At 47.1% G+C, this 141,955-nt stretch overlaps 5 protein-coding genes across 8 annotated transcripts in view; 1 reads left to right on the top strand and 4 right to left on the bottom strand.

The window, feature by feature from the left end:
- The window catches only part of acsbg2 (acyl-CoA synthetase bubblegum family member 2), a 36,023-nt gene extending 12,781 nt beyond the window's left edge, over nucleotides 1-23,242 (bottom strand). Inside the window, exons 1-9 of one of the 3 annotated variants that reach the window (XM_064330049.1) lie at nucleotides 22,891-23,242; nucleotides 10,601-10,739; nucleotides 8,574-8,710; nucleotides 5,065-5,336; nucleotides 3,440-3,528; nucleotides 2,304-2,424; nucleotides 1,483-1,563; nucleotides 798-947; nucleotides 209-385 (exon numbers count right to left, since the gene is read on the bottom strand). In XM_064330049.1, the coding sequence (XP_064186119.1) occupies nucleotides 209-385; nucleotides 798-947; nucleotides 1,483-1,563; nucleotides 2,304-2,424; nucleotides 3,440-3,528; nucleotides 5,065-5,336; nucleotides 8,574-8,710; nucleotides 10,601-10,716 (1,143 nt within the window). In that variant the 5' untranslated portion in view covers nucleotides 10,717-10,739; nucleotides 22,891-23,242. Of the gene's footprint in view, nucleotides 1-208; nucleotides 386-797; nucleotides 948-1,482; nucleotides 1,564-2,303; nucleotides 2,425-3,439; nucleotides 3,529-5,064; nucleotides 5,337-8,573; nucleotides 8,711-10,600; nucleotides 10,740-17,663; nucleotides 18,001-22,890 lie in introns of those variants that run through there. The other 2 variants (XM_064330048.1, XM_064330046.1) reach the window with 2 other exon arrangements.
- Nucleotides 23,243-32,254: 9,012 nt separating this feature from the next.
- atp13a3 (ATPase 13A3) lies at nucleotides 32,255-79,523 on the bottom strand. Of its 2 annotated transcripts, XM_064330072.1 has the most exons (33): nucleotides 79,297-79,523; nucleotides 60,348-60,439; nucleotides 59,582-59,755; nucleotides 58,649-58,858; nucleotides 58,246-58,316; nucleotides 57,919-58,002; nucleotides 56,636-56,705; nucleotides 55,991-56,125; nucleotides 54,895-54,967; nucleotides 54,004-54,135; nucleotides 53,558-53,740; nucleotides 51,733-51,890; nucleotides 51,425-51,613; nucleotides 50,147-50,208; nucleotides 49,815-49,965; nucleotides 49,352-49,468; nucleotides 48,753-48,770; nucleotides 48,484-48,637; nucleotides 47,872-47,992; nucleotides 47,284-47,408; nucleotides 45,903-46,075; nucleotides 45,547-45,675; nucleotides 44,386-44,465; nucleotides 44,183-44,225; nucleotides 43,677-43,786; nucleotides 42,984-43,080; nucleotides 42,506-42,578; nucleotides 41,381-41,558; nucleotides 40,089-40,270; nucleotides 39,175-39,263; nucleotides 38,183-38,263; nucleotides 35,612-35,704; nucleotides 32,255-34,133 (listed from the first exon to the last, which is right to left on the bottom strand). In XM_064330072.1, the coding sequence occupies exons 2-33, from the start codon at nucleotides 60,396-60,398 to the stop codon at nucleotides 33,933-33,935; spliced, it is 3,807 nt and encodes a 1,268-aa protein (XP_064186142.1). In that variant the 5' UTR covers nucleotides 60,399-60,439; nucleotides 79,297-79,523; the 3' UTR covers nucleotides 32,255-33,932. The 2 variants fall into 2 exon arrangements, with proteins under 2 accessions (XP_064186142.1, XP_064186143.1); XM_064330073.1 differs by lacking the exon at nucleotides 35,612-35,704.
- A 2,792-nt stretch (nucleotides 79,524-82,315) lies between these two features.
- tmem44 (transmembrane protein 44) lies at nucleotides 82,316-90,670 on the bottom strand. The gene is made up of 10 exons (XM_064330044.1): nucleotides 90,492-90,670; nucleotides 90,205-90,334; nucleotides 89,925-90,003; nucleotides 89,208-89,368; nucleotides 88,888-88,974; nucleotides 88,255-88,425; nucleotides 87,548-87,658; nucleotides 86,824-86,937; nucleotides 85,809-85,952; nucleotides 82,316-82,852 (listed from the first exon to the last, which is right to left on the bottom strand). The coding sequence occupies exons 1-10, from the start codon at nucleotides 90,668-90,670 to the stop codon at nucleotides 82,586-82,588; spliced, it is 1,443 nt and encodes a 480-aa protein (XP_064186114.1). The 3' UTR covers nucleotides 82,316-82,585.
- A 791-nt stretch (nucleotides 90,671-91,461) lies between these two features.
- Nucleotides 91,462-100,465, bottom strand: lsg1 (large 60S subunit nuclear export GTPase 1). Its single transcript, XM_064330043.1, has 14 exons — nucleotides 100,215-100,465; nucleotides 99,893-100,019; nucleotides 99,482-99,602; nucleotides 99,250-99,336; nucleotides 98,902-98,988; nucleotides 98,146-98,206; nucleotides 97,504-97,680; nucleotides 96,479-96,814; nucleotides 96,250-96,351; nucleotides 95,514-95,657; nucleotides 94,902-95,025; nucleotides 94,296-94,375; nucleotides 93,802-93,978; nucleotides 91,462-92,857 (listed from the first exon to the last, which is right to left on the bottom strand). The coding sequence occupies exons 1-14, from the start codon at nucleotides 100,314-100,316 to the stop codon at nucleotides 92,678-92,680; spliced, it is 1,905 nt and encodes a 634-aa protein (XP_064186113.1). The 5' UTR covers nucleotides 100,317-100,465; the 3' UTR covers nucleotides 91,462-92,677.
- A 1,005-nt stretch (nucleotides 100,466-101,470) lies between these two features.
- Nucleotides 101,471-103,439, top strand: fam43a (family with sequence similarity 43 member A). The gene has a single exon (XM_064330045.1). It carries the CDS (start codon nucleotides 101,654-101,656, stop codon nucleotides 102,770-102,772), a length of 1,119 nt encoding a protein of 372 aa, XP_064186115.1. The 5' UTR covers nucleotides 101,471-101,653; the 3' UTR covers nucleotides 102,773-103,439.
- Nucleotides 103,440-141,955: the final 38,516 nt, after the last annotated feature.

Raw genomic sequence — 141,955 nt, 5'->3', positions numbered from 1 at the left:
CCTCGGCTCGGCTGCCCAGATCTTGGTCACGTGCAGCGATGCGTTTTTTCCCCCCGAATTTCAGTCTCTGTGGGGCGGCTGGTATTCAGCCTTACTGCGAAACAGTCTCTCCATCCGCCATCAGCCTTCGTAGAGCAAAAATCCAGGAAATCCAGAGGAAACTGCGCCAACGGAATCATGGGAAATGGAGTTCCCCCCTTCCCCTCACCTTCAGCGCGTCCGGCTGTGCGAAGTAGGACACGCCCCCGACCTTCATGATGAGCCAGATGTCGATCATCTGCGCGGCGATGTGGCTGAGCGGCAGGTAGCTCACCACCACCTCCTGCAACACGCTGGCCTCCGTCAGGCGCACGTGGCGTCCGGCTCCGAAGGCCGTCCAGGTCAACTGCCAGGAGAGACATGGGGCTGTAACTGCACCGCAGGTACAGCGACACACACGTGTGCGTGGACAGAGGGACAGACGCTACGCCGAAAAGCTACTGCCACTCAAACAGGACCGTGATCTGCTCGTAAAAAAAATTCAGGCCGTCCCAGAAAACCACACTGACCCAAATTTCTTAACCTACTTTCGTTCTCACAGACCACTCATCTTGAAAATTTGTTTCCATTCCTGACCTTTAAAAGGACAGAACTGAACACGATTCTTCTTCTTTTTTTTTTTTTTTTAAAGAACCAGAATTTTCTAATTCCAAATAAGTCTAAACGAAGGCTTAAATGGTCCCCGCCAATCACACGCTCTTATCCCAGGTCTGACGTGGGGGTTTCCTAAATCCGATTGGCCGACATGCTGCACTCACGTTGTCATGGCTGAGCATCACGCCCTTGGGTTGGCCGGTGGTGCCGGAGGTGTAGATCAGGGTGCAGCACTGGTTGGGCTTTTGGCTGGAGATGATGTCATCCAGCTGGGAATCAGAAACCTCCTGACCCAGCTCCATAAACTCCGCCCACTAGTGGCAAACAGTAGATTAGCCATGGCAGGCAAGAACACTTAATTCAATTAAATTCAATAAACTTTATTTATCTCCGAGGGGCAATTATAATTGCTGGGCATATATTATCAATCAACATCGAAACCAGACGGGACATAGTACACACAACAACCTGACATCACCTACAACAGAAAACCAAACGAACAAGCAGAAAAGAAAACACAGTAAAAAAAGGAAGTGGTTCTGTAGTCTATAAATATACACACACACACACACACACACACGCACACACGCGTGCACGCGCACCCCTCAAAGCCCAGAATTATGTATGAGGAGACAGCAGAGTGAGCAGCTGTTGCTTGGTTTGAGGAAATTCTATTAAACACCTTGAGTCAAATAATCTGACAGAGAGCACCCTTAAATGCCATGAGACATCATCTGTGTTACTATGCAACGAGAAAAAAACCATTTTGTTAAAAACTGAATTGGAAGATTTTAAAAAAAGCGTTTGTCATAACAGCACATTTTGTACACATTTCGACTCCACACCCACCGTGAACAGGTTCGGTCTCTTTTCTTTCAGTTCATCTTTGTACTGGATTATGGCTTTCAAGTGAGGCAGCTTGTCTTGGACCTGGAAAATACACACACACACACACACACACACACACACACAGAGGATATTATCAGCCACATTAGGATTTCCAATGAAACCATTGAAGCAAACTCTGACTCGAATCTCAGTCCGCACTTACACACAAAGGATGGCCCATTTGCCTGGACTTCCCCTTTCAAACTATTGTCATACAAATGCTATAATAACAGGAGTGCGTTTGCGTTTTCATGTACTCAGACAAAAACAGGAGCATAAGACCTCAATATGAATTGAAAACAAATTCAGTCTGACCTGGATAAAAAAGATCAAATAACCTTGATCTTAAGCCACTGGCAGCGATGCATGCTTTGTGTACAGACAAACAGACTGGAGCTCACAGACGGAGGCGATTTAAAAGCCAGTTTCTGCACTGATATTAGGCAGGAAGCAGATATTTACGTTACACAGGAAACTGTCAACGTGTGGCCTGGCGTGTGAGGTCATGGAGTACAGACAGACAGCCCGTGGGCTGCTCCAGTCCAGGCCAGACGCAGTGCTGGATGCTCTCAATACTGCAGAGTCCTGGAGGGCCGCAGTGTCCGCAGCTATTTCTATCCTTTCAATCAGCAGCCAATCACACCCTTGAAAACAAACCGTGTGGACTGTCTAGCCAATCAATGACTTAAATTGACCACTTGGGCTGAGACACACCGACAGCCAGCAGACACTGCAATCCCCTCCCCTTCCTCCTCCATCCTCCTCCCCCTCCTCCTCCTCACCTGTAGGATCTTCTGCAGCTGCTTGTGGTTCTCCACCACCAGGATGTTGGCCTGGCAGTTTTCCGCCACGTACTGGCAGGCCTCCGCGGAGTTGGTGGTGTAGATGCCCACCGCGAACCCGCTGGGGAATGGGCAAGGGGGGGGGGAAGGAAGAGGGGTGAGCGTGCGCGCGGTTACCACGGTTACGCGTCTCTCCTCCCACACCAGCCCATTTTTTTTGCTGTTTTTATCGCTAGGGCCAGCCCGGCTACCTGCCAGCACAGTTCATTGTGTCAACAGCGGCCCGAACGCCCCCCCACATAAGGGCTCACCGCGTAGGGTTGCCATATCTGGGTCAAATCCATCCTCAGAGGGGCTTGTTCCATGCTGGTGAAATTCTAAAATGTTCCTTTGAGAGTCTGGATGATTTTTAGTGGAACATTACCAACCAGGCAGACTGTTCTGGACACTGATAGTTCAGCACAGTGTCTCGCCGAGTGTTTAATGAAATACATTTGTTGCCAAGTGAGACTCCACTTAAATGTGACGGTTTTTCTCTTACGTGTGCAGAAGCCTTTTTTTAATATCACCTGAATACTGATGAAAATGCATTTGGTTTGCATAAAGGCTTGAAGGCAGGGCTGCCCATAGCCTGTTTCTGGAGATCCACCGTCCTGTAGGTTTTCACTCCAACCCCAACAAAGCCCACACCTCATTCAACAGCTAGAGATCTGGTTGAGCTGCTAATTAGTAGAAAACCTACAGGACCACAGATGGTAAATGGACTGCATTTATATAGCGCTTTTATCCAAAGCGCTTTACAGTTGATGCCTCTCATTCGCCAGAGCAGTTAGGGGTTAGGGGTTAGGTGTCTTGCTCAAGGACACTTCGACATGCCCAGGGCGGGGTTTGAACCGGCAACCCTCCGACTGCCAGACAATCGGTCTTACCTCCTGAGCTATGTCGCCCCTTACAGATCTCCAGGAGCAGGGCATGGGCAGCCCTGGGTTAACGTGTCTGACTCAGGTGCGCTGTGCGTCGCAGGTACGACACAGATCTCCAGGAGCAGGGCATGGGCAGCCCTGGGTTAACGTGTTTGCCTCAGGTGCGCTGTGCGTCGCAGGTACGAGGGCCCAGGGCAGCTCGGGCACACTCACCCAGCCAGGATGGCGGCGATGTCGGCGATGAACCACTCGGCGGAGTTGAAGCCCAGGATTCCCACGCCGTGATACCGCTCCAGACCCAGCTGCGGAAACAGGGCCGAGGGTCAGGACGCTAACGCTAACGGGAGAGTACAGAAACACTACCATCACGAGCGCTACTGGAAACAGGGCCGAGGTCAGGACGCTAATGCTAACAGCAGTGCACAGAAACACTCCATCACTAGCGCTACTGGAAACAGGGCCGAGGTCAGGACGCTAACTCTAATGCTAACGGGAGAGTACAGAAACACTACCATCACGAGCGCTACTGGAAACAGGGCCGAGGTCAGGACGCTAAGGCTAACGGGAGTGTACCGAATCACTACCATCACGAGCGCTACTGGAAACAGGGCCGAGGTCAGGACGCTAACGCTAACGGGAGAGTACAGAAACACTACCATCACGAGCGCTACCGGAAACAGGGCCGAGGTCAGGACGCTAACTCTAACGCTAACGGGAGTGTACCGAATCACTACCATCACAGGCGCTACTGGAAACAGGGCCGAGGTCAGGACGCTAACGCTAACAACAGTGCACAGAAACACTCCATCACTAGCGCTACTGGAAACAGCGCTGACGTCAGGATGCTAACAGCAGTGTACGGTCATGTCACTGTTGCTGTTGTGCAGCACACAGAACAGGCGTGACCTCAACAGGCCTCAGTAGCCAATGGCGGGCCCTGCACACAGCCGCTGATACGCCACGTCTGTAACACTGAGCCCAGCTTTGTCTGGAGAGAGTCACAGGGCTGCCCCGGGCCCCAGGCCCACACTTTCATACCGACACACGCACAAGGCCCCCCCCCCCACCCCCCCGGGTCAGAACCCCACTCCCCCGCGCAGTTTGGCTTCACAATAAACAGCCCTGTCCCCCCCCCCCGCCCCCTCCAGCACCCCGTCACACAGTAAACAAGCCTGCGCCCCCCACCTCCCCCCCGACCCCCACCCCCGGAGGCCCCGTGGAGACGGCGGTCTGGAACAGAGCCACGCCCGTCTGCCGTCTGCCCCCACGCCCCCCCCGGCGTTCCCTTCTCCTGCTGAGGGAGGGCGATCTGGGCCACGAGGGTTAAGCACACGAGGAAGTCAGGTCAGAGCGCGAGGGCGGGACCAAAAGAAGAAGAAGAAAAAAATGGGGAAGTCGGAGAGCGAGAAAGAGAGAGAGAGAGAGAGAGAGAGAGAGAGAGAGAGAAAATACTCTTTTTCAGTCTCAGAGGGGAAATGCTCTGTCCAGGAAGGGAAGCAGTGCAGCTTTAAAAAAAATATTTTGCCATTGTCTAAAAGCGGAATCGCCACTTAGCCATGGCAACGGATGTTTGGCGCTTGTGTCACGGCAACAGCAGGAAGGGCAATGTTAACAGTCACATGTCTGCAAAAAATAACATTAGCTCATGAACACAGCCCGAATCCTGCCTTCAACCCCATCACTAACCATGTGGCTAACCCATACCCTAATCCCAGCTGTACTTACATACAAGACTACGAGACTTATCTCCAAAAAAAAGGTTTTGTTCATTATAAAACTAAAACTAAAACAAGCTGGTGTGTTCTAGCGTGTGGGGGCTGCAGTATGTGGGGGCTCACCTTGAGGAAGCCCTTGGCAGCTGTCCTGCACTGCTGGTAGTAGTCCTTGTAGTTGAGCGTCTTCCACTGGTCCCCCTCCTTCCAGCCCAGCGCGGGGTACGCCCCGTACCGCTCCACCGTGGAGGTGAACATCTGGTGCACGGTGATGGGGGGCTCGGAGGCAGGGCCCGATTCGGACACCCGTAGCTTCACCTCCCCGTCGCGCCTGGAGGTCCACAGCTTGAGCTCGTCTGAGGAGGCCAGGGACAGGGAGGCCGGCCGGGGAACAGTGCCTGTGCGAGAGAGGGGCGGAGCCAGGGCAACGTCAGCGCTGTGACATCACAATCGCACACTTTCCCCCACATTCATGTGCTTAACCCTTTTAAGGAGTAAGAGCACAAACGTGTGATTGGAACCGAACATTCTAATGCTGATGTCACAATCACTGCTGGTAGTTGAAAGCAGTGGAGTTCTAGAACAACGATTTTGAAAAGACATTCCAAAAAACCGGCTCTCAAAAGGGTTTCAGCTGGTAACAGCAGGTTTCTGGTGCCGTATTACAGCACTGAACATCAGCTGCCACGGTTCACCACATATGAATATTCATAAGGTGCCACACCCTCATCATGAATATTCATAAAACACAATTGGGACGTTTGTGTCTCACGGCTACAGAGACAGAACTTGGACAATGTTAAGAATGCGGAGTTGAGTATCTGGTGCGTGTGAATAATCTGTAGCCTCACCTCAGCTCAGTGGAGTCTGTGCTGACAGGGCAGTGGCACGGTGACCAGGCGACCACACCACGCCGGGCACAAGCACTGACAGTACAGCAGCGGGGCCAGAAGGGGGCGCCACCAGCTGCTTTCTGCGGGGCCCCAGAACCGAGCCCAAGCAGCACTAAGCCACAGCCTCAGCCCAACGGACACGCCGACTCCCTCACACATCACATCAAGCAGATTTTACTGTGTTCAGCGCTTTTCACACAGAACGGTCACAAAGACGCTTTCACAGAGAAACAGGAGGAGAACGGGGTAAAAAAAAAACTGAAACTATGGCGAGAAAAAACTCCCCAATGGGAAGAAAAACACTGAAAATGGTGGCGAGAAAAACAGTCAAAAGATCTCGGGAGCGTTTTTTTAAACTCACAATAAGCAGAACAGCAAGACGAGCTGCAGCAAGTAGCTTACCGCCAACCACAAAACTTGCTTTTACCGTCAAAACTGCTCTGCAGCCAAAACGGATTCATTTTACACTCAGGCCTTTGAGCAGACGCTCTTATCCAGGGCGACTGACACAGCTCCCGGGCTTCACACACAGTCCGTTTATACAGCTGGGTGTTTACTCAAGCAGCGCAGGTTAAGTGCCCTAGCTCGAGCACACACCAGGGAACTGAACCAATAACCCTGGAGTTATGAGCCCAGCTCCCTAAACGTTACGCCAAACCCAGAGTTCAAAAGCACAGTGGTCTTAAAGGGCGTATGTAGAAACATCCTTCAGAACCACGTTAAAAACCTGCATTATGGACCTTTCGACTGAGCAGTTCAGCTTTTTCAGTCTTACCCAGAATGGCTTTAGAACTGAGGCAGTATGGTTGTGCTGTAGTACCAGCGCCGGACTGAATCGCATGTTTGCTCACAGGGCCTATAAACACATATAAATACGATGCACTGACGCGCGAGGATCCGTGAGGTCACTCTGTCCACGGGGGCAAAGGCGGAGCAGGGCGGCGGAGGCGCTGTCACGGAGCCACAGCTGACATCTGCTTTCCGCCGGCCGTCAAAGATCAGGTGACGGCCCGGCCCGGCGCGGCGCTGCAGCTCACAGTGAAGCGGGGCAGAGTTCAGCCACGGGGGCGGGACGGAACGTTCCAGAAGCGCTGCCCGCGGGCGCGTGTGTGTGTGCCCCTGACCCGCGGCCAAGTAACGGTCACCGCGTTCCGCAATACTGGTGTGGGCTGAGTGCGCTACACGCGTGGGGGGGGGAGACGGAGCTTGTAACCAAAAGGTTGCAGGTTCGATTCCCGGGTAAGGACACTGCCGTTGTACCCTTGAGCAAGGTACTTAACCTGCATTGCTTCAGTATATATCCAGCTGTATAAATGGATGCAGTGTAAATGCTGTGTAAAAAGTTGTGTAAGTCGCTCTAGATAAGAGCGTCTGCTAAATGCCTGTGATGTAATGGGGGGGGCGGCGGAGTCAGAGATCCAGCGAGCGTTTCGCTCGTCCCCCGAGGTCTCGCTGACCTTCCGTGAGCGCACACACACACACACGCACACGCACGCACACACACAGACGGACGGAAGGTCAAGATCACCCGGGGCGTGCGTATCGACTGGCACACGGGCACAGCAAACAAAGATCAGGGCAACAGAGACGTTCTGATAAGAACGAGATACACCGCTTGTCTCTCCCCTCCACACTCTCACCCCCCCCCCCCACACATACCCCCCCACCCCCGGCTCGGCCAAAGTTCCATGTCGCTGCCAGAGCGTGGATTAGCATCGGCTACGAACAGGAAGCGGCCGCTCTCAAAATGAACTTTCTCAAAGAAAAGAAGAACAGAGAGTTTTTGGAGTTCCCCTATTCCAGTAGAGAGCGGTGGTTTTGTGGCAAAAGTAAAAGTCACACATCTATTCTCGAGTCTTTAGAAGTGAAATCTGGGAAAAAAAAAAAAAAAAACATCGCGGACCGCAGGGCATTTTAAACATGCTTAACTGGCCAAAAATGCGCAACTAAATTAAATGGTATCTAAGGGGTTAAAGTGGGAATCGAAATTAGCGGGGGTGCCGTTGGGGAGGCGGTCCCATATGAGCGGCCGTGGGGAGCCCCTGAGTGCCCGGGCGGGCAGTGGCTTCGGCCTAATTAATGAAAAACACTGTTTAATTAATGTTTTGAAGTAACACTCTGTACTAGCTGCAGACACAAAAAACAAATATCTATTTTCATATTCGAGCTGACGTTGAAATGTATCGTATCGCTTTTCATTAGCGATGCTCTCGCCGTGACCTTCTGTTTCTCTTTCTCGCCTCGCACCCGCATGCAAGACCGGCAATCTCCCCCACCCCCCCCCCCCCCCCCCCCCCCATCCCCCGCCACGGAAATACAGCGGTGCGAGCGCGCAATCAGACGGAGATAAAGAAGCTCCACGGTTTCTCAGCTCACAGCACCAATCAATGTGATAACTGACTGCGCACATTAAAATGTGACAACTGACTGCGCACATTAAAATGTGATAACTGACTGCGCACATTAAAATGTGACAACTGACTGCGCACATTAAAATGTGATAACTGACTGCGCACATTAAGAACAAAAAAAAGCTGACGATTTACGTGACTGACAACCAAAAAATGCAATTAGTCATTTAATGATCACCTAGTGTGATGCACCTGGTGAGATTGCAAAATGGGGTTTGAATAGCGGGTTGAATCCTGCCCGCTAAAACTCTCCCGTCCCTGAACGGAGCGCTCGTTCTGCACACGTGCTACGCTCACGTGCACAGCGCTGCACGCTCACGTGCACGCTCACCTGGCTGCGTCCGCGTGTCTCCTGCGCTGGCGGGGGTCTCGCTGGCGATGGGGGCGGGGCTCGCGCTGGTGATGGGGGCGGGGTCAGCGGGAATGGCCCTCACTTCCTCCTCCCGCTCCTCTTCTGACGACTCACTACTGAAATTACACAAGCCAGACAAACCCTCTGATTAGGCTACTGAAATCACACTAACGCCCTGAATATACACTACTGAAATCACACTAACGCTCTGAATATACACTACTGAAATCACACTAACGCTCTGAATATACACTACTGAAATTACACTAACGCCCTGAATATACACTACTGAAATCACACTAATGCCCTGAATATACACTACTGAAATTACACTAACGCCCTGAATATACACTACTGAAATCACACTAACGCCCTGAATATACACTACTGAAATTACACTAACGCCCTGAATATACACTACTGAAATCACACTAACGCCCTGAATATACACTACTGAAATCACACTAACGCCCTGAATATACACTACTGAAATCACACTAACGCCCTGAATATACACTACTGAAATCACACTAACGCCCTGAATATACACTACTGAAATCACACTAACGCCCTGAATATACACTACTGAAATCACACAATAGCTCTGAATATACACTACTGAAATCACACTAACGCCCTGAATATACACTACTGAAATTACACTAACGCCCTGAATATACACTACTGAAATCACACAAACGCTCTGAATATACACTACTGAAATCACACTAACGCCCTGAATATACACTACTGAAATCACACTAACGCCCTGAATATACACTACTGAAATCACACTAACGCTCCGATTACGCTTACTGAAATAATACAAACCGTCTGATTAAATGGTAAATGGACTGCATTTATATGGCGCTTTTATCCAAAGCGCTTTACAGCGCCTCCCATTCACCAGAGCAGTTAGGGGTTAGGTGTCTTGCTCGGGGACACTTTGACGCGCCCAGGGCGGGGATCAAACCGGCAACCCTCCGACTGCCAGACAACCGCTCTTATGTCCTGAGCTACGTCGTCCAGACTACTGAATTCACACTAACGCTCTGAATATACACTACTGAATTCACACAAGTCACACAAAACCTCTAACGGCTCTCTGCTGAAATGACAAATCAGACAAACCCTCTGACTCACTACTGAAGCCACACAACCCAGCCCCTCCCCCCTACCCGCCTGCTGAAAATGCCTGTGGGCGGGAAACTCAAAGCCCAGTCAGATCTGGGATCACCCAGGCCTCACGGCTGAGGGGCGTGAGAAGCACTGGGGCCTGCTGGGATGCTGAGGGCGATGAACTACTGTGCAATACGAGACACTGTTTACCCATCTCTGTTACACAAGCTACACCAGCCTGCCCCCCCACAGACGGGCCCTTTCTCAACCCGAGTGTGGAAACCACAGGGAAAACCCCCAGCACATGACCCCAGGCACCTCTGACATCACCAGCACAGGCTGCACGTGGGCCGCAGTATTTCAACAGCAGACCTGTGCAGGCAATCTGGACTTCCTGTATGATACAGGAAGTAGGTGTACAGGAAGAACCTGTAGGTGATTCACTGCAGTCAGGACACCCCCCTCCCACACATACCTGATCTCTGTCTCTCTCTCTGTAGAGATTCCCATAAACTCAGCTGGCTGGGGTGAGGGGTGTGTGAGAGAGAGATACAGAGACAGAGTTTGTGTTTGTGTGTGAGTGAAAGAGACACAGAAAAAGTGTGAGAGAGAGAACGTGTGTGTTTGGGAGAAGAAGTGAAACTGGGCTGTGTGTGAGTGGTGGTGGTGTGTGTGGAGTTGCGTGTCGTGTGTGTGCTGTGTGGTGGTGCGTGTGTGTGAGTGTGTGTGTGGTGTGTGTGATGTGTGTGTGGTGTGTGTGTGCGTGTGTGTGTGAGTGTGCGTGAGCGTGCTGTGTGTGTGTGTGTGTGTGTGTGTGTGGTGGTGAGTTGTGTGTGTGTTGTGTGTGGTGGGTGTGTGTGTGTGTGTGTGTGTGTGTGTACACATACTTGGCGGCGGACTCTGAGGCGGTGATGTCCTCCAGGGAGGCGGAGCGGTCCTCGGTGCCGTAGGACTGGAGGAGCCCGACTCCGGCGGGGGGGTCCATGACGACGGCGGCAGACATGGCAGTGGGTTCACACAAGGTCACTGCAGGGGGGGGGGGGGGGGAGGGGGGGGGGGAAGGAGAAACGGTGAGACTCAGAGACGCTCCACCAGGGCCGTCTCGCGTGTTCACCAAGGCGAACGTTAGCCAGCGTTAGCCAACGTTCACAAACACATCACAGCCCCTCTCTGTTTGCCCAGGACGTTAGCGACAGTTGGGCCAACGGCCCGAAGCGGTCACGCACAGCAAACAGATAAGCATCCTGCAGAGGGGGACTTTCCGAGAGGACGAGGAAATAATCGGTCATCTGGACGCTACAAATTCATTTCAGCGAGCGCAACGCGTACTGTTTCCTGAAAAAGTACCGGCGGATTCATCCACGGTGAAAATCCCTCTCCATCGCTCTGTTTTTCAACTGTTTCATCCCTCTCAAGTATTAATTAATCAACGGAACCGGAGAACCAAAGAAAAAATCCAATCCGTCTGCTTCTGTATTGCGTTTGTACTTTTTTTTGGTTGGTGGCATATTTCTTTGACAAGATCTGGAGTGCTTTTCATCAGATGTGACATCAGATTAAGTGTTATGAATTCCACAACCTGATCTGGTACCAACTCCACTCAGGGGGAAAGGATTAATGAACAAATATGCTGCTCATCACGGCCAACCTGAAAGTCTGCATTTTAACACCAGGCGTTTGTATTCATGCGATCAGCCTTGCCAAACACAACGACATCCTGAAGACGCATCTCAACGACGATCACCGAGTTGTCAAACCAAACAGCTCATTTAGAGGTCAGGTGGCTACAAACAACCACCAACATCCCAGGAGTCTGGGCCCAGTTCGAGCGAAACAGCGCAGTGGTTAGCACTGTCGACCTCTCCAGGAACGGAGGTTCCGGGTTCGAATCCTGGCCGGCCCGGTCCTCTCTGTGCGGAGTACGCGTGTTTTTTGCGTGGGCTTCCTCCCAACAGTCCCAAGACAAGCAGGCTCCAGGGCTCATGTGCAGAAGAGACGCCCCTCAATGTGACTACCCAGGTGAAATAAAGGTGACGGGACTTTTTTAAAAATTGTTCACCGCAATGAGTAACTGTAATTGTGTAATAATAAAAAACACCTTTCGGTGGCACTAAGCTGTGCCCCCCTCCAAAATTAAGGGCTCAAGGAGCCAATCACACGCAGAGTTCATGTCATTCGCTTATTCCGTCGTTTGTGTGGTTATGAAAGGGTGCGGGAGGCGGGAAGCCCTGACCTTGCTGACCAATCCGATTTGAGAAGAAGAAACAAGGTCAGAGGAAGAGCTTCCTGCAGAGTCGAGGTTCCCAGAACAGGAAAGGCATCGGCGCACATCCTGGCGAAGGGTCACCACCCCCCCTCCCCCACCCCCCAGGACGGACACCAGCACTGTCCCCGTTCAACCCAGCCCACATCAAACAATAAGCACAGCTGATCTTCCAATCACCACTCACAACACCGCCACCAATCCATCCAAACCAGTCCCGCGGTGAAACCCACCAATCACCACTCACAACACCGCCACCAATCCATCCAAACCAGTCGCGCGGTGAAACCCACCAATCACCACTCACAACACCGCCACCAATCCATCCAGACCAGTCCCGCGGTGAAACCCACCAATCGCCACTCACAACACCGCCACCAATCCATCCAGACCAGTCGTACGCGTGAAACACCACCAATCGCCACCCACAACACGCCACCAATCCATCCAAACCAGTCCCGCGGTGAAACCCACCAATCGCCACTCACAACACCGCCACCTTGGCTAGCCACCGCGAAGACAATCACGGCGGTGCACACTTCTCCCCTCTGTGTAACGACACAAACAATCCCAGCGAACACACGGCTATACAAACTGCTGCAGTGCTGACCCGGCAACCGCAGACACGTCCTGGCGTCCTCCGAGGGAAGCAGGAAGTGCGCACAGCACCGGGCGAAGGCGTGGAGCTTCGCTAACGCAACCGCGCCTAACAGGACAAACATGAAATACAGCTGAAGAAATGGAACGCGTCCGTCTGCTCCGGTGTTGGCTCACCTGGCCGTTTGCCAGTGCTCCTCGCCCGGCAGAACCGCAGCCTCAGGGGCGACATGGCTCAGGAGGTGAGAGCGCTTGTCTGGCAGTCGGAGGGTTGCCGGTTCAAACCCCGGCCTGGGCGTGTCGAAGTGTCCTTGAGCAAGACACCGAACCCCTAACTGCTCTGGCCGAATGAGAGGCATCAATTGTAAAGCGCTTTGGATAGAAGCGCTATATAAATGCAGTCCATTTACCATTTACCATTTCCATTTGCCTCAGACCCAGCCTGACGCCATCTTGGAGGGGGGGGCGGGCACAGCGGCATAGTGGTTAGCCTCACAGCAAGAAGGTTCGCCTCACAGCAAGAAGGTCCAGGGTTCAAATCTCGGCTTGGGGGTCGTGGGTTTGAATCTCGGCTTGGGGCCTTTCTGTGCGTAGTTTTCGTGTTCTCCCCGTGTTCGCGTGGGTTTACTCCGGGTACCCCGGTTTCCTCTCACACTCAAAGACATGCATGTTAGGTGCGCTCCTGCAGGTGCCCTTGACCAAGGCCTTGGCCTCAGAACTGGAGTTGGCCCCCAGGCGCTGCACTGTGACTGCCCACTGCCAAGTAACTAGGATGGGTCAAATGCAGAGGACAAACTACCCCACGGGGTCCAATAAAGTAAATAAAGTACATCTGAAATAGCATTGGCGGCAGTGGGCTCAAAAACACCAGTGGCATGTTTCATAACCTTTGGAGCCAACATGATCTTTCTGAGTGTCCAATGACGCTCAACGTGATATCAACGTGAATATCAGATGGGTGTCAATTTAAAGTCGATTTGCATGCCACGTGATTCTCCGCGAACTCGTCAATCAACTCTCTATTGAGACTCAACGCACATGTCGAGATACACAAGTGAGCAGACACCAAGCGAGCTTCAAATATTCAGCTGAACGTCAGCTTACCATTTACTGCACGCAACGGCCTGTCTGACGACATTCCCAGTACTACTAAGCGAACAACAACAACGATCGATTAAGTACGACACGACTGTCAACACACTGTCATTTTCACACACATTTCATCCTCACGTCACATCGTTAAAATGTCTGCAGACGAAGCCAAGAGCCGTCTATCGATCGTCAAGGAGACGTGCTGTACGCTGACCATCAACACGAGTCGCTACTTTAAATTGACACCGAACCGATATCCGGTACATATCGACACGGGACGCTCAAGATAAAGTCTAGCGGTTTGGGTGAGCTGGGTTCCCACTGAAGTGAAGGCAGCTTGCACAGTGGGGTGAGGACGCTAACGAGGTTAGCTAGCGGTTTGGGTGAGCCGGATTCCCGCTGAAGTGAAGGCAGCTTGCACAGTGGGGTGAGGACGCTAACGAGGTTAGCTAGCGGTTTGGGTGAGCTGGACTCCCACTGAAGTGAAGGCAGCTTGCACAGTGGGGTGAGGACGCTAACGAGGTTAGCTTTGGCCCCCGGTGCCAAAAGGCTCACAGGGGTGCTGCTGAATTCCAGCGTTTGGAAGTCTCCGGGTTTTTCTGGCGTCGGTGTGAAGCGGTGCGACGACCTTTGACCCTGCTACGGGCCGCGATGTCACACTTCACACTTCGCCGCACTCCGACAAACGAGCTGAAACCGAACAAAAAAGCAAGGGGGGGGGGGGGGACCCACCTTAGCAACCGCCCGTCGACCCACCTTAGCAACCGCCCCCGTCACGCTCGCTATCTGAATGGCCTCGGAAAAGACGCGGTAAAACAGCCCCCCCCCCACCTTCACACACAGGCCGTGTGCGTGCAGAAGGCCTTCCCCCCCACTCTGAAATGGCTGCCATTCCCCCCACCTGCCCAACCCTGTTTCTGGAGATCAACAGTCCTGTAGGCTTTCACCCCAACCCTAACAAAGCACACAGTATTCAACAGTTAGAGATCTGCCATCCTGTAGGCTTTCACCCCAACCCTAACATGGCACACCTTACTCTACTAATTGGCAGCTCGAGGAGTGGGTGGCAGTGTAGTGTAATGGGTAAGGAGCTGGTCTTGTAACCTTATTTGACAGAGACGGTCACAGGTTCGATTCCCAGGTGGGACACTGGCGTTGTACCCTTGAGCAAGGTACTTAACCTGCATTGCTTCAGTATATATCCAGCTGTATGAATGGATACAATGTAAAATGCTACGTAAAAGTTGCGTAAGTCGCTCTGGACAAGGGCGTCGGCTAAATGCCTGTAATGTCATGTAATGGAATGAGGAGATCTCTCGCTGTTGAGGGAGGTGTGCTCTGGTAAGTGTTGGAGTGAAAACCTACAGGATGGTAGATCTGCGGGAACAGGGCTGGGCAGCCCCGCCCCGCCCTGCCCTGCCCCGCCCAGACACTGCCGCAGCTACACGCCTGGAGCACTAGCGCGGTTCGTTGTGTAAACAGCAGCACACACACACCACCGCCGGCTCATTTACACACACCACCGCCGCACACACACACATCACGGCCGGCTCATTCACACCGCAGTAGAGTAACTCTCACAGTCCACTGGCCGCAGCCAACACCTTCACACAAAATAAATAAATAAATGAATGAATAAATAAAGAACAGGGCGGTGTGCGGCGGCGCAGCGGAGGCTAGCCCCGTTGCCTCGCGGGGGATTTCGCCTACGCACCCCGAGTCCTCGCGGGCGTCCCCCCCCCCACCGCCGAAAACACGCAGCCCAGGGACCACAGCTGAGAACCAGCCGTCCTGGCACGCAACTCCGGCACATTTACGGGGATGATCTTAACGCGCACCGTCTCTGTCAAATAAACTAATAATAATAATAATAATAATATTAATAATAAAATACCCTTGATGGATGTTCAGGAGGCACAGTAAATCACAGAGCACAGGTTGGGCTGAAGTAACTGACGGGCCCTCGCTGTGTGCCCCTGTCCTAAATCCTGGTGCCCCGGGGCACATTTTTTGGCCTTTGCCTTCACACCGTTACCACGGCGCCAGTCAAACGTGGGCGGGGCCAGCCCGTCTGTGGCTTTCATTCCCAATCGGACGGAATTCCGTGGCATGGGCGGGACAGGGGTGGGGGTGGGGGGCAGGCAAGGCAGGGCAGGGGGCGATAGAATTTGGGCATGCTGGGGCTGGGGCGCTTCCCCCCTCCCCATCCTGTGTTTGTGCAGAGCCAGAGAGCTGGGCAGGAACTACAGGGATTACCGCTGCAGCTGTCTCATGGCAACAGAGAGGGACACGCCTAACAAACCCTGGGCCAAAATATCCCCGAGGGCGGGGGGGGGGGTGTTTTGGAAAGGTCTCTCCAGACCTTTCCAAAACACCTCAGCTCCAGCCTCCCCCCCCCCCATTGTCCACCCCACCCTCCCCCCTTGCTGTTATTCCGAGTGCCGTATTGCCTGATTGTTTCTTCATTTTTTTTTGGGGGGGGGGGGGGGGTTCAGTACAGTGTTCATACTACTAATGAATCCCGGATTATTTGCACAGTAGTTACTGGGAAGCTCTTAATATTTGAGAAACCTTCAACCTTCATTTAACACTCTCGTCAGTTACAATCTCAGTTACAGTCCTCTCCCACCACAGCTTCACTGGCCCTGGTTCCCTATTTAACCCCCTCCCCACCTCCCCTGTTTCTGAGCATAAATGGTATCACCCTCAGCGGAACTCATCCAATGTGGACCAGTCCATTATGTGGAGGGATATCATTTCGGGGGTGGGGGCTTCCAGGGACATTCCCGACCGGACGCAGGACGCACTCAGCCCCAGGAAGTTTACCAGTCCACCCCAGCGGCATCGCCACGGGCAACCGGGAGGTGTCTCACTCGCGATCCCCAAGATCACATCGCAGACACAAGCTCAGCGGCTCACTCACGACTCCCAGGATTACATCACGGGCATCAGCTCAGCGTCTGACACACGAGGCTGCTGCGTGTCAGTCAGGAGGCTCATCCTGTACCCAGCAGCGGCTGCATCAGACGCTGCTCCCCCGCATGCGTCAGCGGACTGAGCCAGCACTTCAGCAGCCATCTAAAACCTGGAGGGCTGAATGAGCAACAACTGCTTCCCCCCCCTCCCCCCCCAACTCTGAGCCACACCCCAATACTCTCCCTCTCTCTGTCTCTCTCTCTCTCTCACACACACACAAACACACACACTCCCTCACCCAACCACACACACACAAACACATGCGCAAAAACACACACACACACATACACTCACCCACACACACACACACACACGCTCTCTCAAAACACACACACCCTACACTACCTCATTGCTCATCAGCTAGGACGTACCACGCTCTTTCTCTAACCGAGATGCCACCTCACCCTTGTCATGTGACGTCCCCCCTCCCACCAGAGCCAAATTGCTTTATTTTTTAAAAGCCACTGATTCCACCAGCTGGCCAAAGCTAACGGGCCAGTCACTCATAATGACAGCCTGGCAAGGGACACGGTAATGCAGTTAGCCCTGTGCCTTCCCTCTTCCTCCTCTTCCTCATCCTCCTCTCCCTTCCTCCGACTGCCCAGCCGGACAGGCGCGGCTACCCGACGCGCGTCTGTAAACAAGCAGCTCGCCAAAAAATCACCAGACATCGCCCCCACCACCACCCCCCTCCCCCCTCCGCCACCAGGGTGAAGCGTTAGCCCCGATGCTAGCCACGGCACCAGCCTGAGAGGCTGAAGCAGAGGATGCTGGGAGCCGGCTCCCCGTGGCAGGCAGCGCCGCACCTCTCAGCGCTAACGGTACGCCGCGTCCCCCAGACGCCGGCCTCCGCCGCGTCGTTCGCACACGAAAAGCGCGTGTCCCGAGCGAGCCCGTCCAGCAGATTCACAGCCTCCCCCCGTTTCCCCTGATTAAAGCACAAACCAACAGCAACGTGAGGAGGGCAGCAACGCCCCCCCCCCCCCGGTCATATACTAAGACGAGTGAACGCACAGACTTACACTGCATCTTTGAAGCAGGGCTTTACTGGGGTCTCCTGAATTCTCTCTCTCTCTCTCGTTCCTCTTGCTTGTGTAGCGGTTCACTCGTTCTCTCTCTCCTTCCTCTTGCTTGTGTAGCTGTTCACTCGTTCTCTCTCTCTCTCTCTCGTTCCTCTTGTTGGTGTAGTGGTTCACTCGTTCTCTCTCTCTCTCTCTCTCTCCGTTCCTCTTGTTGGTGTAGCTGTTCACTCGTTCTCAAACCCCTGGCTTTGGTCAGTGTGCGCTGCTTTCTGACGCTGGTCTGTCCGGCTTCACTTCTCTCCACGATTGTGTATGCAGCATCATTCATTTTCAAAGCCCAGACTCTCCCCGCCCCCCCCCCCTCCTCCTCTGTAGCCCAGCCTCCCCTCCCCCTCCCCCCCATCTTTCCCATTCCTTTAACACTTCCCCCCTTCAGGATTCCAATGATGTAGCCTGCCCAGGGGCCGCCCTCATTGGTCGACACTCCTCACACCACAGAGCTCTACCCCCCGTATATGGTGATGCCCCTGAGCCAATTGGAAAGGAGCAGAGGGGCGGGATCTCCACTGGATGGAATAGCTCTTTTCTCCGTCCCCCAAGAGGATGCTCAAGCATTTGCTTAATCGCGCGCACACACACACACGCGCGCGAGCGCGCCCACGTCAGCACAACAGCCGATGCGGAGATCCAGGGGTTACTACAGGACAAAGCCAGGCTGCTGTTCTCCACATCAGGCCGGCGATCGGCACAAACAGCAGATCCATTCGCTGGCTTTACGACCATCTCAGAACGCAAGGCAAGGCTGGGCAAAGGGACAAATTACAGGTCCAGTTCCTGCTGACCCGTGCGTACAAAGGTTCTCTTCACTGAACATTTTAGGCATGTCTTTTTTTTTCTTTTTTTAAAAAATATGGTGCATCATTACTTCTTAGCCTGTTATTAATAGTATATGAAGAACAGTCCCCAAGCTCAAGGTGCTGTACAGCACAAGACTAAAATGTCTTCCAAATGTAGGTCAACAGAATGATAAAACAATGGAATGTTTAAGGAATGTTCATCTACAGGTCCATTTGCAGATATTCAGTCATTCAGGTTCAGACTGATGCCAAGCAGGAGGCTTCAGAATTGGAACAGTTTACAATTACCATCGCACATTCCATACTGGGGAGGGAAGACTAATTGGAATTTTTTTAAAAGACGGCTGCACCCAACCCCGGTGTTCTGTTGGGTAAACAACTTTACCTTTAAAAGCTTTCTGTTTGCACAGTTCAAATGTTTGAGTCGTTTGTGGACGGTACAGTTCCTTCACGCTTATGACAGAAATATTTTTTGTTCCTCAATCATGACTATTCTTCGGTCGCCTGACCCACGGATGACTCGCTTGCACAAGGAGGACAGTATTTTCATTTTTGCGGGTGTCTTAACGGTAATGTAGTATTAAATGGAGTCTAGAAATTCGGACGTTCGGAAAGACAAGGCACGGTTTCAAAAAGATCACGAGCTGGACGATAAGAAAGGAAGCGACGTCTCATTTCATTAGGCTACACAGTCGTTAGAAAACAGCTAAAATACTCTGACGGAGCAGTCCGTTCACTTTAGCCATTTAAATCACGAATAATATATGTGACAAATTACAACCGCACCTGCACTACAAACAGGAAACTATAAATCAGGGGACACCCTCCTCCCCCCGCCCTCGAGCCTATACAAATCTGTCTTACAACTGTCGGAAAGTCTGACGAAAACCCCGACAAACAGCACCCGGAAATTCCCATAATTTCCTCTCAAATTACCCAGCTGAGCTGGACAGTAAAAAAAAAACTGGGCTCCAATTACAGGAAGGTAACGTGAGGTGTTGTATGGAAACTAGCACGCATTTTTTTTAAATAAGCAAAGTCAATACCCAGGGCAATTACCAAAGGTAATTCTTGTAACACATAAAAACATGGACGCCCTCCTATATCTCGGTATCTGCCAGCAAACATAAGCCAGGCCGCTGCAAACCATCGTTGCATGCCGTTTATTAGACGACCCGGTGGAATTACAGAAGCAATTGCCTTGTAACACACTTTCAACCGCACCACCACATTGTACAACAGATAAGGCAAATGGCAGTCCGTTTCACAATCATTTTTGACGATTTACTTTTCCCAAAGGGGCATCCGACAGAGACCATCTGAAGCCTTTGGATTAATTTCGTCAGTTGTCATATAAATAGGGCTTCTCTACTTTAAAATCGTTGGGGGAAAAAAGAAAACAAAACCGATTATCAACGTTTGGTTTTCCGTTGTTGATTTGAGTTGAGAATTATGTGTAAAACGTGTATATCTAAAGGAGGTTATTTCGTATACGGCCGCTGTTTTGTATGGAATTACGTTGCTCGCCATGCATGATTATGGAAGTCAGGCTATTTATGACATTCTATAACTTAAGTATTATGGGCTACATGAATGCGGGTGTATGTAATCTTATAAATGAGACAATTGACATTCACACCTTTGTATGTACTATTTATTTGGACAATATCGTATTCCATACATTTCTACTGGATGACACCTAAACCAAAATTGGTTAAGTTACAAGGACAAGGTATAGGCTACCAAAGCGTTGATTGTCTTCGGCATCCTCGTGAAACTACTTTCTGTTGAGAACCCACAGAGCAGCTGACAATGCGTTTTCAGGAGGCAATTGTTTAATGCGATGTGTGGTTTTGGTGTAATACAGCAAGCCACTCCGCATGCTCAAGCTATTTCTGAGCGCGGATGGATAGAGGAGGAGGACTGAGGTTCCTACATCAGGTATAGGTTTTGCAGGTATCCGTTTATGGTACCTTTTGCACGACGCACAGAAATGCACAGCACGTCATGCGCGTGAAAGTCATGCCCGAAAAAGACGCACTTGACCTACGATTTTAACCCTTAACCATGCTGTTGAACGATGTGATGAAACGAGACGCAAAACCGCAAGACTCGCATAAATACGACAGTATCTAGAGGCGACACTCGACGTGTTCCCCAAAGCGAGATCACCATAGCAAGATCTCTTCATCAGCCAATTGCCCCACGAAACGCAAAAACGACGTCGACCGTCCCATCGCCTGACCGCTATGCCCATCTCCTCATCGCGATCGATGCGCGGCTGGCGTGACTCCACCGCTGCCCCGGGTTATTGGCGGTCACTGACACGTGCCACAATTCCTGTGTCTCCTCTCAAATAGCTTCGTAGAGAAAACAAATGTGCATTATTATGATTCACATCGGTCCATTTAGACACAACGCCTACATCTGAAACATGAACGCGTAAAGCCACCTTCATCGTTCAAATGATCCAGAATTATTTTCTGACGTTAGTTACCGTCATAAATTAATCACTCGATGTTGAAATTTCAAACGTAGAAAGGCTGACTTAAATAGGTTGCTTAGCCCTATATGAAGCAAAAAGCAGTTAAATGAAAACAGCTACGGCTAAATGTCGATTCTAATGTCCAAATTCTGAAAGGCATAGAATATTATTCAATATGAAAAGGCTTTTTATTTTGTAGTTATTGTGAGTCTTTAAAAGCAGCTGACATATGCTACTCTTTCAAAGCAATTGCTACAGTGTTGCCGCGGACTTCTGTATAGCCTAACCACTGGAAGATAAATTATAAGCAATTAGACATTCTGGCGAGGTTCTTCCTCTAAGATCCACCTTTTAATTCCCAGGGGCCCACACATCACATTACATTAATTTACCACACGCTCTTATGCGGAGCGATTTGCACTGAGAGACCATAGGCTTAAGAGCATCCATTTGAGATATGTGAACACCAATGCCATATACCAGCGAACGTATGTGCAACATCATTAAAGCCTAAATACACCATGACATTTCCGTGTGTGTCTGCATGATTTACACGTGTACACGGAAATAATCCTTCTACAATAGCCTACATGCACATAATAGGCTACCAGGTATGGCTATTCCTGGGTAGGCTACTCGGTCAATGCATGGTCATTAAAGTTTTAAATGTTTTAAATGTGTCAAGTAGCCTAGCTACAAATGAAAACCTTTTCTGGTCTTTTGTTTCATAAGAGAAATTTTAGAAATGAATTTGGCCGATTAAAACGCACGCAGCCAATAGCACAGTGATTCATAAATGTGTTAATCCAGCTAGCTAGGAGATTTCATGTCACACTACCAGTGTCGATGACACCTCTCACACAGAATTACACATTCTGGATGGCGTTCAGGTTTCAGGTCAACAGCACTGCATGTGGTCTAAAGTTACTGCGTAGCTCACGGCAACTGAGCAACATCAAAATACCCATGCAATTAACCAAAATAGGTTAGCTGGCAACAGAAACATACAGGAGTTTAGACATTTCTCGCTTGACTGATTCTTTTTCCGCTTTTAATCTGAAGTCCGATGGGTGTTTCATTAAAAGGACCCGCCGCGCAAAATAAAAAAAAAGGCGGGAATCCGGAAACCCGTTAATTTAGCTATATATACCAAAATCAGTTAACAAAGCAAGGGTCATAATGCTACACAAATTAGCTGACTATACTGAATAACTGACTGGTGGTTTATTTTACAATGCTTCAACTAGGAAAAAACAATAACAGATAACGTTACGTTACTTAAGTAATACAATTCTATTAATCTGAAAAGGAAGTTCCTTCGAGACTGGACATAAATATACTTTTTGTAACTAAGGTTACTTTTTGTAATTTTCCAATTACCTAGCAGCTGACTAATAATGCTATCTGGTCATGTACCTGACGTTTGGCTCAACATGTGCCTTAAGTTATCAAGACTGCGTCATTTATTTGCTTCTGAAAATGTAATAATTTGACAGTCGCTAGCTATTTTAACCATTTTATTTTGCCAGTTTGCCGACTTTAAGATGTTAGCCAACCATCATCACTCAAGAGTCATACATAGCCACTTGTTGAAATGATACGTATTTGTCTGTTTCGTTTACTGTGACACGGAAATTGTAACTTAACATTAAGCGAGCACAGGGCACATCCATCTCAATAAAAACTATTGAATGAATCTAGTAGTAGAAACCTGCTGCCAAGATTAGCTGCAACCAACGTTAGCCATCGTTCAAACATGCAGAAACTGAGTTTACATTGTGTCAGCTTGCAATTTAGTAATATTACTAGCTAGCTAACCATCTAGCAAATCACTCAATACAATATAGCTAATATTTGAAATAATAAAAGCATACATTGGCCTTACCTGATATTTGGAAGGAACTGTCTGTAAAAATACAGTCAGCTAGCTAGCTAGTGGTATTTTCGTGGTGATGGTGATCACAGGTCAGTCTTGTTTGTTGTCTAGCTGACTTTAATGAGCTGTCTTTCCACCTTTTTCTGTGACCTAGTGTGAAGCTAACTTAGCTTAGCTAGCGACTGTTGAGGGCAAAGAGTTCTGAAGTTCACGTGTGGGTCGTTGGTTGTGTGTAAACGTTTCCTGCGCCGTGTGGTGAGCTTTGGCGTTGACGAGTACACGCCCGAGGGGAGTGATCTAAAAATACAGGTGGCGAGTGACAGTTCAGAAAGTCAACATACTCATTTTAATACCGCTGAGTGAAAGGTGAATACATGTATACACACTACGTGATGTACTACCGCGACTACAGCCAATGAACGAGCCCTTTACGAACATCCCATTCAGTGAAGGGCGGTCTCAAAAGGCACAGATATTCTCCGGTCATTGACCCCACATAGTGGACTGCGTATCGTAGATGCATTATAGTCATTGAGTTCATACCAGGAGGCAGCGTACGTATAGAATGTATTACTCTGCATTTTCAGCCAAAAGCGCATTTTGAAAGCACCTTGAAGTCAACGTTTGCTGAACGTTGTGTGGTTGGTCTCTTAAATATGGTCAAATATGGAAAAAAAAAAAAAAACACTAAATTCTCCTTTTGGGTCCATTTTAAAAAAAGCACACACTGTGCAGCTGCTAGTTTGAAAAAAAATACCAAAAGCTGGAAACCTGGACAAGTAATGGATTTCCCACGTAGCCATCTTCTATAGTTTTCAACAAACATAGGAGCATTTGCGGAACTTCACGCGGTTTGTCAGGTATACATATCAGAATGCACATGTCCGTGCAAACATTATCATTACAGTGGAAGACATAGACACGCATTGACAAATCGTATATGCACGTTACTAGTATGCGGTCTGAATATAATAGCTAAGGCTTGTACCCAAGAGTCATTGCTCTGCAGAGAACGGAGAACAACTACTGCTACTACATTATTATTATTATTACTACTACTACTACTAGTACTACTACTACTACTGCTGCTATTATTATTATTATTATTATTATTATAGTGAATATGAAATGTGGAAGATTTAATTCCATGCTTGTATACTTCCTATATGTGTATGTTCATGTAGATTGGTGTAACGAATGAGTAAATTTACCAACTGAATTTGAATTACAACAGAACAGAAAAGTGGCTTCGTTGTATCACGGAGATGTACTGCCATCTATTGGTGAGGATTTTTATTTGACAGCTTCAGGGTTGGACGGGTAGATCATATTCCGCCCCAACAAACTCCCCGGTTCTTCTCCTCCCTCGTCCCCGATAGTGGAGCGAGCATCCCAAATTAGTCCGGGAGGCAGATTAACTGACTTTTGGCCGCAAACGTCTGGAATGTCATCTTCTCATACTACACGTCAACGAATGTTTCTATTTTCAAATAAAAACGAGGGGGGGACTTTCTCTCCTTGTATTGTGCAAATGTCGAAGCGCGCAAACTAGCCTATCACTTTGGCAAAAAGCATCTGCCCAATGTCTGAAATGTGAAACTGTATGTTGTAGCAGTTATAGCAATAAAACGTCGATTAAATATTTTCTGGATTGAAATCATTATTGTGTCATCTTTGATTTCAAAATGCTCCAAATTTTTGGAAACAGGTCTGTTCAGGCACTCTTTTTTAACTCACTGCAGCATGCATTCAGTGAGTAGTGTTAACTTGGTATGACTGAGCAGGGGGTGGTAAATGCTGAAAGTTAACCTTAAAATCAGCGTAAAGAAGCAGATTGCGCACTACAGGCTATCAGCAACATAATGACCAACCGACATGTATTGGCACTAGAAGGCCCTCTTGTATAGCCGCTTAAAATGTATATATCATATATATGATATATTTAGGGTGGCAAGGTGGTGCAGTGGAGTTTGCATGTTCTCCCCGTGTCCGCGTGGGTTTCCTCTGGGTACTCCAGTTTTCTCCCAGAGTCCAAACACATGCAGGTAGGCTAACTGGAGACTCTAAATTGCCCATAGGTACTAGTGTGTGCATGAATGGTGTGTGTGCCCTGAAATAGATTGGCGGCCTGTCCAGGGTGCATTCCTGCCTATCGCCCAATGCATGCTGGGATAGCCTCCAGCATCCCCCCCCATGACCCTGCTCAGGATAAGCGGGTATAGATAATGGATGGATGGATGGATGTTATATATATGGAATGTGTCAAAATGTCAAAGGTAAATTAGATAAACAAATACATGGTGGAAATTAAAATGATTGTTAGAAAGCATGTGTAGGCCAGGTACTTGGAGCAGAATCCAATTAGCGTGGAAAGTAGATGGAAACGCAATTGCAAAAACAGTGACATAGCTCAGGAGGTAAGACCGACTGTCTGGCAGTCGGAGGGTTGCCGGTTAAAACCCCGCCCTGGGCATGTCGAAGTGTCCTTGAGCAAGACACCTAACCCCTACACCCTAACTGCTCTGGCGAATGAGAGGCATCAATTGTAAAGCGCTTTGGATAAAAGCGCTATATAAATGCAGTCCATTTACCAAAAAAACAATTTCAGGCCTAGAAAACAAGACAAAGATGACAAGGCGAACTGTGGGACAGAGGTTTTATTTAGTTATTGGCCTGCATGCAAGCTGCGGAGTATGAAGATTTTGGGATAACTGCCTTTGAGAATGTTCCAGTGGAACAGCACGTTACTACACGTTGTGCTGATAAGCAGACAGATAAACCTCCTTGCCATTTACCAGACATCCACAAAAACAAAAGCCTGCAAAAAACAAATAAATAAATCACAAATCGAAACAAAAATGTTCAAAAGAATTCAATTCATACCCATTTTTAATCCATGATGCTAATTTAAATAAATCCAAAAGCATGTTTTTTTTTCTTTCTTAAATAACATTTATTCAAAATAAGGGGGGGGGGGGAAATCAAGCGCAATTAGAAATACAAGTTCTCAGAAAAGAAATACAAATAAAATAAATAAAAAATAAATTACAAGTAGAAAAATCTGCAAGTTACATACATTCTTCTGCGAAAGTGATCACGTTCCAAAAGCTCGGGTGAAAAAAAAAAGAAAAAAGCAAATTTAGTCAATTTAGCATTTTAGCGCATCAATCTTTACAACAATCCACTCACAGAAAAAAAAAATGTTTACCAAAAGAAATGACACTCGTTTTTTTAAAGTTTGTTTTTACTTTATTCTATTTCATTTTATTTAATTTTTTGCAGATACAAACATTTCCCTGAGGAAATAAAGACCAGTGGAAGTCAGAGACCCATCGCCGGGCTGTTTTACAGCAGCCTCCGTACTTCGGTTTCGTTAAATGCTCCTAAATCAACAAACCGATACGAGACGGAGAGACGTCTTGAGGGATACGAAACAGTTTCGTGCGCTGTACCTTTCAGTAAACACTGGGTTAATAATCTGGAGGGGATGTATTCGTCTGCACCAAAAACACCTCAAAGGGGAAAAGGGAATTATTAGCATAGCCTTAGCGTTAGCTATCTAACTCATTTCTTGGACTTCCGCGGGCCAGGGTTCTCTCGGTTAAAACAGAGGAAGGTGCGGCATGCGCCCAGTCGTCCTCTCTCAGTAAGTGATCCCGTAAAGCAGGGGTCCTCAATCTTATCCAAAAAGGGCCGGTGTGGGTGCAGGCTTTCATTCCAACCAGGCAATAACACACCTCGCTCTAACAATCAACCACTAGAGTCTTTTGCTAAGGACCTTGATTAGTAGAATCAGGTGTGTTGTAGAATCATCACTGCTTGGTTGGAACAAAAAGCCTGCACCCGCAGCGGCCCTTCCTGGATGGGATTGAGGACCCCTGGCTTAAAGGGTAAAACAGTGAACACGTACTTCGTCCCAGCATTACATCACTTTGGCAAAAAGCATCTGCCCAATGTCTGAATTGTGAAACTGTATGTTGTAGCAGTTATAGCAATAAAACGTCGATTAAATATTTTCTGGATTGAAATCATTGTCATCTTTGATTTCAAAATGCTCCAAATTCAGCAATATAATGACCAACCGACATGTATTGGCACTAGAAGGCCCTCTTGTATAGCCGCTTAAAATGTATATATCATATATATGATATATTTAGGGTGGCAAGGTGGTGCAGTGGGTAGCACTGTCGTCTCGAAACAAGAAGGTGTGGAGTTTGCATGTTCTCCCCGTGTCCGCGTGGGTTTCCTCTGGGTACTCCAGTTTTCTCCCAGAGTCCAAATACATGCAGGTAGGCTAATGGGAGACTCTAAATTGCCCATAGGTATTAGTGTGTGCATGAATGGTTTGTGTGCCCTGAAATAGATTGGCGGCCTGTCCAGAGTGCATTCCTGCCTATCGCCCAATGCATGCTGGGATAGGCTCCAGCACCCCCCCATGACCCTGCTCAGGATAAGCGGGTATAGATAATGGATGGATGGATGGATGTTATATATATGGAATGTGTCAAAATGTCAAAGGTAAATTAGATAAACGAATACATGGTGGAAATTAAAATGATTGTTAAAAAGCATTTGTAAGCTTAGGTGATGCTAAAACGAAAAATACAAGGACTGTTCGTGGGTTGTGACTAGCGAAATAGCCTTCTGCGGCAGCAGGGCGTCTTGTAACCCCTCCCACCCGCCCAAAGGGATCACAGAGCTTCTCCACCCTAGCTCCCCAGTGGTGGAACGAACTCCCCGTCCCTCTCCGAACCTCCCCCTCACTATCCATCTTCCGCCGTGGCCTGAAGACTCATCTCTTCAGACTATACCTAAACTAACCACCACCACGCTGTATAAATATTAAAAAAAAAAATTTTTTTTTTAAATACCCTTTTTTCCTGTCACTTGTTACATGTTGCCCCATCCCTGCACTTCTTGGTAAATTGTATTTGTCCTAATACTGTAGCTTATTCTTCTGCCTAGTTGGCTTTGCAGATGTTAGACCAGGATAGTGTTCATTGTTCTCGGCTAGAAATAGCTGTACAAAATAAGTAATTGTACCTTACTGAACCCGTGTTCAGCAGTTGTCTACGATCATGAAAATGCACGTTTGTACGTCGCTTTGGATAAAAGCGTCTGCCAAATGAATGTAATGTAGCAGTTAGCCAGGTACTTGGAGCAGAATCCAATTAGCATGGAAAGAAGATGGAAATGCAATTGCAAAAAAACAATTTCAGGCCTAGAAAACAAGACAAAGATGACGAGGCTGACTGTGGGACAGAGGTTTTATTTAGTTATTGGCCTGCATGCAGGCTGTGGAGTATGAAGATTTTGGGATAACTGCCTTTGAGAATGTTCCAGTGGAACAGCACGTTATTACACGTTGTGCTGATAAGCAGACAGAGAAACCTCCTTGCCATTTACCATAAACATCCACAAAAACAAAAGCCTGCAAAAAAACAAATAAATAAATCAAAATCGAAACAAAAATGTTCAAAAGAATTCAATTCATACCCATTTGTAATCCATGATGCTAATTTAAATAAATCCAAAAGCATGTTTTTTTTTTCTTAAATAACATTTATTCAAAAGAAGGGGGGAAAAAATCAAGCGCAATTAGAAATACAAGTTCTCAGAAAAGAAATACAAATAAAATAAATAAAAAATAAATTACAAGTAGAAAAATCTGCAAGTTACATACATTCTTCTGCGAAAGTGATCACGTTCCAAAAGCTCGGGTGAAAGAGAAAAAAAAGCAAATTTAGTAAATTTAGCATTTTAGCGAATCAATCTTTACAACAATCCACTCACAGAAAAAAAAAATGTTTACCAAAAGAAATGACACTCGTTTTTTTAAAGTTTGTTTTTACTTTATTCTATTTCATTTTATTTTATTTTTTTGCAGATACAAACATTTCCCTGAGGAAATAAAGACCAGTGGAAGTCAGAGACCCATCGCCGGGCTGTTTTACAGCAGCCTCCGTACTTCGGTTTCGTTAAATGCTCCTAAATCAACAAACCGATACGAGACGGAGAGACGTCTTGAGGGATACGAAACAGTTTCGTGCGCTGTACCTTTCAGTAAACACTGGGTTAATAATCTGGAGGGGATGTATTCGTCTGCACCAAAAACACCTCAAAGGGGAAAAGGGAATTATTATCATAGCCTTAGCGTTAGCTATCTAACTCATTTCTTGGACTTCCGCGGGCCAGGGTTCTCTCGGTTAAAACAGAGGAAGGTGCGGCATGCGCCCAGTCGTCCTCTCTCAGTAAGTGATCCCGTAAAGCAGGGGTCCTCAATCTTATCCAAAAAGGGCCGGTGTGGGTGCAAGCTTTCATTCCAACCAGGCAATAACACACCTCGCTCTAACAATCAACCACCAGAGTCTTTTGCTAAGGACCTTGATTAGTAGAATCAGGTGTGTTGTAGAACCATCACTGCTTGGTTGGAACAAAAAGCCTGCAGCGGCCCTTCCTGGATGGGATTGAGGACCCCTGGCTTAAAGGGTAAAACAGTGAACACGTACTTCGTCCCAGCATTACATGGCCCGCAATAAATCCCAGTGTGAAATCTCAGAACATGATTAAAATGAACAAACACACACACACAAAAAAAAACCGCCGCAGACTACCCCCCCCCCCCCCAAACCCGGAAGCATCCTTTCCTTGTTTTCAGTTGTGCAAAAGCCGTTGCAGAAGAGCATGCGATTTCATATTCTATTCCATAGTCAGTCATGTCTACATTTGGGAGTTTCTAAGCATAAGTTGTGAGGCGTTTGTATTGAACAATCTATCCCTTCCATCATTCATCAACATCCCCCTGATGGTGTTACACAAAAAATGATGACACAAGGACAACAGCTACCCAATCACAGGCCACGGATGAGAGAAAAAAAAATCCAGTCTCAGCTCATTAGTCACAAGGGAAAGTAGGATTCCCAGAAATAGGGAAAAGCAGCAACTAATTACAACCAATATTCCCAGAACTAGGAGAAGTAGTGGCACCAACATTCCCAAAACTAGGAAAAGTAGGTGCTTCAACATTCCTAGAACTAGTAAAATGGCGGCTAATTACAACATTCCCAGAACTATTAAACAGCCATCAATTTGTTCAATCGCGTGGTTAAGCCCGGAAACACTATCGTCACTCTGGGTAGCGTGGCCCTGAATTACATACTGAAAACAGCAACGTATGTTTCAGAATATCTTCAGTGTCAATTCAACTCTGAACAGAGTTTATACGAGTCCAGTTAGGACCCCGTGCACTCCATTAGAGTATATTTACAAATAGAGTATATTTACAAATACTCTATTACAGTTGATTTAATCCTGAATATGTCACGCTGTAGCAATGCATTAAATACAGGCCAACAAAGATTTAGTAATCAGCACAGCAGTGTCCTGATTGGAAGAGTTTCAGTGACTGTTTCACCCTTAGCCTTCTTCTGCAGAAATGACCCTAAATGCCCCACAACACCTTTTATAAAAAAATAAATCAGGATACAGACAAACATATATCCCTCTACCCTTGTGCTGCATAACGTTTGAAGAAATAACACACTGATTTGAACGATAAAATTACAAACATGAACAGATGTTCGATCGTGATAACATCCTACAACCAAAGAGTACCAAAAGAAAACCTACTGCCCTAACCAAAACATAAGAAAAACAAATGGCAATATCACACGCATTTATTTAACAATGCAATGTTCGTATTTTTAAAGCTAACACATGGCTAGAACACACATCTCAAACATAAAGAGCGGAACCCAAATTCAAATACAATTGGCATTATAATACCAAAATATTCTGTCATGACATGGAAGTGCAAGGTTTATTAAAAGATACTGGGCTGATGGGAAATAATTATTTTTGGAAATATTTTTTTTTTATTCAATCAAATTCTCAATTTCTCCTCCAACTGTTAGAGGGGAAAAAAGCCCACACTAGTTTTCCGAGCTACATTTGAAAAAGGTCCATAACTATGAAATTTATGAAGTATCTTTACAAATATCCTATGCAGTGTTTTTCCAAGGGGGAGGATGAAACCAGGGGATCAAAAAAAAGATTAAAGCGCTGGTTTATGAAGACGATTACTGTACATTTTCATTCGACAAATAACAGAACGGGCCACTGTGCTGTGGTGCAGATCGCAGCTCATTTCTTTAGGAGGAAATGCACACTGAGTGCCCTCGGTCGTTCGAAAAGGTTTCAGCCGTACGGGTCATTTCAAACGCGTCTCGGCAAGGCACCGCAGGACTTTGACAGAGCGACTGGGTGTACACAAACGCGCACACACAAGGTTAGCCCAAACACAGCAGGGTTTGGGGGTCACGCCAGTGTTCAAAAATCAGCAGACAAGTTTAATACAGACAGACAACGTGAGGGTACATCGATTTTTTTTCCGTAAAAATACCTTCCACTGTCTCAGTATTGCTCGGTAACGGAAGATTGTTTTGTGAACGATGTCTGCCATTTGCTGTCCTTTTGTAAAGCTTTACTGCCGTATCGTCTTGTGAAATTACTATCGAAGACTTCAGAAATGCTCTCTTAGTGAAATCTCTGAACAAACGGAGCACATGACCCACAGAGCTGAGGTTTGGACTTTTGTTTTTTATAAACGTTTGATTATTAGGATGTTATAACGATTGCACTGAATTCAAGTTTTAACAGTAGATTTCTGCTCCAGTGCACTTGGATAACTTGTACATAACTATATACTGAGAAAATGAAATGGTTGACATGTTTCAGCAAATCACAGTTTGTGAAAAGCTACCCAGAATTGTAGCAGTAGGCATATTTTTTTCCAAGAAAGTCAATGTTTGCTTTCTGTGTTCTGGCAATACCTCACACACACACAATGGAGACACAAATGTATCATGAAAGTCCATTAAGAACTGAAAGAAACGTCTGTCACCGTATGATGTGAAAATCAAACTACACTTTTAAGAATTTTAATCCAGTGTTTGGAATCATGCACTGACAACAGCCTACTTTACTTATTTTAAAATAATAGGCCACTCTCAATTTGTGGCTATATTCCTTAGTTGAAATGAATCGCTTTACAGGAATTGCATGAGAACACCAACCTCCCCTCTACCATAACCCGCCCCCCCCCACCCCCCCACCTCCCGAGCTGACTGTCACATCAAACCCACACAGTGATATAGCGACAGTACACACACTAGTCGCTTTGTCTCATTATTCAATATAAATTTTAGCTGCTTTTTTGTACAACGCTCATATTCTTCATCAGATTGCAACTGTGGTTCGAATCTCAGAGGTTCAACTGAATGAATCTATGCATGTATACATACACATGATGCACACACGCACACAAATTGAATTACTGAATTATGAATTACAGAGTTTAAATCTGAATCTATAGAACATACAATTGATAAATACATTTCATAGCACAGTATGACGAGCATTTGATCGACACAAAGCAAGGTCACATGATATGTAGGAATGGACTCGTGTCACTGTCCAGTTGAGGGTCGGAGGGAGGGAGGGAGGGCAGCGGGTGTCCAGTGAAGGGAAGGTAGGAGGGAGGGAGGCGGCTGTCCATTTGAGGGAGGGAGGGATGGAGGGAGGGAGGCAGGGTTTTCCAGCAAAGGGAAAGTAGGAGGGAGGGAGGCGGCTGTCCAGTTGAGGGAGGGAGGGGGGCAGGGTTTTCCAGTGAAGGGAAAGTAGGAGGGAGGGAGGCGGCTGTCCATTTGAGGGAGGGAGGGATGGAGAGAGGCGGGGTTTTCCAGTGCTGTACGCCACAGAGGGGACAGCCGTTTGGAGCGCCCCGCGTTGCGCTTCAGTGCGCGACGGCGAAGGAGATCCAGCTCCGCGCGCGAGAGACGCGCGTGCTGCTCACCGGTCGGCGCGGGGTCCACGGTGTGTTTAGCCCTTCAGACCGCAGAGCGACCGCTCCTCATCGCCCTGCGGTCACACGGTCCCACGCCCGACGACTTCCTGCGGCGACTCCGCCTCAGCTGTCCGTCAGCGCCTGGCCCCGCCCCTAGAAGCAGCGGCTGGCTGTCTGTTCGAACCGTGAAACCCCGCCACCCCCCCCCCGCCCCCCTCCCCCCACTGGGAAGCGCTGCCACGCCGGGCCTTTCTGTACGATTGCTATACCTCAGGTGTTCTTCCACGGGAAGAAAAGAAAGAAAGAAAAAGAAAAAAGAAAGAGAGAAATTTTACATGTATATGTATAAAAACCAGCTGCGAAGGTCACGTGACCCCTGAGCCTGCGTGACATCATGTACGCTGGTCGGAGGTTCAGGACAAAGATGGCCACCGGCAACTCAGAGGCCCGGGGCAAACAAGGCGCAGGCGCTCGCTAGCCCAGTTCGAGTGCCGTTCTCAGACAGCGCTCCTGCGTCGCCACGGGAACGCAGCGGTTGCCGTGACGCTCCGTGGCGCTGCGGGCCGTTGCCGGGCAGGCTCTCCGCACGGCAACGGCTTCCCGCCTCAGTTTTCCCGTTCTAAAGCTTTTCCGAGCCGCCTCCCGAAAGGTGGCGTGCGCGTGTCAGGAGGTACTGGTCATGTGACCCTCGGAGTCAGCGCCACGTGAATTACAGAATCATCTCCGTTAAAATCGACACAGCCTTTAACTTTTTTTTTTGTTTTTTTTTGTCCGACATTAAAAATTTTCAGTTGCATTTCAGCAATCGGATGCGTAACAAACGGGCCGGCTGACCTTCGAGGGAGGGGTCCAACAGCCCCCCCCCCCCCGAGGGCCCAGCACCCTCGCGGCTAAACAGTGAGAGGATTAACAGCAGCAACGAAAAGGTTGACTTGAGCAGCCAAGACGTGGGACGTCCCGTCAGTGGAACCACCACGCTAACGTTTTTCCGACGTTAGCAAATACGGCACTTTCCTGTTGTCGACAATACAACCTTTTTCTTTTGTTTTGATCTTTTTGTTCGTTTACTGTGGCGTGATCTTCCAGTCCAAAGCCTCTCTGCCGAAGTAATCGTTTCATCCTTTTTTTTTTCCTTGGTCATCTCAGTCCAAACTGCAGGAGAGGAGGGAGAGAAGGGGTTTTGGGGGAGGGGGGGGGCGGGGGGGTGCTAGGAGGTGGCCGTGATTGGGTAGGCTCCGTTTTCGGGGCGGGGCGGGGCCTTGGCCTCGGTGGTGGTTTTGGGTTTTGGGGGCCAGTCGGGGTCGACCCGCAGCTCCTGGGCCAGGTGCATGTAGCGCGCTTTGGGGACCCGGGACCTCCGGCAGCACCACTGGGACGGCGAGCCGGCAGCACAGCGGTCCGCCCCGGCCTGCGGGACAAAGCAACCGCCAAAACGACACAAACAACACAAACACACACACCAAAACCACACAAACAACACGACACAAACAGGACACAAACAACACGACACAAACACCAAAACGACACAAACAACACGACACAACACAAACACCAAAACCACACAAACAACACGACACAAACACCAAAACCACACAAACAACACAAAACACAAACACCAAAACGACACAAACAACACGACGCAAACACCAAAACCACACAAACAACACGACACAAACACCAAAACGACACAAACAACACAACACAAAACACAAACACCAAAACGACACAAACAACACGACGCAAACAGGACACAAACAAAACGACACAAACACAACACAAACACCAACACGACAAAACACGACACAAACACAACATAACACGACGCAACCGCCAAAACAACACATACAACACAAACACAACAAAACAAACACAACCACAACACGACAGAAACAAAAACACAAACAACACAAACAGAACAGAAGCAACACAGACACAACACAAACAGGACACAAACGAGAGCTTTCGTTAGCTTCTCCCACACTCCCCCTCCATCTCTTAATTCCTCCGACCGCTCACACATTATTCCATATCACATTTTTATTTCATTTGATCAAGGCTGCCAAAATCACAGAAAGGTCTGTACTGAGACATGCATGACATAAATATCAGTTTTATTTTCAGGGTTGTGCTGCGTTGCTAAGGCGGGTTACTTGCTAAGCCATAATTAACGACACAAGTATTCAACATAATAATGACTTCAGTTGCCATGAAACGAGCTGTATTTCTCATGCCAAGCAAGAAGCACACTGCTATATTCTGAGGTTAGATGCTTTCACTATAAGCAATCTTTAAACTATACACTACTGAAAGTTTATATATATATGTTTTTAAAAAACACCCAAAACAAGTGAAATATGCAGTTAGTGGCAACAATATCCTTCACAAGGGTTTAAGAAAAAAAACAATCCATTTTATGTTTAGTTAAAGCACTTATGACAGATGGTGCAGACCTAAATTTGACCTCTGACCCTGATGTAAAACACGCCCCCTGTAGGGGAGGAGCTTAACAACGCTAAGCATACATACCTGAGCCAGGCCACTCCCCCACCTACATGCGCACAGGTAAAGGGGAGGAGCCTGAGGCGCATGCAGCAGCGACCGCAGGTGAGCTATCACGTACCACAGGCATTACAGGTATCAAGGTGCGGCGGGGGGGGGAGGGGGTGAGGGGGGGTGGGGGGGCGGTGAGGGTTGGCCGCATGCCCCACAGGGAGGGGAGCGGATAGAGGAGATCACAGCCAATCACGGTTGCGCATGCAAGGTCAGAGGTTAGAGGCGGGGAGGGAGGTGAGGTGAGGTGAGGCGAGGAGGAGGAGGGAGGAGGAGGAGGAGGAGGAGGCGCAGGGAGGTGCAGCGCGTGAGCGCGTGTACTGGCAGATTTCGAACCTGAGGCGTCTGCTGGGCGGAAGAGACCCCGAATGCCCCCTGCTTGTCACGGCTGAACACAAGACTCCATAAGACGATGTCAAGGATGAAGGTCTACGGAATATTGCAGTGAGCAGGAAAGAATTAACGGAGATAGCGCTCGCACACGCTTTGATTCATTTACTTTTTTGTTTGTTTTATTTTTCCTCTTAGGTTCAACACTTATTCAAACCAAAAAAAGTCTATTTTTTATTTATTTTTTTAAAAAAAATCCATCTTTTTTGTTTTTTTGGTGAGGGTTAGTGATGAACAAGAGTACTTGGGGTAGGGGGGGGGAAGTGGGGTTATGGGAACAAACAAAAAGAAGAACAAAGGTGATCATTATTGGTTATTGGCTCATTCAGAATAGACAGAATATAGACGTGTGTGCGCTGTTAACACCCATCATTGCAGCAGATTTCCGTGGATGCACGATCAGATCAGGAGCAGGTGGCAGGTGACACTGCTGACTCAGCACTACTCAGCGCAGCCGGAGCAGGGGACGCTCAAAGCAGACGCACTGCTTTGGCTGCTTTGGCTGCGTTCTCCTAGCAGATCCGCCCTACAGGCTCTACAAGGAGGGGAGGAGCACGGCATGTCCGCTACTGATGATTGACACCTGTCAATCACTCACAAACAGCGCTCGAGCTAAGGAACTCCCAAACTCAGGCCTGGGGACCCACCCCTCTGCTACGTGTGTGTGTATGCTGATTTCAGTTCCAACGATCACAAAAAAAAGAAAATTTCATGTTCTGACACCTGGTCAGCTGACAGCAAATTCATTTTTGGAAAATGAAGAGTTCAGAGACCAAATAAACGGCAACGCTCCAAACCAGCGCTGCGTTAAAAAGTCTGCTTAAGCGCAAAAATTGTGGAATAATTTCGGTGAGCGTTCTTTTCCCCCCAAGATTGACTGGAACATAAACCGACCGACAGAGTCTAGCCCCCCCCGGCTCGAGGTTCGAGGAGTCGCTGCTCTCGATCCCTAGAGTCACCTTTCACATTGCTCATTTTGCCACACCATTCGCATACAGGGCAACTTAAAGGAGTAACATGGTGGTTGAACGTGACACTTCCCAGATGTCTTTAGGCAACAACAAAACAAATGTGCATAACTTTTTCATTATTAAGTTATTTCAATGTACTTTAAAACGTATTTTTCTAAGCCTAAATTTCCCACTATGGGCGTGGTAATGAGAACTGTCAGTTAGCTATGATTGACAGACCGTGCCCGTTACCATAGCTACCCTCATGATAAGCGCTCTTTTTGGGAGACTTTTCACAAGCTAGCTAGCTTAGTTGTATATCAAGTATCGATAGATAGCTAAGGTAAGGACGTTGACTTATATCCAATTAGAATTTTTGCTATCTAGCTAGCCAAGTTAAGATAAAAGCACAACTATAACGTCCTCATAAAAGCAAACTAGCTAGCTAACGTTATGCAGTAACATGCCTAGAAAGCAAATACCAGCTAGATAACATTAGCCTAGCAGCTAGCTAGATGATATAACGGAATGAATCTATAGTCCTTAAAAGGCACTCTAATTTAAGTGAACCTAAGCTGTCAAATATTTGCATGTCTTCCATGGGCTAACTAGGGTCTGGAGTTACCAGGGTTCGGGGAAGGGGGTGGTTACTGTGTTCGTGACGCATCAAGTTGACAACTTTCTCAACCGGTTGAAAATAGGACGATAAATTTAAAACGCATATTTCTCCAAAAATACAGAACGGACATATTTAATACTTCACTTATTGTGTTTCTTCAATGCCTCGTGTGCAAATAGCACATAAAACCGAGAAAGTGCGAAAATCACCATGGTACTCCTTTAAGACTTTACTTCCGTGATGAGGACCCTAGGCGTTGTCAGACAGCTAGAGGGGCTGAGGGCGAAACAGAGCCGATCACAGGGAGAAGCTCGGCGAGAGCTTGCCGGAATCTCTGCGTTCCCGAGCTCCGCGGCGGCGGCACTCACCAGAAATCAATCGCCGGCGAGTGACCGTCGCGCCAGAGAAAGCCAAATTTTATTTGCATGATTGACAAATCACCAAGGCAACGAGTAATCGCTTCAGCAAGATTTGCGCATTTTACAATCCGTACATAAAATGGTTTGGTACGGCTTGCAAAATTCCTAAATTGCCCGCAGGAGGAAGTGTTCCATCCCCGGAACTTTTGGTCCCGTGAGCTGAACGGCATTCCATCAGGGAGCTGATAAGGAAGGCACAGCGTCTGGACGCCGAGCAGGAGCAGGAGCAGGGGCAGGCTCGCAGAAGGGGCGGTCTCAACCTCTGGTCCTGGAGGGCCGCAGTGCCTGCTCACTGCTCACAAGTTTCCGAAAGTTCTCCAACAACGGTGTCCCTACCGACCGCCTCGAGCACCAAAATAAACACGCTGCTGTCACTATGACAACACACAACTTCAAAAGCACCTGCACACGAAAAAACCCCTGAGGAACAGTCGTCTTTGAGCTGAGGCAGAGGGTAATGGGTAATGTAGGCATGTCGCCTTAGGGGAAACACTGTGGGAACGCGCGGATATGGGTGGGAGTGGCTTACCTCCACGAGGACAGAAACCACTGCGTTACCTACGACGACCAGCAGCATTCTGAGGCGCCATTCCATAGGAACGCACACAATCTGGGGGGGAAAAAAACCATCACAGTGCACGATTAGGATCGAAGGTTGCAGGTTCGATTCCCAGGTGGGGGGCAGTGCAATCGCACCTGACCTGAAATGTTTCCGTAAATATCCAGCAAAATAAATGGACTGCGTGTAAAATACTGTAAACAGTGTAAGTGAGCCAGACACTCCCAAATACACACACCTCTATGTGCACTACATTGTGGGGAAAAAAATTGAAATAAAAAAACTCCCATGCCCATTTTTTGTCATCTACACACACACTAGGAGTTCTCAGCCAGCTCTCACTGTCTTAAAACCTCAATTCTTCAAACCAATTTAATTATTTTTATTAAAAATCACATGGCTTAAGCCTAACACTGCGTTATCGAGCAGTAAAAAGGAAAATTCCAGGAAAATTATTTTTATTTGAAGACATTTCTGAGACACAGAAATAAGAAGGGTCCACATTTTTGTAAAATATGTAACTTTTACTCAACTCCCCTGAACACAAATGCATCTTTTTCACAGTCAACCACAAAAAAATAAACTTATCAACAGTCATTTCATATCCCTCCAATCAAACTCCCTGTACTGGCCTCAGAGAGAATATAACCCTATGGATGCCATTAAGGTATACAACTGATGTACCAGTACATTTAAATGAGTAGCTTTGGTAACTTCAAGTTATCACTGCAGTTATATATAATATAAAATTTGCAGGAATTTCACATGAACACAAGTGCATGTTTTACATTCCATTTACAAAGCAAGATGCTGAAAAACAACCAACTGCCATTTCCTTACATACCTAGCTGGTACACCTTAATAGTTCACGTATGACGGGTTAAGAGAATTATGAAAAATATTCACCAGAAACACGGAGCTTCTTTAATTTCTTTTTTTTCTTGTGATGGCTGCGGACTCACCTCCAGGAAGTTATCGATGCCAGCGACGGGGTTAAACAGGATGACGAGGAGGAAGACGTAGAGAGCGAGCGTCGACAGGACGAACGGCCCTGCAGAGACGAACGCAAACACTGCGGTCACACACTCTCATGTGCAACAACGGCTGTCACGCAGAGCAGGCTAGTGTGGTGTAATGGTTAAGGAACTGGTCTAGTAACCTAAAGGTCACAGGTTCGATTCCAGGGTAGGACACTGCCGTTGTACCCTTGAGCAAGGTACTTAACCTGCATTGCTCCAGTATATATCCAGCTGTATAAATGGATGCCATGTAAACGCCATGTAAAAAGTTGTGTAAGACTGCTAAATGCCAGTGATGTGATGTAATGGGCTAGTGTGACACTTGAGTGGAGGTGGTGTGTCGTTGGCAGAATGAGACCGTCTGTTGTAGTTTCAATACAGCAACTTGTCAGCAACTCGCTTTTTCAAAGCACATAACAGCATCAAAATTCATTAGAATTAGAACAAGAAACTCTCTTAGTCTAATGTTGAGTACAGCCCTTGTTTTCTGCATAAACTAAAAAGCCTACGGGGATAAAAAAGCACTGGAAATCTACCGAGGGGAACCCATGGCTCAAAAATGCAAACTAGCTTCTGGTTTTTTAGAACTACAAACTGTAACACTCTACGCAAGCTGGGTCAGCAACCACTCGACAGCGCTACTCAACTCCTGGTCCTGAGCTTACCTTCCTGAAGCAAGGAGGTAAAACAATTAGTGAAATCTGGTGGTGTAGCGCACGGTCAGAGCAAATACCTGCAGATACTAAGCCCCCCAGGACCTGGAGTTCAGTAGCGCTGAGCTAGATCGCGACCCAAAAGGCCCAGTCCCACCCCACATCCCATAACCGCCCCGTGCAGACAGCCTGGCCACCTCTTACAGTTCTTGTAGCTGGGCTGTCGGAAGGGCTTTCCCTTGGAGAAGACGACGGCGACGATCAGGTACTGGAAAGAGGAGACGTAGAACAGGGTGGTGTTCTCGTAGTTTTGGATGTTGTGCTCGTCCGGTTCGGTTTCGTTGTGGACGGCGGCGGAGCTGTCGTTCGGGGGAGCGTTACAGGCACTGCGGCACCGAGGAGAAAGATAAAAAATCCAGAGAACAAACAAACAAAAAAAAAAAGATCATTAGACATTTCCAGAAACTAATATTTTGTCTTTGAACACAGACAGACAGATGGACAGATCGCAAAAAGACTCTCGCTTAAATCTGCATTCACACCAGTGAATATCCCACTCCACACCACGATGGCAAAATTAACCCGGGTGCCACAATTATCTATGACCCGACGACGGCAGATTATCCAACCCCTGTGGCAAAGTCGCTGCCATACTGCAACGGTAGGCTGCCCTTGCCCAAGTTGAAAAAAACATCCTGAACTTTTTACTGTGGCTAGTGAGTGTCAAAATGGGCTGAATGAGCAGACCCTTAAAGAGTAAGCAGATTCAAGACAGGAGCAACTGTTGCTAGCTGAGCTGGTTTTAATTTGCCAACTAGCAGCTAGCGGCACGAGCAATGCAAGGCTAGCCGGCGGCAGTGCTCAGAGTCACAGATTCACAGCTAGCAGCTAGCTACACAAGCAGCGCACACTAGCAGCGCACGCTAGCAGCACACGCTAGCTGGCGGCAGTACTCAGAGTCACAGATTCACAACTAGCTACACAAGCAGCGCACACTAGCTGCACACGCCAGCAGCACACACTAGCTGGCGGCAGTACTCAGAGTCACAGATTCACAGCTAGCAGCTAGCTAACCAAGCAGCGCATGCTAGCAGCGCACGCTAGCAGTGCACGCTAGCTGGCAGCAGTACTCAATCACAGATTCACAGATAGCAGCTAGCTACACAAGCAGCGCACACAAGCAGCGCACACTAGCAGCGCACGCTAGCAGCACACGCTAGCTGGCGGCAGTACTCAGAGTCACAGATTCACAACTAGCTACACAAGCAGCGCACACTAGCTGCACACGCCAGCAGCACACACTAGCTGGCGGCAGTACTGAGAGTCACAGATTCACAGCTAGCAGCTAGCTACACAAGCAGCGCACGCTAGCAGCGCACACTAGCTGGCGGCAGTACTCAGAGTCACAGATTCACAGCTAGCAGCTAGCTAACCAAGCAGCGCACACTAGCAGCTAGCTACGCTAGCAGCGCACGCTACCAGGCGGCAGTACTCACTCGGAGGCAGGAGTCCACACCTCGTACCAGCTCTGCTGGCGGACCCAGAGGAAGGCCAGGGTCTGGAAGCCCAGGCAGATGAGGATCTGGGAGAGAACGGAGAAGAGCAGGGGCCCGGAGATCAGCCCCGAGGGCGGCCGCCGCGACACCAGCTCCTTCCAGGCCGGGTTCAGACTCACTGCACACACAGAGATGCATTTATAAATACACACACAAACACAGAGACACGTTTACACACACACAGCATAGAGAATACACTTATAAATACATAAATACACATACAAACACAGAGACACATTTACACATGTGGGGCGACATAGCTCAGGAGGTAAGACCGATTGTCTGGCAGTCGGAGGGTTGCCGGTTCAAACCCCGCCCTGGGCATGTCGAAGTGTCCTTGAGCAAGACACCTAACCCCTAACTGCTCTGGCGAATGAGAGGCATCAATTGTAAAGCGCTTTGGATAAAAGCGCTATATAAATGCAGTCCATTTACCATTTACACACACACAGCATAGAGAATACACTTACAAATACATAAATATATATACAAACACAGAGACGCATTTATAAATACACATACAAACACAGAGACACGTTTACACACACACAGCATAGAGAATACACTTACAAATACATAAATATATATACAAACACAGAGACACATTTATAAATGCACATACAAACACAGAGACGCATTTATAAATACACATAGTACAGTGAAATACACAGATTACATATACACACAGAAACGTGTATACATTCTCACTCACTCACTCACTCACTCACTCACTCACTCACTCACTCACTCACTCACTCACTCACTCACTCACTCACTCACTCACTCACTCACTCACTCACTCACTCACTCACTCACTCACTCACTCACTCACTCACTGGCGTGCATGAAGACAGCCCCCTCAAAAAGCAAGTGAAACATTCAAACAGTAGAGAAAAGGATGACGTGCGTTGTGGGAACTATGGCTGCACCTTAGTGCATTGTGGGAAATCGGACTATGTCGCAGTGCATTATGGGAGCTCTGGCTATACCTCAGTGCATTGTGGGAACTCTGGCTACACCTTCGTGCATTGTGGAAACTCTAGCTGCCTCAGACTTCATACTCACTGGTGAAGACAATGAGCAGGATGATGGCGATATCAATGAACAAGAACTGGAAGTCTCCAAGGTTACTGAGCACCTGAAACACAAGCACAGGTGAAACCCGTGTGGGTGAGCCCCAGCAGAGAGGAGAGGTTCAGCACAAGTAAGATTCTATGCAGGTGAGATTGTGTTGAGGTTAGGATGAGCACAGGTAAGATGCTGTGCAGGTGAGATTGTGTTGAGGTTAGGATGAGCACAGGTAAGATTCTGTGCAGGTGAGATTGTGTTGAGGTTAGGATGAGCACAGGTAAGATTCTATGCAGGTGAGATTGTGTTGAGCTTAGGATGAGCACAGGTAAGATTCTGTGCAGGTGAGATGGTGTTGAGGTTAGGATGAGCACAGGTAAGATTCTGCGCAGGTGAGATGGTGCTCAGGTCAGGATGAGCACAGGTGAGACCAAGCTGCACAGCAGGCTCAGGCTGGTGTAACTCAGGTACTCACTGAATACAGCAGAGTCACGCTGATGTACTGGATAATGCTGTACAGCGCCATGAACTTGAACACACAGAAGGAGGTGATGAGAGCTGCCCGCCCCTCCCTGTGGAGAAACCACAAAATACAACAGTGTCATCCACCAACACCACATACTGACCAATCACAGCACGCAACACCACATACTGACCAATCACAGCCTCCACCAACACCACACACTATCCAATCACAGCATCCACCGACACCACATACTAACCAATCACAGCATGCAATGCCACATACTGACCAATCACAGCCTCCACCAACACCATGCACTGACCAATCACAGCACGCAACAACACATACTGACCAATCACAGCATCCACCAACCCCATGCAGCCAAGTAGAAAACATACAACAATGTTTCCTGTTACAAGATACAAACTACCTTATAAATGAACGTTTCTACAAACTGCAATTAAAATGGAGTAGCACTTCAGCCTGAGTGACAGCTGTGAGCTAATGACACATCCAGGAAACCGAGGGAGGAATCATTTAACCCAGAACGGGAAACAGGAGCGCCGTCTGTAAACAGCGTGTGGGGGTGACGGGTCTGGAGTGGAATGTGTGGGACTCCAGACGTGTTCCTGATGGTTGCCGGGAGACGGGAGACAGGAGGGGGCCCGAGGGCATGTGGCTGGCGGTTGCCGGGAGACGGGGTACCTGATGAGGTTGGGCACGCAGGAGATGTTGGGAGTGCGGGAGGTGAACGGGGAGGCGACGGACGCCTCCAGCTCTGAGAGGGAGATCCCGCTGTGCGCTCGCTTCAGGGCCTGAGGGAGGGAGGAGTTACCCAGCGCTCGGCATCATGGGAAACCCCGCCCACCACCACACACTCATCACCATGTGACAGAGGAGTTATCCAGCGCTCGGCATCATGGGAAACCTCCCCCCCACCACACACTCATCACCATGTGACAGAGAAGTTATCCAGCGCTCGGCATCATGGGAAACCTCAACCACCCACCACAAACTCATCACCATGAGAGAAAGGAGTTACCCTGCGCTCGAGATTGAGGGAAACCCCTCTCATCACAACACACTCATCAAGAAGAGTACAGACACAATGAGCATTCCCTGTTGTGTCTGTTGCCCTGGCTGCCAGGTCAGAACCAAACAGGCAGGGTTCTGTGACCGCTCATTTTTAAAAGCGTTATAGTGATGCTCACCCCACAGTCATTGGCTCCATCTCCACACATGCCCACAAAGTAACTGAAAAAAGAAACGAAAGGAGAAGCAACTGTTTTTACTGATTAGCGACCAGTGCTGTGTGTGTGTGTGTGTTTGAGTGTGTGGGGCGTGTGCACATGCGTGCGTGCGTGCGTGTATGCGTGTGTGCATGTGCACACATATGTGTGTATACAATACTCACTCTACACTTTGCAGCGCCTCCACCAGCTGAGTCTTCTGATCTGGGGCCATCCGGGCGAAGACCGTGCCATGAAGAACCAGCTTTACAGGAGAGAACAACATCTCCACTTTACCAGAGAGAGCAACATCTCACTGTCAGCATCTCTGCTTTACCAGAGAGAACAACATCTCTACTTTACCAGAAAGAGCAACATCTCCACTTTACCAGAGAGAACAACATCTCCATTTTACCAGAAAGAACAACATCTCCATTTTACCAGAGAGAGCAACATCTCCACTTTACCAGAGAGAAAAACATCTCCATTTTACCAGAGAGAGCAACATCTCACTGTCAGCATCTCTGCTTTACCAGAGAGAACAACATCTCACTGTCAACATCTCCATTTTACCAGCGAGAGCAACATCTCACTGTCAGCATCTGTGCTTTACCAGAGAGAACAACATCTCACTGTCAGCATCTCTACTTTACCAGAGAGAGCAACATCTCACTGTCAGCATCTCTGCTTTACCAGAGAACAACATCTCACTGTCAACATCTCCATTTTACCAGAGAGCAACATCTCCATTTTACCAGAGAGAACAACATCTCACTGTCAACATCTCCATTTTACCAGAGAGAGCAACATCTCCATTTTACCAGACAGAACAACATCTCACTGTCAACATCTCCATTTTACCAGAGAGAGCAACATCTCACTGTCAACATCTCCATTTTACCAGAGAGACCAACATCTCTGCTTTACCAGAGAGACCAACATCACAGTCAGCATCTCCATTTTACCAGAGAGACCAACATCACAGTCAACATCTCCACCTTACCAGAAGAGCAGGATTTATAATGATCCCAAACTGACTGTTGGGGTTTCAAAATGGGGAAGACATGCGACTGCGTGTCATCATATTTTACGAAGCAAAGAAGATGACTCATAGCGGTTGTTTGCCGGCATGTTTTGTCCACCTTCAGTTATGCTTTTGTACAACTGAAGGTGGACAAAAATTTCTTTACATTTGATTCATCAACACAGTAAGCAAAGCCAGACTTTTCCACAGGGACTTTTCCACAGGGATTTTTCTAGAGGGACTTCTCCACAGGGATTTTTCTACGGGGTGGTTAGCACTGGGATTTTTCTAGAAGGATTTTTGTGCGCTAGTCGCTCCAGACCTTCTGGGCCAGGTCCTGGAAGTGCTCCATGATGACGCTGAAGGACTTGCCGCTCATGGCGAAGTGGTAGTGCTCCTTCGGCCTGGGGTTGTCCCTGGGGTCCACTTCCTCCATGTTGAGCGCCACTTCCTGCACAGGTCAGGGGGGTCAGGGGGGTCAGGGGTCAGCGGGCATGACAGGAACAGAAGAATAATTGTGCAAAAAGAAGCCTTCTATAGCACGGTTTCTGTGTCCCTCATAGATATTGCACATTGCCTTTGTATTAAATGTGAAAAGCCTGAAATTACCGGCTCATATTCATATTCTGTCCTGTTCCTGCATTTGTGGGGCAAACGGCTGCAGTACCGCCCTCTGACCTGCAGTGCGGCGCCCTTGTCCTCCTGTTTGATGGGGTTGTCCGCGTAGCGCCAGTTGATCCTCGCGGCCTGGCCGTCTTTGGGGGGCAGAGCGTCCGCGATGATGACCCTGTCCTGCGGGGGGACCATCCCGCAGTCTCGAGCCACCGAAATGGCTGTCAGCATGTTGTCACCTGCGGGGCGGAGACAGGAAGTGACCTCATCAGGAGACCGAAGGACGACAGGTTTCCTACTGAGGGCTTTTTTCAGACTCATCCATCCCTGTGCCCACCCCCACTAACCATGACATGTGACAGCTTCAGCCCAGACCTGAACCAGACCTGGGCCAAACCTGGGCCGGACACGGGTCAGATATATTACTTATGGGATGTGCTTTTTTTGCATGATGAAAAACTGGGTATGACATGTGCAGGTTGCATTCAGAGCAGAACACAAAAACGTTTTTTGCAAACGTGAACTACATTCCCAGAAACTAAATTCTCCCTGCACTCTGGGGGGTTTTTTAATAAGCTGTGAGCACAGAAGGCGTTTATTAGTTTGGGTTATAAAACCCCGAACTGAGCCGGATTAATCCCATAAAGCACATTTCAGCATTCCGTACAGCCCCGGAGCTCGGAGCACAGCGTCGAATAAAACCCGCGTTCGGCTACGCAGCGGGCATTCAGCTTAGCTCAGTTTAATGAGCTATTAAAATATTAATATTTACACATAAAAAGTCCCTGCTGGACTACACTGCAACTCCCAAACATTTAAACATTTGCTGAAACAAATATTAGTTCTTGAGTACATACTAAATTAAAGAGAGGAGTTTGCCCAAAAAGGTCCCAAATGCATTTTTTTAACAACCTGCAGATGGTAACACAAACAGCCAGCACACGACACCCGAATACCTGCTTACCAAGAAAGCTGCTCGCGTAGTTATGACAAATCACACAGGTTAAAGTCTGCAAGAAGAACCCTGCATCCCTACTAAAACAGGGAAGTCAAACTCCAGCCCTGTATTTATAGTTCTCTGTAAATAAGCAGCCAATTAAGGCCTGTACTGTGCAACTTGTCATAAATATACATGATGTTAATATGAGCAACACCACAGGGACTGAACTGGGTGCGCTAACGGACTCAGCACGCTAACAAACTCGACGCGCTAACGGACTCGGAGCGCTACCGGATTCTGAGCGCTAACGGACTCAGCGCGGTAATAAACTCAACGCGCTAACAAACTCAGCACGGTAACCGACTCAGCGCACTAACAAACTTGACGCGCTAACGGAATAGACGTGCTAACGGACTCTGTGAGCTAACGGAATAGACGTGCTAACGGAATAGACGCGCTAACGGACTCGGCGCGCTAACGGAGATGAAACGCGAGCGTCCCACTCACCGGTAACCATGACGGTGCGAATGTTGGCCCGCCTCAGGTCCTCCAGGACACCAGGGGTCTCCGCCTTCAGCTTGTTCTGCATGATGATCAGCCCCAGGAACTCCATGTTGGCCTCAATGAGGTCCCTACGGGTCACAGAGCAGAGGCTTTAAAATGGAAAAATTTGAACTGTATTTAAAGGATATATTTGAATGCATTTCATGTGTATTACGGGTATTGCATCGGTGCCGCATGCAATGCAACCTACGTGACCGTTCTGATTGTAGGTTATAGATACATTTATTTGGGAGATATATTGCAATATATCATATATTCAGTGCATCTCTGCCTATCGCTGTCTGAGGACTGAGACCAGACACAATGAAATACCACCAGAAAATTATTTTAGCCATAAAGGGACAACCTCTAATCCCACACAGACTCACAGACACAGTCCAGAGTGGTATTCTCATTATACTGCACTAAAACACTGTACGCACAGTCATTGTTAGACAGACACAGTGTTCACAGGCCATGGTCGGGAGGGTCAGGGGCGGTCGGGGGGAGATCGGGAGGGTCCGGGGGGTCAGGAGGGGTGCAGACTGGTACCTGTTGACGTTCTGAACTTTGTGCCAGGTGAGTTTGGACTCCAGGCGCCGGTGGGCCAGAGCGATGACCCGGAAGCCCTGCTTGGTGTAATCCTCCAGAACCTCGGCAAAGCTCTCCGGCACTGCAGGGAGAAAGCACAACTTTAACACCCGCTCCTGTGAGCTCACACACACTCACACACAACCTCAACAACCGCTCCTGTGAGGTCACAAAAACAACAACGGCTCCTGTGAGCTCACAAACACAACAACCGCTCCTGTGAGCTCACACACACTCACACACATCAACAACCACTTCTGTGAGCTCACAAATACATAAACAACAACATTAATAACCACTTCTGTGAGCTCACCAATACATAAACAATAACATTAATAACCACTCCTGTGAGCTCACAAATACTTACATACACTTCCAGTACAACTCCAAGCACGATCCCACCAACCATCAACATACACACAAATACATTTCCCAGCTCCAGTGCTACACAAGCCCACAGAAATCCCTGAGAGAAACCTCCTCAAACTCCAACAGGCTTAAAATTCACAAGATTGAAAAGGAAACCGAACGTGACTGTGAAAAAAGTGTAAAGCACTAAAAAAATGAACGGACCCGTCTCCTTCTTGCAGAGGCTGGCCACCACCTCTGGCGCCCCCTTCAGGTAGGCGTCCATGCGCTTCTCCCCCAGGAGCCGCGCCACCACGCACATGCGCTGCAGCGCCGAGGAGAAGGGGAACTGGCGCACGATCCCGATCTCGTACGCCGCCTGCGGGGGGACAGCGAGCGCGGGGTTAACCTCGCCCCAAAAAACGGGGCTGGGGGGGTTAACGGGACCCAGACAACGACTGGGGGGGGGGCGGGTGGACGCAAAAAACACTCACCGACAGCTCGTACAGCTCCTGCGAAGACAAAAACACAAAACAAGCAGCGCGTTACAGATCAGAAATGAACTGGGAAACACTGGAAAGTTACTGGTACAGTGTTGACACACACAAACACACACACATGCACACACACACTCACACACAGACTCACACCAACCAGGCAAAAATAAACTAGAGGAATGGTCTCAAACCGCAGCACAAAAAGAATAACAACCCAAAAACTCGAGGTGTGTAGGTCACATGACTAAAGACAAACAGCTGCAGTCAGGGTGAGAGGAGACAGCTGGGGTTTGAGGCAGTGGCAGAGCCATCAGCTCTACACTAGAGGGCAGTGGTGAGTTGAGATTAAGGACAGACAGTCTGCACAGGTGTGCAGAGTAAGCAGGTATGAGCAGGTGTTGAGGAGTATAAACAGGTATTGAACAGGTATAAACAGGTATAAGCAGGTCGGGAGTACAGGTAAATTAAGCAGGTATGAGCAGATATAATGCAGGTATAAACAGGTATAAGCAGGTGTGAGCAGGCACTGAGCGGATATGAACAGGCAGGAGCAGGTCTGAGCATGTGTACGCAGGTATGCGCAGTTGGTACCGTACCATGTCCTGATCGGGGGCAGCGGCAGGCTCCGGCAGCAGCTGTTTGGGCGGCCGCACCACAGTGGGCATGATGCGGTTATGCAGGGCCGTCTCCTCCTCCGTCGCCTCCTCCAGAATCTGCAGCAAGCACACAGAGGGAGCCGCTGACACAGGTGAGCCACACCTGCCGCACCTGGGCGAAGCTAACACAGGTGAGCCACACCTGCCGCACCTGGGAGGAAGCTGAGACAGGTGAGCTACACTTGGGGGCAGCTATCACAGGTGAGTCACATCTGCCAGACCTGGAGGGCAGCTGACACAGGTGAGCTACACCAGGGGGGAGTGGGGCTGAGGGTAGGGGGCGGGGCTGAAGAGAGGAGGTGGGCTGAAGGCAGGGGGTGGGGCTCAAAGCAGGGGGCGGGGCTGAAGAGAGGGGGTGGGGCTGAGGGCAGGGGGCGGGGCTGAATTTAGAGACGGGACTCACCCAGCCTGTGGCCTCGAACATCTTGAGGTCGAGCGGGTCGCCGGAGAGCTGGCCCTCGATCTTGGTGAGAGAGTGGCAGGTGGCCATGCAGGCCACGAACTGGGACTTCACCAGAGACTCCTTATAGGTGCTGTCCTCTGAGGGGTGGAACCTGCACAGCACCGGGAACATAAGGATCACACAGTCAGCGCACTAACCCTAATCCCACACACTTGCCCCCAATACTAACCTCACCCACCAGCCCCAAACCCCACCCATCTGCCCAAAACCCCACTCACTCGCCCAACCCAAACCCCACCCACTCGCCCACCACCACTAACAACAACACTCACCTGCCAGTCTCGGCCCGCCGGATCCCCCACATGTCTAATCCGTCCTCTGTGAGTGTGCCGGTCTGTGGGGAGCAAACCAGAGTCACTCTCAGCAGCGTTACTCTCAGCAGGAGTTACTCTCAGCAGCGTCACTCTCAGGAGTTACTCTCAGGGTTCATCCTGGAGAGCAGGGATACTCTAATCTGGCCCTCGAGGCCCACAGTACTGCTGGTGTTCCTTATACCTGGTCGTTAATTGATTGTTTAATGCTACTGATTTATCGAGACCTGCATTAGCGTACCTTGTCGAAGCAAACCTGTGTTAGCGTACCTTGTTGAAGCAGACCTGCATTAGCCTACCTTGTCGAAGCAGACCTGCGTTAGCGTGCCTTGTCGAAGCAGACCAGTGTTAGCATTAGCGTACCTTGTCGAAGCATCCCAGTGTTAGCGTTAGCGTACCTTGTCGAAGCAGACCTGCGTTAGCGTACCTTGTCGAAGCAGACCTGCGTTAGCGTGCCTTGTCGAAGCAGACCTGCGTTAGCGTTAGCATACCTTGTCGAAGCAGACCAGTGTTAGCGTTAGCGTACCTTGTCGAAGCAGACCTGCGTTAGCGTGCCTTGTCGAAGCAGCAGACCTGCGTTAGCGTTAGCATACCTTGTCGAAGCAGACCAGTGTTAGCATTAGCGTACCTTGTCGAAGCATCCCAGTGTTAGCGTTAGCGTACCTTGTCGAAGCAGACCTGCGTTAGCGTACCTTGTCGAAGCAGACCTGCGTTAGCGTGCCTTGTCGAAGCAGACCTGCGTTAGCATTAGCATACCTTGTCGAAGCAGACCAGTGTTAGCGTTAGCGTACCTTGTCGAAGCAGACCTGCCCTAGCGTACCTTGTCGAAGCAGACCTGCGTTAGCGTTAGCGTACCTTGTTGAAGCAGACCTGCGCTAGCGTACCTTGTCGAAGCAGACCTGCGCTAGCGTACCTTGTCGAAGCAGACCTGCGCTAGCGTACCTTGTCGAAGCAGACCTGCGCTAGCGTTAGCGTACCTTGTCGAAGCAGACCTGCGCTAGCGTACCTTGTCGAAGCAGACCTGCGCTAGCGTACCTTGTCGAAGCAGACCTGCGCTAGCATTAGCGTACCTTGTCGAAGCAGATCTGCGTTAGCGTACCTTGTCGAAGCAGACCTGCGCTAGCGTTAGCGTACCTTGTCGAAGCAGACCTGCGCTAGCGTTAGCGCACCTTGTCGAAGCAGACCTGCGCTAGCGTTAGCGTACCTTGTTGAAGCAGACCTGCGCTAGCGTTAGCGTACCTTGTCGAAGCAGACGAGGTTGAGCTGGCCGCAGATGTTGATCCTCTGGGGGCTGATGCAGAAGATGCCGATGTTCTTGAGACGGCGCTGGGCGTAGACGATGCCCGCCGTCATGGCCGCCGGCAGGGCGGGGGGCACCGTGATGGTGATGATGTCCAGCGACTCGATGATGATGGTATTGACCGGAACCTGCAGTCAGGACGGGCGTGGTCATGAGTCTCAGGGCCAAATTATGGCAGAACCTCAGGGACACAAACCCCAGAACCACAGAACAGCCGAACAGACGACGGTAAGAAACCAGGTCTCACGTTGTTCATGACGCTGAGCACGATGGAGTAGATGAAGCCGATGCCCGCAACAGCCACCAGGCACAAGAGGAAGAGGTAGGCGTCTCGGTAGAGCTTGAAATCGGTGGGTTTTGGGTAGAGGATGGAGCGCACCAGCTGCCCCTTAGCTGTACTGAAGCCTGAGAGAGAGAACAAAACCTGAACTTTACATACGATCCCCTAGAGAACACAACCGGAACATTACACACTGTCCCTTAGAGAACACAACCGGAACATTACACACTGTCCCTTAGAGAACACAACCGGAACATTACACACTGTCCCTTAGAGAACACAACCGGAACATTACACACTGTCCCTTAGAGAACACAACCGGAACATTACACACTGTCCCTTAGAGAACACACTCTGAGCATTACACACTGTCCCTTAGAGAACACAACCAGAACATTACACACTGTCCCTTAGAGAACAACCGAACATTACAACTGTCCCTTAGAGAACACACCAGAACATTACACACTGTCCCTTAGAGAACACACCTGGACATTACAGACTGTCCCTTAGAGAACACAACCAGAACATTACACACGGTCCCTTAGAGAACACACCTGAAGCATTACAGACTGGTCCCTTAGAGAACACAACCAGAACATTTACACACTGTCCCTTAGAGAACACACATGCCTGAGCATACACACTTCCCTTAGAGAACACAACCGGAACATTACACACTGTCCCTCAGAGAACACAACTGGAACATTACACACTGTCCCTTAGAGAACACGACCGGAACTTTACACACTGTCCCTTAGAGAACAGACTCTGAGCATTACAGACGGTCCCTTAGAGAACACAACCAGAACATTACACACGGTCCCTTAGAGAACACACTCTGAGCATTACAGACGGTCCCTTAGAGAACACAACCAGAACATTACACACTGTCCCTTAGAGAACACACTCCGAGCATTACAGACGGTCCCTTAAAGAACACAACCAGAACATTACATACTGTCCCTTAGAGAACACAACCAGAACATTACACACTGTCCCTTAGAGAACACAACCAGAACATTACACACTGTCCCTTAGAGAACACACCAGCATTACAGACGGTCCCTTAGAGAACACAACCGAACATTACACACTGTCCCTTAGAGAACACACTCTGAGCATTACAGACTGTCCCTTAGAGAACACAACCAGAACATTACACACTGTCCCTTAGAGAACACACTCCGAGCATTACACACTGTCCCTTAGAGAACACAACCAGAACATTACACACTGTCCCTTAGAGAACACAACCAGAACATTACACACTGTCCCTTAGAGAACACACCCAGAGCATTACACACTGTCCCTTAGAGAACACAACCAGAACATTACACACTGTCCCTTAGAGAACACAATCAGAACATTACACACTGTCCCTTAGAGAACACACTCGAGCATTACAGACGGTCCCTTAGAGAACACACGACTTACACAGTCCTTAGAGAACACGTCAGACTACACACTGTCCCTAGAGAACACAGCAGACATTGACACACTGCCCTTAGAGAACACACTCCGAGCATTACAGACGGTCCCTTAGAGAACACAACCAGAACATTACACACTGTCCCTTAGAGAACAGTCAGAACATTACACACTGTCCCTTAGAGAACACACTCTGAGCATTACAGACGGTCCCTTAGAGAACACAACCAGAACATTACACACTGTCCCTTAGAGAACACAGACAGAACATTACACACTGTCCCTTAGAGAACACACTCCAAGCATTACAGACGGTCCCTTAGAGCGCTACACGCAGTCAGAAGAGCACTGCAGGACGCACCGGTGCGGACCACCACAGCCTTGACCAGCTCCCCGGAGTAGAAGCGGGTCTGGATGACGTTGGTGCCGCAGAACAGCGTGTGCCGCTTGTGCTCCTCCGAGCTGTAGGGGCAGTCTCCCTCCGCCCCCTTCACGCCCAGCCCCGGGTTCGGCAGGTTGGTCTTAGTGACGGGCACACTCTCCCCTGGGGTGCAGCACAGAAGGGAGATGGTTAGGCACACACCACGGGATTCAGCTGGAGAGCACTGTAGAGAGGAGGTTTATGTGTGTGTGCATATGTGTGTGAGTGTGTGTGCGTATGGGGTGTGTGCGCGCGCATGTGTGTGTGAGCGTGTGTGTGTGCGCACATGCGCGTGTGTGCACGCATGTGTGTGTGTGTGTGCGTATGGGGTGTGTGTGTGTGTGTACGCGTATGGGGTGTGTGTGTGTGTGCAGCGCTCCGCTCACCTGTGAGCATGCTCTCGTTGACGATGCAGGTGCCGCTGAGGAGCACGGCGTCGCAGGGCATGATGGTCCCGTTGGTGGGAATGACGATGATGTCACCGGGGACCAGTTCCGTGGACATGGCCTCCTCCAGCTCTGCAGACAGGGGGCGCCAGAGAGAGGAGTTAGCGCACAGACCAGATCAGCAACGCCCCCACTCTACTCAAATCAGCACTGCATCTATACATAACGTCTTAAAGGAGGTTGGGAAGCGAACGAGAAAAAAACAAAATGGTTTCCTAAGACCAAAGCCTTGAGAAAAGAGACGCAGTTAGCCTGAAGTTAAAAGCGAACTGCTGTACACATATCCGGCTACACAGATTAACCAAGTGAATACTCCAAAAACAGAGTACCTGACACGCATGCCAAACAACTAACAGAGCCCGAGAGTCATTTCGAGGGTCGTGGCCAAAATTCGTATAATAATAACGTGTGCTGATTTTCGTTCCAGATAATTCTACCAGCATAAGCAGCGCAAAGGATTGTGGGATTGTTTTACAACAGGGACGTCAAACTCCAGGCCCCGGAAAGCTGCAGTTTTTGTGGTTTCCTTTTCAAACAGTTTAGGCTTAGAAACACTGTGTGTGACTCAGCAATCAGGAACTTAAAACACCAAGTTCAGCGGAAACACACCAAAAACCAAAAGTACTAGAAATTACTTAGCTAGGACATATTTGTTAGGAAATGTAGGATATTTTATGAACCCACTGAAACATTTTACCCAGGGTGTATTGAGTAATATTTTGAGAAAATGACTTCAGTGAGGAAAAAGAAAACAAACAGGAGTTCCACCTGGGGCGGGGGTCGGCGGTGGGGGGTGGGGGTGGGGGTGCGGGGGGGGGGCGTTTGACGTACCGTCGCCGGCGCGGCAGACCGAGACTCGCACCACGCTGTGAGTCGCCACCATGTCGTGCAGCATGACGTATTGCTGGGAAAGGACAAAGCGGGGGGGGGCAGGAGGGGGTTCAGCATTTCAGAAAAGAAACAAAAAAAAAAAAAAAAGCACATTACAATTAAAGATAACAGCTACAGCGCCCCGGCCCCCATCGCCTGAGGAAAGCCGGGCGGCGCTAAGCAAACAAGCGTCACTGGCGGCAGGGCGACAAAAGATGGCGCTCAGCGTGACGTCACCGGGGTTACGCGTGACGAGGGTCACCACGTACGGGCCCCTCAGGCCACTCCTCCTCCTCCCCTGAGGGGCACTGAGGTCAGGGGGAGAGGGGGGCGAGGTGTCAGCGCACCTAGGGCTGTGTGATTTTAGGGCTTCTTTCTCTTCCAGGCCGTCCCGGAGAAGCAGACCGTGGCTAAACGTGCCTTTATGCAGCGGGATTAGGGAGGTCAGGCCCCTGCGCCCCGCGCGCACGCACCCGCTGAGCCTTTTCCCATTTCCGGCTTTTCCTCCTTTTCGGCCCAAATTTCACAGCCCTGGGTCGTGTTCGCCAGCGCTCGCTGTGGCAGCCTCCGCGCAGACAAGCACGCGCTCCCCTCCCGAAAAAGCACGTGATGTCAGCTGCCGCTTCGACGTGCTTCCTGTTCGGGCTCACGCGGACGTGAGTCAGAGCTGAACGTTCTCCGCGCGGCTCCACAGCCAGACTTCTGCTTCGAGAGCAACGGCCCTGAGCAACGTTAACCTCAACATTCTATTATGAGACGGCGCTCTAGAACTCCTCTGCTTTCAGTCACCACCGGCGATTGTGACATCAGCATTAGAACGTTCAGTTGAGAACATTCTAATCACACATTTGTGACCTCACACCTTAAAGCCCGGCCTCCTTACGCCTTCAGACAGAGAGAGAGAGAGAGAGCAGAGGTAACAGACACAGATGGGATCACAGTAGTGAACCCCCAACTGCTTGAGGGATTTGGGGGGTGGGGGGCGGGTGGGGTGGTTGCTTCGGTCGAGGTCCAGCCGCCCTGCAGACTGAGTGACATGGCGACCCCTGATACTGACCTTCTTGATGGTGTACAGAGAGGTAGCGATCGATATGACAGACATGAAGACGATGGCCATGGCGTAGTAATAGTACTCGTCAGCGCTCCAAAGAATGACGCTGAAGAGCTGGAAGATGTAGAACGGGTTCAGGACCTGGAGGGGGGGGGGAGAGAAAACATGATAAAAAACCTCTGAGGGGGGGGGGGGTGTTTTGTGGTTTTGCGGTGCTTTGACCAGACCAGAACAGCTTGGCAACAGCCCCAGTGCACTGCCTTTACTACGATGCTAAATGTGTGTGATTTAAATTCATTCCGCTCTTGTGTACCATTCATTTTATATTAAATCTGAAAGTTGCCAACTGCTGTAAACTGTTATAATGCTAATACGCCTCATAACCCCATAAACACTAATCTTCCTCTCGTGGCGTTTCATTTGGCATTTAAATCGCTCCTATTCTGTATGAAGAATGGCACAATTAAAAAATACCTCAAATATATTCATTTATTTTTTTTTCATTTAATGAATAATCACTGTAGATTTTCAGTATAACAGCAGCATCTGAAGGGTGAATTCAGATTTTAACACACAGAACCTGGCCCAGACGGGCCCGGGGGCAGAATCCCAAACAAAGGACCCCTTTACAGGGGCACGCAGGCGACCCACCTCTTTAATTAGCAGCTTGAAAACAGAAGGCACTTTGACTTCGATCTCGTTCGTCCCGAAGAACAGCCTCCTGCGGACACAGGACGAGAGAGAGAGAGAGAGCCATCACAATCGTCGTGGGAACCGGGGCAGAGACGGGAACACAGACGCTCAGGAACTAACACACACTTAACAATACAATACAATACAATAAGCTCTTATATAGCGCTCTTCATGCGTACATCCCAGGGCACTTAACACACCTGAACACCTGAGAGAGGCTGTGTGAATACACCTGTGTGTAATAAAGCAAGCTGTATGTATACCTATGGCTAACATAACAGGTAGCATGTATACCTGTGGCCAAGAACACAGGTAGGCTATATACCTGTGGCCAAGAACACAGGTAGACTATATACCTGTAGCCAAGAACACAGGTAGAATATATACCTGTAGCCAAGAAGTCAGGTAGCATATATACCTGTAGCCAGGAAGACAAGTTGTAATTTACACCTGTGGCCAATAAAATAAATTGTATATACACACCTATGGACAGTATGACAGGTTTTATATATACCTGAGGGCATTAAGAAAGGTTGTATATACACATACTTGTGGGCCAACAATAGAACAGGTAATATAAACCTGCAGGCAGTGAGACACATTGCGCACATACCTGAGGGTGTGGTGTGAGTGATTGTACACCTTTATCACACGCACGATTCTGATTCTTCACTTCAGACATTCTACGGACTGATATTTCTGAATAACGGACCGCTGCTATCGGTAACAGGGCGCTTTACCTTCAAACGCTTTTCATATCACTCCGCAGAAAGAAGTGCGGTTAATTTTCAAACTTGCCAACTCACGACAGCAGGTGTCAAACTGACTCCCCAGTTATTATTACTAATACTTAACTTGCCTTTTACCTTACTAAAATCATATCTTAAATTATAGATTGCTTTCCTTTGTTGGGTAATTAGGATTATCCCTTACGTATGTACCTGCTAGTGTCCCAGACCATGGTAGGGAGGAAGGTAAGGGTTTATGCCAGGAGCGGGGTGCAGGGTTTGGGGTGCAGGGAGCAGATTTGGGGTTTGGGGTGCAGGGAGTGGGTTTGGGGTGCGGGTTTGGGGTGGGAGGTGCAGGGTGTGGGTTTGGGGTGCACGGTTTGGGGTTTGTGGTTTGGGTTTTGGGGTGCAGAGTTTTGGGATGCAGTGTGCAGGGATTTGGGGTTTGGGGTGCATGGTTTGGGGTTTGTGGTTTGGGGTGCGGGATGCAGGGCTTTGGGGTGCGGGGTGTACCTGTAGACTTGCAGGCTCCTGCTCAGCCCAGTACTGTGGTCGGAGTGTACAGAGGAACAGCTGACTTCCAGGTCCTCCAGTCCCCTGCAGTACCACAGCACACAGAGAGGGGGAGACAGAGAGCACAACTATCACTCATTCATTCACTTTCAAGCAATTCAGTCATGTAACACTGCAGTTCAGCTGTAACGTGCATTTTACAAAAGGCAGAATCAGCAAGGCAACAAAAGCTTATACTTTGTAATTACTAAAACATGCGGGACATTTCAGTTTACCAGTAACGCATGCGGGCTGAAAGCTTGGCAAACACAGGAGAGGAAAACTTACGTTAACACTTCGAAGTTCTGGAGTGCATCGTTCCAGAAGTATTTGGTGCTGTGGAGTGTGAAATAGCGAATCTGAGGGAGACGGAGAGAGAGAGAGAGAGAAAGGGGGAAAATGTGATGAATCTCATCATCACACCACAGAGGTACATCACAGAGCTGGTTACAATGCATTCTGCCATCCAACCACATGACACCATACAGGGTGTCTGCGTATCTGTGTGTGTTTGTGTGTGTGTGTGTGCCTGTGTGTGTGTGTGTGTGCGCGAGTGATAGAATGTGAAAGAGGAGAGTTTGAGAGAGAAAGAAAGAATGAGAGTGTGAGTGACTGAGGGTGTGTGTGTGCATGTGTGTGCATGCGAGCATGTGTGTGTGTGTGTGTGTGTGTGTGTACATATCTGTCTTACCTGCATGGGCTGGTACTCTGCATACTTTTTGATGAGGTCCTCAGGGGGGCTGTCGGAGGGCTGGGGGGTGTGGCCTTGGGAGGCGTGGCTCTGGGGGGTGTGGCCATTGGCCGCAGCTGAGGTGGTCTGGGAATCCAGGCAGTCAAAGGGGTTCCTCCCAGGAGCCAGCATGACCCGCACCTTAGCGAGGAACCAGCGCTTGAACTCGTCCTGCGCACACACACACACACACACATGAAAACACACACACACACACACACACACATAATAAACACACACACACACACACACACACATATGAATACACACACACACACACACACACATATGAATACACACACACACACACACACACGCACACATATGAATACACACACACACATATGATCACCATTGTTCCAATTGTTACAGAATAACACGACACACACTACAGCCTATAATAGTTTCCATATAACATTATGATGCTGATGATCAATTTCTTTGTCAATAGGTGCAGGATGTGTGTCAGTGTGTACAGATACGGTGCACCACTACTACCTATAAAGTGTTATGTATGATGTATGCTGTGTGTTGCATTTCTGTGTGTGTGTGTGCATGTGTGTGTGTGTGAGTGTGTCCGTTCTGTGTGTGCGTGCGTGTGTGTATGTATGTGTGTGTGTGTGTGTGTGGCCGTTCTCTGTGAGTGTGTGTGTGTGTGTGTGTCCGTTCTATGTGAGTGTATGTGTGTGTGTGTGTGTGTGTCCGTTCTATGTGAGTGTGTGTGTGTGTGTGTGTCCGTTCTGTGTGTGCGTGTGTGGTGTGTGTGTGTCGTGTGTGTGTGTGCGTGCGTGCGGTGTGTGTGTGCGTGTGTGTGTGTGCTGCGTGCGTGCGTGTGTGTGTGCGTGTGTGTGTGTGTGCGTGCGTATACATGTGCACGCGGCAGGCAGCGCTGACCGTGGACTGCAGCAGCAGCAGCTGGGCCTCTCTGAGCGAGGTCCTGGAGCAGGTGCTCTTCACACACCACTCCGGCATCCAGTACAGCAGCAGCAGCAGGAACCCGCCGGAGGCCAGCACCCCCAGGCCCACCAGCGCCAGCTTCCAGCGGCAATACCTGTACCCCGAGATCTCCTGCGGGGACCAGAGACACACGCTTAACCCCGCCATCCCTGAACTACACGCTGGGGATGTACGAGAGAGAGCCGGCCAGGCTGGAAGAGGGGGTTTGTCCTCTAGATGGTAAATGGACTGCATTTATATGGCGCTTTTATCCAAAGCACATTACAATTGATGCCTCGCATTCACCAGAGCAGTTAGGGGTTAGGTGTCTTGCTCAGGGACACTTCGACACGCCCAGGGCGGGGATCGAACCGGCAACCCTCCGACTGCCAGACAACCGCTCTTATGTCCTGAGCTATGTCGCCCTCTAGAAGCCTTTCTCCTTTTGCAGGGGACGTGTTTGGTTGTACCGTAGAATCCACACCCGTCAGAAAAATTTGGCTCTTCTGCTGGCTTTCAAAAGCCAAAAAGCCAAAGTAGGGAAAAGCTGTGTTTCTCATGGGCAGCTCTGGAAAGAATTAAAGGACCCTGAGATGTGACATACAGGGGAAATGCTCAGGAGAGGTTTCTGTCAGCACCGGAACCGGGGCAGGTGTCGGGGGGAACTGCTCCCCCTGCTGGTGTACCAGGAGCTGGCAGCTCAGGGATGGGACGGCTCACTCACCATCTCGTCCTCCAACCCCTTGTTCACGATCTTTGGGTCGTCCTTCTCCATCCTTCAGCGAAGCTCTGATACCAGCCTCCAGTACCTAGCAGCTAAAACACAGTCAGTGCCCAGAGTTAGCACTAAACACAGCCCTGCGATAACAGTTAGCCCCCAGTTAGCACTAAACACAACCCTGCTATAACAGTTAGCCCCCAGAGTTAGCACTAAACACAACTCTGCTATAACAGTTAGCCCCCAGAGTTCGCAATAAACACAACTCTGCTATAACAGTTAGCCCCCAGAGTTAGCACTAAACACAACCCCGCTATAACAGTTAGCCCCCAGAGTTAGCACTAAACACAACCCTGCTATAACAGTTAGCCCCCAGAGTTAGCACTAAACACAACCCTGCTATAACAGTTAGCCCCCAGAGTTAGCACTAAACACAACCCTGCTATAACAGTTAGCCCCCAGAGTTAGCACTAAACACAACCCTGCTATAACAGTTAGCCCCAGAGTTAGCACTAACATCCTAACCCTACTATAACAGTTAGCCCCCAGAGTTAGCACTAAACACAAACCTGCTATAACAGTTAGCCCCCAGAGTTAGCACTAAACACAACTCTGCTATAACAGTTAGCACCCAGTTAGCACTAAACACAACCCTGCTATAACAGTTAGCCCCCAGAGTTAGCACTAAACACAACTCTGCTATAACAGTTAGCACCCAGAGTTAGCACTAAACACAACCTCGCTATAACAGTTAGCCGCCAGAGTTAGCACTAAACACAACCCTGCTATAACAGTTAGCCCCCAGAGTTAGCACTAAACACAACCCTGCTATAACAGTTAGCCCCCAGAGTTAGCACTAAACATAACCCTACTATAACAGTTAGCCCGCAGAGTTAGCACTAAACATAACCCTACTATAACAGTTAGCCCCCAGAGTTAGCACTAAACACAACCCTGCTATAACAGTTAGCCCCCAGAGTTAGCACTAAACACAACCCTGCTATAACAGTTAGCCCCCAGAGTTAGCACTAAACACAACCCTGCTATAACAGTTAGCCCCCAGAGTTAGCACTAAACACAACCCTGCTATAACAGTTAGCCCCCAGAGTTAGCACTAAACACAACCCTGCTATAACAGTTAGCCCCCAGAGTTAGCACTAAACACAACCCTGCTATAACAGTTAGCCCCCAGAGTTAGCACTAAACACAACCCTGCTACAACAGTTAGCCCCTATGTTTAACTTTTTGCTTTTGCTGGAGATCTGCTGTATAGTAATTAGCTACATATACTTGACAGCCATATCAACAACAAAGGTATCTTTCAATCAGTAATCACTTGTACGATTCAATAGGAACTCCTGGTTAGTGTTCTTCAGAAAGCTTCACAAGCGGGTAACTGCCAATTCTGAGTGAATTTGTTAAAATTCAAACTGGTGGTGTTCTTCTGTTAACTGAGAATGTACCTTGTGGTATTATGTCAGTGTTACTGAAGGTGCTCTCTCTCTCTCTCTTTCTCTCTCACACACACACACACAACCCATTCTTTCGTACTTTCAATCACTCAGACCGAAACTCCCAGGCCACTCTTTCCGCCTTTCGTGCTCAGATGACAGACCCGGGGCTTGCAGAACAGACAGAGCCTTCCGTCACATTTCACACATTCCCTCGACCTAACAGCACGTTCACCGACAGGTTTGTTAGACTCTGCCGTGCGACCCGCACGGGCGAGAGGGCTGGCGGTATAGGGACAGAAAGCATCGCGAGTGACAGTGTGTGATCGGCCACAGCATAAAGGAGTGGAGAGATCCTAAACCCTGTTCCTGGAGATCAGCAGTCCTGTGTAGGTTTTCACTCCAACCCTAACAAAGCACAAGTCATTCAGCAGGTAGGGATGTCCATCAGTTGCTAATTTCGTAGAATCAGGCGTGCCGAACTAGGGCTGCAATGAAAGCCAACAGGACGTGGATCTCCAGGAACGGGGGGTTGGGCATCCCAGCATTCAGCAATCGGCTTCAGGGACACGCGATTCCCGCCAGACCAGCGAAGAGCGCTAGGGAGCGCCTGCGCCAGGAATTTGGAATGAAACGAACCCGTAGCCGGTGGCCCCTTTGGGGTGCACACGCGGGGCGGCCCGACTCAGGAGTTCCTGAAAAAGCGCAGTGTGAGAAATTCCAAATCAGATCTGTGTCTAAGGAACAGCGGGGGGGACGAAGGCCGATTTTATGCTGGCTCATTATTATTCTTCACGTAATCTAGATCAGCTGGATTTAGCTCGGTCTGGCACAGACAGCAGGCTTCCAGCAGGAAGAGGACAAGCCTCTACTTGCTCCTGCACACAACTGTGTGATTGGCTCCTGCACATAGCTCTGTCATTGGCTGCAGCACATAGCTCTGTCATTGGCTGCAGCACATAGCTCTGTCATTGGCTGCAGCACACAGCTCTGTCATTGGCTGCTCCAAACAGCTCTGCGCTTGGTTGCTGCACGCAGCTCTCTGATTGGCTCCTGTATACAGCTCTGTGACTGGTTCCTGCACACAGCTCTGGGACTGGCTCCAGCACACAGCTGTTTGATTGGCTCCTCCTTACATTTGTGTGACTGGCTCTTAACCATAGTTCTGTAACTGAGTGCTGTACACAGCTGTGTGATTGGTCGGGCCTCGCTGGCATGGATGTGGGGAGTGGGTCAGAAGAGGAGGGGGAAGCACTAGGTCTAGCTAGGATACATACAAACATGGGGAAGACGTGCGCATTACTGTTTGCAACATTTCAATCATTTACATAATGTCATTTTTGATTATTGTTGCTTTGGTCGTAAGAGACAACTGTTGGCCTTTGCTAATAATGCTCAGCGTATTTGTATTGGGGGCAACACAGCTGTTAGCATAGGGGCAGCTGTTAGCATAGGGGCAGCTGTTAGCGTACCCTCGGCTGCGTCAGCGTAGTGGCTCGTAGTGGCCTGCTTTGTTAGAATTCATACATCTCTTATGTGAGCTTTTCACATACTGTAGCATAAGCCTTCATAGGTGGCTCAGTCATGTGTTGATGTTTGGTTTGCTGTGAAGCCAGAACGTTGCCAACAACGAACAAAATAATGCCCACAGGATATAAGAGGAATGGTTCTTTTTTTTTGCAATCATCAGTCTGTCAAAGAACCAAGATAAACTGTGACAGTGTCATTGTTGTCTTAGCCAACCTGTTCTACAAGGACGTGGATAATGACCTGGATTCTATTTTTCTTTTTTTTTTTTTTAAATAAAAAATCCTGTTTCACAAGTCAGTGACACAGCATTCAAGGAATCTGCAGATAGAAACCTGAAATTTGTAGCCGTTTGTGGCGCGCATATACAAAACGACACTCGTGACGTAACAGTCGTGGCTGCAGGGCACCTGGCCTGTGATGTGAAAGCAACCGTCTCCAAGCACACATTTCAAATCTGCTTATTGTGACATCATCTGCCGCACATGCCCAACAGGAACTCGTCCCTGAGCGAGACCGCTGGGCACAGTGATTACCCAACACACAGAGATTACCCAACACAAAAAGAGGGCGTGTGCACACGAGTGCGTTTAGAGGGGCTTTTAGAGGCGTTCCACGTTACCGCACAGCACAAAGAGGATCTTCCTCTCGCTCACGGACAGCCGTTCAAAAGTTCAAGCCCTTTGTGTATTAGCGTTCTAAATGTTTGTCAGGAGAGGCCAACGCCTAGTAAAGCTAGCGGTGTGTGTTTGTGTGTTTGTGTGTGTGTGTGTGTGTGTGTGCAAGTGTGCGTTTGATTTATCGCTTAACAAAAAGGTGATTCCACAAGTCCACAAACAACAATTACTGTTATGAAATAAATAAAAAATAAAATAAAAAAGGAGCTGCTTTGCATTCTGTGTGAGCTGACAACTTTAATATTCTGTACCACTGACATCATCGTCGTCATTTAAGATATCAATCTTTAAATATAATTCTGACAGAAATAACAGGCGAGACACAAAGACAAGACAAGCATACACTGGATGATCAAACAGCTGGTCACTGCAATGCACCTGCCATCGAAATGTCCACAAAACCACTGAAGAGCTGACTTCAAATGATTAGCAGTGAACCATCAAACTAAACAGGGTTCACCGATGAAAACACCAAACTACAAATCACACAGCAGCCATTATCAAACAGGCACTTAATAACGTTTCAGCGCATTTCGCATCATAGAAATCACCCGCTCAGCGACCGGACTGCTGCCACCGGCCCTGATCTTATCGGCTCGGCCCAGAAGGGATATTTTTCTTCGGCGGCCAAACCCTTCCTACCATTTACAGCGGCAGGCCGAACGCCGTGCTCCCGCTCATTTCTATTATTATTTTTCTTTTTGCTGGGAAATTAAGTGGAATAAAAAAAATAAATAAAAAAATGATAATGGTAAAAAGCAGGGCGCCGTTCCCATGTTCCTGATGGGCGCGGGCGCTGCTAGCAGAGATAAAGCAGAGTAAAAATAGCATGAGGGGGGGCTCCCACTGTAACCCCCCCACCCCCGCGCTAGTTTCGGCACATTTACAGGGTCTGGTCATTCGGCCCAGCGAGCAGCACCAGGTCAGCCACCTCTTTCCAGAGGAAGTTCCCCCGAAACGCGCCCCCCCGTCCCGTCCCATCCCGTGCCGTACTGGGCTGTAATGATCAAATTTAGCACGCCACTAAAACACCTCACTCACCTACCCTGGAGCACCGACTTTACCCGTCCCGCCAACACCTCAACACCCCAAAACCTCACCTGTCAACTCCACCTCAACACCTCACCTCTCAACTCCACCCCAACACCTCACCTCTCAACTCCACCCCAACACCTCACCTGTCAACTCCACCAAAACCGGTTTTCAACTCAACCCACCAAGCCCCGCCCACCTCTTGCAAAGCTGAAGGGCTTGAAACAAATCCAGAGAGAGAGAGAGAGAGAGAGAGAGAGAGAGAGAGAGAGAGAGAGAGAGAGAGAGAGAGAGAGAGAGAGAGAGAGAGAGAGAGAGAGAGAGAGAGAGAGAGAGCCAAAGGCAGAGTCATAGAACGTCAGAAGGACAAGGCTCAGTGAGCAGAATCATTACCGACCTTCAGAGGACTAGCCCGCTCCGGCAGATTCGGCGCAGGGACCCTACCTGAGAAGCGCCTCGAGCAACAGCCCCGCCTCTCGTGACACCAACCTGGACTCCTGCAACACAGCGAGGGAGGGAGGGAGGGAGGAGAGACCATCCATCAAAACAAGCTCTTTCATCTGTAATTATTTAACTCTTTATTTAACCAGGTAAGTCACTGAGAACACATGGTCTCTCTTCAGATAACGACCTGGCCAAGATGTGCTAACACTTCCCCATCCCACGTCTTAGGGCTGGCTTTGCGGACACAGATGAAGCTTAGTCCTGGACTAAACTGAGTTTTGTATGTACCAGCACTGATGTGTGCTCTGTTATAACCATAAAAAAAAAAATCACAAAACACTTCCCAGTCTAATTAAATGAATACTCCCTTACACCGCAAGGCAATAAGAGTGCCAACACTTCCAAGAACAATTCAATAGGGCTCCTACCCAGAATTACTCCCCAAAATGATCCCCCCCGTCCTCGCCACCGCACAGAAGAGTTTTTGTATTCATAACGACTCTGTTGCTTTCAGCACAAAAACGAAACCCACTAGAAACAGCAAAACAGCCATTTTCCAGGCTTTTCATCACACAGTGTTTACAGGACATCGGAGGACTGAGCTGGTGTTCAGTGTTAACAGGAGGGCTGAGCTGGTGTTCAGTATTAATAGGAGGACCAAGCTGGTGTTCAGTGCTAACAGGAGGACTGAGCTGGTGTTCAGTATTAATAGGAGGACTAAGCTGGTGTTCAGTGTTAACAGGAAAACTGAGCTGGTGTTCAGTGTTAATAGGAGGACCAAGCTGGTGTTCAGTGTTAACAGGAGGACTGAGCTGGTGTTCAGTGTTAATAGGAAAACTGAGCTGGTGTTCAGTATTAATAGGAGGACCAAGCTGGTGTTCAGTGTTAACAGGAGGGCTGAGCTGGTGTTCAGTGTTAATAGGAGGACTGAGCTGGTGTTCAGTGTTAACAGGAGGGCTGAGCTGGTGTTCAGTGTTAACAGGAGGGCTGAGCTGGTGTTCAGTGTTAACAGGAGGACTGAGCTGGTGTTCAGTGTTAACAGGAGGACTGAGCTGGTGTTCAGTGTTAACAGGAGGGCTGAGCTGGTGTTCAGTGTTAACAGGAGGACTGAGCTGGTGTTCAGTGTTAACAGGAGGGCTGAGCTGGTGTTCAGTGTTAACAGGAGGACTGAGCTGGTGTTCAGTGTTAACAGGAGGACTGAGCTGGTGTTCAGGGTTAACAGGAGGGCTGAGCTGGTGTTCAGGGTTAACGGAAGGACCGAGCCGATGTTCAGTGTTAACCGCGGTGCTCAGTGGTACCAGCAGGGCTGAACACCACGCAGAAGGGCCTGTGCCAGATACAGATCTCCTACAGAAATAGCTGGGCACAGCCCGGCTCAATGGCCATTGTTTAACTTTGATTAGCATTGTCCTTCCTTATCATATCAGCGAAGGCAGCGCAAGCACAATACAGCACAATGTCTGGCCAAACAGCCCCCACTGACGGGAGACTCTGAGCGGGGGAGGGAGAGAGAGAGAGAGAGAGAGAGAGAGAGAGAGAGAGAGAGAGAGAGAGAGAGAGGAGACGGAGAGAGAGAAAGAGAGAGAGAGAGGAGACGGGGGAGAGAGAGAGAGAGAGAGGAAGAGGGAGAAGGAGAGAGAAGGAGGGAGAGATGGAGAGGGAGAGAGGTAGAGGGAAAGGGAGAGAGAGAGCAGGCGACAGAACACATAGTGTCACAGGTCTGAATGCACATGAGAAAAGCTGTTCTTTTACCCACAATTTATACACTGCAATAACTACAGTATCCAATATATACACTGAAATAACTACAGTATTCAATATATACGTGCATCATTACAGTATTTGATATATAGCCTTTATAATATAGGTTTACAGTATTTAATAGATATAATATAGCTATAATTACAATGTTCTATGTGTACATATATTTAATCTGTATAACTACAGTACGCAGTTTGACACAAAGTGGCCAAGTACTTTATTACCTCCATAGCCTGCAATCACAGGAACATGGAGCTACAAACAGCAATATGCTATTAGTTTTATCACAAATAATAAAACAAACCCAATATTCAGAATAATCACGCTCAGCCTCTTAATAATCCATCACGAGGTCAAGCTCAGATGGAACAATCCAGAAACATCACAGGCACTCAGGACCAGAGTGGCCCACCCCAGGTGGCACCTTACAGATGCGAAGGCATTTATTAAAGTTAATTTTAAAATTTCAAGGTCCAGAGGTAAATTGGTAAAGACGGTGCTCGTGCAAAATGCTAAACTCATTAGCAGTTGAACTGCCCAGGCCTCCATAGGGATCTCTGTTTGGGGACACAGAGGTATAATACGTCTATGAATAAGATGTCAGTGTCATCCCCTTACTAAAACCTACCGCTCTGAGCAACAGAGAACAAAACCAAGAGCGTTTCCACAGAAGAACGTGGCCCCCTCAACCTGTACTGCACTCTGTCTGGGGGGGGGTATGGTGCTCTTTAAAGTCGAAGCCCCTCCCCCGCGAACAATAAGCATGAGCTAATGCTGCTCCCAATAATTCGTGGAAACCTTCGGAGGAAAAGCGTTTCGCTGTAGCGAGGCTTCCTTTATCACTTCCCGTCCTGATCGCCGTCTATAATAATGAGGTCTTTTTTTTGGGGGGGGGGGGGGGCTGTGGGGGGGGGTTCCCAAGCGCTGTCGCACGTGGGGCAGTAGATCACCCGGCCCAGCGGCCTTGGTTTGTACACGCCAGCGTTCGCGGCTGGGGTGGGGTTGTGACCCCGGGCCTCCCCTGTGTGCTTTTGTTTCGCCCCCCGCCCCCCGCCCCCCCCCCCCCCCCCCGCCCCTTTGTGTGAATGCACACTGTCAGCCCCGTCGGAGCCGAAGGACTGCGTTCAGCACGGGCAAGACCTCTTAAAGGTGCACTGAACCAAAGCACGCCTGTCAGAGGGCATCCGTCAATTCAAATCCAGCGGGCCGGACTAACAACAAAAAAAAAGAATTAGGACGTTTAGGACGCGAGAAAAACCGCTGACACAGTACAGACACCGACGCTCTTCACCACTGCTCTTCACCGCTGCTCTTCACCGCTGCTCTTCAGACAGTGACACAGTACAGACACCGCTGCTCTTCACCACTGCTCTTCCCGTTCAGACGTGACACGTACAGACACGAGCTTCACCGTGCCTTCAGACGTGACACAGTACAGACACCTGACTGCTCTTCACCGCTGCTCTTCAGACAGTGACACAGTACAGACACCGACGCTCTTCACCGCTGCTCTTCAGACAGTGACACAGTACAGACACCGACGCTCTTCACCGCTGCTCTTCAGGCGGTGACACTGCACAGACACTGACGCTCTTCACCGCTGCTCTTCACCACTGCTCTTCACCGCTGCTCTTCACCGCTGCTCTTCAGACAGTGACACAGTACAGACACTGACGCTCTTCACCGCTGCTCTTCACCGCTGCTCTTCAGACGGTGACACTGCACAGACACTGACGCTCTGTAGACACTGGGGTCCCTACAGGAGGGACACAAGCACCAAGACCAAATTCTGACACAGGTCAGAAACAGCATTTCAAATGATCAACGGATCAATAAGACAATCACACCACCATCAGCGGCTCGGGTGGGAATTTGACGATGACCATCATGCTCACCTGTGAGGGGCTGGGGAAGGGACAGGGGTGTCTGGGTCAGCCTTTTACCCCTATGAAGAGCAGGTTTTTTTTGGAACTGTTTTTTTTAACTCAAAGCCAGTGTTCTACAGTCAGTACCAGTTACCAGTAGTGATTGTGACATCAGCGTTAGAATGTTCAGTTGAGAACATTCTAATCACATATCTGTGACCTCACACCTTAAAGGGTTAAAGCCCAGGCGATGCAGGTGATGCACCCCACCTGTCACAATCAAAAGCAGCACTGCAGGTTCAGTGCAGGAACACACACGCAAACACACATTCCACACGCGTGCAGTGTGCATGGGGGGTTGGCACCTGGGCCAAAATGCCTGCTCGAGGGGTCTGGCGATTATTGTGATTATAGAGGAGGAAGACATTTAAAATCTACTTTCATTCAAAAAAATTAAATTCAACTATGTGAACAAATACAAAGCAGGTGGTTCGTCCCATAAACCGAACAAGCGCGAAACAGGAAGAGCGCGTTCTCGTTAAGCAGATGTGTAACACGCAGGATGAAGACACACGTTGTAAATATTTCAGGAAGTCAGCCGACCGGTACGATGACTCAGTTAACCGCAATCCGTCCCCATACGTCACACGTGCGATACCATCTCATTTATCCCCACAGTTTCTCAATGAATTACTGCGTTCCCTCTGGCTGGCCAATCACAGTGCGCGATGAGCGTGATTGGACAGAGATCAGCGAGTAGTGTGAGCCACGCGTGCCCAGGCATCCAGCCGGTTCTGCACAGCACAGGCTCACGGCGAAAATGATTATGTAGAATCCTAACACCCAAAACATTCCAAAGGCAATGGCAGCATTCACGTTTCACGTTTCTGAATGAAACAGGCAAACAGGCAAAGCTATAAAAATGGATCTGTGAAGCAGACTGAGTTAATTGGGTCTAGATTAATAAGTTACGTATGATCACCAGCCGTTTGGCTGAGTGTCATATCTGCGACACAACACAGTGCCAGCTTAATTACCTGCTTGAGAAACAGAAGGTCACAGTCCTCTCTCGCCTGAGTCTTCCACACACTCAGGTGATCCCTTCCCAAGGTGCAACACGACTCAGCGTTCAGGAATTTCACACACCTCCCCGGGACGAGGCCCAAAATAAGAGCCAGGAGCCTGGACTGAGCACCGACCTCTGACGACCCTGAAAATCCGCCAGTTTCCCCCCCCCGACTCTTCCCCAGAGGAAGCGGGGGGAGATAATGACTCAGACACAACAGCGCGGGACTTTGGGAGAGGCCCCCCCCCCCCCGCTTTACCGTCGTAGGGTGGAGCAGACCGCCAGCCCCAAAACATCATAAAACATCTCAGCGCTCACGGAGTCATCAAAAACTTATCAGCGCAAACACTGCAGGGGGGGGATTGGGCCAATCGAAACCACCGGCATTTGGCTCCAAATCAAACCCCCACGCCCCTGGAGCGCGCCCAACGCGCCCCACAGCTACACGCGGGGAGAAGACGCCGGAGAAAAAACACTCTTTAAGGATTACCTAACGACTCAGCGCACAGCTGCCACAGGGCTGCCAGCGAGCTGTCCGTCAGGCGAAAGGAATTCAGGCTTTTAATACCTTCACCGGCGGCCCTCAAGAAAAAGAGAGTGAGGCAGCGAGAGAGAGAGAGAGGGAGAAAGAGAGGGAGAAGCCTATTAAATCGGTGAAAAGAGGGAAATAAAAAGAAGGAGAAGATCAAACGTCGAGCGGCTGTAAGCCCAGCCACATGCTCGTGGATTAGCAGAACTACAGAACGCCCGGCCTGGGAACACCGCCGATTAATCTGGGGAAGATTAGGCAAAACGCAGCACGGCGGGACCCCCCGTATTACACGGCAACGGGCGGCAGCAGCGGCGGTAGAGATTATCGTTCTCAACGTAAAACGAATCCATGGTAACACACCCCAAAAAACACAACTCAGGCCCACAACGTTAAAAAAAAAAAAAGAAGTGCACCGTGAAGGAAAAAGACTACACCTTCTCGTTATTTCTTTTTTAAAAGCATGTCTCTCTTCCTACAACGTTCCGCCTTTCATTCACGGTCACGCGTGTGGATTCACCAGCCATTCTTATCGAGAGACTTGCTTACGGAGATTGCACTTTCACACAGGCCACTAAATTTACAGCTGGGTGTTTGCCGAAGCAGCTCAGGTGAATTACCTGTCCCGAGAGTTCAAAGGCAGTGCAGGGGCTGGGATTCAAGCCCTCAACCAGAAGGCCAGCTCAGATCAATGATTCGCAACGAGACTGGATGCAGCTTGCAAAACTGATTGCAAGACGTCTGATTGCAAACGTTCTAAAACCCTTTAGTCTCGTTGCGAATCATTGATCTGAACTGGCCTCTAGAGTCACAAGTCTGTTTCTCTAACTGCTGCACCACCAGCACGTCGCTGTCGAACAGGAACTGCTCGACTTCAGGTACACAGTGAGGATCCTCAAAAGTTACCCAAGACATTTCCTCATCAGTGCACACTACCGCACACAAGGTCAAAATAAGCTGCCTAGTCATTCTCAATTTACGTGCTGACTTCATTACATTACATTACAGGCATTTAGCAGACGCTCTTATCCAGAGCGACATACACAACTTTTTACATAGCATTTTACATTGTATCCATTTATACAGCTGGATATATACACTGAAGCAATTTCGGTTAAGTACCTTGCTCAAGGGTACAACGGCAGTGTCCTTACCCGGGAATCGAACCTGCAACCTTTCGGTTACAAGCCCAGTTCCTTACCCACTGTGGTACACTGCCGCCTTCACAACAGACTTTAGCAAGCAACACGCCTCAGCTTAGTTATCCTGTAACTATATTAAATCACCCCTTCGATAAAGAGGCCAATCATGAGGTAAGATTCGGAGAACAAGCCTCAGAACCGCCAGCCACAGTCGGCCTGTTCTCATATTTTAAGCACCGCCCTCGCCCCAGCGAGTCACAGACCGGCGTGCTGAAGCAGCGGACCTCGACCTGCCGCAAGCCGTCGTTTTTTAAGTTTCTGACCGCGAAGCAGACGGTCCAGCTGCCCCCCCCCCCCCCACCACCCCCACCCCCACCTTTGATCACCGCGAGCAGTAGCCCAAACTTGCCCTCTGGAGGTGTTCCCGGGTTCACGCTGTCGTACGAAATTTCGCGAGTGTTTCTATTTTAAATCGTTGCTACTTCATCACGGGGGGGGCTGGGGGCTGGATGAAGGCGGGTGTATCCAGGCCTGGTTTGGCGGTAAACCTCAAGCCGCCACACAAGAAAGCACCCCCCCCACCCCCCCCCCCTCTCCCCGGGGCCCGACACACAAGCGCGACCCAGCCGTGCCGGGACCGTTCTCACGCCCGCGCTGTCTAAACACTGGCTGGCGTTCAGTCGCAGCCCGCCGTCTTAGCGCAGATGCGTGAAATGTGCCCTCGCCGATTCCGAGCGGAGAAATACCCCCCCACCCCACCCCACCCGTGCTTCTCAGTCTTGTCCCCGATGACCCCTGTCCATTTCCAGTTCAAAAGAATTGATCACTGGGCTCCCCGTTATAAAGGGAAAAGGTAGAAGTTAAACTTTAAGCTATAACTAAAGAAAAATCTGTGTTCAATGTTCAGAAGGAAATGGATCATCAGTTCACAGTTTAATGACAAAATTTCACACCTGACCTTCTGTACAACTTACGCAGGAGATTCAAATGGACCACATTACGGAACATCCTTCAAGACATTAACTTTGTTTGTTCCTTTAAAAAGGAGTGGCTTCTGGGACTAAGAATTAAATCAAGGCCGGTTTCACTCCTGCACCAGAAGAATACAAGCATGCATGTCCACTAGTATGTTATTACACAAAGTGAAACATTTGCTACTAATGACCTTAGTGAGGATGAAGTGGAACGGGACCCTGAGTGAGGCAGAGGTGGAACAGAACCCTGAGTGAGGCAGAGGTGGAATTGGAGCTGCGTGAGGATGGACTGAGTGAGGCAGAGGTGGAACAGGACCTGAGTGAGGCAGAGATGGAATAGGAGCTGAGTGAGGATGAGGTGGAACAGGACCTGAGTGAGGATAAGGTGGAACAAGACCTGAGTGAGGATGAGGTGGAACAGGACCTGAGTGAGGATGAGGTGGAACAGGTCCTGAGTGAAGATGAGGTGGAACAGGTCCTGAGTGAGGATGAGGTGGAACAGGACCTGAGTGAGGATGAGGTGGAACAGAAGCTGAGTGAGGATGACCTGAGTGAGGATGAGGTGGAACAGGAGCTGAGTGAGGATGAGGTATAATTGCTTGCCTAAACTTCTATTCATGTTTCTATCAGAGACATGGACAGTGATTCATGGAAAGCACAAGTAACACAACAGTAATTCCAGCTTGATCAGTATGTGTTTCGCACGAGAGTATTTAATTTTTCACGTGCAGACGGGCAGTGCAAGTGAATGAGGAGATTACCATCACGTTCCTGCAGCGCTGCGAGGGCTGAGCCCATATACTAACCGAACCTGACATGAGCGGGCTAATCGCCTATTAGCAACAATCCGTGTCCAACGGAATTACCGCCAAAGTGCGCTTTACTTCCACCCCCCCCTTCCCACAACACAAAATAACTCTAGTGTTAGTATTGATTTTAGATAACAGCAGCCTCTAAATGCCTAAATGTAAATGCAAAACATATGTAAATGACTGGCTAAAAACAGCCTGGTGGTGACTCATGCCAATAGAATGGAAAGCCTGTTGTAGTTTATATTGCTTAGACCACAGCAGTTTGCAATCTAAAACAGCAACACAGGCTTTATTTACAATAGCATACATTACACTCAGGCCTACGCTGTGGCATTTAGCAGATGCCCTTATCCAGTGACATACACTTTTACACATATTTACACATGCAAATAAATAAATAAATAAATAAATAAAATAAGATACCCGTGCGGAAAATGAGCCGTTAGCATAGCTAGCATAGCTTGATGTTCAGCTAAAGCTTGCAGGCTGTGATGGTTAGTGTTGAGTTTCCCAATCATGACAGAGGTACCGCACCGACTTCAAATGTTGACACAATACTTCCCCCGGAGGCAAACTTTTAAAAAAACGTCCCGTCGGAGAGCCCAGCGTTGGTCTGATAGCTGAACTGGTCTGGTGCCGTGCCGAATAAAGCAGGTTACCCAGGATGCACTGCCAGGTTTAAAACACACGACCCCAATCCGAGGCACGGTGCACGGCAGGTTAATCGTCTCTGAAGCCTGAACGTCTGACAGACGAGGCCGAGGGCTCCGGGACTCCCGAAGCGCCTGAAGAGCTTAACGGCTCCTCCGTGAGAAGGGCCGCTCGACACACCGATCCCACGCTACAGAGGAAGAGGAAACGGCCGAGGACTTTCAGAAGCGATACTGCAATGTTTGTATTTTTCACTCTTGTGCTTTGTGCTGACTGAGGTATATTCTCCCATCGTGTTAGCGGAGGATCCTGGGAAGTTGTGACGGCCGAGCGAAAGACGAATAACACGTGCTGAAACACTGCGAAAGAGAATCGGAGAACGCTTCTTCTTCTTCTTCTTCTTCTTCTTAAACTGAACGAAAGATAAAAACTGACAGAGGCCAGCAAACGCTGCAGGTCAGACAGCCACAGAGAAAAAGAAAAAAGGCCTTCAGTAGCTTATTGTATGATTACAGAAATTCACTATAGGCCTGTCAATCATCAGACATTCTGTCCAAGAGTAAATGATTATTTCCGTCACTGGAGTGTGTGTGTGTGTATGTGTGTGTGAGAGAGAATGAGAGTCCCACTATAACCACTAATACCAAAAATGATTAATTATTTTAATTATAAGTACTACAATTACTGCTACTACTGCAATACTTTTTCAGGAAAAAAAAACTATTGCTTTTATATTGCTGTTAGAATACAAATGTAAAAACTGTGAGGCACTTTATAGTTTATTAAGATACGGTTACATTCCATTTCAATTAGCCATTTCCTTGTATTCAGACTGTGGTTCATACAGCTATAGGAATATGTTGGTGTATAATCTCAGGCTGGAGGTTCATAGCTTCAGGCCTTGAATTCCTTCTTGAAGGTCTTGAGTGCTCCAAGTGCACCGCGGTGTGTCTAACTGGAGTGATGTTCCTGGACAGAACCTCTTCATCACTTAACACTGAACGCCAGGGATTACACGTTGAAACAGGAAACGCGTTTCTGTTCCAGGGCTGGAGTGAAAACATACAGCGCGATAAATCTCCAGGAACAAGGGTCGGACAGCCCTGTAACTAGCTGTTGAAAGAGGTGTGGCTCGGTTAGGGTTGGAGTGAAAACCTACAGGACAGCAGATCTCCAGGAACAGGGCTGGGCAGCCCTGCTCCAGCTCAAGCTTGTACTCTATATCGGATGTATAGACATGGAAACCAAGTTAATACGGTGAGATCGTTTTGAGAGCCAACAAAATGGATTTATGAACACTGAATTGGTTCCTCAGCAACCTTGACGGCAAGGTTTTCTGACAACATTCTGAAACTATGTGGTCTAGTCAACAAAATAAGCTTCAAAAACTACCGTATTAATCTGAAGACGTACATGTAGGAACAGCACAAAATGCTGGCCTTTGCCAACAGAAGCAGCCAAACTAACGCACTGTGCATTCCCACTGTTCTCCCCGCTCCCTTTATAGTATGCAATACTTTCATTACTCTAACACAGATCCTATCTAAAGAAGACCCGCACACGTAATTGACTATGACTAACTCGTGAATCATAATATTTGCCTTCTGAGGTCATGGGGAAAATTCCAAAGGACGAAGGCCACCAGCCTTCAGGAAATGGTCCACCTGCCTCATTATCCATAATTCTGTTAATTCTGCCAAATTAATTTCATGTTCCGGGTGCCAGTGCCACTGTACACATTACCTAACACGAAGAAGATTAATATGCAAAGATTTTATGAATCATCTTTCATAATTATTTTATGAAATAACTTATGAAGCCCCCAACACTATCCACAGTAAAATGTATATCCACTATCCATCCATCCGCTGTCTATACCCACTAAACCTAGGCATGGTCGCGGGGGGGTACTGGAGCCTATCCCAGTGTGCATTTTGGGTGAGAGGCAGGAATACACCCTGGGCAGGTCACCAATCTACAGCACACACACACACCATTCACTCACACACTCATACCTATGGGAAATTTAGAGTCCCCAATGAGCCTAGCCTGCATGTCTTTGGACTGTGGGAGGAAACCGGAGTACCCGGAGGAAACCCACGCCGACAGGGGAAGAACAAGTAAGGCGACAGTGCTAGACATGCGGACAGAAATTTTGGATGCAAAACGACGACACCAGGAAACGTGTCCCTGTATCGCGCAGAGCGAAACTAAGTAAATTTGCGCAAAACCACCCCCAGCATAAACAATCTATACGGAGTTAGGTCCCGCCCATGTTTATCTGACAATATCCATTTCCAATTGAGATCGGCAGTCTAACCCAGGGCCAGCTTTTCGGCAGAGGAGTACGCTAACGGCATGTCCATACTTGTGGTCTGAGTGACGGATAGCGCTAATCGAGAACCTCCGTCACATGGGATTGGGCTATCAATGTTCGCAACGCAGTGGAAACTACTTAAAATTGGAATAAAACTGTTTGTTAAATGCGGTCGAGTTTACATATTTTCACAGGTCATTCTTACATGATGAAATTGTGCCAACTTCCACGCTTATTCAAAATTTTACTGGTTTATCCAGGCTCGTGTATCCGACTCCCCTCTTTCTGTTCCAGAGATTAGACATGATCTTGAAAAACAAAAAAACAATTGCTTGTAAATTTGATCATGTTATTAGTAGGGGTTATTGTCTATATTCCACTAGTCCCTGAATTGTCAATAACCATCTTGCACTGGGCACTAATCATTATGTCCTCAGTTATTGCGCACGAATTATATTTCTATATTTCTTTAAATATAGATATTTGTATTTAAAATATCTATGTCGTGGAAATTGCAAATTAAGTTGGTCTTACATAGCGGACTAAAACATGCCTACCTGTCAATAATTTACGTAATCCAGGAGAGTACACGTCTGTCCTTCAGCTGGTGAAATGCTTCTGTTCTGATGAATCTTGATTAAAGTATGAAGCTGTCTCCCTATAACAGGGAACTTACAGCTTCCCTGATTGGTCAGTACCAGAACTCGTTCTTTCAAATAACTTTGTGAGATTCAAAAATCCGTATTAAGAGCCATTGGGAAATGGTTTTAAGATTAAGACGAACCCGTTGTTTGTCATTTAAAGCGATGAGCATACAATAAAAATACATTATGACAGTGGGTGTTTTTAATTTCCAGAGGAAATTTACCACAAAAGTTCCGCCCCTTTACAACTCAAGTTCAAGTCCAGAAACTCGAGTCTAAATAGGCTGTAAACGTTGTATATAACAACTTTTACTTTTCATTTCATGACAAACGCCTGAATTCTGTCTCTGTGGACGTGAGATACAAATAATAATAATAATTTCCAAAGCTTTGGCGTCACATTACTTGTTCTGGTCAGTACTCGTTTCTTCTTGAAGCTCGCTAATAAGTAACTGTTATAACGTCAGCCAAACAGATTCACTGATAGTGAGTTTCGATTAATTATGCCGCGAGTCTACAAACATTACTATAATCTGACGTAACCAGGTTACTGTAACGTAAAATAAGGTCTTATAATTAGCTGCCGCCCGCCCAATAACATTTCCACCCATGCCGCTGCATTTCTCAAGTCGGGTACGTGCTTGCTAATATAGCCAATGCTCCACCCCTGCACCGGCATCTGTCCGACCGGGGGCGTTCAGTCTCACCCGACAAGGGCCAATGTGGTACCAAGGAAACCGATTCGACTTCTCAACGTTTCGGATGAAGACCATGATTAGTTAATTAGCTCATTGAATTAGATGTCGTATAGCGCTGGGCTAAAACAGAAACCAGAAACCCACATCGGCCCTTTCGGACAAGATTACGTACCCCTGGATGAGACACACAAGTTTAGCTCAGCCACTAGCTAGTAATGCAAATGAAGACAATCACCAATATTGAAATATCATTATTTCGCTATAGCCACGCAAATTGACTGACGTTTTATTGTTCAGTTAACGGTGTGTTGTAAACATCAACTTAGTTATATGCCGCTGTTTACACACCGTTAACTGGAAAATAAAACGTCAGGACTTCGATTTGTACACATTCAGCCAGTTAGCAGCCACACAGATAACTTAGCTGGTATATGATAACGTTACTTTTTGAAAAGTTTTGAGATGACCTGGAACTGTTCACAAATTAATCATTGCCATACTGGATGAGCTAAAATAATATTCACGAATGTTCGCACGACAGCAATCTACCAAATGTTAGCCAGTAAATTTGGCTAGCGTTGGGTTAGCTAGCTGACTAGCACTTAATGCTACAGCCAACTCAAGCCAGTCACATAAAACATGTACGTCCTTTGTAACTTAGCAAGCTCCCTAAATAAGGTTGCTGCCCGGCAACAACAGTGTTTACACTGGTAATACTAGTGGTGCTATTCGATAAAACATTTTAACAAAAGGGGAAACTAGTGCCAACTAGCGCTACCTAGCCTGGGAACCGGAGGAAATATTGCCCGCCATGCTTCATTCCAGACTGAACAGCTAACCATCAAACACGGCAGTAAGACGACCGTAAAGCGCTGCCATGCAGCTAGTGTTAGCCAACATCATCCAAAAATGTAATGTAAATAACCTGAAAACCGCATTTATCGCTGAAATATTACATAGGGACTCAACACAAGTATCACAAATAGAACAAGTCACATAAAACGCCAAGAACAACCTAGTAACGCCGTGACACCGATGTCTGTCACGGAATTCACAAAAAGACAGGGTTGTATGATAGCTAGCAGGCACGTTCGGACAATGTCTATTTCAGCAAATATAAACCTGTAATTACGAATATCACATCAACGGGTCAATCCACACAACATACATTAAACAGAAACACCACGCGTTAGCCAGTCATGTTATTTGTATCCACTCATAAAGCAGACTAACATCAATTTAGCTTGTAAAATACTTGGGAATCCCCATTTCGTGAGGCATTTCGGGGTTGCGAGGTGATCGCTAACATTAGCCACCACTATACACACGCGATTAGCCAAAGATTATTTAAATAAAAACACTTACCCAGAACCACCTGGACACTTTGATTATCACCTGAGAGTCATAATGTGCCTGAAATAGTTTTTAAAGGGGGAAACACGTACTATAAGTATCAAACTGAAGTCTGAATAAGAAATGTGCTCAGCGCACAGTGCGTGATGCGTGCACAATGATGACAGCTCGTGGCGCAAGTCGGCTGCCGCTGTGCGCGAGACTGCCTGGAACTGGCTCACTTACTCACCAGCCAGTCGGAGGAAGTGAGCAGTAGGATATGAGGTCACTTCAATCTACACAAGCATAAAAGGACGCGCTTGTGCAACGTCTGAGTTCAAAATCGCGGTAATTCGCTCTTGATCAAGTGGCGTTGTTGTAGTACACGGGCTCTCATCATGCCGATATCATCATCTTGTCATCAAGAAAACAGTTCGCTGTATTTTTGAGGAGGTAATTGCGTGCTAATTATCTATACGCAAGAGTCTTCAACATTTCCGAAGCTAAATTGTCAACAGGGCTACATAACAGCAATAATGCGTAGATTAAAAAAAAAAGAATAAATACAATTGCATCATATTCTCAGCACCAGGACATGGTGCAAAGGACAAGCAGTACAATGTAAAATCCGTGAATGCTGTGGTTTGCCAAATGTCAAGTCTGTATACTGGCAGCTCCCCATGGCAGATTCTGGCCTTAAAGAAATCACAAAAGTGATTAGCTTTTGGGTCAATTCTACCTTCAAAGTTGTGAATCCACAATTAATATTATTTCATGTAGAGCCATTTGGTGATACTATCTATAAATGGAGGTGAATTTAGATTTTGCCACCCGTTTCCAACTTAAATAAATTCAAGTTCAACCACTGTCATATGCAAATCATTGCAGGGGGGGGGGGGGGATGCAAAATATCATTTATTGCTTATGTAAATTTAGCACAATGCAAACATATTGGCATCCATGAGATACTTCTGCAGTTGCATGATGGGTGTGTGACATAGCTATAATTAAAATTATCTTATATTCTAACCAGGCTCTTTGCATGCAGCACAGTAACAAAACTAAAATGACAGAATCTTCCTGCTACAAGATTCTAAGGACCCCCCCCCTAGAAAGCTGTGACGAATGCTTCAATGCTAAAAAAAAAAAAAAGAGAGAGAAGAAAAAAAAACAGTCTGGTGGCCACAGCCTCAGACATTCTAATCCTTGCGCCCTGTCGGTTGTGCAAACAGAATTCCACCTATTTAGAGGGACCCGTCCGTCTGTTTTCATTCCCCCCCAAACCCCCCCCCCCCCGCCCCCCCCATCCCAGAGAGAATGAAAACTCGAGCGCTGGGTCCCACAGAGCTGGGCGGCCCTGCAGAGAAATGCAAAGACTTCGAATGACATCAGAGACGGGGACCATGTGTCCAGGCTCAGACTCGCTGCACCATATATATATATATATATATATATATATATATATATATATATATATCGAGCACTGACCCAGGACCAGCTGGAGGTTGCTATTCGTCTGCGTCTGCAATGCACAGTGGCCTTTTTTTTTTTTTCTTTTTGTTGCTTGTCACAGCGTTGCTGAGTCAACTGCTGCAGCAAAAAAAAAAAAAAAAAAAAAAATCTTAGAGAGACTTAAATCTTGTCTCAGGAACCGGAGCCTGGCCTGTGTGGTTAACCTTTGACAAGTCAATTCAATGCAGAACGTCGTGGGGAAAGCGCGCACACGCCCACTCGCACGACTCTAAAGTTCAGCAGACCTTTCGAAGTTCAGCAGAGACATTACCGCTGGTTTTATGGATCAATTCATCAGGACTTGGGAGGGTCAGCGAGTGGTCAAAGGAGGAAAGGTTTTACATGTTTTGCACTCACATCTAATCTACTTGATAACAGTATGAAAAAAAAAACAGCTAGCGTACAATAGTCTCGTGTCAACCATTGATATTATGATGCCAAATTAGCTCACAGTTAGAGGAATGTGGAGATTATGATGCTAAATTATAATCGATAAACGGGAGATTAGAGGATAAAAATCAACACGAAAAATAATTAATGTTCACTCACATTATATCGAAGTATAGAGAAGTGCAAATGTTACAGTATAACTGTGTGTCACTTAAACAAACAGAACGAACATGCAAGCGCACTGGTTAGCAATGGCAAAAATAGTGTTGGCCCCTGTGTAGGTGTAATGGCGATAGTAGGCACTTCCACTACCATCCATATAACAGAGTATGATTGCAGCTGGGGGGCGGGGGGGTGTACACTTTCCATCATCACTTTCCATGATGGATTGATGACTGAAAACACATTGTTTCATTTGTAAAATAAATGAGCACTAAAGGTCTAATAGTATCTTTCTCCATTCAGGACTATCGAGCCACCCCTGCGAGATAATGTTTACACTATATCAGCAATTCTCTGTCTGCTTCGCTGGCTGTCAGGCTAACGTTAGCGCTCGCCGCCAGTTCATCCCCCGTCCCAAAAGGAAACTGAATCGGAATAAAGAGCTTCCTTCACAACCCGCCTGTAATCTAGCGCATTGTCCTTGTGTCAGCCTAGGGGAAGTCTCCTAACTGGGCAACAATTAAAACGCTACTATGACTCCCCGCCACCCCCCAGCCAGCTCCCCCCCCCCACCCCCCAAAAAACTGGACACGGAGGAAACAAGCAGTTAGGGGGGAGATTTATTAGGGCGCAGTAGTGCCTGAGCCACCCAGTCTGTTGCTTATCATGTTCCCCTGGCTTTTAGGAAAGGCCCTCTCGATACCCCGGGCCGGCCTGCCAGAGAAGAGGAAGTGACCCCCTGACCGCGCGGGACAGCCGGGCGAATTATTGAGCTCCGCTCCGAATGTTCATACGGCAGATTCTGATTGGCTTGTGTTACTCAGTGCAGCGTAGGCCTGCAACTGGACAGATCCGAAAGTTCATACGGCAGATTCTGATTGGCTTGTGTTACTCAGTGCAGCGTAGGCCTGAAACTGGACAGATCCGAACGTTCATACATCTGAAAGGCCACTATTTACAAGAGGTGCAATAAAGCATGAATACATAATTTCATATGTTAACACTTTTTATTGCCTTCAATGTAATTTAGCAAAGCAGTTTAGGTGTGAATACCACATGCAATAACCATTAACTGCAAAGTGTTCTCCTCTTGGTCATTTATTTACCATTGACTGCAAGATGTTGTCCCATTGGTCATTCATTTACCATCGACTGCAAGCTGTTGTCCCATTGGTCATTCATTTACCATCGACTGCAAGCTGTTGTCCCATTGGTCATTCATTTACCATCGACTGCAAGCTGTTGTCCCATTGGTCATTCATTTGCCATTGACTGCAAAGTGCTGTCCGATTGGTCCTTCATTTTCCACTGGCTGCAAAGTGCCAGGAGCTGCCACTTGTTGGTCAACTGCGATGGCACAGCTTCTCGTCTCCACGCTTCCGACGCTCTTGACAGAATCGGCCTTTGTTTGGCTGGCAGGGTTTGTCCCGAGCTGAACCCTCCAATTCCGGAGGGCGAAAACCTCCTTCCTTTTCTGCGGCTTTGGCACTTTGTTCCAGTGGGCGTTCGCATCTCCAAAGTCCCACTACGGAACACAGCGATAAATCACTTAAAATTAATCATCACACACTTTTTTTTACCAAATGTTTGAACAGATACACTAATTTCATGCCAGTCTTATTGCCAAACTCGACAACCGCTGCACATAAAAGCAAATGCACAATTAAATAACAGCATCTGCATGTCTGATTTTCATGTGGGCAGTGTGCAGATTGAGGAATCTGTGCACAAATGGGGGTTCTATTCTATTTTGGGTACCCTGGTTGAAAGCAAGAATGTTCAGCCTCACGCTTTGTTTCGTCAGTTTCGCCATTTAGAATGTGCGGGCAAATTCCACTGTGCAAGGGTAACAGCATTCCAAAATCGCTCACCCATTGAAGTAAATCTATACCCAGGGCTCATGTTTATGCATAACACAAGCTGTTATCATCCCGCAACACAATCTGCCGCACACATGACACTTCTGTCCAAGTGCCTGACAACATTTACTCACAGGCCCTGAAGGGTGAAGATCAATTCAGTGTGATAGGTGAGGCAGAAATATGTGGTTTGCCTGGTTTTTAATTTTCTGGTTTGCCCGCGTGCGATTGGTTAAAAATGACCGCAGCACATTGGTCTCCTGCGCGGGACCAGTGACTGGAACTCTGAACGATATAAATTCCAGCCTGACGCGACTCAGCAATGGAGGTTTATGACAAAGAACTCAACATGTAGAGCTAATTGTAAAGTGCAAACTGCTTGCACTTTAGTTCTACTGTGCTTGAAAAAGGCTCCTCTACAATGACATTCCAGAACATTTAGGAGTGCTGCAGCCAATCACAGAACAACACTTCAGCGACATCACAGCCGTTTCTTGTCCGGTCCTGTCCTCCTGTGGGTCCAGGCTTGTTCTCCAGCCCAGCGCTGAATGACCCCGGCCCAACTGATCGCCTAGTCACGGGGGCTGCGCCCAGACTTGGTCAGCTGACTCGGGTGCGTTCGTGCTGGGCTGTAACCAAAGCCTGGGCTGACCCACACCGGGCCTTCCGAGAAAGGGCCTGAGACGGCCGCTTAACAGCTGGGTCCCTGCCGGAGCACTGCAGGCAAAATTCCTTTCTCAAGGCAGTATTACACTACAAAACACACACGCGCACACACACACACACCCACGCACACACACACACACACACGCACACACACACGCACACACACACACAACAACACACACTCACATACACACAGTCCCACCACACACACACACACCACACACACGCGCACACACACACGCATGCGCACGCACGCACGCACACGCACACGCACAAACCCACACACGCGCACACACACACACGCGCACGCACACACGCGCACACACGCGTACGCACACGCACGCATGCGCACACACACACCCACACACACGCACGCACACACACCCCCATTACCCTCAGGCCCACAGTCCATAGACTCCTCAGATCAGGCAAACTCAAACTGCGGCCCTAGGGATGAGTCTCCCTGCTGGTTTTCCCTCTTCCCCTCTAATCAGGGACACGTTTAGACCTGGAACACCACGGTCTCCCTGACGTCAATCAGCCGGCTGACTCCCAGGCAGGAAAGGTAACACCAGCAGCCCTGCGGACCTCCTGGCCCAGGTTCCAGTGCACCTGCCGTAGACCCACGGGCCAGTGAGAAAGGAGTTGTAATAATTGGGAGAAAGGCCCTAATGGCAGCCCAGACAGGACGTCATCCAGTCCCACTTCTTCCACACACGCTCCGGAGGGAGTACTCAGCTCCATCTGGGGTTTCCCAGTTTTGTGAATTGTTTAAGGCTCGATTGTTTTCTCCCTGCTTTTGTCTCAGGTAAAAAAAAAAATAAAAAAAATCAGCTTTTCTGTTAACTGCCATTTCCAGGAACAGTGGTCACCACGGAGACGAGGAACCGCTCCGGGTGGGACTGGTAATGAATGGAAGGGACGACAGAGATGGGGCAGAAAAGGCTCAGTCACAACAACTGGCTAAGCTTCAATGGCGGCCATTTTCTTCCCTCCCCAACACCAGCCAGTCAGAAAGCTTTATCTATGTACTCAAGCAGGCGCACTGCACTGGCTGGTTATGTTCACATGAAAATGGGTTCGACTACCTAGAAATCACACGGCTGGAGTTTTTCAGTGCTTTGATTAATTACACATTACAGATTCTTTACCCATTTCTGAGTGACATTCATTTACACTTTTCAATGTTGACTCAATTAAACATTCATCGAATCTAAAGCAATGAAAGTAGAGTTAGAGATTTCTTTAGTCACTTAGTCAAACAAACAAAACGGAATCTTAAAGCAACAGTACAAAACAGAAAGAATATTAGGCAAGAGGTGCTCCTGCAAGGGGATGTACAATATAAATAGAAATAAACAGAAGCAAATAAATGTTACTGTAAAAGAGTGAGCAGGTATTAATATTTAACACCATCATACTCTAGGGTGACATCATGGTGTGTGATCAGTTATACTGACAGACAATTAAAAACAAATGCATTTTAAGCAGCTTAAATACAAAAAAACAACAACAACAAAAAAACAGCTCATATTTTCCTTTATGGGAGCATGAGAACTCCGGGTCGGAAACTACAATATTCGATATTTGCACACTAGTGCCACCTACTGAAGCAATTTAGACTTGCAGCTATAATATGCCAAAATTAAAATGCAACGCAAACTGCACTGAGTAAAACCTGGAACAGCTCTTCTAACTTCAGTCCATGTTCCAGATTTGGGAAGGTTCCGGGTTTTACTGAGTACAGTTATCCAGCTAACTCCATAATCCTGCATTTTGAAATAACCCCCCCCCCCATCCCACTTTACTGAATTTGTGAAACAGGGCTCAGGGATGGCAAGTATAGCTGAAACCAAAACCAGCATGCAGACGGGTTGCCCTGGACCGCAGGGCACAGGACTGGCCTCGCTCCCCCCCCCCCCCCTCCTCCCCCTAGCAGCTTGACTCGGTGCTGACCTCCAGCTCCGGGTGGAGGGAGGAGGAGGCGGAGGAGCTGTCCGAGGAGCAGGGGTCCTCCTCCTTCACCTCCCTCTGCGCTCTCTTCAGCAGCAGACCGCCAGCCCGGCCCTCCCTGGAGATCTTCACCTCCTTCAGAAACACCTGGAAACCACGGCAACCGCGAAATTTAATCTGACATCAGATGTCAACACCCTTGCATTAACACAGAGAAGTCCATTTTTTTCCCCCATCTTCTACTTTTACTTCTGGAATTCTTTTTTAAATGCCTCATTCATTTTTTTAAATAGAATCACTCATTAAACACTAAGTATAACTGACAATGAACAAAGCATTGCAATTTTTGTGTGTATTTTTTTCCTCCTTTGGTTTTTATTATTAGTACATAATCTCATTTTATTGCATTTGTCGACTGCTCCTGATTTCTTACTGTGCTGTTGTTACTTAATTTGTTCCTCATCGTTGTTTTACTATCAGTGACGCACTGGGCAACAATTTGTTGCTTGACTTGTTTGATAAAAATGAATAAAATGACATTTAAAAAGGTACAATTATAGCAGATTGATTATGCAAATGGTGAACTATAAAAAGTTTAAAGGATTTAATATATCAGCGCAAAAGTGCAAAAATTTCAGAGAAGTCAGCTTTTCGTCAGGCCATCAAGGGAAACTGGTTGATTTTTTAAGTTTACACAACTTCATTTTCCAAGAGCACCCTCACACCCCCACCCCCTGTCTCTGCAGCACTGCCAACAACAGTTCTGCTCTCACTCACACCTGGAAACAAAAACTACATTTTTTTAAGCTCTCACAACACAGTGGGTTAAATGCGTTGACTACAAATAATTATTATTGTTATCATTTTTTTTTTTTTCTAAATCAACCGAATGTCACCTACAGAACCAGAAGACAATTTTGATGGCCTTGCATGGAAAAATGACACCAGCCCTGCATGTATGTTTTGTCTGCCTTCTGAACAGCACAAGGAAGCATACTCCACGTTAAGGAAAGCACACCTTTGGCACAGGCTGGACGGGCTGGATGTTGATGTCCATGTAGCGACCGATTTCTGCGGTCTTCTTCACGCATTTTTTGCTGCGAAGCGTCTGCAGGGACGGCCTTCTCGAATCCTAAAAAGCCAAAAATAAAATAAGAAAGATACAAAAGGAATGGTGACTGCAGGAGATTAACTTAATAACTTGTTTAAATTATTACATAATTATTAAAGTACTGCTCAGTTTCCCATTTTCAGCCTGAGAAATAGCATAAAATGGAAAGAATGAGAATATTTGGCAAAAAAAAAACAAGGAAATCAGTATCTGGACTGAACTAAAGTGTTTCTTTAAAAAAAAAAAAAAACAGCATAATGTATACACATTCAGGGACCCTGGCTAAATCCCCAGCATTTCAGGGGGGTATTTCACAAAGCAGGATTATCGAGTTAGCTGGATCACTGCGTTGAGTAAAACTCGGAACAACTCTTTTTACTTCAGTTCATGTTCCAGCTTTGGGAGTGCTCTTGGTTTTACTCATTACAGTTATCCAGCTAACCCAGTAATCCTGTTTCCTAAAACAGGGCTCAGGGCATGTCTGAAACTCCAAAAAGCCCTAAATCCCTCAGCCAACGAATGACTGAATGACTGAATGACTGATCCCTCAGCCAATCAGCGAGTCTAGCTGCAGCCGGGCAGCCTATTGAAGGAGGGATGGAGGGTGTGAGGACGGTGTTTAGAGACTCACTGGGTGCGTTGGGCTGGGGGGTTCAGGAGGAGAGTCCTCCAGCAGGGACTGTGTGTCTGTGGGGTCCCAGGACCACCCCCTGTGCCTTCTGAAACAGGACAGCCCCAGGATCTGCACAGACTTGGTTAAAGGGGAATGCACGCCAAAATAAATTCTCATCAGAGTCGGTCCTCAAGAAGTCAACCGTAAAATATCTAACGTGTCACAGACAGACCTTCAGCTCACCACTAAGACAATGCCACAGAGCCCCACCCCAAATGATGAAGTTACCTGTTACCTGGGTATAAGTCCTCCCAAACAACAATTCTCCAGACCATCAGTTGCTGCCCATCTTAATTATGGTGAATTTGGTCTCAAATATAGCGATAATACATTTGTCACCATTACACATAACTCTCCAGATCAAGAGAGACTGCCATTCACTACAGCCAAAATAAGAGGAGAACTTGCATCCCAATGACATCACCACTTCAAATTGTCTTTTACAGTGGTCTTTTGGCTCAGATCAAGAGAATCACTCATATTCTGGTAGTCCTGTCTGTTTTTGGCTGCATCATGAAAGCATCGCTACTGCTAGCCAACACTCCATCTGATAACGACATCCGACAGGAACTGAGGCCCACTTTCCTTTCATCTACACAGCCCAAAACAACCCTTCACATAACTACAGTTCGTTTAATGGGTCTACGACGCGCCGGAAAGGATACGACGACATCAAAGGCAGCGCAGCCGAAGCAGTTGAGTAACCACGGCAACGCCTTCAGGGCAGACGCGGTGCGCGCGTCGTAGACCAGGATGGCTGAGCCGTAGAGGACATTAGCGAGCACGCACAGTATTCCAAAGGACACGTGCACAGCTGAGGTCATCTTCTCGAGATGCTGAAAAAAAAAACCCCACCGGAAACACGAAATAGAGACGCTCAATGGGACGTCAAACGCAATGGCGTTGATCAAAAATTATCGCACATCAGTCTCCACAGTTACACAGTCCACATACCTAAAGACCAGTGTTTGAACCTGACAAGATCACTGTTTCAATGTATTTCAACTAACATTACGCAACATGAGTCTGCACCAGACCTCTGCAATAAATAATAATAATAATAATAATAATAAAATTATTATGATTATATATAATAAATAATGCATTTGTGTAGACTTTCCTGTGCTCAATGTACTGCGTCAAATAAGGCATAATTACGACCACTACAATGATACCATTTCTGTTCAGAAATTGCAAGAAATTGCTAATGACCTAAATACAGAAAACAGAATTTGCGATCATTGTATGGAAATGTATGGAGAAACTGCTACAGTGCGGTTTAGGCCAGGGATACTCACAGCTTTAGTAAGAGAGGGGAACTTCGAAGTCCAGCCAATCACAGTAGACAGCAGGCCAAGCGCATAACCCAATATTTCAGAATTATCCTGGGTGCAAATTAAGCAAATGCAGAATTTTCCGTTACAAAGTCAGTATGGAAGTGCGCCACTTTAATAATCAGCATGATGTTTTGCACATTTAAGGGCAAAAATTGTTAATATATCATTCAAAATAGCAAAAAAATAGTGTTCCCCCACAACCCAGCGTCTACCGTTTGTCTCGATTCCCTTGACGTCCCCGTTTTCATCAAAACTGAAACCGACGATTAAGCGCAGCTCACCTGTAAAACTAAACCGAGCAGTCGTCTCCTGACCGGCGCGCTGTCACTTTGCTGTTGATACAGGCCATGAAACGTGAAAAGGCCTATTCCCAAAGCCAAGGGGAGAGAGAGGACGAAGATATTCTGCCTCCTCCTCTTCCTCATGACCTTTATCCTACTTTCTAAGAGAAGAAAGATTGGAGAGATGTGCTGTGTGCTTTCAGAAGCAAGATGGAATTTACCCAATCACACAATTAAAATTTTCACAATATATTTCCCCGCACATTCCTGCACACACGTTCATATCTCAAATTTTATTACCAGCAACAATTCTGTAAAAAATAACGTTCGGTCAAGACATGATTATTGTGAAAATTCTGAGCGCGACTTGGTCACTTGGCACGTGGCGCACTCCTGAATCCAGACCTACAGCACGACAGCCACGAGGTTCAGAAGCAAACATGTGGAATGACATGTCACGTGATATTGGGAACTGCAAATGAACAGGATCTAGAGCGGAACTCCTTTCCAAAGACAAACATTGACCAAGCATTGTGTGGTTAAAAGGTACCGACTCCAACAGTAGGAATTAGATTTCAAGATGCATTTCTCAGGAATGACATTCGAATGACAACGACACTCTGCTATATAAAAAAACATAATTCAATTTGAAAGTTGGATGATTATGACAATCTTGCTTCAGGACATTAAGATTTCCATTTTACTATCTTAGCTTACCGGTTCTGCCACTGAAGGGTATGATTATGAAAATGAAGCGTAGAATATCCAGTATCGTCAGCAGCCCACCCATAAATACCTAAAACGACACCACAAACAGGAAAATCCCTCTTTGATCCGGTCGTGATTCTGCACAAGGCAACAAACACATTTTTTTTCTGCATTTAAATGTTACACTGTTATACGTCACAGTCTGTATCAGTATTGCACCCATAGCAGAAGAAACATTTTTTTTTTGCGCAGTACAGCCACCAGTACTAGTACCTGCTTGGTGCCCTACCTGGATCGTCAGCTGGATGGACATGACGGCCCCCACGGTACCGCTCAAATTTCCCAGAAAGCAGTAAAGCGCACTGTCCGCAGTGTCGCCGACATTCCTGCGCTTCGTTCTGCATCGTTTACACACGACCCTGGGACAACGAAACCAGACGCAATACCACATTTCAACGAAAATATATCTTATTGGACAATGTGCCGCGGTTTATGTTAAGTTTCATAATTTGAATGTATTGCGCACAACTAGACGGATATTCTTAAACTGAAAAACAAAAACAAAAAACTACTTACAACAGACAGGCTACCACCCAGAATACTGCAGAAAGACCGCAGAGTCCAATGGAGATACAAACTTTCTCGTTTTCCAAACAGGTCGAAACAAACTCGGGTCTCCGCCAAGAGGTAGGGTCGAAGAAACTTTTCTCCTCTTGATTTCGTTCCCCGTCGATTCTCTTTAAATTCTCCTCCATCCTCCACTCTCAACAAACGTGAGAAGGAGGTACCCGCGAACGACTGAGGCACTCCATGTTCACCTGAAACCTGCCTGAAACAGCCAATTGGAATGAGCTCTCCTGCCGAATTAAAACCGGTCAGGTGATTTTTCAGGAATCGAACAGGAAATTATCTTCGCGCAGACACCCCGCATATATTTTTGTCCGAAAGAGTTAAAAGGGGGGGAGCAGGGTGACTATATGTGAGCTATATGCACTAATTTAGACTTCAGGATCGGCATAACGACTGCGCGAGAGCACCACTGAATAGCTCGTGCAATGAAAGCCCCTCCCCATTTTCTGAAGTTCGCAAGAACAACGTTCTCGACTTGAATGTCTGATACCATAAGCGTGGTTTCACGTATTTCGATGATTAACTCCACCCTTATAATTATGATTTTTTAAATCAGCATCACCACCGTTCCAGCAGCACCGTCACAACTGAGATACGGGTTTACAGGCAGTAGAAACCGTTACATAAATGCTGGTTGCAGGGCGGCGCTGCTTTCATAGGAAGAGAGAAACAACAAACAAGGCCCCAAATGGAACTGTGGGCAGGTAAGTGTTTGGACCGCAGGATCGATAACCCTTACCCCCAAAACTCCCATTGCGCACCCCCGCTGCCCCCCTCCCCCCTTTGTTTCCCCAAATATGTGCCTGCATCGTTCAGAGCATAGCAGAATTTAGTAACTCACTCCCCAAATTCATATGGTAAATTGTGAAATCCTTAAATTCCTTAAACCTTGCATGGAAATAAACACTGAAATACATTCATATTCAATGTAATTTAATTAACAATTCATTAAGATCAAACAACACGTTTTTGTTGTAATCACACACTGACGTCCAGAGAAACATCTCTTATGAAATTCATAATAAACCACAAACTGTGACCGAGGATTTCTTCAGTGCTACTCCAATACTGCTTCCATTCCAAGATTAGTACTTGTATAGCAAAGTCAAAGACTAATGATTAAGCCTGTTTAGAAAAATATATACTGTGCTCTACAGTATTAGCATTTCATCAAAATGGAACAGAGGTCTTAAAATAATTCCAATACATTGTTTTAGTTACAAAGAAAACAATTTGTCATCTAAGCAATTTCACTCTGAAAAATCTTTGAATTCAAAGTCCTGTAACTTTATAAGACTGTCATGTACTGTAAGCTTGTGGTGACATTTTCTGCCATTTCAAAATGGACCGAGCGATTGCTGAAGAGATTCATTCTACTAGGTACAGTCTGGGTTTACTTCCACTGTATCCTCTGTGACATCATCACTGTGCGACTCTACCCTTCCAGAGATCTGGCCACACTCTTATTCACTCATTTCCTCTTGTGATGCAACAGACAGTCCCTGGACCTGGAAACTGAGCCAATCACTGACTGAGGAACCTCCACAACGGACCACAGTACTTGGGAGGGAGGGACTGAAACCGGACTAAAGTTATTTTACAGACAATATTCCAGACAATTACTTTACAGACAATCTTATGGCAAGTACACATCTAAAACTCAGCACTTGCCAGAAATTCATAGAGTTGTAGCTTGCCAAGATATCTGTTGTACTTGCTCATCATGTTCATTTGAAGAAGGTAAATTTCCTCTTCAATGGAATAGGAAGTGGAATTTATACTCTTTGCTGTGAAGCCTTTACATTTTTTTAAACTACACCTCCTAAATGCGGATTGTTCCACTCCAAATAGTATCACAGGTTGCAAAATAATTTTCTCAGCAAAGCCTGTACAGTTTTCTTCAATCCACAGAAGTCCTGAAATTCAACAAACATTTCTACAATTATTTTCAATATTTATGCTTTTTAAATATTTTTATGATTCATGATTTTTGTCTCAAGGGTTAAACCCTCTGGGCCCAAGGATAGACCAGATGCGGTCGGGAGTCCAGGTGCTTCAGAAGAGGGCCGCCAGGTGTTTCACAGGTATGTGTTCAGGCATCCAGGTGTGCTGTCAGGCATCCAGGTGTGCGTTCAGGCGTCCAGGTGTTTAGTGAGCCTGCGCACTTTCTCCTTCTTGTTCCTGTTTCCGTGCTTCTTCCAGGGCTTCCCGGCGGCTTGTTCCGGGCCTGGCGTTCCCGGGACCGCCGGACCGCTCCCAGGCTTGTATCCCATAACGCACTGCACACCCTTGGTCAGAGCCCTCACGTTCTCCTGCGGGAGACCAGAGCCGTTATTCATACAGCAGCTCAGACCAGAGCCTGTATTCATACAGCACCTCGGACCAGAGCCTGTATTCATAAAGCACCGTGGACCGGAGCCTGTATTCATACAGCACCTCAGACCAGAGTCTGTATTCATAAAGCACCTCAGACCAGAGCCTGTATTCATACAGCACCTCAGACCAGAGCCGTTATTCATACAGCACCTCAGACCAGAGCCGTTATTCATACAGCACCTCGGACCAGAGCCTGTATTCATACAGCACCTCGGACCAGAGCCTGTATTCATACAGCACCTCGGACCAGAGCCTGTATTCATAAAGCACCTCAGACCAGAGCACTGATCTGGGGTCAGTTCTACACTTTAGCTCACAGAGGACATGGAAAGGATATGGACAGGGCTGGGGGAACCTGGGGCTCTTTCCAATCGCTTATTTTTACCTCCTTTCCTTGCTTCCTTAGCTCCACCCAACGGAGGACGCAAGGAAAGGATGTGAGGATGGGGAAAAAAATCAAGGAAGCCTGCGAATTGGGCAAATGGATCGTTCTTGTTCAGTCAAGCGTCAGTTTGAAGCCACATCAAATACAGATGTGGCAAGATGGGGGAGGTGAATCCACAGGTAGATCACAATATGTCACACCTTCCGAAAAAAAAAAAACTTCCGCAAGGATTCACTCGCGTTCCTCCGCTCAAGCAAGCTTTGAGAGCCTCTATCTCCTCACTCCTAGATCCTACAAGGAGCACTTAACAGGTTGGAACGTCCTTAAAGATGGCGGACCAATCAATTTCCAGGAAAGGCGAGGAGCAAGGAGATAAGAACAGATAAAATAAGCGACTGAAATGAGCCCCATGATCCTAGATCAGCCCCCCTCCTCTGAGACCAAAGGGGAAGCCATTTTACACAGAGAGACGGGGCGGGGGGGGGGAAAGGTTACCCGGTGGAAGAAGTCTTTGTCCACGGTGTTCTCGATCCTCTTGATTTTACGCGGCCTTTTCACTTCCTGGTTGGGGTCCTGTTGCTCGGCAACGCGCCGAGGGTCAAACTTGCCGTGCTGCGGCTGGAAGTCTTCGGGGGCGATGTGGGGGGGAGGGTGGCAGTACAGCAGCTTTCCCTGTAAGAAAAATGGCGGCAGTGTGGTGTAGTGGTTAGGGAACTGGGCTTGTGACGTGAAAAAGGCTGCAGGTTCGATTCCCAGGCAGGACACTGCCGTTCTACCCTCGCATTTCTTCAGCAAACACAATTTTCCAAAGGTATAGATGGGTCTACTATGCAAAAAATGAGAAAGCTGTGCAAGTTGCTCTGGATTAGGGCGTCTGCTAAAATGCCCGTAATGTTACGCAACGTCAAACAAAATGGCCGCATGCTACCCCCCCAACCCCCCCTTTAAAAACGCACAGGGGACAGCGAGGGTGAGTTTGGAGGACTTACGCAGACGTAGTCCTTCAGCACGTAGCGCGCGGAGCGGGATTGGTCAGGCTGACCGTGCGTGGTCATGAAGCCGCGCATGTCTGAAAGGAAACGGCGGAGAAACGGCGGAGAACGTGAGCGCTGAGAGACGGGCCCGTCAGAACGGGCTATGGGTAGGGCTCAGGGATTAGGGAGAAAGCACACATAAGGGTTTTAGGATTAACTGCAGGAGTTAGGGTTTAGTATAGGAGTTATGGTTTAGGGTTAAGTGCAGGAGTAAGGGTTTAGGGTTAAGTGTAGGGTTTAGGGTTTCAAGTTTAGGGGTTAGGCTTCAGGGGTCAGGGTTAAGTGTAGGGTTTAGGAGTTAGGGTTACGGGTTAAGTGCAGGAGTTAGGGTATAGGTTTAGGGTGTAGGGTTTAGGGTGTAGGAGTTAGGGGTTAGGGGTAGGGGTCAGGGTTAAGTGTAGGGTTTATGGTGTAGGGGGTCAGGGTTAAGTGTAGGCTTTAGGGGGTAGGGGTTAGGGTTGAGGGTTTAGGGGGTAGGGGTTAAGTGTAGAGTTTAGGGTTTAGGGTGTAGGCTTTAGGGTGTAGGGGGTAGGGTTTAGGGTTTAGGGGTTCGGCGCTCACATCCGTAGGCCATGAGCAGTTCCTCGGCGGTGGGCGGGCGCTCGGGGTCTTCGTCCTCGCGCGGGCGGATGATGCTGATGCCGTACGTGCCCTCCAGCACGGCCCGGGGAACATTCTGACACACGTCACATGGTTAAGGCCCCAACTGGCCAATCATGCGCTGACATCTTCTACTGACACCTGACAGCTTGAGACTTCAGACAGCTTCAGATGGCTCTGCCAAATCGGGAGAGCTTCAACTTTTTTTGCTTCAACTCTCAACGCCCCCCACCCCCCTCCCCAACTTGGAGAACAACTGCCCTACAGACAACTTGCATTTACAACCATATAATAACAAAATTAGTTATTTCTTATCAGAGAAGTAAAAACTTAACGTTATCATGTTATTTAATCTATCCCTACACTATCCTCTCTGACTCAGTTATACGTGATTATTACACTGAGAGCAGGTATGCCTACTCCAGCAATAAAGGACTACAGATGGACATCTATATGATTGCAATTGGTGCATTTTTTTCCACCACATTATCAGTGGGCAGATCAATTTACCACCCAAAACCGTTTTCAGGGTGAGGTGAGACAGCTCTTTAAAATGGCGGACAGAGAGGATATTAAAGAGATGGCGGGAACGTGGTCCCTCATCTGGTCGATGGGGAGGATCCCGCTGCAGATCATGTCGGCCTTGGTGGACACGAAGGAGGGCATGACGAGGCCGGGGCAGTCACACAGACACAGGCCCGGCTCCACGAACAGCGTCTGCAACACAGTCACACTGCGCTCTGAAACATCACCCCATTTCACACAGTCAAACTGTGCTACAGTCAAACTGTGCTCTTACCAACATCCCATTTCACACAGTCAAACTGTGCTCTTAAACATCATCCCATTTCACCCAGTCAAACTGCGCTACAGTCAAACTGTGCTCTTACCGCCATCCCATTTTCACAGTCAAACTGCGCTCTCATCACAATTGGTTTTCATCGATTTATCAACAAATACTGATTTCCACGCCAAATATGTCTCAGCTAGAGGCAGAGAGGCTTGAGCATGTCTGAAGCACACACACGCACGCACGCACGCATGCATGAAACCCCAGACAAATTTAGGGTCTCTAAATGAAAAATCTGAAATGATCACATCCCTGGATGCGGCTCACAATATTCCAACATTCCAATAATCTCAGAACATTTTTTTTATAATCAATTTGTCTATGAGAAAATCATTCCAAAAAAAATTTTTTTTTTAATCAACAAATCAGTCAATCAGTCAAAAAAAGAAATAAACACATTGTACTGGAACAAAGAGATGTGTTCCAGGAACACAGAAACGGCAGAAATCCCTGGGTTACCTGAAAGTGCTTAGTGTGTCCAGGCGTGGCCGACACTGACACCTTCTTATTCCTGAGAAGCGTGTTAATCGTGGAACTTTTCCCAACGTTGGGATACCCAACCTAGTCAGGAGAAAAGAGAACAGGAGGAACGCTGAATGATAATAATCACAGTGCACATAATAAATCACCCCACATAAACAAGTCTGCCAAGAGAAAGAGAGACAGAGAGAGAGACATACAGCCTTACCAGTCCAACTGTAATCTGGCCTTCCTTCAGCTTGGTGCCTGAGTGGACAGTCTTGAACAGAGCCAGCAGCTCATCTTTGCTCAGGAGGCGGCTGGAGTTGTGGAAGGAGGCAGTGCCAGGGGAGCCGGTTTCCTCCTTTCCCTCCTCTTCCTCCTCCTCTTCTTCCTCTTCCTCTGATCCCTCTGAGCACGTCTGCCAGTCGCCTTCCTCCACACAGTCCTCAAACGTGTCCCTCCTCTCCTCTTCATCCACGTCTCCTCCCTCCTCCTCCTCGTCCTCCCTCGCCACCTCCTCTTCGTCACTCAGCTCCTCCTCTTCCTCACCATAGGCCTCTCCCTGTGATGTACGAATGGCTCATTAATCACCGCGTCAAAGACAGGCCCCAACGTGGCAGCTTGTTCCACTCAAACTCAAACAGAACTAATCATGGAGGCAGTCCAATAATCTAACAGGCTGAAACCTCCACTTCAACTGAAATTACACCTGTTCCGGTTTCTGTCAAAGTGGAAAGAGCAGAATAAACATGAGCACAAACAACAGATGCTGGAGCACGTACTCATAGCTACCTCAATGTTGACAACTTTTAACTCTTAAAACTAAAAAAATTAATAAATGTTCTGTAAATGTGCTCAAGCATTAGAGTTTAGATTTTTTTTTTGTAATTCAAATTTTTTATTATTTTCAAAGCGGTGCAAAATGGTACAGACACAGTACATTGCAGCTTTTTTGTACATTTTTTGAATACAGCCATTCCTTACAGGAAACACAAAATAAATAAAATGAAATAATAATTCCAATAATATAAGATAAAAACAATAATAAACAGAAGACAAGGTGGACATAAAAGGTACAGGGGTTTAGATTTTTTTAAATCATAAGGAAAAGTCTAGAAGCACCCAGCTTCCTCCCTGGCATAACCCCAGAGACATAGGGAAAACCTCTTCTCTGTCAATGGTCCCTGTGCCTCTACTACACAAAGCAGGACAGACGGAAAGACGGACGGACAGACAGACGGGCTTCCGTACCTTCTCCTCGGCCTCCAGCCGCGCGTTCTCTGCCAGGGCGGACCAGAAGACGGCCCGGATGCCGTCCCTCTCAAAGTGCCGCGCCCAGACCCGCCGCTGCTCCCGCGTCAGCAGGTCGGCCTTGTTCACCAGCAGCATGTTCTCCTTGTGCTGAGACGCCTCCTTCACATAGCGCTCCTGGGGGAGAACGGGGGAACGTGAGAACGCAGAACGAGGCCATTCAGCTCATTCTGGCTCCTCACTGAATACCCTTAAGATCTCTGCCTCTATGACATGGTAAATGGTAAATGGACTGCATTTATATAGCGCTTTTATCCAAAGCGCTTTACAATTGATGCCTCTCATTCGCCAGAGCAGTTAGGGGTTAGGTGTCTTGCTCAAGGATACTTCGACATGCCCAGGGCGGAGTTTGAACCGGCAACCCTCCGACTGCCAGACAATCGGTCTTACCTCCTGAGCTATGTCGCCCCTACATGACCCCTACATGACCTGGCAAAGCTGTTCCACACACTGTCAACCCTCTGTCCAAAGAAGTAGTGATTGACACCATATTTCAAACAGAAACCAATGTCAATGTTTGATACATAGCACATCCCTTGTCTACCCGTTCACGGTTCTTACTCTAATAAGTGCAGTACTTACGAGGTCCGGACATCGGAACAGGGAGGGGTGTCTGGCGTCCACAATCTGCACTACAAGGTCACTGCAAAACAAATCACAAGGAAGAGCGGGATCACACCACACACCAGCTCTGTGCACTACATTAACATCTCACAGGAAGCTACATCACATCTAAGAATTTAACAGACACTCCTATCCAGACGGACTTAAACAGCTGCCATTTCTTTTTTAGCGTTTGATATATGTACAGTAACAACTGGACATTAACTAACAAAACACAGGTTAGAACCTCACCCTGAAACATGATCCAATCATCACCCTCCCTCTAAAACATGATCCAATCATCACCCTCCCTCTAAAACATGATCCAATCATCACACTCCCCCTAAAACATGATCCAATCATCACCCTCCCCCTAAAACATGATCCAATCATCACCCTCCCCCTAAAACACGATCCAATCATCATCCTCCCCCTAAAACATGACCCATAAGTAACAAGGGGCCCACAGTGAGTAACTGCACACGGCAGCATAGTGTAGTGTAATGGGAACAGAGCTTGTAGGCTTTGGGTTGGATCAGTCAGTTGGGGATCTACCGTTTATACTTACTGAGCAAATTAGTTCAACCTTAATTTCTTCAATACGTATCTGACTGCATATATGTACTGTATGTAAAAACATCACCTGAGTACATCACTCTGGATAAGGGCATCTGTTACATGTAGGTGCACATCTTTCTTTCACTGTGAGCTTAAATAAAACGCTTCTGCTCCTACCTCCTCTCTATGACTCTCCAGAGCTGTCTCCAGAAGTCTAGATTCCGTTCGTATGGGGTGAGAATCAAATTCTGATCTTCTTCCAGCCTGAAAAAAAAACACACAAGCTTTGAGGTCATTTTAATAAAGAGTATGAACGTTTCAGTCTGTTGTATCTGTACTAAAAAAAATACAGTATACACATTAAAGAGGCGCTCTGCCTTTACAGAACAGCTGACTTCGTACGTGCACAAACACTACGCATTTACAGCTTTAAAGCACGAGGAGAAAACCTCTCTGCATTTCACTTTCTCATCGAAACGGTTAAGATGCCTGTTTAAGCAACAAGAAAGTCAGAGATTGGCTCACGTCGCCAGTTCCCGTCTCCACTCCAGGAAGCTGTCTCTCTCCGCCTGCTGAAGAGCTTCTGGGCTCGTGCTCTCGTCCCATTCCGGTCTGGAACACAAGACGGACCGGAGCAAAATGAGCGCTGGGGGGTCAGTACTTGTACATTGTACATGAGTATCGTTTGGACAAAGCGAAGAGGACCGCGTTCAGATTGGGCTACTAATCGGTCGGATTCGGGTAGCGAAGTGAGTACCTGCGAGGTATGCGTAGTAACTGTTTATTCTCCTCGTGGAGCTTATTAAGCCTTTTGGTCTCTTCCGACGTCAGCAGACCCGATCTGGATTCCGCAGGCACGAACTTGATGTTGAGCTTTTCTGCAAATACGCACATCACATCACTTACAGCGAAGGACACCCAGCTGGACGAACAGACGCATCAACTGGAAGTGTACAAATGTTGTTCCGCAGAGGTGGAAAGCCCAGGGGTTAGAAAGTAAAATACCTGTAATGCTGTAATTCGTCCACCTGGGAACTAATTTCACCATTTAGTTCTACCTCATGACTGAAAAATTGCGCTTAGCAAATTCAGGTGACTAGAACAAAAGACTATGGAGGACTATTACTTTCTGAACTCTGTCATTCGACATAATAATAAGTGTCCTTACCGGCTATAAACTCCGTCCCTGCGAGTTCTGCGGTGGCCAGAAAGTCGTCCAGGGAGCTCTGCTCTGTGACGGACTGCAAGTTCAGGCGCCCCCAGTCGTACCCGTCGTTCAGCTCACTCGTGTGGAGCTGTCAGTGTTAACCACAAGCGAGCATTACAGATATTGCATATAACACAAAACTTCACAACGTAAAAACTGAAACAACACAGAATTTAGTTTCGCAAGCTATCTAAAAAGCAGGTTGTATAACAACATTTTAGTAGGCTAGCTAAGCTAACTGCAAGAGCTAGTGCTGACCGGATACTACAGAGCATAACGTTACCCAAGAATCTGCACGTCTGTTGCCACGACCTGCCATAAGCCTCTCCTTTATTAAAGCTCTTCCCAGTCCCGTGCCACCACCTCCAGATTTCTTCTTTCCCATTTTGATTTTTTGCGTGGACAACGTTTAGTGGTAAAAATCACATACAATCTTCCGATTTCTCACTCAATGTAATTACCCACTTCGCTAACCCATGTAAAAGCACCATGTGAGACTTGTTTTCGTCATGGTCGGAAGTGCTACGGGACGAACCACTTACGTATATACGAAAAATAAGCCTCGAGTGATAGCAGAATATCTGAATAAAAATAAAACGTGTATCATCAACTAACAATCATTTTATCACGTGGCTCGATTAAATGACGATGTTTCATGACAAATTACTGACAAAAGAGGACATTTTACTTTTAAAATTATTTATAATGGTATGATCCAAATGTGTCTTCAAATAACCTCCCGAGTACAACAACGTCTAAAAGAAATAGTTCCAGAATGTAATCACACTATTTCCGTATGCAAAAAAATTGAAATGTGTTTTTGGTTGTGTTCTATATAACAATTTGTTTCATTCAACTCGAAACGAAGTAAATCAGTATTTTTAGATAACTGCAGAGACACTGTAAATCTATTTGCGTTGGGAAAAAATCATAAAAGTCAGATTAAAATCAGATTAATTTCTAGATTAATTCAACATTTAAAATTTAACATTCATTTAAGTAACAAAAAAGTTGTTCATTAGGCTACATCTGCGTGGATAGTACAGTGATGCTCACTGCGTAGTCGCTCCTTTGTATATCCAGCAGATGGCGGTAGTAAACAAACTTACAACATGAATCTCAAAAATCGTGGATTCAATCATTGAGAAAACGGACACCATGAATACATTTCTGCGTGAAATATTTACATTGCCAGACAAGGAATCTCCTTCCAACTACACATTAGTCCTATAAATAATATGAAAACTTAAGAAGCGTCGCACTTTATCTTCTTTTCACATTTTATTTTGTTATTAAATGACCATTATTGGCAACACCAAACACATGAACTTTAAAGCAGATAATGCTATCTTTTGCATAACATTCAATCCAAATATTGATGATTGAAACAAATCGTTTGCGGGAGAGGAGGGATTGGAGGAGCACAGGTTGTCTGCTATTTTAGTACAGCCCAGTCTTCTGCGCATTTCTGTTTTCCGTCACCCCCCCTGCTAGCGAAATGGTTCGGCCCAGTGTATATTTACAGCTGATCTTGCCATTCTCAACAGTCAACTTATGGGTATTTTGAAGCGATAGAAGTAGCTCGAGCGTAGCTCGAAAGAGATAGTTTTTGCAGCGGGAGGGCGATGTGGCATGCGCTAGATGTTCAGAATACGAATGAATTAAGAATTAGCCAGCTTAGTTTCTTTGCACTTTTGCAATTTCTGTTATATTAGCTGATATATGTCAAATGACAACATAAAACAATCACTGGTGCAATTGCATTCTGTAGCAGTCCACAGAGGGCACAGTCATATCATGCTCCCGTGGAAGAAGAATAAATTCGATCTGATCGAGGAGGACAAGCAGACGAAGCAGAAGGGTTATGCCGTCAGTCTTAACTACTCGGCGCTGACCTCCTTCGCGAAGTCCTGTCCGGAGAGTGCTCTCAACCGCGTAGGGAACATGTTTAAATCCAAGCGGAAAAAGGTGAAAATTACCAGCGACGACCCCACTTACACGGTGCTATATCTCGGGAATGCCACGACCATCCAGTCCAAAGGAGAGGGCTGCACCGACGTGGCGGTCAGCAAGATCTGGAGCAAAAGCGAAATGGGAAAGAACGGCACGAAGATGAAACTGACCATCAGTTCCCAGGGCATACGGATGGTGCATGTGGACGACAAGGCGAGACGGCCGGGACACTTGTATTTGCTGCACCGGATAACCTACTGCGTCGCGGACCCGAGACTTCCCAAGATTTTCGCTTGGATCTACAGGCACGAGATGAAGCACAAAGCGGTGATGCTGCGGTGCCACGCGGTGCTCGTGTCTAAGCCGGAGAAGGCGAAGGCGATGGCGCTGCTTCTGTATCAGACATCGGCGACCGCCCTGGCGGAGTTTAAACGGCTAAAGAGAAGGGACGACGCGAGGCACCAACAGCAGCAGCTCATAGGAGAGCAGACGATTCCACTGGTGCCCCTCAGGAAGCTGCTAAACGGGCAGTGCTATTACAAACCCCCGGTGGAGCGCAGCAGGAGCGCGCCGAAACTTGGGTCCATCACGGAGGACCTGCTCGGGGAAGAGGAAGAGGAGAAAGCCATGCACTTTGAGTGCGAGGACATTCTAGACACCGACGACGACGACAGCTTGGACAGTGGGAAGCAAGAGCTCTCTCAGATCATCAACGACCTGGGAGAGATGTGCATTGGGAACGACGTGCAGACCTTGAAAGCGGACCTGCGGGTAACTCGGCTGCTCTCGGGCGAAAGCACGGGGAGCGAGTCGTCGATAGAAAGTAACCAGGAAACCATTCCTGTTCCTAACGGCTTCGAAGAGAGAAAAATTCAGGAGACTGTTTGACTGTATATTGCTTTTTTTCAAGAGCCAAAAACCGAATCCACTACAAACTATTACCTTTTTTAATTTAACGTCGCGTCCATCGCAAGGGTCGTGTATGACTGTAGAATTACGTGCCTCCTCATTAAAATGACTTGAAAATGTACTGTAAAGATTTAAAGGATGTTCGATTCTGGACAGTCGCACAACGAGACACTACATGCAACTGAATGGTTCTCTTGCGAGCAGGAGGCCATAAAGACCGGAGAAGTTACGCTGTGCGTTCTGAAATGTTTACGCACTGCGCGAGCCATCACTCCCATCAAGTTAGAAGGATTGTATCTGATCGAAGCATGTTTACCACCAGACTTTTTTTTTTTTTCCTCTTAAGAGATGCCAAAATTAGATTCAGATAACTCCGTACCTAAAAGGTTCTCACACATCCACCAGGGAGAACTTTACACACTCCCTTTAATTCGGCTGTTTTTCTATTATTTGTTTTTATTATAATTATTTTTTGCACTGGTGTGAACTTATGTTGAGTGTAACGTTATTACTTTGTACATAGTATTGTTCTTCTCATGAATGTTGTCATGACATGCTATATCTTTGCTGTGCAAAAGAAAACATGTGTATTAAGGTGTACATAGTAAAAGAATTATATGTACATAAATATCTGTTATTTTTTAAAGATGTGATATGTTTATTGTGAACCTCACAAATTTACCAATAAAAAAAAGACGATTCTAAAAAAAAATGAGACGTGCAGTAGCCATGCGCTAAAATTGCTTTCCGTCTCTCGGTTTGGTGGGAAACTGAGTAGAACATTCCAGCAGAGAATATGAGTTTGTGAGGTAGCCTTCAGCTTAATATAACATGTAGGTGGGTTGCAGCTGTGTTGCTGTGGGCCAGTCTAGTACATGCCCGTTTCCTTGGGATGCAGCCTGGTAGGGATCACTGTTAACTGTCATGCTGTCACAGACGGCCTTTTCCTTCCTATGCACTAATCTGCTGAAACATCCATCGCTTCATCTTCTGTGTTTAGCACAGCGCAGAAGCCGTTTATGAGCGTGAACAGAAGTCGTCGCATTTCTCGACCTTGTCACAGCGATGCAGTGGCAGTGGTTTTCCAGGTTCTGTCAGTTGGTGTAACTCTTTAAACAAAACAAAACAAAACCAAAAAAAAAAAAAAAACAGGACAGCACCTTGAATTATTAGTCATAATAAAAAAAAAGCATCTTCAGGATGGTCTGTGAGCACAGCGTTCTGAGCATGTGCAGAGAGGTAACTCCACGGCACGTTCCGGAGGACTGTGTGGGAGCAGTGGCGAACGGGACATGCAGGAGGTCTGTAATCTTAACTGTGATGCATTTCCGCGGGCCTCCGTCGGCCCTCCGTCGGCCCGGTCGGCCCTGCTTTTTCCATCACATCCAGCTGCAGGGCCCTCACCGGTGAGCTCTTCCGCACCCCGGTCCGTGTGGGGAGCGCAGACAATGCTCGTCGGACGTCCCGTTCTGTTTCATTACACAGGAAGTTGGGGGGGGGGGGGGGGGCGTGAGTTGCACGACAGCAACAACAAGGTCACTTCCTGTCAGAGGGGACATTGTCCTGTTTGAATCACTCCACTGGCTGTGAGAGAAATCTCAGCTGACTGGAAGCCGGTGCTGCTGAAGCCAGGCAGGCCGCTGGCATTTCCTCTTACTTGTTTACCACAGAACACAGGTGCCAAGCTCCTGTCCTGGAAGGGCCGCAGTGCCTGCTGATTTTTTTTTTGGGGGGTGTTGTCAGCGTGAGTGATTAATTCAAGTCATTGATTGGCTGAGGAATCCACACGACTTGTTCTCAAGGTCTTAACTGGTAGCTGATTGAAAGCAAACCAGAAAAACCTGCTGACACCGTGACCATCTTTAACAGTCCTGTCATACAAAGCTCACGTTTGTTCCACCGCTAACATTAGTGTTGATCAGGGCTGCCCAGCCCTGTTCCTGGAGATCTATACCATCCTGTAGTCCTTTCACTCCAGCCCTAACAAAGCACACCTGACTCTACTAATTGCCAGCTCCACAAGAACTCTAGCTGTGGAATGAGGTGTGTTCTTTTAGGGTTGCAGCGAAAATCGACAGGATGGTAGATCTCCAGGAGCAGGGTTGGGCAGCCCCGGTGTGGGTGATGTGGCAGAATTCCAGAGCAGGATTACTCTGGGAAGCTCAGGAATGTTTACTCTTTGATGCTCACTAGTACGGAGACAATTCCACAGGAGCTGCCGGGCTACACGCCTGTAACCGGAATTCTATCAAAATTTGTCCTTAACTTTGGGCTAAACAATTAAAAGCAAGAATTATTATTATGTTCACAAATACGGTTTGGCAAAGTTGAGCCATGACTGTGAAACAAACTCGCCAAACTGACTTTGTGAAGTAAAAAGTGAAACATCTTGTGTTTCCTTGTATGTCAGCGTTAATGACAAAAGTTGATTAAATACAGGCCAGTGTTCTGTCCAAGGGTTCAATAGCAGTACAATAGCACGTATTTAAACCAACAAAAAGGTCCTTGTGCCACTGTTCACCCAGGGGTCTCAGATACGGTGACAGGGACCAACTATATTAACTTGTTTTTGTCCCACTGCTTTTGCTCATTACAATTCAACCTCTGAAACACAGTCACTAAGTTCTTGATTAGACACTTGTAATGTCTGTTCAGGGATGACATACACCCTGAGGATACAATATGTCATAAATGGCTACAGAATGTATGCCATAAAAAAAAAATCAATGTTTCATATTCGTGACCCAGGAATTGAATGACACAAGAACAACTAATGCGTACCTTTTCTGTGCTATGTGCTATATTTCCCATGGAAAGAGGTTAAACTATTTTAATTGATTGAATTATGTAACGACAGGTAAATTCAGTGGGGTCATACTTGCTGAAACTGTGTTCACCTGGGCACTGAAGCTGTCTGTGCAAAATTAATAGTTTTAATAACAGTGGAGATTTCTGATAGACAAACCTTCATGGTGTAAATAGGCACGAGGAAAACAAATAGGAAAGAACTAAATGTTTTCAACAACTTTAATCAGTTGAGAGACCGGCTGTAACAAAAACCAGCATGCGAGGGGGTGGTGGTAGTGGTGGTGCAGGGGGAGGGGGGGGGGCGGGTGTTGAGAACTCCTGTTCTAACCACTGCAGTGTGTTTACCTTACTATTGCTGGACCCGCCAGTGGTACTGAGAGCCAATGGAGACGACCCCCATATCATCTCGAGTGCAAATGATAACGGCACGAAGAGATCAAATTTGCGAAAAGTCCTCCAGGGTGTTTTTCGCGAACTGCTTGTTTTGCATTGAGATCCGCTGGCGCTTTGCTGAAGCACCATCCTCTACTGATGAGTCACACAGTTAAATAGATAATCGTTCCCGCGCGCAAACGCACGCACACACACACGCAAGGCGCCCGAATCCGAGATTGCGGTCAACGGTGGCAGTCCGTCACGGCCGCGAGACGAGAGACGCTGGGAGTAAACCCTCGAATCGCATCTGTTTGTGTCCGGCTGGAAGCTTCGAAACGCGCATTAAGCAGTGCGTTCAGCGGCGCGAGACGCTGGGGAACAACTCAGTCACGTCTCCGTGCGCAGCTGGAAGCTTCGAAAGGCACAACGGTCGGTAACGATATGGAATGATAAGACTTGACAAGGAACGATAATCTTTTTCTGAGCTCCATGGCTGTTTAGGACACAGAGAGCAACATCTCTGAATTCACACCACGCATGCTCCACTCAAGGTCTAACGTCTGTCTTGTGGGCAAATTTAATTGCTCGTGGATTCTGGCTTCCAGAAGAGCAGTAAAATGTAATGATTTTTTATTTTTATTTTTTTTTTTTGCAGCAAAGACTGCTGCTCTTCTATTTATATCACAAAAAGGCACATTAAAAATGTGCTGCAGATGTCTTTTTAAATGCTGCACATATAAACATTTTTGTACCATCAAAGGACATCGTAACTAGCAAGCTGTCCGTCAGTAATTCAGCCACTAAAGTAAAAAAAACAACAAAAAAAAAAACAGAACATAATCACAAACAATAATGAAACTGGAAATATATTTGAAAGCAAATTAAACACACCCTCGTAGTAATCAGATTCTTCCCGTCAAAGCAGTAGTGATAAAAGTTCACATGAGGCATTGCGTGATAAGCATCTTACACGCCTATTGCCCACAGACACACACTTCAGTGTAACTTTCTCACAGTGTACATACAGGCCCTGTAGGACTCGTTATGTGCTCTGTCAGAGCTGAATTAACACAGGGCATGGTGAGGGTTCAGTGACTGTTGGGCCTGCCTGTCCACACGCTGGAGTCCAGTAACACGTTTACGTAACGTTATAAAGCTCTGCTGTGGTATCGGGCTCAATCCCAGAATGCTCTGTTTTCACACCGATGCGTATAAAAAAAACAATTTCACTTATTATTACCAAATGTTGCCATGTCAGCAGTTTTCTTTCCCAGTTGGGCTACTTTGAAGACGAGCCCGTGGGTGAAAGGGAGTTTTTTCGACCCCCCCGTTCCCCCCCTCCCAAATTGAATTCCTCTCTACGTCACAGCGTGTTCTCTTTGGGCCGGTCTCTGACCCGTGTGGGCGGGTTTTAACAGGCCGCTTGCGCTGGAAATATTTTTCTAACCTGGCAACACTGATTGTAAAAAAAAAAAGCGGGAATTACACGCACATAAACACACGCTAATGCAAACAGCGTTTGACCGCGATTACTTCTCTGTTTATATATAAATAAAAAAACACATAAAAGATTTTATATGTTCAAACCGCATGCTTGTTTGCACACATCTTCATTTGTATATACTCTGGACAGGTTAACATTTTGCATATGAGCATTTTCATATACCCAAAGTGCATAGACATTGTCAGTGTGTTTTTTATTGTTTGTTTGTTTTTCTCTCAAATCTGTTTTTAATGACACCCCACAGTCGAGCTGCACTCTGAGTGCCTGAATCATTTCCCTGTATTTACAGGAAACAGGTACTGTATGATTCAGAATTTCCTCTAACGAGTTATCAGGTGACAGACCGCATCCGAATAAAAAAGTAGCGCCACTTTGGCTTGACTACACGCCGCAAGCCCTCTCCCCCTGGACGGAAATGTCGCGCTTAAAAAGAAGTAAACCGAGGGAATAAATTGTACGTTTTGCAGCTCTCAGTGAAGACCCGTTTGATAACATCTGCTTTGCAAAGTGTACCCAGGGAAATAGAACAGGAAAGGAAATACACTGAAAATATATTGGAGTAATATATATTATATATTAATTCCAGTACAATGGGTAAGGAACTGGACTTGTAACCTAAAGGTTGCAGGTTTGATTCATGGCTAAGACACTGTCGTTGTACTCTTGAGCAAGGTACTTAACCTACATTGCTTCAGTATATAATCCAGCTGTATTAATGGATGTAGAGTAAATGCCATGTAAAATGTTCTGTAAGTTGCTCTGGATAAGAGCGTCTGCTAAAATGCCTGTAATGTAATGTAATATATTGCAACATATTACACTGTTAATCATCACAATATGATAGAAGTATACATACTAAGGTCTAAATAATTTTGTCATAAGGCTGTTGTAATGTGTGCAGCAACTATTTTAGAATGGATTCAAAATAACCTGGTCATAAAATGACAGTAATAAGCTGTCATAACTGATTATGGCAGGTGTATGTCATGCTTATGAGTTGTGTAGGCTTTATAGCACACAGTTCCAATGACACCTTACCATTATCAGATAACAAAACAATGACTTGCCTTCATCAAGTATAACACCATCAATCACCAATTGATGTGCACACCAATTTCCTTTTTATACACAGAGGCACGATGAGAAAATTATTTTGGGGAACTTGGGAAATTAATTTATACAGGAGCTTCATCTGTGATGTTTTTGTCATTAAAGTTAAATATGAAAACATAAAAGCGTCTGTGTGTGTGTGCGTGTGTGAAGTCAAGTAAATCATCTCAACTGAATGCTGCAGACAGTACCTTTCCATCTGAGAAGCTCTTCTCCGTGCCGAACGGTCAGTCTGTTTTAGGAGGAGCTTGTGCTCTTCTCCCAAGTTGATTGTGAAATTATTAAGGGCAGTGCCCAACATGGCGGAAGATCTTGTTTTTAACACAAGGCTTTCCCCCTAGAGAGTAGCACATTATACTCGGCTATTTTTGGACTTCCGTTTGATGAGGACTGAAGGGGGGGGGGGGGGGGGGGTCAGTAACAATAAAAGAAGAGCAGGGGGAGTCACGGGGCGGGTCTTCATTTGGGAATTTCATTCAGGACGAGCGACACAAAGCGGGCGATTGTCTTTCAGGGTTTATTTAATTCTCTGGTTAATTTCACTTTGAGGAAAAGAGCACGTACACAAGTACACGCACACACACACACTCTCTCTCTCTCTCTCACACACACACACACACGCTCTAACACACTCTCTCTCTCCCCCTCTCTCACACACACACACACACACACACACTAACAGTATCTCTCTCTCACACACGCACTAACACACTCTCTCTCCCCCTCTCTCTCTCACACACACACGCACTAACAGTCTCTCTCTCTCTCACACACACACGCACTAACACATTCTCTCTTCCTCTCTCTCTCCCACACACACACACTCTCTCCCCCTCTCTCTCACACACGCACACGCACTAACAGTCTCTCTCTCACACACGCACTAACACATTCTCTCTTCCTCTCTCTCTCCCACACACACACACTAACACACTCTCTCTCCCCTCTCTCTCACACTCACACACCCACATTCTCTCTCACACACACACGCACTAACAGTCTCAACCTCTCTCACACCAACACACACATTTTTTGCATTTTTGTGCAAAAAAAAAAAGCCCTGTTGTGTTGCACCCAGAGACACGTTCCTCCCGTGCAGACGTTCTGCGATGGGGGATGCTGCAGCACCATAATCACACACAAACAGCCTTACAGTCATTACTAGATCACTGGACCTGGAATCCACTCAGTGAGACGCCAGACTCTGATCGCTACACCTGGGTCACGGCCGCTGAGATCGCGGTCAGCTTATCCCTGCGCAGTCAGCTTATCCGTGCGCAGTTAGCCTATCCATGCGCAGTCAGCTTATCCGTGCGCAGTCAGCCTATCCGTGAGCAGTCAGCCTATCCGTGAGCAGTCAGCTTATCCGTGCGCAGTCAGCCTATCTGTGCGCAGTCAGCCTACCCGTGCGCAGTCAGCCTACCCGTGCGCAGTATGCAGAAGTGTGATGTTTTAACACCGGTCTTTTCTGGCTGTTCAACCGCTTTCTTGTGTTCTCACATTTTATATGAATTCAAAACAGATCCAACCCAAGTTTATTTATACAGCGCAGTTAACTTAGCACTTCTTACAATGTACTTCACAGCGAACAGGCAGCTTAAACTGCCCATAAAATCAAATTAAAAAAAACTCCCAACCCGGCAGTTTGAACCTTCTTAGACCCGCCCGCCTTCTCTGAGTGGCCCTGATTGGTCAGAAATAAACCGTAACAGAGGGAATGTTTCTCAAGTGATAAAGGCTTCAACTACTCTTGTTTTACTTGATGACTCACCTTTTTTTTTCACCCTTACTTGAGGGTTGGAAGGGACCGAGGAGACCTCACACAGGTGTGGCGGAAATGACAAAAATTAGCAACCGGTTTCCCTCACGTTCCAATGACCCCCAGGCCACACGAACAAGCGGAACGTGAGCTACGCCTGTGCTTCCCGTTTCAAAATCACACTCAAAAAAAAAAAACGGATCTTTGGCTTGTCTCTTTCGGTCTTAATGAAACCCTACATGTTAGGTGTTTAAAGGGTGTGAGAGCTCCCCGACTGAACCACTTTGAACCTTTTGGAGCCGTTTCTCCTGAGGCGTGGATGAAAAGAGAGGCAATCAGAAACAATCAACACGTGACATATTACAAATGCTGAATGCTTTAACATTTAAGCATTTCACGTTTAACAGGCTATGGAGTGTTTAAAAAAAGAGATCACGGTAATTCGCACTAATCCACAAGTGCAAAGCAGTTAATAACAAATGCTCCCAAAGGATGTTTACAAGAAAAAGTTTGGATGAGAGGGGGAGGTTGGGGTTTTGCCTACTTTTAAAATTAACTGCAATTGCAGAACACAGTGACCACACAGCAACCTAGATATGGCAGACAAGAACTGTTTGGGCTGCAGTACAGGGTGTCCTGGCTGACGTAGGACTCAAAACTAGAGCAACGCTGGCAGGCTGAGCTGATGAAGATTCAGACAGACATCCTGGTTGCAGCTTTTCGGTAGAATTAAGGTGAAAAGCTCGCTTGGTATCAGGACTGTGAAACAGGAGGAGCCAGAGAGCACGAAACCTACCCGTTCAACGGGAAATTTCCCTTTCAACGTAATGGGGTCTCAAGTGATTTCTTTTTTTAAAATCAATAGCACAGAAAGCTGTACGATACATTTGGTTCTGCCGCAACCGCACAGGCATTAATTTAGTGGATGCTTGGAGGACGGAGCGTAGCACAGCGGGTAAGGAACTGGGCTTGTAACCGAAAGGTCGCAGGTTTGATTCCCGGGTAAGGACACTGCCGTTGTACCCTTGAGCAAGGTACTTAACCGAAATTGCTTCAGTATATATCCAGCTGTATAAATGGATACAATGTAAAAATGCTGTGTAAAAGTTGTGTAAGTCGCTCTGGATAAGAGCGTCTGCTAAATGCCTGTAATGTAATGCTGGGCCTGCAACCGCAAACGAAACAACCGCCACCACAGGGAACCAATGGCACCTGAACATGAACCGCCATCGGCAGTTAGTTTTTTGTAACGGAAGAGAAGCGACGTTTGGAATTTTCCACCCGGCCCTTACAGACGGTCGCGCGTCGTCTTCATCGCGATAAGGCGGCACTGCAGGGCCACACGCCGCTAAGCCAGCCAGCTCGCGTCTTCACCTCCGAGAGATAAGGCCAGGATGTTGCGTCAGCGCCTCTCGCCGTATGACTGTGCAGAGAACCCGGCGCGAGCCAGAAGAGACAGAGAGGTGCGTAAAACCCTTTCTGTAGTCCCTCGGAAAAAAAATGATAAACTTCAGATTTATGCGGGCTGGCCGTGCGAAACGATGCGTAGGAAAAGCCGCTAATTCCTTCTGAGGCCGACCGGGACACCTTAAGCCGCCGTACGCCTCGGGGGCACGCTCGAGCGGCTAAAGGCTCAATCACAGAGGCTTCGCTTTCTAAATTAACACCAACAACAACGCACCGCGCGCTCGCCGGAGAGCGGGACGGCTTCATTCTGTGGAATCGCCCGTTTTTTTTTTTTTTGGGGGGGGGGGGGGGCTGATTGCGGATTCGCTTGAGTTAGCCCCGCGACAAATTGGGAGCAGGAATTGCATTAGCATAATCAAGGGCGACGCAATCTTTCAAATCAAATTATAAAAGCAATGGAGGATGATTACTCATCAAGGCAAACACCGTGGACACTGTTTCCCCCCGAACAATGAGAAAGGTCATTAGGCATAACGAGCAGGTCTGCTTGAAATTGCACTGATGGAAAAGCGTAGGCAGAGATGACCCACAAAAAAGGTAATTAAAAGGAAGCAAGATCACAAGGAGGCCGCCGAATATGAAATGTTTATTTATTTATGCTCAGTTACTGAGACGTGCACGTCGATGGGAGGAAAGGTGAAAAAGTGCGAGAGAAGCTGTTCAATCAGAAGATCGTCAGCAGCGTCCCTCGGCACTGGTGCTTCCCTTGTTTGGTCGCTGTACGTGGTTCTGAAAGATAAGAAGTTACCCGAAACCTCCGGAAAGTGTTCTGTCCCACCCTCAGGCCTCTTGCCAGCAGAACACCCCGTCTCCTTAAAGACACCACCGTGGAATACGCGACCGCGTCTCCCAGAAATCCATTCTGCCAGGCCGGGCTGTCAGGTGACGGGCCGTTGCCGTGGCAGTGCCGTTAGCCTCTTTCTGAGGAGCGTGCACATAATTAAATCCCATGCAGGGCACCCCCCTGCCCCCCCCCCCCGCACCCCCGCCCCCAGCCCTGCCCCCTGCCCCCCCCCCCCGGCTCAGAGATGACGCAAGTGAGTCGTAAGCGCAGGCGTCGCACCTGACGATTGACGACACGCTGCCACCAGATTTATTCTGCAATATCTCTCTCTCTCTCTCTCCCCTCTACATTCTCTTTCCCCCTCTCTCTCTCTCTCTCTCCCCTCTACATTCTCTTTCCCCCTCTCTCTCTTCCCTCTATATTCTCTTTCCCCCTCTCTCTCTCTCTCTCTCTCTCCCCTCTACATTCTCTTTCCCCCTCTCTCTCTGTCTCTCTCCCCTCTACACTTTCCCCCTCTCTCTCTGTATTCTCCCCTATACACTTCCCCCTCTCTCTCCCTCTACTCTTTCCCCTCTCTCTCTGTCTCTCTCCCCTCTACACTTTCCCCCCTCTCTCTCCCCTCTACATTCTCTTTCCCCCTCTCTCTCTGTCTCTCTCTCTCCCCTCTACATTCTCTTTCCCCCTCTCTCTCTGTCTCTCTCTCTCTCTCTCCCCTCTACACTCTCTTTCCCATTCAGCCCATCTAGAACAGAAGAACATAATAACACATAATGAGGAGAGCAGGCCATTCAGCCCAGCCAGGCTTATAATGTACACACAGGCCAGGCAGCGTTCAGCAGCGCGTCAAGCCTGGACACCCTGGGGGTCTCTGCCTTAGCGTGTGACGCACTGTACACCGAATGGGGTGACATGTCACAATCACATGACACCAGGGAAACACACCAACACGGGCCTCTAATACCAATAACACAGGCCCCATTATCCGTCCTGCTGTCTGGTGTTCACAGGCTGCCCGTTGGCCCACTGTCACAACACACTGCTTAATTTTTTAATAGTTTTTTTTTTAGGTTTGAGCACACTGATCAGACTGTGGCTCGTACTTGAAGCAAACCAGCGGCCTCATCACATTACATTACATTATTAACACAGGCACTCTTATCAAACTCTTTACATCCACTTCTACAGTAGGACATATACTGAAGGTTAGAATACCTTGAGCAGTGTTCCCTTGAGCAAGACCAGCTCCTCCCCCATTATAGTCCACCCTCCATGTTTACATAACACTCTGGCGAGAATAAGGGAGGGGAAGCAAAAAAAAAAAAAATGCTTGAAATTATGACGAATGATGACAAGGGCGAGGAAACGAACACGGCGAACGAGAGGTCCTCTCCTTTCCTCCGACGCTTCGGGAGGAGAAGAAGAACGAGGGAGCAGAAGCAGGCGCATAAACTCCTTTCTGCTTTTATTCGGTCGTCAAAAAAATCAATTTCTACTTTTCATACATGAAGGCAGTTTTTCTGCGGTGTCCTTCCTGGAATCCGGCTGACGGATTCCTTTTTCTTTTTTTTTTCTCATCTCGTCTTCGTCTCTGGGCCAGAGGGTCGTAATTCAGGGCGGGGGGATAATGGGCGTGAAAGCTCACTGTGTTTGCTCACCGCATGCCAAGGCCGACCGTTTATACAGCAGGGGTTTCATGAGCCGCCAGCTATGCGCGGAATTCAGCGCAGAAAAAAAACAGAAATGAAATCCCCCCCCCTGAACAGGGAACAGTGGCCAGGGATGCAGGTGACAGAGAAAGTGTGTCGCTTTCAAAGCCAGACTAATGTGACCAGCTTCCTGCTCCTTTGTTTCAGTTCCCTGGTGAACAGGGTCCAGATGGCCCGTGTTCAACACTGTGTGGACACACACTAGCGCATGCACACGCACACACACACACACACACACACACAGGCACACGCTTGCGCACGCATGTGCACACACACACACACAAGTGCAGGCACACATGCACACACACACACTCGCACACAACCAATCACATTACAGAATGTGTATGCTGATCAAACAACCAATCAAAATACAGAGTGTGTATGCTGATCATACAGCCAATCAGATTACAGTGTATACACTGCGTACAATGTACACTGCTTAAACAACCAGTCAGATTACAGAGTGTGTACACATTGCACACAGTGTACTCTACTCAAAGATTACAGATTACAGATTCCATTTCTTTTCGGTTTTGGGAGGGTCCAAATTCCCTGATACCTCTGTTGGAAAACAAAAATCCAAACACTACTGCATTATTTCACGGATGGTAAATATATTCCTGTACGAGTCCCAATATGAGGCTACATGTATGTTGACAAACAAATCTTTTTCTCCAGTTTTATCCAGGAGCGTTGCTACAAGTCCTGGATCTGTGTCAACTTTTACATCTCTTTACAACAACACATTATTTTAGACCCCCTCTAAACACTTCATTCTGTTTTTTACATTTTAAAAATTTTGCTACAGATTTTTACTTTTTCCTTTATATCAGTGTCTTAATTAGTAAATTCCGCTTCTTTGGACTGTCTTTGCAATTCTTTTTTGAGACAAGCAGTATGAAACTGCTGTACAAATACATTTATTATTATTATTATTATTATTATTATTATTATTATTATTAGTAGTAGTAGTAGTAGCAATATCAGCCCTCGTAAATCAATAAAATCCTGTTTGTGTGCGTTAATGATGTCCCTACAAGGACAAGGAGATATCGTTTATGCTCTGAGGAAGACACCCTGTCGAAAAATCCCAAGCATTGCTCTGCTCAACGATCACCGAAAGTCATAAAAGTAGTCACTTCCTCTTTTTTCTGTGAGCTGAGCAGGAACAAACCACACCTGAATGTGAACTTTCCCCCGGGGTCAGAACTGCAATCTACTAATTTGCAGGAAGGTCTACTCGCCATGGCAACGAGTCGTGTCAAGCCTCTTCCCTTTGATTCTCAGCGCAGAAGATAGCGGTTGTTGCTAATCGTGATTTACTGCGCGCATGCAAACCCGGGCAAGACTTTGAAATGGATCCTAATCTCACAAATGGCTCTTCACATGATGAAAGCACTCCTCCTGACACTAGAACAAACAGAACGGTCTCCCGCTGAGTGATTCTGTTCAGGACGTTATGTAATAGAATAATTAATAAGTGTTAAAGTACAACAAAAAAAAAAAAGAATGTTCTAGCAAGGCGCCAGGCCAGCTTTTTCAACGGGTGCCGCTGAAAGTGGTGGCGGTGTCACTAGATTTGGTGCCGCAACATTTTGGCAATGGCATCGCACATCCAAATTATTATTTTGCTACATTCTGCGGTGGTCTCTATGTGCAGATTTGTCATTATGGAGCACATGAAACGCACTGAAAGCAGATGAGGGTCTTGTTTGATCTGTCTATTCTGCATTGTGTAGCTACGTGTTTGTGTGTCCTTATATTTTGTCACTGTTGGCTATTATGTACATTGGATTGTATGTAGATGCTTAAGAAATGTCATTATGGAGCGTATTAAAAACACTCTAGCTTAGGCCTACTATTAGTAGTTTCACACTCTCCTGCGACGAGTACTTTCTATCATAGGTGGCATACAAGAAACACTCTGTTAGGTTTAACCTGCCTGGGGTGTGGCCGCGCTTTTGACTGGCTAGCAATCCCAGCAAGCTAGCATGCTCTATCAAAACTACGCAATCTGTAAGACATTAAGACTGTTGACGATTACATATATTCCGTCCTTACATTCCATCCTTAGATACATTCTGTCCATTCCGTCCTTCCGTCCATAGCCAAAACAGCCTTTTGGCAACACCTCCTAAAATATTTATCGAAATCTCCCGCCGTTCTACGGAGACGAAGGGAGGTTGGTGTTTAACCCGAAATACGTCGAATATGTCTCAAGTTCCAGTGCAACCACCTAAAAATATCCCAAGTTACATTTCGCCCCGCCCTCCCCTACTTATCACACTGATCTTTGCACCACACATGCAGGACAGCTTAAACTGCGCAATGAAAGACGGAAGAGCAAATCATTTTAAGTTCATTAACATTGTAGTTGCACCAGTGCAACAACACTCGCTCCGCCAAGTGTAAAATGGTCACACAATGCCTGGAGCCCTGTCCAGTATTCACATTTTTGGAGGAAGTTGATATTTGGGCATGCTCAGTTTAACCCCAATGTGGCAATGTGGTCCAGGTCAGAAATGGGGCCCAACGCATAATTGTTCCAAAATCCACCTTCGGACAGAAAGTGAGCCATGCAAAAACGAGCTCTGGCATGCTTGAATGCGCACCAGGTGAGAAGCAGCCACTGGAATCCAGCTGTGAGTGAACCTGACCTCAAGGTCACCTGGCCTGTCATCCATTCCTGCTCAACCTGTCGGCGCACAATTTTGGCATACCTGGAATTCCAATAAGGATGTGTTCCAGCAGCTAATGTTAGTACAAATGTGGAATGCTACCAGGCTACTATGATAGCTAATGCTACTACTACTACTAAAACAGCTAATGCTACGATACCAATAAAACAGCAAAGTCTACCCCACTGTTAATGCTAACCCAGTACTAAAGGTTATAATGCTACCTTGCTACTACAGGATATGCTAACCCATGAGTAAAAGTGTTAATGCTAAACCACTACTCAAGCAGAGAATGCTACCCTGCTAGTAAAACAGCTAATGCTTGCCCACTTCTAAATGTGTTAAACACTTAACCCACTACTAAGGGAGCTAATGCTAACCTGCTACTAAAACAGGAAATGCTAACCCATTACGAAAGAAGCTACTGCTACTATGATGCTAAAACAGCTAACGCTACTCAGCTAATAAGGGTGTTAACAAGGACTGCTGTTACGTAACACATAATAGGAAGTGTGAAGACATGACTGTGCTGATCTCTGTACAGCAAGATCAATAAGACTGATAATCACTGTGAATGCACAGGATGACTGGCAGGATGAAGGCAATAACTGTCAGAAAGAGGTTATATAATAAACACTTGTTCTGCGCTAGAACAAAGGAAGCTCGTGCATTTGAAGTTTAAAAAAGATCTGAATAACTTCAGCTTTTATGGCTCCTAAAACTGGATGGGGCTTTTGATTAAACCACATAAAATATTATTACATAACAGCATAAACAACAAAAAACTCCACAAAACAGTAGAGTAAATAAATGGCTAGACGTTTACTTGTAATTCTAGGACCACATGACAAGGAATAAGCCTGCAGTTTCTTAAAGAGATATATATAGATATGTCCATGAAGAAAAAAACAGTTTGTTATTGTTATTTATCTCCAGAGAAAGTAGGCGAGTGCCTTGCTGGCAGCACAGGGATTTAAAAAGCTGGTGGACTGCTATATAGATATAATGAGTTAATCAACTAAAAGGTTCAGTTGAGCCCGTGACCACAGCACACTGAACAGTTCATCCTCCTCAAGTCAGAACAGGCTCTAAAAACAGAAGGCAGTGAATCTGGTACAGCTATATTTAATTTTTTTTAATTTGCTGGTGGTGACGGTGGAGGGGGTTAGTCGGTTGGTGGTGGTAGTGGGGGTGGATGGTAGGTGGTGGGGTTGTTGGGGGGGGTGGGGGATGGTAGGTGGTGCGATTGGTGGTGGTAGTGGGGGTGGATGGTAGGTGGTGGGGTTGTTGGGGGGGTGGGGGATGGTAGGTGTGCGGTTGATTGGGGGGGGGGGGGTTGGTAGATGGTAGCGGGGAGGGGTTGGTAGATCGGGGTGGTGGAGGCGAGGTCAGTCACAGTCAAAGGCCACTTGGTGAGCGTTCAATGCGAGAGTCTTCAGGACAGCGTCGTCAGATCAGCACTGAAAAACCAAACTGAAAAACACAACGTTTGCTCTATTTTTGCCCGTGGAGTTGAGCGCCCCCCCCCTCCCCCCCCTTCTCACGGCCTCGCGAATATTCGCAGCTCCCCTTCATAACGTTCCCGTTCCCCGCGGCAGTCGCGAAGTTCCCTGACGACGCGAGGTTCTGGAGGTCGGTGCGTTTCTGACCGCGTCCCCGCATTACACCAGACAGGTGCACAACAGCAGCAGCTTAGGGGCTCCGAGTTTGGGTATGGGGGGGTGGGGGGGTCACGTGCAGAAGACTGCATGGAGAAGATGAACGGCCGCTGCAGCAGGGGGAGTATGGGGGGGGCGGGGGGGGGATAGTGATTTATTACACACCCTTTTCTTACACCCCCAGACTCTCAAATAAAGCTCCTACAGCTGTTGTAATTTTCCACTTAAGAACCTAGGGAACATCTTTAAGCTGATTGGACAAAATCAACCAATTAGGCAGCCAACCGCTCGGCACACCACACCTGGTACGGTGCACACACACACCTGCACTGCGATGCTTCCTCAAGCTCCAGAAGCCTGCTTGTCATTTACTGTAACTTTCTCGGGTACATGATCACATTTCTGTCTCGGGTTTGTAAATAAGCTTCAGTCGTTTATGATAACGAGGGCAATCGCTGTGACACTAGAAATGATGCATGGGGTAAGGCCCGGGATTCTGTGCTTTTAAGAGTACTGTAATAATGTTTTTTAAATTATTATATATTTCTATCGTATCTGACAATGAACAGTCAAAGATTATAGTACATTACATTCTCACACTGTGCAAAAAATGTGTTTCCTTTTAACATACTGGGTGTTTTCCCAGTCCTGTATCTGGTGCATATCAATGACTTCGAGGGAAGAACATTGTTTTGGAAAGAAACATTAAGAGCTAAAAGAAGATGAGTGTTTTCTGCGACTCCCTGTGACAAGACCAGAAATGAGGTCTCCAAGTGAGAGCTAACACCCACTTCCTGTTATAGACCTCAGACTCTAGACCATAAAACTGCGATCACACCTCGCCCCGGCCCAAAATAACCATGCCATCAAAATCAGGGTGGAAAGAGCTCCACCCCAAACCTCCAGCTGAGCCGAACCAGCTGACCCGATCCACCGCCAAGGCCCCTGTCCCGAGTGCACAGCTGTTTCAGAAACCCTGTGTATGCACACACACACACTGTGCTGAGTGCACAGCTGTCTCAGAAACCCTCACTACAGGCTGTTATCTTGCCTTGAAGGGAGGGAGAGAGAGAGAGACAGGGAGAAATAGAGAGAGGAGAGAGAGAGGGAGGGAGAGACAGTGAAGGAAGAGAGAGTGAGGAAGAGAGAGTAGAGGGAGAGAGAGAGAGAGAGAGAGAGAGAGAGTGAGAGAACAGAGTGAGGGAGAGAGAGCAGGGAGAGAGAGACAGAGAGAGAGAGTGAGGAGAGAGAGGAAAGAGAGAGACAGAGAGAGAGAGTGAGAGAACAGAGTGAGGGAGAGAGAGACACAGAGAGAGAGTGAGGAGAGAGAGGAAAGAGAGAGACAGAGAGAGAGAGTGAGAGAAAGAGAGATGCCCTGTGGCATGGAGTTTCTTCTGTCTGAGCTGAATTTCATCACTGCGACCTTTCCTGACACTGCTCCCATCCCATCCCATCGCCCCCCCCCCCCACTCGCCCCCCCCACCCGGCGACCAGGCGGTGGAATTCCTGCCTCTAATTCACAGCTGTAGTCCCCACAGAACGACACGCGCTCTCTCTGAGCTGCAAGGCGACAGAGAAAAAAGGTACGACGGAATGGGGAAGCAGCCGCGAGTCTGGGGAAGCCTCTGAGACACCGGTGCTCTGCAGTAGTCAGAAGTTTACTGGCTGCAAAATGTGCTTTTTGTTGACACAATAAAAGCATCACTTCTATAAGCAATAACTGCGCGTCATGCTGTGAAGGTGTCATTTATTTGCTTGTGAAGATGAAGTCAGCATTTAAAAAAAGACTTCTTGTTTCTTTGGTCTGCGTGAAAAGAAAATGTATTGCGCTTTGCGGGGACTGTAATTATAGCTCAGGGGAAATGGAAAAATACATTGTTTTGATCAGGCCATAAAGGTTTGCTCCATTCGGCCTGTACGGGAGGGCGGAAATCACAGTGAAACAGCACAGTTAAAATGCCATTTATGGACGTGTTGAAGTATGATTACACTGAGAGACAAAGGAATTGGGGTTGGGGGGGGAGGGGGGAGGGGGTGGGGGGGGAAGGTCACTTGGCAGGTGCCTGAAATAGAACGCTAATAAACTTTCAAGGAGGTACTGGAGTTTTCCAGTGCTTATCGACACCTGGAAGGGGGAAGACTCCGGAACATTCCAAGGACACGGTGTTTCTGCGCAGACAGATTACTGCGCAGCCATGTTTTGCAAAGGGGCGTCATATGTCTCACCTTTAATAAAATGCGCTCCGTTTGTATTGCTGAAATAATTTATACCGTAAAATACAAAGGGACAGTGTACACTGGGTAATTCATAGGAAAAATAGCATATTTGTATTTTCATAAAAATATATCAACACACATTACTGTCAGTATCAAGTCAACAACACTGTTCAGACAGCTTTTGGCATGCTTGGGGCTCTGTGGTGGTAAAATTCATGAACAATGTTGTGTATGAAATTTAACACTTCGTAAACTTGTTCTGTGTTTAAATTTAGGGGCAAAGCACAAAACAGAGCGAAACAGAATTTGGAAAGTTGGCTGCTAAGCACCCCACAGTCTGCAGGTGTGTTCATGTCAGCATAACCTGACAGAGTGGAAATGAACACTTATTACCGAACCGCATAATTTTATTTTTTTTTGCATATGACTCAATTCTTATTTTACACACTGCGTATGGCACACTCTGGTGCATTACCACCTGCTGCCACAAATGTTCAATAACAATAATTTAACACGGCAAAACACCCCCCAGCTGTCACTCCCCATAAATCCAGCGATGATTTATGGAGAGGAAGAGCGCTGGTCTTTTCAAACAGGCCCGAGGCGCGGTGTGTGTTTCTGAGGGACGGTCTGGTGAGAGAGTCGTCGAGGACCCATGAAATTTCACAACTGGGTAATTTTCACACTTCTGTAAAGCCGTGACATCTGTCGAGTGCGTTCGCCGTGAGTTTGCCTTAGCTTTCACAGCCTTCTCGCTGGACTACGTTACCCAAAGGCCTCAGTCACCACTGCAGCTCTGACACAAGGCCTGCAGCCCGCTAATACTCACAGCTTCGGTTTTGGTTCCTGCCTCAGGCAAGTTATTGAAAATAAAGAATCGAAAAACCATTTTGATCAATGACAATTAATGCTTTCAGGGCAAAACTGACTTTGACTTCTTAATCCATTGACTTCTTAATCCATATAACATTACATTACATTACAGGCATTTGTACTCATATATATTAAATTGATTTATCACACGTGATTGGCCCAAACAAAAGCATGCAGACCAAACCACTGCATTCTCCATCACGGCAAACAAACAATATGTTCGGAAGAAGAAAGGGTTGATACGCTGCACGCCATAGGACGGTTCATTCAACATTTTTTTAAAAAAGCACAATATAAGGGGATACTGCCCCACTGATACAATAACCCAAATACCAAGGAGCAGGGCTGGCCGAGCTCCAGGTCTGGGGCAGGGCCAGGGAGAACCAGGCCAGGGAGAGAGAGGGGAATGTGAAACACTCTTAAAGGTCGCGACCTTGGACCTCAGAGCCTGACAGGTCCTGTCTGTCTATCTGAAAGGTCGCCATGGCGATAACCTTCTGTTTTAAGGGCCTGTGACAACAGCGAACAGGTCAGGGGCCCGAGTCCTGAGTAGCACTTGCCCGAAATGAATACACGGTAATATGGGCCCTGTCTGCACTGCAGGTGATTCAGCACAGATCTGGCGCTGAGAATCCTCTCAGCAGAACCTTACGGAACAGAATATACTGTAACCACAATGGTGTACACTCTCAAAAAGTCCAGCACACTTTTTCTGTCACTACATTTCTGTTAATTTCAACATGTTTTGTGTCAAAGTTACTACTTTTGTGTAACAAATATACAAATTATTTGTTACAACTACAGTCTTTTTACACACAGACTGTGTTGAAAGTAACACTAAATGTGTTGCCCTTAACTTGACATGGAAGTGTGTTAAAAAATGTCACGTTAAGCATTGTTTTAAACACATCTGTTCTGAGCGTGTCAATATATGTGCAAATATACTTTATATTACATTCATTCAACAGATGCTCTTATTCAGAACAACTTACAATATAACAGAGTAAATAAAGATATTAGCTGCTTCTAGAAATAGCTATTTTTTTAAATGCGTGACTAAAATATATAGCAACTGCCTCTGCAAGGCAGGTCCCCACTCTCTCTCCATCTGTAGCTCTCTCTCTCTCATTTTCCCTACCTCTATCTCTGTCTTTTTCCCTACCTCTATCTCTGCCTCTCTCTCTCTCTTATGCTCTCTCACCCCCTTCCTTTTTCTCTTTCTTTTCTCCCTTCCTCTCTCTCCATCACTATCTCTCTCTAGCTCTCTTTCTCTCTCTCAGTTTACTTTTGGGAGCTGTATCAGCACATCGAAGCATTTCAGAAGTGCCGGATGTTTTTGAGTTCCATCGCACGTTTGACAGGCTATACCTGCAACACTACTGCAACAATTGCACAACAGGCATTAAATCCTCTGCCCAATAGGGCTCCACGGTGTATACAAACTGCCCGGCGATAAGCCGAGTTGGAGATTTTGATTGGTTGTGCTTTAGGCTAATTCTAAGGCTTTGGAACAGCGCTGGGGGGGTGGGGGGGGGCGAGGGGGGGGAGGAGGGGGTTCCCTCTGTGGTGGAGGGAGAGTGTGATGGGATATGGGGGGGGGGGGGGGGTGGAGGGGGGGTTCCCTCTGTGGTGGAGGGAGAGTGTGATGGGATTTGGGAATGAGCAGAGTCTGTGCTTCATGGCTCAAGCTTTCTTAGGATTATATTAAAAGACCACAGGGCAGTATCAGTGCTTTATAAACCATTAATCATCCCACAGTAGCATTAACATTCTCTCCCACCTTTATTTTCTTTGTGGCGTCAGAACACAGGATATTGTAGATTGCAAACAGTAAGCCGGTAAATGCTCAATATCATTCTGTGGGAAATATTAGTGAACTCAGTGACTCTGATTCTGCTGAACTAGCCTTCCTGTCAGGGTTTGGTACCGCCTAAATAACGGCTCTTAGTTTGTTTCAAACATGTAGGTGTTTCGTTAATAGAATTGTTTTACCATATCATTACTTTCAGATCATAACCTTAAGTGAACAACTGCGGTGAACAACTTGACTATTTTGAGTGCACATGTTTATGTAACAAACAACTATTGTTTATGCAGATGCAAAGGACTACAGGGACACCAAGGTGAAACACAATATTATACATCGATAGCTACCGAATATATGGCCTCTGTAAAGTTTGGTTTTGCACAGCCTCTTGCCAAGTGCTCCGTCCAATGAAAATAAATCTGGAAAACCGCTCTCCAGTACTGCGCTAGCGGGCTACCGCTAAAGTACCGCCAAGCACTCCCCACGTCCGCGTTATTCAGCGGAGAGAGAGAAACAGAGAGAGGGAGAGAGAAAGAGGCAGAGTCAGAGAGAGAGAGAGAGAGTCAGAGAGAGTCAAAGAGAGTCGGTGAGAATCAGAATGAGAGAGAGAGAGAGTGATAAAGAGTCAGAGAAAGAGAGAGAGAGACAGAACGAGAGAGCGCAGGCAAGAACAGGCACATCCTCTGGCTATTTTTAACTGCCTGAAAGAGGTAGTGAGGGCCTGTGGGGGGTAAGCCCTCCCCCTCCCTGAGTGAGAGGAAAGGCGCAGGAGCGCCCGATCGATGTTTGCGGCGTCCCGTCCCGCCGCTCAGCAGCGCGTCAGAGGGCGTGAGACGGGTACGAGGGCGCTCCGCTACCCGGGGGCGCGGAGGCGCTGCGAGCCATGGGGAGAGCGAGCCTCGACGTCAACAGGGACGACGCGCGCCGAGAGAGAGCATAACCACACACGCACACACACACACTTTTAGCAACGAGGCGGGAGAGAGAGACATAACATACAATGCAAACTCGCACGGAGAGAGAGAGACTCACACACACACACTCACGCGCACACACACAAACACACGCACACACGCACACACACACACACACACACACTCACACAAACACACACACACACATTTCAGTCAACGAGGAGAGAGAGAAAGAGAGAGAGACATTACACACACACGCACACATACACACACACACTCACACTCACACAAACACATTTCAGTCAACGAGGAGAGAGAGAAAGAGAGAGAGACATTACACACACACGCACAAATACACACACACACTCACACACACACAAACACACACACACACTTCAGTCAACAAGGCGAGAGAGAGAGAGATACACACATTACACACGCACACACTTCAGCCAACGAGGAGAGAGAGAGACTCACACACACACACTCATGCGCGCACACACAAACACACACACACACACACACACACTCACACAAACACACACATGCATTTCAGTCAACGAGAGAGACATTCACACACACACACACACTCACACACATACACACACACGCACACACTCACACAGCCATCTCTCTCCCTGCTGTCAGTCTGCCTGCTGCAATAAGACCTGCAGACTAAACTCACTTAATGAGCTTTATGGAACTTTTCTTCAGACAGAGGACTACAATCAATAGACATTTGTCCTTAACTTTAACCCAAAAGTAAACTGAAATGTTGCACTTCTTTTTCTTCACAAGCTCAGTTTGGCGTGTTAATTCAAGTGAATGTACGCTGTGTTTGAAAATAAAAAAAGGGCTTTCTTTAAATCGATAGTGAATATTAAAAACAAATGTTGACTGAATCCCAGCCTAACAGTAAAATAAGCCAACATACAAACAAACCAAGCAAAGTATGGTCTCCGTACTGATGCCCTTTACACCCTCAGCGTGAAACATGAAGGTGACAAGGTACACTCTGGTATGCCCTGTTAACAAAGAGGATGCTGGGAAGACAGGATGATAGCAGAACAGAGAGGATGATGGGAACACAGGATGATAACAACAGAGAGGATGATGGGAACACAGGATGATTATAGAACAGAGAGGAGGATGGGAACAGAGGATGATAATGGAACAGAGTGGATGATGGGAAGCAGCCATGCCCACTGTGCTGGAACATGTAGTTCTGCACGCACTCCAGCACAGTAAACCACATGCTCGAACAAGCTGCTCTCCAGGAAACTGATCCTCTGGCATTTTTTTAAACTTTTTTATTTTTATTTTTTTATTTTTTTTAAGCTGTGACCGTCATGGACAATTGTGCAATTATGATTTCACCCACAGAAAAGGAAACGAAACAAGCCCGCAGATGGTATCATGTGGCGAGTGGACAGCATGGAACAACGTCACCGTGCCCAAGCAGCCAGACGCTCCCACAGGCCACGCGGACCGCCTCACGAGCGCACTGACACGCCGTCGGCCGCCATTTCCCCCGCAGGTGCGCGCGCGGGAGGATTATAAATACGCTGCTGCTCTTCCTCTGGGCCACTGACTAAATATGGAACAAAGCCCCCCCCCCCCCCTCTCCCCTGCCCCCAAATCCGCTCTTCGTCACCGTGAACACGGAGTACCTCTGGGAAAGCGGTCACGTTGAAAAACAGTGCCAGGCACAGGTGACATCGACCGGACCCCCCCCCCCCTCGGAAAATGCACCGCTCACCCACCCTCCCCTGCCCCCGCTCTCCCCCCAACCACCCCATTACATCCCGCCTCTACCCCTCCAGGCCCATGTATACGACCGACGCAGCCACAGCTGGTGCAGCAGAGAGCGAAAAACAAACAACCTACACAACTGCAGCCAGGAGACCTCCACACGCACGCACGCAAGCCGGACTAAAAAAAAACACTAATCAATCAAATCAGTCGATCAGACTTTATTTATAGAGCGCATTTCACCCAGCACATGGAGTTTCAATGTGCTTTACAAGGCATAGCAATGGCCAAAAAGCAACAGACAAGAGAAATATATGGTAGAATAATTAAATACACAGTTAAATATAAAACATCAGGCCAGGTGCCGCGCCTATTTCTAGCCCTGTGACGTCGGGTCAGATGAGCGTTTGTTCCGCGATGGCGAACACACCTTCACTACAGCAGCTTCCCTGTGGGAAAGGCCGCGCTGTTTTCCATGGCGCTGCATGGCGTTGTTGGCTTGTTATTCCAGCAGGCAGGATGCATTCATTAATAAATTTGCAGAGCTCTATCAGGCCGATTACGGCTGGTTCTGCATTGACTTGTCCTTTGAGTCGACTGTAAAGAGTGGGTGGTTTGGTCGGGTACAGGCATGTCCTGTAGGGATCGAACTGGCTTCGGGTCAGGCCAGTTACGGCACACGGGCATTGGTTTATGAGTTGGGTCGGTTGGGTTGTGATCGGGCTGGTTCTGGTCGGGCTGGTTCGGTGGGCTGTAAAGGGTTGGGCTGGTCTCTGGATCGGGCTGGTTTGGGTCGGGCCGTAAGCGTCGGACTGTGGGGGTCGAACCTCAAGACATCAAGCGACTTGCACCTGGGTTTGGTTTACTGATTCTCGCTGCGCCTGTTCTTCCGTCCAAGCGTCGCTTGCAGCTCGCCTCTCCAAAGGATCCACCCCGGCAATCCGCGGCAGTGTGACCAAGAAACAAGACTCCAGAAGTCTCCTTTGAAATTGTCAGCAATCTTCCCGGGTCGAAGGGTCTGAAGAGTTACGTAAAATGACTGCTCGAGCCCCGAAGCTCGGTCGGATGCATTTGCCGCTGAGTGTTCTGCTGTTTCTCGACACTGGCTGCGAGAGCTGGGGATTTCATGGTGCTGTATCTGTAATTACAACAGGAGGAAACATCTGGAGAACGAAAGGCTGGCCAGGAACACATTCTCTTTTTATTTTTTATTTTTTTCCTCCACACAAGTGGGCTTTCTGACCAGGAGGGTTAGCCGAAAACTTGTTCTTCCCCTCGAGGCGTTCCGTCAGATGTTGTCTGGCTATCGTGCAGGAGTGCATCGCCGCAGTCACTCAGCCAGGGCCCCTGTTCAGCCGCCATGTCCCCAAAAGGCCACTTCCTCATGTTCGGAAGAAACGACGAAACGGCCACATTTTTGCCGGAGGTTCCCCCCCGCCCCCGCCCCCACATTTGAACCCAAAAATGGAGAAGAAAGAGTCAGACCTGTGACCATGTGATGCTCTGCCCACTTCACCACACCCCCCACAGCGTAGCACTATTTTTAATCAAACAGGAAGTTCACAGAATAGAGGAAACGTTGCTCCCTACTGTGCATAACTTCCACCAAAACCTCAACAAACAAATAAAAAGATTTTAAAAAATGTCTGGGAAACGTTCGCGTTTTGCCAAAGATAGACTTGTCTTGCCATGCAGGGATTCATGGGGTACTGCTGTCCTGTGAAGGGTCAGTTTCCCGCTCTTTTTATTTTGGTGGCATCCTGTTGCCATTTTCACTTGGGTAATTCAGAAGGAATCATGGGTAAATACTTGAATTATGGGAAAAGGTGTTTTTTTCTATTTTTTTTTATTTTTTAAACAAAGCAGATTCACTTTTTCGATCAAATGTCTTCCTTTTCAAAGTAATTCTTCAATAAAGTTTTGTTAGTTATGGTTGAAGTGTGAGGTACAAACTCAGAGATCATTTTCAGGGTGTAAGTTAACCCAAAACTTATAGGCTCTGACAGTAAGCACCATTACAGGGTTGTTAAGAGAAAGCCTGCATTAGAAAGGCTGCATTATAAGCAACCTGCATTTGTTGAATCACAGGAAGCAATCTGAACAAGCTCTGTGTTGTTCTCACAGCATTAGACTACACAAAAACACAGGAAGTGTGGGAAAAGGCTAAAATATAGTTATCAGGGGAACTTAACCCTTTGAAGTGCATTGGGGCATTTTGCAGAGAAGACATGCTCTTTTGAGCACGCAGTGCTGTACTATATATGGGTTAGATCCTGAGTCAATGGTAGAACCAATCCATCGCACATATCGGCTGAACCTCTTTTGCATCTCAATTGCATCTGAAAAAGCAAAGAGCAGGATTATATTTATCTTAAATGCAGTGAATCAAAGTGTTCTGCAAATTCATAATTTTCCCCTGCTCTTAAATTTTTATGCCCTGTAACGAACTGTCCAGGGTGTATTCCTGCCTCTCGCCCAAAGCATGCTGGGATAGCTGGCTCCAGCACCTCCTGCGACCCTGCCCAGGAATAAGCGGGTATAGATAATGGATGGACCCTGCCCAGGAATAAGCGGGTATAGATAATGGATGGACCCTGCCCAGGAATAAGCGGGTATAGATAATGGATGGACCCTGCCCAGGAATAAGCGGGTATAGATAATGGATGGACCCTGCCCAGGAATAAGCGGGTATAGATAATGGATGGACCCTGCCCAGGAATAAGCGGGTATAGATAATGGATGGACCCTGCCCAGGAATAAGCGGGTATAGATAATGGATGGACAGATGGATGGTTGTTAAATATTAGGCTTGGTACTCCCTCAGGCTTTTTCTCTTTTTGTGGTCTTGTACAGAAGACACTGAAACTTATTTTATAGCTGCGAAAAAACTGCAGCTTTTTCACCGACCAGTGGAGCAGGAAGCAGGCGAACGTGTGCCTCAGTGGGCCGGGGGGGGGGGGCACAGCAGTCAGCCATTTTATTATCCTGTCAGGCACCACAGATGTTCACAGGACATAAATCGCATCGTCAGTTTCCCCTCCGAAAACAACAAGCAGTCGTGTCCGTTCACAGCCCCCAGGCACCAGGCAGAGCTCGGGGAAAGAGGAGCGCTTTTCTGGATGACTTACGAGCTCGCGGCGGCTAACATAGCGATTGCGTTTCTACGTGTAAAAGAACGATAACCTTATTTCCTGTCGGTTTTTGGCGGCAAAAACGAGATTCCCGGGATGGCTCGTTGCGTGTGGTCGTGCGAAAAAAAGGAAATGCAGATTAATTCTTTTTCCAGCTGTGGAAGTGGGCCATTTCTGAGGCTCCTGAATGCTGCAGTATTGTAGTTGCCTAAGTGGGCAAATTCAATTTGCGGAAGTCGGGTTACTATGCAGGTTTTTTCAGGATGGAGGCCAAACTAGTTGGGGAAGGTGGGTGAGAATGATGAAAGCAGGTATTCACTAAACTAGTTTGGGTTAACTGTAAGTTGTTATGCATTCGGTGTTAACTCATGAATGAACGAATGAATGAATGACACTGAATGAATGCATGAACCAAAGCCAAAAAAAGCACTCTCTGAATTTATAAGCATACACTGCACTACTGTGTGAAGGATAAAAACAGTGACATGTCTATTATTTTCAAAAAAAAAAAAAAAAGGAAACCATGGGGAGCAAAAAACATTTGCCTGAAAAATTATCTAAACAAATTTGTCCGTGACACTGAAGGACTGCCTGTGGCTCCCCGACAGGGGGGCCCCGGCCTATCAGAGTGAGCACAGCGGGTATCCCCCACCCACTGGGCCTGCTCCACCAATCAGCCGACCAGACCCCGCCCCCCTGCTGCGCTTCAACATTCCACATGCAGGGCAAACCCCGCAGACAACAGACTCCCTCAGAATACAGCTCTGCCCAGAATACCAGCAAGGAAATGCCACTCATTTTAATTAGGGAGACAGTCGCCCTAATTTAGACCAGACGTCTCAGATCCCCGTCCCAGAAGGCCCGGCTGTCTGCTGGTCTTAGCGGGTTCCCTTTCGATCAGCAGCCAATTTAGGCCTCATGAACAAAGTGGGATGATGCAATATGTATTACGGAAGCAATATAGTCTCATACACCGCTATGTGCGTGTGGAAACAGTATGGTATCTTAATAAGCCTTTCTTGCTCAGTTGAGGTGAGGCTATAGGCAAAAATTAGAGGTTAACAGGCCAAACATTTACTTAAACTTTCTTAATTTAACAGGCCAGGCCACAGAGGTTTTTGTAAGATGTGTTTAAAGTGTGTGTAAGGTTCACTTAAGATATATGTAATGTGCATGTAAAGTTAAGGTAAGATGTGTGTAAGGTGTGTGTAAAGATCAGGTAAGATGTGTGTAAGGTTTAGTCAAGACGTGTGTAAGGTATGTGTAAGGTTTGTGTAAGCCAAGGTGTGCGTAAAGTTTAGTCAAGACGTGTGCAAGGTGTGTGTAAAAGTCAGGTAATATAATAATAATAATAACTTTATTTGTATAGCACCTTGAATACAGACTGCAGCTAAAAGTGCTTAACAGGAAAAATAAAAACAAAAGGCAAAAACAGGGTAAAGCACAGCAATGAGTAAGGTATGTGTAAAAAGCAGGTAGGAAGCGCACATCCTAGTTTTCAGACGTGGACTACAGCATGTGCTCATGGGTAACCCACCCAGAGAACGCGACGAAATCAAACGCGATCAGAACCTCGATTTTGAATGCGGAAACTGAAGCAGCTGCACTTGAGCAGCGGGGAATTAAAGGCAGCCTTCCGCTCCACTGCGCCTATCGGAGGTGCGGAAGAAAGCGACTCCACACCTCAGGCGCCCCAAACGCCCCTGCTGCTGCACTGCCGGCCCCCTTTCCGATGAGAGACATCGGCCGAGGAGGGAGCTCGTTTCACTTCACGCGCACTACCCGCACGTCACCTGTCTCAGGTGCGCCGCGCGCATCGTCGTTACCGTGCCGACAGACGGCGAGCGCCGCCGCGAGGGTCACGCTGGCGTCGGGAGCTGGAGACGACGGCGCTCGAGATTTCCCCGGTTTCCGCCCGGATTTCATCACCGACTGACTGTGCCACAACAATGCGCCATGCATTATTCATGTGTTTTTATTTTGGGCACGGTGACATTTCCCGCACGCCAGTGACGAGTGATGAAAGGCCGACTGCAGCGCCCGCAACAGACAGGATTCCGTCTCCGTCTCCGCGGCGTCACACGCCCGGCACGCGCGTTTTCACTATGACCGCACCGAGCGCTTGGAACCGAGCATTTTCGGTTCCCATATGTGTGGGCGGAAGAGTAAAATGCTGGTAAACAATCCCCCTACGCAAAGAAAAAAAAAGCTTAAACAAAAAAAAAAAAAAACACAAGACTAAATTTAAAAAGTAACAAGAACGTCAACACATAGTACAGGTAACCGCAGAGAAAGCAAAAGGAAAAAGATAACAGGAAAATATACAAATTATTTTCGCCTTCAAAAAAAAAAATTAAATGTGAGATGTCGTGAGAGAGAATGTTCTCCAAACAGTGTTCAGGCCAAAGACACAGAAAAACAGTCCCAGCACAAGAAACATTCAAGGGCCATCCAGGAAAATGACACAATTTACGGATCTATAAATTGGGCATGTTATCCCCAACTTTCTGGGAATGTTCTGGAAAACAAAAAATATTAGCTGGACTGCATTCCTTTAGAGTAGTGATACCCAAACCTAAAAAAAATATTTTTAAAGCCTCCCCAAAAACCTTGGTTCCACTTGGATGTTATTTTCCTTTTGGGTTCTCATGGACTCTCTCATGGGGGGGGGGGGGTCGGTGTCAGGCTCTAATTTTAGGGGTGCAGCCCCTCTGAGCTCCTCTGTTTGAAGCTGGACGGAGGATGGAGACGCTGTTCCACGCGCCTCCAGTTTGGGCCCCGGTTTGCGCAGAAAAGCAGAGCCCCACAGAGTCAATCCCCCCCCGACTGACTTTCACAGAGCAGATTAGACATCCTCCCTGCTGCCACGTCTGTAAAGCAGGCCTTCACAGACAGCCCCCCCCCAGCAGCTCTCCTTCAGATGTCGGCTCGCCAGGGAACTTAAAATGGCTCCCGCTGCAGAAACGGCTCTAAACTCACAGGGCCGATCTTCAGAGTGACCTTGCAGAGATGAACCACGGACGGTGCCGTTCTACTGGTCTCAGGACGGTCACTCTAGCATTTTAGCTTTGCCTTACCAGCACTGTCGCATTTTAGCTTCTTCATTTCCTTCTAACAAAATGCCCTCTGCACACATTACCACAGCATTATGACATCAGTCACCAGCTGTAATACACTTTTCCGTTATAACACGGTTATAACAGGTGGTATACCATGCTTAGGACAGTGTAATAAAGGTTTTATAGCATACAGATCAAGTAAAATCCTACCATGCATGTTTCATATCCATGCAATTTCCCTTCTCTGTCCTACTATTCAGAACCTCAAGGGATGTTTACAAGGTTGTGATTCATTCAGATCTTTGCTGGAAGGTGCACTGTGCTCCGTCCCTGCCAAATCCAAACGCAGGTCGTGACTGATGAGCCTCACCTGTGGCATGGTGCTGGGTGTACGGGGACCTCCCTTTGGCTGGTAGTTTAGTCTGATCACCTGCACCTGTCCACTTACCTGTCTGATCTCCTGTCTGATCACCTGCACCTGTCTGCTCACCTGTCCACTAAACTGTCTGATCACCTGCACCTGTCCACTCACCTGTCTGATCTCCAGTCTGATCACCTGCACCTGTCTGCTCACCTGTCCACTCAACTGTCTGATCACCTGCACCTGTCCGCTCACCCAATTCGTTCGTAGTATCGAAATTGGATCATTTCCCAGTGAGATTAATGGTCACCACAAAGACTTTGGATTCAGCTGCCAAAAGAGATGAATCACAGCATGAATTAGGGATGTGACGGTATACTGGTATGACGGTATACCGTAAAATTCGAATATGAAATAGCGCTATCATAAACGTAACGTAATACCGCGATAGTAAATCGCATGCCAAAAGCTATTTTCATGCGGAGAGTTTTTTTTTCAACCAGTGACCAAATGTACGATAATTTCACCATTTCAAAAAAAGGGGAAGGCAATTACTAAATCCCCTGGCTGCCGATTCAGGACCCGGTTTGCCTTTTTGATCCTAGATCTATATTTAGAGGCAAAGTCATTTAAAAACACAGGCTGCGTCTTTCCAGCCAATCATTATGCTTGATGCATGACGTGCGTGCCCCCAGTGCCCCCACGGGAGCGAGCAGCCGCACGGCTGCCGTTCTCCCACTCGTACTTTCTGATGTAAAATGTAAGTTAGCTTGCTACCTACAAATTACCAGCGATGTCATTTTTTTCATTCGTGTAAAAAACGAGTTAAAAAAACTAGCAAAATGAGTGCCGAGGAGTCAGGCGAAGGCAGGGGAGAGGCAAAGGGAAAGTCGTCGGAAGAACCGAGGTTGAAGTTGAACTCGGACTAGGTAGGGCCAGTTATGCACTGAGATACTTTTTGGGCGTTTTGAAAAGAGACATGCTTTCACAAGAACAAACAAATATTGATACAGCATATTAAATACATTGACACAGCATAACGTTATAATTCTACACCGATGACTTATACAACTGTTGTTTCCATGCTGATGAATTGTAACGTTACAGCTCTCAGTTATAACGATTACATGTTTGAGCGATCGCGATTTAATTGTGGGCTTTTTGATATTATCTGTAGACCAGGCTTTTTAGTGAGTCTCATTCATTTGAGTAGGGTCCAGGAAGTTGCTGCTTCCACGCAGCCTATGTGGTGCGCAAATGTTTTTCTCCCCTTGGTGGCTGTTGGTATTGCACTCATTGGCTGAAGTATGCGAGTAGGCGTGCCAAACAAGGTTGTTGCTTACAATAAATACGCTATTTTTGTGAAATCACATATTTACACCTGTGATTTCTCTTTATTGGCTGTGTACGATAATTTTCTTTAAAATTCGATAATTTTAAGCCTCTGCTACAATAGTTTAATATTTCCCATCTGGCAACGCTGTCTAGCTAGCTGTTATACATCTACACGGCATCTCCGTTTGCAATCCCTTACAACACTTGCGATGTCTGATGCTGATTCCGATACCGACCGTAATGAAGAATTATATCCCCCCAAAAAGCGAACTCGTCCATCCGTGTGGGCTCACTTTGGATTCAGGAAAAAGGATTTTTATTATTTTAAATGTACAATTACACGGAGTTAACTATTCAGTTGCATTTTTTGTTTTATTTTTCAATTAAAATGGTCTTTAAAAATCTGCGTGGCCATAAATAAACAGCTCGGGTTGAAAACTTTGTGCGATCTTTTTCTTTTTTTTTTAGCTTAAAACCTGATACCGTGATATACCGAAAATCGTGATATTGAGTGGTACGATTATCATACCGTGAAATTTTCATACCGTCACATCCCCAGCGTGAATCACAGCGAGGAGCCACTTTTTGGCGTCGCACCATTATTGGTCCGACCGTCACATGACCTGCACAAATATATGATGTGTGACTGTAGGTCAGGTCTGCTCCAAAACTTGGGCCACAGAAAAAAAAGCTGAAAGCTGAAAAAGTCAAAGCTGCAAAAATTCAGAATAATATCAATGCATAATAGCAGTGGAACACAATGAGAGCAAGACACCCTACCTCTAATTGCTCCCAACGAGCTGATTGGTACCTTGCATGGCAGCCTTTCACTGTTGGTGTGTGAATGAGTGAATGAGAGGCATCAGTTGTAAAGCGCTTCGGATAAAAGCGCTGTATAAATGCAGTCCATTTACCATTTACCCTCATACGGTTTGACACACACCTTTACTGTATAAAACCGATGCTTTGATCCCTTAAGATCTACATTGAGGCCAATTTCAAACGGAGCCCATTTACCCATACAGTCTATCAGCATCAGCAGCTGACTAATGCACCGTGTTACATGTATAAAATACTTGTCATCTCACTGTGGTCATTAAAGATTCCATGACACTTATCGCTAAGAGTAGGGGGTTCCCCGGTGTCCTGGCCAAATCCCAGATCGGCTCGCAAAACATGGCACTAAAAATCCCCAGACTTAATTGCTAAATGAAATGTTCTCTCCCTCTCACCTTCGCTAATGGTGTGAGGCTGTTTAGCGCATTGGATGCGTGCATCACCAGTGGGTCCCTACCTTTGCGTGGTGAGGTTTGACCACCTTCACTGTAACGCACTTTGAGCATTTGAGGAAAAAGTGTATATAATGTATAATATATAATATTAATATAAATATATATTACTCGTTACGCCAGCTGCTACACATGTAAGCGGTGAGAAATTATACAGCCTGAAAATATACCCTGTGCTGTGAAGTGCTGCGATATCTTTTCTAATCTTGATGTTTTAATTTCATTTCTGTGCACGTGTGAATGTGCTTGCAGGTATGTGTATGTGTGCGCATCTGTTTGTGTGTGTGTATGTGCATGTGTGTGTGGTGTGTACGTGCGTGTGTGCATGTGTGTGAGTGTGTGTATGTGCATGTGTGTGTATGTGTGGTGAGCACGTGTATGTGTGCGTGAGTGTGTTTGTACATGTGAGCATGTGTATGTGTGTGTGTGCAAGAAAAAAAAAATGCTTGTATCTGAAACCTTATATACCGTGCCTGGGTTGTATATACACTCACTCAACATGCAGTACAGCCACTTGCGACAGGGAACAAGCTGAGAGAAAATTACAAGGACTTCCCATCAGCCTCTGGGGCGCTGGAGTGCAGGCCAGTGTGGAGCAAAATGAGTTTTTAACGAGGAGGAAGCACAGATCGCTTGTACTGATGGAGAAAACCACGCACCTGGATCCAGGACTGATGCACAGTAGAAACACACACAGAAGGAATTAAGGGCTGCTTAACGTGAACAAACAGACCTGTGCAGGCCAAAGAGTCCACACCTTTTGCATACACATAAGAGAACTTTGGTTTGCTGCATTGAAGGTGACTAATGAACTGCTTGCTGCATGTGACCGATGTGAAACTGTTTAGCGTTTGGTGTACAGAGCATCATTTAACCTGCGCCAAAGTGATCTTCTTGTGATCTTCTATGACATTTCTGCACACTTCAGAGTTGCATTCACATATGTATGTTGTGTGTGTGCGTGTGTGTGTGTGTGTGTGTCTGTGCGTGCATGTCTGCGTGTGTAATTTTCATGTGTTGCACGAAATGTATTGTAATAAGTATGGTGTAATGGGCATGTTTTGTAATGAGTGTAATGTTTGTAATGAATGAGTTGATAATGAAGGCCAAATGTTACCCTCATTGGGCCAATCGGAGTAAAGGGGCGGGGTCAGGGTCAAGGGTGGGGTTATCAGGGGTAGGATGTCAATATGGAAGTTAGTGCCAATTTTCCAATGGGAGAATGGCATTAACACCACTGCATTATGGGAGAGGTTTAGAGGGACTGGGCCACCGTGTCTAAGCCGTGAAACTGACAGATCGATATTGCGGAGGTGATTCCTCTTTTTCCGGCCGTTAAATCCGAAGGCTTTGTGCCGGCCGTTCGTCATCCTGGCAAATTATTCCGTTTCGATACTGCGGACGAATCGATTGGCCTGCGAGGCTCACGGGGGACCGAGCAAACAGACCAGCAGTTGTGGAACTGCGGTTTTGGACCAGCAATTTATGGCGTTAAGGTTTCAGGCACAAACTCTCTAAGGCTTTTGACTCAACCGACAACCCAATCAAGGGAAATGCCAATATCTTATATTTCATAAGAACATAAGAAATGGGATGTGGAGAACAGGCCATTCAGTGCAATACAAGAAAAAAAAAAAAACTAGGAATATAAAAACCGTCAACAAACAATGAAAACAATCAAACAGTAAAACAAAAAACACCAAACAATCAATAAAAATTATCAATCAATAGAAACAATAAAATCCAACAAAAACTCACAACAACAGTTTAATGCATCTATTTTTATATTGAAAATGAAATTTTGCAGCCTTACCTATGAAATATCTCTGTGAGGGATTATGAGTGTCTAACTGAGTAGCATAAATTAATTGTGTAATGCTTCGCAATTTTAACATCAAGTTACACATGTTATGGAACTAGAATAAACTGCAATATCCTGTAAACATGAGGACAGTTTGAAAAATATAAACCAGCAGTTCACAGCAATTAATTAAAAAAAAAATTGCAATATCTCTGAGCACCATTATTTTTTAGACTTGCCGATATGTTGTGAAGTTTTGCAATAGCTTGATAATGCATTTCATAATAGCAAGCAGAGCGGTTCCCAATCCTCTCCTTGGGTAGTGCCAGCCAGATCCAGGTATTTGATCTGTTCCACCTCAAGCTCACCTGACACAACTAATCGAGCCCCAGAGGTTTGGGAACCACTGTAACATAGCACATCGTGCCACGTTTCGGCAAGTTAGGTTTCGCTGCTTTACATCTCAAGTACCCTCTAGAAAGTGTGGATAGTCAAATGAATTAACTGACTGAATACACCCATAATGCCTCAGTAAGAGAAAGTGGGCCTTTCTGTGACACAGTCAAGCGAATTGGCTGACTGAATACCCATAATGCCTCAGTAAGAGAAAGTGGGCCTTTTCCGTGACACAGTCAAACGAATTGGCTGACTGAATACCCATAATGCCTCAGTAAGAGAAAGTGGGCCTTTTCCATGACACAGTCAAATGAATTGGCTGACTGAATACCCATAATGCCTCAGTAAGAGAAAGTGGGCCTTTTCCGTGACACAGTCAAATGAATTGGCTGACTGAATACCCATAATGCCTCAGTAAGAGAAAGTGGGCCTTTTCCGTGACACAGTCGCCGTCCTTGCAGGCTGAGGATTGATCTGCAGCTCCCAGGCTTGGCAGAGACGCCTGCCCGCTTCTCTCCTGTTCATAAAGATCTGCGGCGGCCTAATTGATTTGTCCACAGTATCAAAAACAGAACACTTTGCCAGGATGATGAACGCCCGTCACCCTGAAAGCCTTTCGGATTTAGCGGCCGCAGAAGAGGAATCACCTCCGTGGCTGTGGACACGTATCGATCTCTCCGTTTCGCTGCTTGGACGAGGTTCCAGTATCTCCCTAAAGCACTCCCATAGAGCGGCATGGCGCTAAGGCCATTCTCTATTTGAACAATGGCCGCTAACTTCAGCGTTCAGCGATCAGGTTCTGCTTTGAAAAAAAATCTTGGGCCTCAAGAGTGGGTCAAAGTTCAAAAGAATCAGAACAATTAGTATTAAATAGTATTCAGCGCTACTCAAATACAATGGGGTAAGCTCCACAAAAGGACTTGTGTTATGCCAAAGTGAAACGTCCCTTTAAAAACACAAGCGCGGTTGGCAGTTCTCACAGCACCCTGTTAGACATTCCAGGGTTCCAGATCAAACCACGATCTAACCCGATCCATCTTTCACAAGAGACTGATTGGCTGAAAGGTCACCCGTTCACGCTTAAGGAGAGAGGAAAACTGATTGGACAACCCATATAACCAGATTTAAAAGCGGCCATCGCCTTGATTCACACTGGATGTCCATGATAAAAGAAAGTAAATCTTGCAGCCGTCATAAGGTATGACTCACACGACTATTCAAACTGTGCCCATATCACCATATGCCCAATTAGCTGCACCAGCAGACTGTTTGTGTCATGCGTCACGCATAGGCGATGAAACATAGCTGTCAGGAAAACAGTGGATATCTGTAATGAGTAAACTTATGATGGTTGAAGGTCTGACTCACCGACTGACGACACTGCACATATGCCTATCGCAGTACATAAAAAAACAATCACGTTTCCCAAACACAAAATGGGCAACAAAAAAAAACTTCTGCCGGGTTGTCCAAGTAAACTCTTTCCTTTGATGAAGTGCATCTTAACTGGGTGGAATGTCACTGTTTTATGCTGCCAGAAATATATGATTAATTTGCTCGTTATGGAATAATTTCAAGGACTATTGATAATATCACAGGGTGAGGTCATTTTGGCAGCAATGCCAAAGTTAATATTGAAATTAGTTTACCGTTAATGCCGCTGTGTATTAAATCTGTAAGAATACGCTGTACTGTTAGGGAGGACCAGAAGAGGCGGGTGTTCTCAGCAGACATTTAAGGACAGTCGAGGGTAAAAAACTGCGGAGTATTTTTACAGGTTTTCTGGGTATTATCAGGTGAGGTCACAGCGGGAGGACGGTGGCGAGCTGTTCTCATGATTAGTGCTGACCCCCCCACCCCACCAACCAATCACAGACGAACTAACCACGCCGCAAGGAGACAGTGTCCAATCCCGTCTGCCACAAGGGACAAAAACGGTCGGGGACCTGAACTTCAATAACTTTTAATTTCTGCCACGAAAGGTCGAACGTCTGGCGACTGGGAGAGATTCAAACTCCGACAAGACTTGTCACAACACAAAAAAAAACTAAAAAAAGAATTACATTACATTACATTACAGGCATTAGGCAGACACTCTTATCTAGAGCGACATACAACAAAGTGTATAACCATAACCAGGAACAAGTGTGTCGAAAACCCTAGAGAGAAGTACCGTTCCAAGTGCAAGGAACAACCGCATAGTTCAACTTGGACCCTGTAGGTTAATCTGATTAACACGAATACAAACAAGAACAGCAACAACGCAGTCTATGCAAAAATACAAGCAGTAGAATACCTTCCTTTGCAGTCAAGATGGTCTCTTTTCATTAACTCTCACCACGGTGCAGTAAGAACAGAACTCCGCCCCTCTACTGTAAAAAGTGGGAGCCCCTATCGGTGCCATGGTAACACAAGCCACCTATGACCTCACAAGGGCTCTTAGACACTTTGAACTGCATGACATTGCCATCTTCACAAAGTTGCATTATTACTATTGCTATCGTAGATTCGATCGATTATCTTTATTAAAAATAATATAATAACAGTGACACAACTCTTCTTTCAGGAAAGGCGTATCTCAAAGCACCAGGCTTGGAAACGAAGCCATTCCTGGCTATATTTAAAATGGTTAAGAGGCCTCATGAAGATCTCTTAAATTCATGGTAAATTAGGGGTACTTTGAAGGACGCAAAATATTTCTACATTTCGTATTCATAACCGCGAGTGGCAGTGGAGTAAATCAGCATAATTCTTTGAAAATTTTCCCCGCATAAATATGAATAAAATTAGTCCGAATCCTAACCGTATTCATTCCGTGCTAAAAGGCTAAACTGATCCTAGACTAGCACTTCCTCTCTGAGATGCTTCACTTCCTCTCTGAGATTCTTCATGAATGCAGAAACAGGCCAGTTAGCCCACCTCTGCACTTAACCTGCAATTTAACCGCCGATCGATCTCAGATTGGAATGGACTGTTGCTGCTCGAGAAAATCCTCCATCGTTTACTTTCCAAGCAATTTCCCCTGAAGTGAATCTTGAAATACACATTTCAATGAGGTTAATGCTCCAGTCATATCTAGTTCAAAGATCACTACTGAAAGTCGTCTCCGTATAACGTTTGATTTCTTTGCTTAAAATGAATCGCAACGTTTTGAAAATAACAGAAATATTTTAGAAGAAAATTCCAAGATATTTCAGCGGACATAAAGAGATTATACTTCTTTTCTCCATTAAAAATGTATAACACAGTTCTAACAATTGTAACAGTAATATTGGAGTAAGAAAATCCTACATGTATCATTGGATATACAAAAGACGTGGTTTGCAGAATTAAAAATTTATAATACAGCTTTTTTTATTGGTCACCCTGTAAGCCCTTTAGGGATTGTTCCACCTTCCTGTGCACATAAAAGTTGTTTATCTTGTTGCTTTTTGTACATACTTTTTTGTATTGTATTCACGATTGAACAAACAAATAGAATAAAATGCACTTGAAAATACCCAAATATGCGATTTGCCATTTTAACTTGTTAAAAACTTCAGAAGTGAAAACAATTATGTGAAATATGGAACTAGAGAAAGCGAAAAAAAAAAAAAAAGCTTCAGTACTTTAGAGCTGAGCTCACTGCTCTAATGGACCGTCGATGGTACCTCTGAATGCAACCCCCCCCCCCCAAAACCCCCCCAAAACAGAAAGAAAGGTCACGGTCCAACCATCAGCTACGGCCTATTGGGATCTCATTAAATTAGGTTTATGCTAATCTTCCCATCTCGGTGCATTTTAAACATAAAAAATATTAAAAATATGTAAAAATATTTCCCAGAACTTTTCCCAGCATTTGCATATGTATATTTTGGACGGAGGATGGACTCTCTGAATCTGAAATTCGGAAGTAAATTCATATTTGAATATAAATCAAGGACATACTGTAAGTGGTTTTGGAAATATATGCAATTTGTGGACAGCAGTAAGGGACTGAAACTGCCCGATCGCAGGAAATATGATTTGTGAAGCATTCTAATCAGCTCTCAACATTAAAGGTCTGTAATGAGGGTCTAAAAAGTATGGTAAAACATTTACCGCAACTTTTAGAATTAAATATTTATTGACCTGTAAAAAATTGTTACCCAGAAAAAAACAATGAATTACTTTGCCAGTACTTATAATTAAGCAGAACCTGAAATACAAGCGCAAACACATTTTACAGTTGTGAGTGCCATGAAACAATGTGCAGCCTATATACATTACAGTGTAACTAGAGTGTATGTACGCTACACGCTGCAATACTGTACTTACAACTAGTTACCATGAGCTAACTCCTGTAACTACTGTGTAATTACATGTGTATTAAGGGCACTATGCAAAGAAGGCCTTAACA

The sequence above is a fragment of the Anguilla rostrata genome, chromosome 4, assembly GCF_018555375.3.
Source record: "Anguilla rostrata isolate EN2019 chromosome 4, ASM1855537v3, whole genome shotgun sequence".
In the NCBI taxonomy this organism is placed as follows: domain Eukaryota; kingdom Metazoa; phylum Chordata; class Actinopteri; order Anguilliformes; family Anguillidae; genus Anguilla; species Anguilla rostrata.
The sequence above is the reverse complement of the archived record's forward strand: the minus strand, read 5'-3'. Positions and strand labels throughout refer to the sequence as shown.

Bases quoted from the DNA above. Each gene is read 5' to 3' on its own strand.
- tmem44 (XM_064330044.1), bottom strand. From the start codon at position 90,670: ATGGAGGAGAATTTAAAGAGAATCGACGGGGAACGAAATCAAGAGGAG. The intron at 88,975-89,207 runs GTGAGCTGCGCT...ATTTGCACCCAG, and splicing joins TGCTCGGTTTAGTTTTACAG to GATAATTCTGAAATATTGGG. The intron at 86,938-87,547 runs GTGAGTCTCTAA...TTGGCTTTTTAG, and splicing joins CCCCCAGCCCAACGCACCCA to GATTCGAGAAGGCCGTCCCT.
- atp13a3 (XM_064330072.1), bottom strand. From the start codon at position 60,398: ATGGAGAAGGACGACCCAAAGATCGTGAACAAGGGGTTGGAGGACGAG. The intron at 56,126-56,635 runs GTGGGTCGCCTG...CCCCCCCTCCAG, and splicing joins TCAAGCTGCTAATTAAAGAG to GTCCTGAACCCGTTCTACAT. The intron at 35,705-38,182 runs GTAAGCCACTCC...AATATTCCGTAG, and splicing joins TGGTTTCTGTCCTCGTGGAG to ACCTTCATCCTTGACATCGT.
- lsg1 (XM_064330043.1), bottom strand. From the start codon at position 100,316: ATGGGAAAGAAGAAATCTGGAGGTGGTGGCACGGGACTGGGAAGAGCT. The intron at 98,989-99,249 runs GTGAGCCAATCT...TTTTTTTTTCAG, and splicing joins TGGAGACGGGAACTGGCGAC to GCTGGAAGAAGATCAGAATT. The intron at 93,979-94,295 runs GTAAGTCCTCCA...TTTTTCTTACAG, and splicing joins TGCTGAAGGACTACGTCTGC to GGAAAGCTGCTGTACTGCCA.
- fam43a (XM_064330045.1), top strand. From the start codon at position 101,654: ATGTCAAATGACAACATAAAACAATCACTGGTGCAATTGCATTCTGTA.